Source organism: Bombina bombina, chromosome 4, assembly GCF_027579735.1.
Source record: "Bombina bombina isolate aBomBom1 chromosome 4, aBomBom1.pri, whole genome shotgun sequence".
Taxonomy (NCBI): Eukaryota; Metazoa; Chordata; class Amphibia; order Anura; family Bombinatoridae; genus Bombina; species Bombina bombina.
Window position 1 is genome coordinate 823,365,722 of NC_069502.1, and position 144,179 is coordinate 823,509,900.

Consider the following 144,179-nt stretch of genomic DNA (forward strand, 5'->3'; position numbering starts at 1 on the left):
AAGAGCCCCCAGAACCAAATTCAAACTCCAAGGAGGAGAAATTGACTTAACAGGTTTTATACGAACCAAAGCTTGTACAAAACAATGAATATCAGGAAGACTAGCAATCTTTCTGTGAAAAAGAACAGAAAGAGCAGAGATTTGTCCTTTCAAGGAACTTGCAGACAAACCTTTATCCAAACCATCCTGAAGAAACTGTAAAATTCTAGGAATTCTAAAAGAATGCCAAGAAAAATGATGAGAAAAACACCAAGAAATGTAAATCTTCCAGACTCGATAATATATCTTCCTAGATACAGATTTACGAGCCTGTAACATAGTATTAATCACAGAGTCAGAGAAACCTCTATGACTGAGAATCAAGCGTTCAATCTCCATACCTTCAAATTTAAGGATTTGAGATCCTGATGGAAAAAAGGACCTTGCGATAGAAGGTCTGGTCTTAATGGAAGAGTCCACGGTTGGCAAGTGGCCATCCGGACAAGATCCGCATACCAAAACCTGTGAGGCCATGCTGGAGCCACCAGCAGAACAAACGAGCACTCCTTTAGAATCTTGGAAATCACTCTTGGAAGAAGAACTAGAGGCGGAAAGATATAGGCAGGTTGATACTTCCAAGGAAGTGACAATGCATCCACTGCCTCCGCCTGAGGATCCCTGGATCTGGACAGATACCTGGGAAGCTTCTTGTTTAGATGAGAAGCCATCAGATCTATTTCTGGAAGTCCCCACATTCGAACAATCTGAAGAAATACCTCTGGGTGAAGAGACCATTCGCCCGGATGGAACGTTTGGCGACTGAGATAATCCGCTTCCCAATTGTCTATACCTGGGATATGAACCGCAGAAATTAGACAGGAGCTGTATTCCGCCCATACCAGTATTCGAGATACTTCTTTCATAGCCAGAGGACTGTGAGTCCCTCCTTGATGATTGACATATGCCACGGTTGTGACATTGTCCGTCTGAAAACAAATGAACGACTCTCTCTTTAGAAGAGGCCATGACTGAAGAGCTCTGAAAATTGCACGGAGTTCCAAAATGTTGATCGGTAATCTCACCTCCTGAGATTCCCAAACCCCTTGTGCTGTCAGAGACCCCCAAACAGCTCCCCAACCTGTCAGACTTGCATCTGTTGAAATCACAGTCCAGGTCGGAAGAACAAAAGAAGCCCCCTGAACTAAACGATGGTGGTCTGTCCACCACGTCAGAGAGTGTCGTACAATCGGTTTTAAAGATATTAATTGAGATATCTTTGTATAATCCCTGCACCACTGGTTCAGCATACAGAGCTGAAGAGGTCGCATGTGAAAACGAGCAAAGGGGATCGCGTCCGATGCAGCAGTCATAAGACCTAGAATTTCCATGCATAAGGCTACCAAAGGGAATGATTGAGACTGAAGGTTTCGACAAGCTGAAACCAATTTTAGACGTCTCTTGTCTGTCAGAGACAGAGTCATGGACACTGAATCTATCTGGAAACCTAAAAAGGTTACCCTCGTCTGAGGAATCAATGAACTTTTTGGTAAATTGATCCTCCAACCATGTTCTCGAAGAAACAATACAAGTCGATTCGTATGAGAATCTGCTAAATGTGAAGACTGAGCAAGTACCAAGATATCGTCCAAATAAGGAAATACCACAATACCCTGTTCTCTGATTACAGACAGAAGGGCACCGAGAACCTTTGTAAAAATCCTTGGAGCTGTTGCTAGGCCAAACGGCAGAGCCACAAACTGGTAATGCTTGTCTAGGAAAGAGAATCTCAGAAACTGATAGTGATCTGGATGAATCGGAATATGCAGATATGCATCCTGTAAATATATTGTGGACATATAATGCCCTTGCTGAACAAAAGGCAGAATAGTCCTTATAGTTACCATTTTGAATGTTGGTATCCTTACATAATGATTCAATATTTTTAAATCCAGAACTGGTCTGAAGGAATTCTCCTTCTTTGGTACAATGAAAAGATTTGAGTAAAACCCCAGCCCCTGTTCCAGAACTGGAACTGGCATAATTACTCCAGCCAACTCTAGATCTGAAACACATTTCAGAAATGCTTGAGCCTTCACTGGATTTACTGGGACACGGGAAAGAAAAAATCTTCTTGCAGGAGGCCTTATCTTGAAGCCTATTCTGTACCCTTGTGAAACAATGTTCTGAATCCAAAGATTGTGAATCGAATTGATCCAAATTTCTTTGAAAAATCGTAATCTGCCCCCTACCAACTGAGCTGGAATGAGGGCCGCACCTTCATGTTGACTTGGGAGCTGGCTTTGGCTTTCTAAAAGGCTTGGATTTATTCCAGACTGGAGATGGTTTCCAAACTGATGCTGCTCCTGTAGGGGAAGGATCAGGCTTTTGTTCCTTATTGTGACGAAAGGAACGAAAACGATTAGTAGACCTAAATTTACCTTTAGATTTTTTATCCTGTGGTAAAAAAGTTCCTTTCCACCCAGTAACAGTTGAAATAATAGAATCCAACTGTGAACCAAATAATTTATTACCCTGGAAAGAAAGGGAAAGCAAAGTTGACTTAGAAGACATATCAGCATTCCAAGTTTTAAGCCATAAAGCTCTTCTAGCTAAAATAGCTAGAGACATATACCTGACATCAACCCTAATGATATCAAAGATGGCATCACAAATAAAATTATTAGCATGTTGAAGAAGATTAACAATGCTATGAGAATTATGATCTGTTACTTGTTGCGCTAAAGCTTCCAACCAAAAAATTGAAGCTGCAGCAACATCCGCTAAAGATATAGCAGGTCTAAGAAGATTACCTGAACATAAGTAAGCTTTTCTTAGAAAGGATTCAATTTTCCTATCTAAAGGATCCTTAAAGGAAGTACTATCTGCCGTAGGAATAGTAGTACGTTTAGCAAGAGTAGAGATAGCCCCATCAACCTTAGGGATTTTGTCCCAAAACTCTAATCTGTCAGATGGCACAGGATATAATTGCTTAAAACGTTTAGAAGGAGTAAATGAATTAACCAAATTATTCCATTCCCTGGAAATTACTTCAGAAATAGCATCAGGGACAGGAAAAACTTCTGGAATAACTACAGGAGATTTAAAAACCTTATTTAAACGTTTAGATTTAGTATCAAGAGGACCAGATTCCTCTATTTCTAATGCAATTAAGACTTCTTTAAGTAAAGAACGAATAAATTCCATTTTGAATAAATATGAAGATTTATCAGCATCAACCTCTGAAACAGAATCTTCTGAACCAGAGGAAACATTATCAGAATCAGAATGATGATGTTCATTTAAAAATTCATCTGAAAAATGAGAAGTTTTAAAAGACCTTTTACGCTTACTAGAAGGAGGAATAACAGACATAGCCTTCTTAATGGATTTAGAAACAAAATCTCTTATGTTAACAGGAACACTCTGAGTATTAGATGTTGATGGAACAGCAACAGGTAATGTAACATTACTAAAGGAAATATTATCTGCATTAACAAGTTTGTCATGACATTCATTACAAACAACAGCTGGAGGAACAGATACCACAAGTTTACAGCAAATACACTTAACTTTGGTAGATCCAACATCAGGCAGCGATTTTCCAGAAGTATCTTCTGATTCAGGGTCAATCTGAGACATCTTGCAATATGTAATAGAAAAAACAACATATAAAGCAAAATTGATCAAATTCCTTAAATGACAGTTTCAGGAATGGGAAAAAATGCCAGTGAACAAGCTTCTAGCAACCAGAAGCAAATAAACAATGAGACTTAAATAATGTGGAGACAATAATGACGCCCATATTTTTTAGCGCCAAAAAAGACGCCCACATTATTTGGCGCCTAAATGCTTTTAGCGCCAAAAATGACGCCACATCCGGTAACGCCGACACTTTTGGCGCAAAAACGTCAAAAAATGACGCAACTTCCGGTGACAAGTACGACGCCGGAAATAACTTTGAAAAAAATTTTGCGCCAAAAAAGTCCGCGCCAAGAATGACGCAATAAAATGAAGCATTTTCAGCCCCCGCGAGCCTAACAGCCCACAGGGAATGCATTATCCCAAATAATGAAACTGACTGTCTGAAATAAGGAATATTGAACATCCTGAATCAAGGCAAATAAATGTTTAACCCCTTAACGACCAAGGACGTACGCCACACGTCCTCAAAAAAAATGCAGTAAATGACCGAGGACGTGTGGCGTACGTCCTTGGTCTGGAAAGCAGCTGGAAGCGATCCTGCTCGCTTCCAGCTGCTTTCCGGTTATTGCAGTGATGCCTCGATATGGAGGCATCCTGCAATAACCCCCCCTTGGCCATCCGATGCAGAGAGAGCCACTCTGTGGCCCTCTCTGCACTGGACATCGATGGCCGGTATCGTTGGTGGGTGGGAGCTTACGTGGGAGGCGGGTGGGTGGCCATCGATGCTCTGTATGGAGTGGAGGGGGGCGGGATCGGGGGCGGCACCTACGGGGGCACGCACGGGAGCGCGCGCGTGCACGGGGGGTGGTGGGCGGGCGCGTGCACGGGGCGGGAGCGGGTGGGAACGGCTACACTACAGAAAAAAAAAAAGTTAAAAGTTAAAAAAACAAATACTATATAAATATTACAGATGTAATCTAAGGGACCTGGAAGGGGTTGGGGGTTGGTCTTGGTGGGGGGGGAAAGCTACACTACAGAAAAGGGCATTTTTGGAAAAAAAGGCACATTTTTTTACAAAACTGGGTACTGGCAGACAGCTGCCAGTACCCAAGATGGCGCCCATTATTGCAGAGGGGAAGGGTTAGACAGCTGTTTGGTGGGGGATCAGTGAGGTTGGGGTCTAAGGGGGGATCCTACACATCAGCATATGTAAATATGCTTCTTTTTTTTTTTTAAAAAAAGGGCCAAATACCTTTTATTTTAGTACTGGCAGACTTTCTGCCAGTACTTAAGATGGGGGGGGACATTTGTGGGGTGGGGGAGGGAAGAGAGCTGTTTGGGAGGGATCAGGGGGTCTGATGTTTCAGGTGGGAGGCTGAGCTCTACACTAAAGCTAAAATTAACCCTGCAAGCTGCATAATTAACCCCTTCACTGCTAGCCATAATACACGTGTGATGCGCAGCGGCATTTAGAGGCCTTCTAATTACCAAAAAGCAATGCCAAAGCCATATATGTCTGCTATTTCTGAACAAAGGGGATCCCAGAGAAGAATTTACAACCATTTAGTGCCATAATTGCACAAGCTGTTTGTAAATAATTTCAGTGAGAAACCTAAAATTGAGAAAAAATTAACGTTTTTTTTAATTTGATCGCATTTGGCGGTGAAATGGTGGCATTAAATATACCAAAATTGGCCTAGATCAATACTTGGGGTTGTCTACTACACTACACTAAAGCTAAAACTACCCAAAAAGCTCCCTACATGCTCCCTAATTAACCCCTTCACTGCTGGGCATAATACACGTGTGGTGCGCAGTGGCATTTAGCGGCCTTCTAATTACCAAAAAGCAACGCCAAAGCCATATATGTCTGCTATTTCTGAACAAAGGGGATCCCAGAGAAGAATTTACAACCATTTATGCCATAATTGCACAAGCTGTTTGTAAATAATTTAAGTTAGAAACCAAAAGTTTGTGAAAAAATTTGTGAAAAGTGAACGATTTTTTGTATTTGATTGCATTTGGCGGTGAAATGGTGGCATGAAATATACCAAAATGGGCCTAGATCAATACTTTGGGTTGTCTACTAAAAAAAATATATACATGTCAATGGATATTCAGAGATTCCTGAAAGATATCAGTGTTCTAATGTAACTAGCGCTAATTTTGAAAAGAAATGGTTTGGAAATAGCAAAGTGCTACTTGTATTTATGGCCCTATAGTTTACAAAAAAAGCAAAGAACATGTAAACATTGGGTATTTCTAAAATCAGGACCAAATTTAGAAACTATTTAGCATGGGTGTTTTTTGGTGGTTGTAGATGTGTAACAGATTTTGGGGGTCAAAGTTAGAAAAAGTGTGTTTTTTTCCATTTTTTCCTCATATTTTATAATTTTTTTTATAGTAAATTATAAGATATGATGAAAATAATGGTATCTTTAGAAAGTCCATTTAATGGCGAGAAAAACGGTATATAATATGTGTGGGTACAGTAAATGAGTAAGAGGAAAATTACAGCTAAACACAAACACCTCAAAAATGTAAAAATAGCCTTGGCCCCAAACGGACAGAAAATGGAAAAGTGCTGTGGTCATTAAGGGGTTAAACACAAATATTTAGAACTTTATATAAAAGTGCCCAACCATAGCTTAGAGTGTCACAAAAATAAGACTTACTTACCCCAGGACACTCATCTACATGTAGTAGAAAGCCAAACCAGTACTGAAACGAGAATCAGTAGAGGTAATGGTATATATAAGAGTATATCGTCGATCTGAAAAGGGAGGTAAGAGATGAATCTCTACGACCGATAACAGAGAACCTATGAAATAGACCCCGTAGAAGGAGATCATTGAATTCAAATAGGCAATACTCTCTTCACATCCCTCTGACATTCACTGCACGCTGAGAGGAAAACCGGGCTCCAACCTGCTGCGGAGCGCATATCAACGTAGAATCTAGCACAAACTTACTTCACCACCTCCACGGGAGGCAAAGTTTGTAAAACTGATTTGTGGGTGTGGTGAGGGGTGTATTTATAGGCATTTTGAGGTTTGGGAAACTTTGCCCCTCCTGGTAGGAATGTATATCCCATACGTCACCAGCTCATGGACTCTTGCTAATTACATGAAAGAAAAACATACTTACCAAAAGACACCCATCCACATATAGCAGATAGCCAAACCAGTACAGAAACAGTTATCAGTAGAGGTAATGGTAAATTGAGAGTATATCATCGATCTGAAAAGGAAATCTCTACGACCGATAACAGAGAACCCATGAAATAGACCCCCGTTAGGGAAATCATCGTATTCAACAAGTGATACTCCCTTCACGTCCCTCTGACATTCGCTGTACTTTGAGAGGAATCGGGCTTCAACAATGCTCGAGAAGCGCATATCAACGTAGAAATCTTAGCACAAACTTACTTCACCACCTCCATAGGAGGCAAAGTTTGTAAAACTGAATTGCGGGTGTGGTGAGGGGTGTATTTATAGGCATTTTGAGGTTTGGGTCCTGGTAGGATTGTATATCCCATATGTCACTAGCTCATGGACTCTTGCCAATTACATGAAAGAAATATATATATATATATATATATATATATGTGAACAGAAAGATGGGTGTAGGGGTGGCGCTGTAAAAACACCCTAAAATTATATACAAGAATGACAAGAGTGGTGTATTTGCTGCCTATGAATATCTTTCCAGAGAAAACTGAGCCCCCAGGAACAGTTAACCTGATAGATAGAAATGTGTAATAAAGAGAGGGAAAAATGGGATAGGGAATATTCAAGAAGGCGCAACACTCTGGATAAAGTACCCTAAGTTTGGGGAGTACTGAGAAGGGTAGGTTCAGAAAACCGTGTTGACTAAAAAAGAACAAATGATCGATGTATACACAGGGGAAGCCAATTAATTACAATGATGTAATTCAGGAAAAGGAGATTATGGTTATTAATAAGTATCACTTTTATGAGCTGTTATTGTGTTAGTTGTGTTGGTGACAAAAGGTATCAAAAATCAATGTATATAATATACACAATGTATTGATTTGAATGTAATTATTAGTGATGTAGTAGCCGCATAACTAGTGTAATGCCCGCTGAATAGTGTGTGACATAATCTGTGCACAAGGACAAATACCAGAAAGCAGCCACCTTAAATGCAGGAATAATCCAAATATTAGCAAAAAAATACTATGCCTTATACTTTAAATGATATGATAGCCTGAATATGCCATAAATAATGATAATAGGAAAGGTTGAATACCAATCTTAACAGAAAAAGCCCTGTTAAAGTTCAAAATACAAGTCCAATATTGGATGAAAGCTTCTATGACTGTATATGGATGCAAATAATGCAAAATGGTTAGGCAATTATAGCAATAAATCCACATTCCACAAAGAGCCCGTTGGGAGTATACTTACACTCCGTTACCTCAATCTCATGAGGTAAGTGCCGCGTAGTGTATAGGTAGTTCTCCTTCCCGGTATCTGTGGTAAATTGGAGCGGTGTCCTCCTTCGATCCAGAGATCTCTTTTGCACTCTCTCTCGAATTAGGCTCAATCATGTAAGAGAAAGGACATACAATAGTGCAACATTGTTTGGAAATATCACACTTTTTATTTAATAACAATTGTGCGCTTACATCAAGTGACCTCAATAATATGAGGTAATTAAAAGCATTGAAAAAATGTTTTGTTGTCCTTTGGCTCTTAAGCAAAAAGTGCAATACTGGTGGAATCTGCACTCAGTACAAAAAGAACATACGGTAAAATAAGATCCTGACGCGTTTCGAAGGGATATGGAACTTTTGTGCCCTTCTTCCTCAGGGAACACACAGTTCCCCAATGTAAAGGCACTTTTCCGTGCCACACTCCCGTCAACTTTAACCCCTAAAAACTGCTTTGTGTAGTTTTTTTTGTTTGTTTTTTTATTAAAAAAAAAAAAAAAGCTAAATTTTTTAAAATAAAAAAAAAATACAATATTCTTTATTTTGTAGGCAATTGGGTATATTTTGAAAATGGCTGGTTATTTATCACACGCCCGGAAACGGACAAATTTGCCGTTTACGGGCACACAATAAATAAGCACTCCACTTGTAATTTAGCCCTTAGTAAACAAAATTTGCAAAAGATTGCTGTACTGAGCTTCATTCCCTTGTGGCCATGTTAGCCTCCGGCCGGCATACATATTATTAATAGATACAAATATACAGTTTTACATACAGATGTAGACAATACGTCTGTTGCGGTTGTCAATATTATAAGCCAATGGCATGCTTACTATTAATAGCAACTAAACTGTAGGATACGTCTGTATGAATATTTACCTAAAAGAGCAGAACAAACCTCACATTTTTTATTTCAGCCACTTCTGGGCCTCACTGCAACTCAAATAAACAAATTGAAGGAAACTTATATAATCGTCCGCTTATGGACCTTACTTTATACAGAACTATACCTTATAACTATCATAACAACTGCTTGTTCCTTCCATAGACTCCTGAAGCCACTTATGGACTTAAAGGGACAGGAAACATGAACATTTTCTTTCATGATTTGGATAGAACAATTTTAAATAAGTTTTCAATTTACTTCTACTACTAAATTGTCTTTATTCTCTTGTTATCCTTTGCTGAAGGAACAGCTTGGTACTATTGACAGCTAGATGAACACATCTAGTTATCCGATCACAAGAGACAAATTTATGCAGGCACCAATCAGCAGCTAGCTCCCACTAGTGTAGGATATGTGTGTGTTCTTTTTCAACAAGGGTTGCCAAGAGAACGAAGCACGTTTGATAATATAAGTGAATTTAAGCGTCTTAAAATTAAATGCTCTATCAGAATCATGCAAGATTCATTTTCACTTTCCTGTCCCTTTAACTAATATTATATATGAATATAGCAGAAGGAACCTGCAATGACAAACATACATGTATATTACAGCTATCATAATAGTTGTTCCTTCAACAAGCTCTTAAAGACACCTATGGACTCCATTATTAATATAAATGTAGAAGGAACCTGCAATCACATCCACATTTTTGTAAAGTAGCACACAACTATAACAGAAGTCTCATAGGAGGGATAAGCTTAGCCTCTTTAGCTAGCAATATGATATACATTTATATAATAAACACATATATACAACATAAAGAAATGCAATTCCACTTATTTAGCCAACAATTAGGATATCTGTAAGTCTGGAAGGTGCACCTCTTCATATAAAGGTTAAAAGGCACTATAATAAAATGACCTGGAGTAGGCATAGAAACTGCACTGCAAATAAAAATAAATACTAGCGTCATATTGATGGTTTAAGAGCGGGGCATGGTCTTCTGGAGGACTAAAAGGAAGGCAATAGTAGGAGCCAAAAAGCTCTTGGTACCTACTTGATAGGCCTAGTATGGCTACTTACAATTTCCCCAATGACAACATGACTCTCAATATATCTATCACATCTGACTCAGAAGTCACCCTTAAAACTGCTCATAGTGTTTCTCGGACTATAAAAAAACATATGTTAAGGATTAAAAATTCTTATAAACATCAGCCTAAAGGTAAGCCATGCTGTGAGCATTTGTAAAGGTAAAAGCCTATTGAGACCTGTAGTCCTTATAGTAATGGGCATAAGGCAATGACTCATATATCCAACTAAGCCCCAACGTTTAACTGAGAAATTGTATAACCTAGGATGCACATTTCCTCAACACCTCAAGTTGGTCATTCTTGAAAATAAGAAATCCTAGAATTATTAGTAAAAACAACAGATTACTTACAAAAATGTATTAAATTTATAAGCTAGAACAATAAGCTTCAGCAAACTCAGGTTAAGTAGTGTAACGCTGCTATGTGTTGGAATTCAGGGAGGGCAACCTGTCATTATTGTATGGGTCCCATAAAGACCACATCTGGACCGCAAAAGCACAGAAATAAGTATACATATAGTTCTGATAACATTATAAATGTCTGTATATGCTATTATTTAAATCTGTGGTTATTAACGTGTGAGGCGGGCCTCTTCAGGGGGCATTAGAACAGATAAGGGGAGGCGTGGTAGCGGTGAAACTTCACACTATCGGATTAAAACCACAAGCAGAAGCACTGAGGTTGGAATCACTCAGATTGCATTGCATCATTTGTATTGATCGGTAACTTGAGTTTAACACAGGAGTAAAAGTGCAAATTTAAGCATGAGTGAAGCACTCATTTGGTTGAGCAGAAACTACTCTTGAGAGCTGTGTGTAAACCTTGGATTAGATGTAAATTCCCCACATTAAAGTGATGGTAAACTATCACTAATCTTATATGCATGTATTCTAATTATTTTTCGGATGCTAATCGCAATTTTTTTTTTTTTCTTCAAAATAATACATTTCATTACCTGTCCATCAACAGCTTCTCTCCTCCCACTTAGAAACCCCATTATTCCTTTCCATGACGTACAGTACATGGTGGATTGATCTATTGGCACGTCCCATAATTGGGCTGTAGTAAGCGGAGTTAGTGACATCACTCAATGCGCTACTTGTTACAAAGCGCATGCTCTAATTTTGTCACTGGCTTTCTTTCAAGTAAACACTGAATTGTAACAGTATCTACAATTCAGTGTTTGCAATTGCGTCACTATGTTATGCCCACTACAATTAGCACGCATGAGCGAAAATTCACATGAACGAGATGGCTGACTTCGTGGGGTTTGCAGGACAAAAAAGAGCGGGGCCAGTTTTGCAGCGCACATGACCACTAAGAAAATATGTAAAAAAATAACGCCTAGATTTGGAGTTTTGTCGGTAAAGACTTGCGTTGCCAACAAGCCTTTTTTTCCAGCGCACCCTTAAGACAACGCTGGTATTACGAGTTTTCTGAATGGCTGCGTTAGCCTCAAAAAAGTGAGCGTTGAGCCAAATTTAGTCCCACTTCAACCCTCAATACCAGCGCTGCTTACGGTAGCGGTAAGCTGGAAAAAACGTGCTCGTGCACAATATCCCCATAGGATACAATGGGGCTGAGCTGGCTGAAAAAATATAACACCTGCAAAAAAGCAGCGTTCAGCTCCTAACGCAGCCCCATTGTTTCCTATGGGGAAACACTTTCTAAGTCTACACCTAACACCCTAACATGAACCCCGAGTCTAAAACACCCCTAACCTTACACTTATTAACCCCTAATCTGCCGCCCCCACTATCGCTGACACCTACATTATATTATTAACCCCTAATCTGCCGCTCTGGACACCGCCGCCACCTACATTATAACTATAAACCCCTAACCTGCTGTCCCTAACATCGCCGACACCTATATTATATTTATTAACCCCTAATCTGTCCCCCCCCCCAACGTCGCCACCTACCTACACTTATTAACCCCTAATCTGCAGACCGGACATTGCCGACACTATAATAAATGTATTAACCCCTAAACCGCCGCACTACCGCCTCGCAAACACTATAATAAATTTTATTAACCCCTAATCTGCCCTCCCTAACATCGCCGCCACCTACCTACAATTATTAACCCCTAATCTGCCGCCCCAACGTTGCCGCTACTATAATAAAGTTATTAACCCCTAAACCTAAGTCTAACTCTAACCCTAACACCCCCCTAAGTTAAATATAATTTAAATAAATCTAAATAAAATTACAATTAAATAAATTAATCCTATTTAAAAACTAACTCTAAAATAAACCCTAATATAGCTACAATATAACTAATAATTACATTGTAGCTATTTTAGGATTTATATTTATTTTACAGGCAACTTTGTATTTATTTTAACTAGGTACAATAGCTATTAAATAGTTAATAACTATTTAATAGCTACCTAGTTAAAATAAAAAAAATACCTGTAAAATAAATCCTAACCTAAATTACAAATACACCTAACACTACACTTACAATTTAGTAATAAAATTCACTACCATATACTAAATTACAAAAGTAATCCGCTCTTTTTTTTTTTTTTTTATATTTTTTTTTTTTATTGAAATTCACAGGTGTACAAAAATCACAATCAAGTTACAGTGTCAAATGACATAAGTGATTAGTTGTTGTACATCAAGATATCAGATGAAAAAGACAAATTTTGCGTAAATACCTAGTGAATCTCTTTATACATTTCTTTAAAACTTAACTTTTTAGAAAACATGACACCCTAGGCTAAACATTTGTCCCAGGATGGAAGGCTTTTTAGTTTGAAAATAGAGAACAAAAATAAACAATAATCACAAAACAAACATTGCTATGCATCATATCAGATCACCTGTCCAGTATGAAAAGAAACATGTTACATCTCAGGTTACAATACATCCTCAATTCAGTCCAAAGACCTCTCTCGTGTGGTCCCTCTACCAGATGTTCCACTCTCCCCTTATGACTGCCTCCAACATGTATATCGTATTTTTAAACGGATAGAGCACTCGCCTCTGGGTAGGGAGATCTAGCGACTCCAAAAAGAGTCTCCATTTTACAATGAAACGAGCAACTCTGGTGTCAACATCATACAAAGTATCACATTGTTCATACATCAAAGATTTCAGTAACATTTGCTTTAAGAAACTAACAGAGGGGGGGGTTAACATTTAACCATTTACGAAAGATGCACTTTCTTGCCAAGAGTATGACATTAATCAAAAGTTTATCTCGTCTTGGAACCGCTAATTGCTCTAGAATATCACTTGACTGGGAGTAAGCGTGATGGGAGCGCGCATAATTCTGGAGAGCCAAAAGGACACCTGGTTCCAATATCTACGAATTTTGGGGGCAGTACCACAGATAATGTAAAAAGTCAGGATTAGGGTAAGAGCATTTTCCACATACATTTGAGAAGTCTGCCCTCCACTTACTCAGTCTATTAGGTGTGAGGTAGTTCTGATAGATAACTCGTATTTGGGACTCTCTAAGGTCGGCTGCCAAGGTCGCTGACCAGGTAAGAGTGAGGCTGTCCAGTATGGTCTTTTCAGAGGAGATCGTCGGTAGCTTTTTACGCCAGTTGTCTAAAAGATGGGATAACATAGTGGCTGCTTTTGAGTTTATGAGTGTATGGTAGATTGAGGATATAGTGTAGTTGTGAGCTTGAGACTGTGCTATGGTGCGCGCCAGCGGAGGGGTGACCCAGAATGTCGCGCAGTGTTGTAAGATGTGATTTATATAATGTCTGGCCTGAAAGTAGGCAAATCTGTTGTTATAGGGGATTAGGAACTTTCTGCATAGCTCATCAAAGGGCAAGACTGTCTTAGCTGAGTGATCTAACATTTTATCTAGATTGTCAACACCCAGAGCTTTCCAAGTCTGGAAGACAGGGTATAGCGTACCAGGGTGGAATCTCGGATTACCTGTCAGAGGAAGGTATTTGGTGTGGCCGGGGGTCCCACCCAAGGGCTTTGGTCAAATATCTCCACCCAAGGAGCACATCTCTAAACATCGGGTGGGTAACTATATTCGCCGGGAGCTCTGATAGGGTGGCATGCGGGAGGAAAGCAGGGGATATTTGAGGCAAGGAAGCTTCTTCTAAGTGGGTGCTAGAGAAATGCTGGGTGTTAGTGTCCAGCCTAATGGCAGTTTTGCCAGGGAGGCCAGTTGTAGTATACTAAGTTCGGCAACCCCAGTCCTCCACGCGAGTAAGGGAGATAGAGTTTATGTGCCCCAATACGTGGCTTACCACCCCTCCACAGGAAGGTTCTGATTGTAGTATTTAAGAAGGCCACGTCTCTCCGTGTGAGTAATAATGGGAGCATTTGCATGGGATACAGAATTTTGGGGAGGGTCATCATTTTGACAATGTGGACTCTACCCATGAGAGATAGCGGCAGATTTTGCCATGCCACCAGCTCTGTTTTAATTTGGTGGATCAGAGGGGATATATTGTGAGAATACCAATTCTGCGGATTAGCCGAAATATGTATGCCTAAGTAAGTTAAATAGTCCTCTACCGGTCGAAAGGGGTATAGCTCAGGGGAGTGGTCAGATCTCCGGTGTAACCATAAGATTTCAGATTTTGAAACATTTATTTTATACCCTGAGAACCGTCCAAACAGCTCAATGGCATTCAGAATAGCTGGGATGTGTGTCTGAGGGTTGGAAACAAAAAGTAACATGTCGTCTGCATAGAGGGCGATTTGAAGCTTGTGAGATGCAAGTTGTATTCCTGGGAAGATAGCTCTCAGGCGCACTGCCAGGGGCTCCAGAGCCAAGTTGAACAGCAGCGGGGAAAGAGGGCAGCCCTGTCGTGTTCCCCTATGAAGAGGGATTGGGGGAGAGTAGAGATTGTTTATCAACAGGTATGCCACCGGGGTGGGAGTATATGTTAGTGAGGAAAGTCGTGAAATGCCCTGATATACCAAAAGCCTTCATAGAATGGAAGAGATGCGACCACTCCACGCGATCGAAGGCCTTCTCTGCGTCAAGTGACAGCAGGAAGGCCTCGGGAGGACGAAAGGGTTCTCTGTTGCTTAGCCTGCCAATGATATGATATTGCATGAAGAACTTTGCGAATGTTTGTGACCGAGGAACGAGTAGGGGTAATGCCTGTTTGGTCCGGATGCAGGACGTGGGGGGAGTACATGTTTTAACCGGTTCGCTAAGAGCTTGGTGAGTAGCCTTGTAATCAACGTTTAAAAGAGATATGGGTCTATATGATGCTGTGAGTGTGGGATCTTTACCCACTTTATGGATGACTGTGATATTAGCTGCAGAGAAGCTGGCAGGAGGGACGGTGGTGTCCTGTAAAGAAGTGGTCAATAAGGTGGTAAGAATCGGGGCAGTTTGGTCGGAGAGCATCCTATAGAATTCGATGGGAAGCCCATCGGGCCTGGCGTCTTCCCAGAGCTAGAGATTTAATAGTCTGGGTGACCTCTTCAGGAGAGATCGGGGCATTGAGACTATCTAACTGTTCCTCTGTGATTGTAGGTAGAGTTAGATTATTCCAAAACTTTTGATGTGCATCGTCGTGAGGTGGTTTGTGATTGGTATAAGTTAGTGTAGTAATTTGTGAATTCAGTCACTATCATAGACTTATCATTAGTAACTGGCCCTGGCTTTTAATGGCTGGAACTCCTCTGTTAGCTTGTTTAATTTTAACAAGGAGGCTAGGAATTTCCCAGCTCTATTACCATGGCGCAGAAATAGGCCCTGGTTCTTGTTTTCTCTGTGTATGGTGTTTTGCAGCATGAAAGCATCTCTTTCCCTTTTAGCCGTGAAATAGGCGGTTCTATTGTGTGAAGTGGGGGATTGACAATATTGGGCATATGTGTTGGTCAGCTGAGTGTTATAATGTTCTTCCCTGCCGTTGTGGAGACGTTTCTGTTTTAGAGAGGTAAGCAATTATGTCGCCCCTAAGGACCGCTTTAGCTGTTTCCCAGAAGAGAGTCGGGGAGGATATATGTGGTCGGTTATTGTTTATGTAGTCGTCCCATTGTCCTTTTAGAAACATTACAAAATCAGGAGACCTTTATAAGGTAGGTTGGAAATCTAAACACCCTCTTGTTAGTAGGTTGGGGGGAATGAGTAACAGTCAAAGAGATTGGGGCATGGTCTGAAACGGTCAAATTAGCTATTTTGGCCTCTGTAACTAAAAGTTCCAGGGAGCTAGAGGTTAGAAAAAGGTCAATGCGAGAGAGTGAGTTGTGTGCTCGCGACGCGCAAGTGTAGTCCCTGCCCACAGGGTTCCGTCTCTCCAGATGTCTGTAGTCCCAAAGAGTCGTACAGGGCCCTAAAGACCTTGGTCGGGAAAGTTGTCATGGGTCTACGGTCCCGGGACTGGAGGAGTACCAGAAGGGTCTCTGATTCTGTCGAGAGCGGGGGTTGGGCGTCAGATTAAAATCTCCTGCCATAATGATTTTGGTGTCCAGATGTTGGGCTAGAGAATTAGTATGGATCTCCAAAACGCAGGCGCTCTATGGTTAGGGCCATATACATTACAGAGGGTGTACCAATCCTCTTGCTATTTCAACCTGGCAATGATAATCTCCCCTCAGGATCTTGCACTATCGACCCTAGTTGGTAGTCTAGGCCTTTGCGTATGAGGATCGCCACTCCTCTGCTGGAGCTATTATAAGGGGCGGGTAAAGGACCTCTGAAATCCATTTGGCTTTAAGTTTTTCATGCTCAGAGGCAGTGAGGTCCGTTCTCTTGTAGAAACATAATATGGGCCTGCGTTTTTTTAAAATACAGCCAAGACAGTCTTTCTTTTAATGGGCGAGTTAATCCCTCCCCACATTCCAGGAGCATATTTTTATCGTCATTTAAGACCAAAAGGGGAGCAAGAAATTGCAAGCGCAGTGTGTGTCTCTGCCTGCGATCTGCGCCTGGCTAAAATAGCAGGGTAGCGCGTGCTTGACCTATTGAGTTTCGCCATCTGAGGGGGCCATGGGGGGACAAAAGTAGCAACCTTTCACAGCAGTATAGAAACAAAGGTATAAACATAACGCATCAGAGAGCAAAACATCCCCCATCCCACATACACATAAACATTCCTAACCAATGCTATATTCTCTGCAGGTTGAGTGACATAATTTATGCTCATATACTGACAGTCTCGAACACTACCCTATCCCGTCTAGCTAATTGTACATTTTCCTGAAAAGTAAGGCACACATTATACAGTTTCCAGTTGCTTATTACACATAGCAAGAACATAAAATATTTACATATAACAACCAGGACATTAACATTCCTGAACATTTTTCATACGATACCTATCCATTGAAATATCTTCTTGAGTCCATAGAAAGAGATCTGAGGCGTAGATTCACCACCTCAGTAACATTTTGTATACCGGACCCCATAGGGTCGCTGGTTGGTTTGTCTATATCAGCCAGGAGAGTCCCTCTCCCCGGAGAGAGATTGGCAGGAGAATCCCTTTCTTGGTCTAGGTAGTCTTGTGCCTCTCTAGGAGAGTCGAATAGTTTGAATCCTGTTTGAAGTGCGGAGCTTGAGGCGTGCGGGGAAAAGAAGGATGGCTTGACGTTTGTCCTTGTGCAAAGAGCTACAAATCGGAGCAAAGTCCTTTCGTTTCCTAGCAACTTCCGCTGAGTAATCTTGAAAGATGTAGATTCGCTTTTCATAATACAACAGCATTTCTACTTCCTATACGCCTGGAGAAGCTGGATCTTGGATTGAAAATTGAGGTATTTAATCATTACCCCTCTTCATTGGTATCTGGTCAGCCGAGATGCCAAGAAGATTAGGGAGTGAGTGCTCCGCAAAATATAGCAGCTCTGAGGGGCGGACAGATTCAGGTAGCCCTACCAGCCGGATATTGTTCCTGCTGTGAACGATTCTCCAAATCATCAAGTTTTTGGTGCAGTTATTCATTCTGTCGCAGTAGCTTTTTGACTTGAATAGAGGAGGTATGGGTGGCCATCTTCTAGATCAGAGATTCTTTGCTCTGCCCCAGCCAGCCTGGAGTTGAATTGCTTAACCTCTGAAGTTAAATTGTCCATTCCCTTTTGGAGAATTTCGAGTTTGGACAGTAGCAAAGAGCTCATCTGTTGTTCTCCTAAATTGGAGTTTCCAGATTCTTGGGCAGGGGTGGATTTTGTTGGAGAGCTTGGCTGCTGGGTAATCTGGGGTTGTTTGTGTTTTTTTTCCTGTTGGGATTTGTTTCTGCTCGACATTTTCGGGGGTTGTTAGAAAATCTGTCCATAGAGAGGGGGGGTGAGCCTAAGAGGGGCTGATAAAATGTTATGTATTCACGTATCTCTCCTCAGGGAGTATGCCACCCACTGGGCCCTGTCGGGAAAAGGAGGAAAGGTTATGACCCACTCCAAGCTGTGGAGCGGGAAAGGGGGAGGAGAGATACTATCCAGACCCCGGCAGGGTCTCTAATTTCTGATGTTATAGCCCCAGTGGCAGTGCGGGGTGTGCCCTTCACACAAGGGTCTGTAAAGATTCTGTCTCTTACGTTAAGTTGCTTGCCACCAGGGAGGTAGACAGTCGAGATCCTGTTTACCCAAGGGGTGTTGGTTGGGTTATGTTACCCCGGGGAACACTCCAGCAGGCAGTCGACTGTATATACAGGGTTTGCTCAACCGCAGTATCCACAAAGCAGCATCAAGATGTAAATAATCAAGGTGTTTCTGTCATGACAGTAGGCATCAAAAACATTTGTAGTGTTAAAGCAGGAGTAATGCAAAGAGAAACAGCAGCCTGTCAATCAGTGTGTGCAGTTCAGTCTTTCTGTTTTCATTTAAACATGCCAGATGGATATGGCCAACGACCCCCAAGACAGTATAGCTTGGCTTAATAACTTGGGCAGCCTAATCTCTTGCAGTAGTCTAGTCTCACAGTGTTTCTTTTCAGTTTAGCTAATTATCAGGCTGCAGATGTTATTGAAAAAGCCCTAACGGGTGAAACGCGTAGATTGAATCTGTGTTGTATCCTGCTAAGGGACTTTAACCACAATCTGAAAATCTAGGTACCTAGCTTCCTATATCTTTGCCCGCGCGTGTTCCACGCTAAGTGCGGGTTTGTGAATCTCTTTTCTCCCCTCTGCACTGGGATAAACTTGGCGCACTACAAACGCTGGAGTGACGAGCAGTCTTCATTTACGCTGACCGGGTGCAGCCGACACCAGCAGAAGTGAGCAGCATTGGGAGACACTGTCTACCTGTGTCCAATCTCCAAAATCGTGAGCCATAAATCGTCAGTAAGCTACTTTGGAAAAGAAAAGTGTGAGTAAGAAAAAAGATCTGATACAAAGGTGTCTTCCATCGTCTAATTCTTCCCTAAGGGGGCTATATTGATATTACATCACAACTTTATAATTTTCACGCTGGACCCCTATCTGTTACAGTTGCAACAATTGCTGATCAGCTATTACAAGAAACTTGTAACCACATATCAGAAATTGGGACAGACTGATTCTTGACTGATACCTTTATTCACATTGTATCAAATCAAACGTATGCAAAATATCTTTTTTAAACATTTTTAAGGTGGTACTCCAGTCCTTTTTTATTATTTTTTAAAACAGGGAGACGTCCCTTGCATTTTTCTCATATTTATTGTACTGTAATAATATTGCATTTTAATCTTATTCGATAGTAAAGTTGTTATCCTAAATCTATTGTGTCTATTTCTATAATTGGACTAAATGTGGTGGAGAACTTAGCTTTTAGCGCCCTCTATATTCCCTTGCTTTAAATATAATATAGGTGTCAGCGATGTTTAGGGGCAGCAGATTAGGGGTTCATAGCTATAATGTAGGTGGCGGCGGTGTCCAGGTCGGCAGATTGGGGGTTAAATATTTTTATTATAGTGTTTGCGATGTGGGGGGGCCTCGGTTTAGGGGTTCATAGGTAGTTTATGGGTGTTAGTGTACTTTGTAGCACTGTAGTTAAGAGCTTTTATGTTCCGGCGTTTAGCCCATAAAACTCTTAACTACTGACTTTTTTTATGCGGTAGGAGTCTTGGAGGTAGAGGCTGTACCGCTCACTTCTTCCAAGGACTCGTAATACCGGCGTTAGGCAAATCCCATAGAAAAGATAAGATACGCAATTGACGTAAGGGGATTTGCGGTAGCCAAAAGTCGCAAGAAGAAAAGTGAGTGGTACACCTGATACCTGCCAGACTCGTAATACCAGCGGGCGTTAAAAAGCAGCATTAGGACCCCTTAACGCTGCTTTTTAAGGCTAACGCAGAGAACTCTAAAACTAGGTGTAAGGGTTTTGAAAATACTACTTAAAATTATTTTTTTTATACTTTTACTTAAAGGGACACTGTACCCAATTTTTTTATTTTGTAATTCAGAAAGAGCATGCAATTTTAAGCAACTTTCTAATTTACTCCTATTATCAATTTTTCTTCGTTCTCTTGCTATCATTATTTGAAAAAGAAGGCATCTAAGCTTTTTTTTGGTTTCAGTACTCTGGACAGCACTTTTTTTATTGGTGGATGAATTTAACCACCAATCAGCAAGGACAACCCAGGTTGTTCACCAAAAATGGGCCGGCATCTAAACTTACGTTCTTGCATTTAAAAATAAAGATACCAAGAGAATGAAGAAAATTTGATAATAGGAGTAAATTAGAAAGTTGCTTAAAATTTCATGCTCAATCTGAATCACGAAAGAAAAATTTTGGGTACAGTGTCCCTTTAATTTTTGCTAAACTTTATAATGGCAGCATCGATAAATACATTGTTTACCATCACTTTAAATCTAAAAATAAATATTACAATTTACAAGAGAAAAAAATTAAGTAAAATTGTTTTGATGGGGAAGGGGGGAGTTGCTGTCTCATAAATTTTATAAGAGGGGAGGCCCATAGCATAAGACCTTGAAAACCCCTGATTTAAAGCAATGGATAGTCTCCAAACATTAATGAGGAGTTAACTAATTTAACAGCTCTACGGGTCACTAAAAAGCTGCAAAGTTAAAAAAATATATATAGAGCAATTAAAGGCTTAAAGAATGAAACGTTTGGCCATTATAAAAAAATAGCTGGGTTTCAAGGAGCCTGCCGTGTTAACAAAGGAAAGCAATCTCTTGGGAGAAACAGACGGCCTTACCATATGCAAGACCTCCAGGATCTCAGGCCCATTATATTTCCTCCAGTCATGGGCAATAAAGGGTATCATAAAAATTTCACAGATGACACTGTTACACAGGACTTCCAGAACAGTTTAGGTTGTGCTGGTCCCACCCTCCATAGATGCAACTGTCCATTTTTGGAGTGCATCCAGTTGGCGATCCAGGGAGCCGGCCGCTGTCCCTGGAATATCAAAAGTGTACCAAATCATTACACTCCCAAGTAGCATACCCCCTGTCTGTAGATAGCAAACTGACAGGTGACCCTTCTTCCACCTCTAAGCCATTCTCAGCAAAGTTTACAAACTTTTCTGTAGTACAGGCGGGGGGCAAAGAAGGAATCTTGGGGAGTTGCATAGGTGTACTTTGTTCTACATTCCCGGTTTTAGGGACGTGTGACATGTTATCCAGAGGTCTTAGTGCAGGAAATCTGAAGTTGTTTTCTATGCTGTATAGCGGATTGGTGTCTTCCCCAGCCACCTCAGAAGTAGGGGCTAAATCGCTTTCTCCTGCCCCAACAACATAAAACTAGGCGATCAATACTCTTGCAGACCCTCCTCTCAAAACCATGAAAGATGAACTAAATAGCTCTGTAAAATTTCTGGAAACCTTTCAGGGAGTGCTCAAGTTTAAAATATAACTCTGCAGCTAAATATGTGATGCAATTTTACTTATGCTATTATGAGTCTCACTGCTCGATAACCCAGTCTCCTGGGAGGGAATGTGTGGCAGCATAGACTCTGGTCACCGTTGATTGAAACAAATAGGCAATGTTGCAAAAGTAATGGACTTTCTTGGGAACCACACAGTTTCACTAAAGAACATAGGTCAGGTATGAAGACTTGTTAAATGCTTTCAGACTTGCTGGAATAAAACTTCACATTGATATGCTAACTAAACCAAGAAGGTAAAATGGAGCAGGAGCTCCTTCAAACTGTGTCCTGATGCTTTAGAGGTTGGCACTTCCCTCCCAATGAAATTTTATAAGATATCATATGGTGCACAATTTTCCATAGACCCCCTAAGATAAAATGGATATGTAACAAATGGTTTCTGGATCAGGCTTATTTATGTCACCAGAAGAGTATAGCAGACTTAACAAGAAATATGATTCAGTATTTTGTGATCATGTGGAATGAGTTTCTTTAAGATTACAACAACACCCACAATATCAAAGGAATAGTGAACTGTGTCAAGGCAATAAGGTCTCTGGTTCAGCTGAATGTTGTACAGGTTAGGAGAAGATGTATTTCGGCCCATAAAAATATAAATGGCTTCTTCAGCTTGATGGACACAAATAGAGCTATTTACTCCACTGAACTAAACATACCTGTTTGGTTTGATCATGTGGTTGCTAAATGAGGGTATTATCCTTATTACCACGGTTATTACATCCATGGATCCACACAAATGAAAAAAAATAAAGTATTTTACAAAGTAGTCCTAATAAAAACAATGAAATATTTTATATTTCAATTTCAAAGTGTTTCATGTCGTGTTCACCCCTTAGCTACAAAACCATTTTACACCCCTGTGCTGAGATGTTTTGAGCTTTTAAAATCTGCTTACATTTAATTAAGCCCTACTAGAAGTAATTTTCCAATGAGAAACACACCCAAACTATACTATTATTTTATATGAGGACTCTGCATCAAAAGGTAAAAAAAAAAAAGCATATTTTTGTTTTTATAACCATTTTAATAAACAAGGTCATAAACAATACAGTGTAAAAATAGTTGTTTTTTTTTCTCAACTCTAGTCAAAACTGTTCTGGATCATAGCATAAATAGAGAATATATTTATAATATATAATTTTGCAATTAAACATCAAAAATTAAAAAAAAAATGTAGTGTTATCATTGTATGCAACAAGGGGGTCACTCCTATTCCAGACAAGGGCTTTTGCATTTTTTATAATAACATAGGGGCATATCCTAAACAACTGGTCAATTTAAATTCCGAACTCTGTCACCTCAGTGATAAACTGACTAGAATGCCTTCAACAGTACCTAAATTGCAAAGACGGCTTCATCAACAGGGCATTTTATTTGTGCCATGTGATCACTTGGCTATTAAAACCAATTTAGGGACTCATGATGCCCCCAGGTATGACAAATACAGTAAGCCACCTAGTAAATTCTTGCAGTGCAGAAGGAGCCTCAAACTACTTCAAAAGCGCCCCCCCCAAGGATAACATGTAGTCATTATCATTACTAGGTATTGTGTGGGTGATAACTACATGCCACTCTTCTCTTAAAGGGAAACTCAAGTAAAAAAAAAACTGCATGCTCTTTCTGAATCATAAATGTTTAAAGACACTTTACAATGTACTTCCATTATCAAATTATCTTCACACTTTCTGGGGAACAAGATCCTACTGAGCATGTGCACAAGCTCACAGGGTTTACGCATACCAGTCTGTGATTGGCTGATGTCTGTCACATGATACAGGGTGCCGGAAAATGGGAGAAAAATTAATTTGTCAGAAGAAAATCAACTGCTTATTTGAAATTCAGAGTAGGTGTTAAATCATTGTCTTTTTATTATGCACTTGTTAATTATGCAATTCTTCTGCAATGAGAGGTCCTTTAAGTGGTTATGTTCTTATTTCCTTTAATATGACTTTTCTGATGCTTAGTAAGATTTGACTTTAGAGTAAAATATTTCCCACACTCAGAACATGAAAATGCTCTCTCTCCTGTATGAATTTTCTGATGACGAATAAGATGTGGTTTCCGAGTAAAACATTTTCCACAGTCAGAACATGAAAATGCTCTCTCTCCTGTATGAATTTTCTGATGCGTAATAAGATTTGATTTCTGAGTAAAACATTTCCCACACTCAGAACATGAAAATGCTCTCTCTCTTGTATGAATTTTCTGATGACGAATAAGATGTGGTTTCCGAGTAAAACATTTCCCACACTCAGAACATGAAAATGCTCTCTCTCCTGTATGAATTTTCTGATGATCAATGAGATGTGATTTTAGAGTAAAACATTTCCCACAGTCAGAACATGAAAATGCTCTCTCTCCTGTATGAATTTTCTGATGCGTAATAAGATTTGATTTCTGAGTAAAACATTTACCACACTCAGAACATGAAAATGCTTTCTCACCTGTATGAATTTTCTGATGCGTAATAAGATGTGGTTTCCAAGTAAAACATTTCCCACAGTCAGAACATGAAAATGCTCTCTCTCCTGTATGAATTTTCTGATGCGTAATAAGATTTGATTTCTGAGTAAAACATTTCCCACAGTCAGAACATGAAAATGCTCTCTCTCCTGTATGAATTTTCTGATGCATAATAAGATTTGATTTCTGAGTAAAACATTTACCACACTCAGAACATGAAAATGCTCTCTCACCTGTATGAATTTTCTGATGACGAATAAGATGTGGTTTCCAAGTAAAACATTTCCCACAGTCAGAACATGAAAATGCTCTCTCTCCTGTATGACTTTTCTGATGATCAATAAGATATGGTTTCTGAGTAAAACATTTCCCACAGTCAGAACATGAAAATGCTCTCTCTCCTGAATGAATTTTCTGATGCGTAATAAGATACGACTTCCGAGTAAAACATTTCCCACATACAGAACATGACTTTTTTTTTTCTCCTGTATGAATTTTCTGATGAACAACAAGATTTCCTTTACGGTTAAAACATGTCCCACATATAGAACAGGAAAATGGATTTTCTCCTTTATGATCTTTCAGATGTCTATAAAGATGTGATTTCTTGAGAAAATATTTCCCACATTCAGAACATAAATTTCCCACTTGGCTTCTTTGATGAAGATTTAAAGAAGCATCTGCACTCTGATCATGACTAGGATTATTGTGGTTTGTGAATTCACCTGTCAATAAGAAAGACAACGGAAGTAACGTTATTTATTAATAAATAAATATCTAATCATGAGACATTTTAACTGTTCTAAGTTAGTGTATACTACAAAGGTAGGGGGCGTTCCGTAACCCCTACACCTTTACCCAGCTCCATGCTAAGGCTTAACAACAGTTTACTGGACATCAGTGACTATTTTTAAAGGACTCACAAATATACCATATACACCAATCACTGAACTAAATTAAAATTAATGTTGTAATTTTGTTCCTATTATTTTTCTTAAATGTATTATTTAGAGCCTTTTAAAATTGTGATCTCAGAAAATTTCAGTAATACAATTATTTTAGTCCCAAAACAAATCTTTATAACTACTTCTTGTGTGCTTGTAGTTAAAACAAGGATAACTCTAAAAAAACAAAAGAAAAGTAAAACGGCCCCATCATAAACATAAGTATCACATCTACCGAAAAAATATTATCACCAACAAAGCTTACATTAACATAAGCGCATATTGGCATCAATATCTCCTGAGGGAAATGAACAGACGCCAGATATGATTGTATATATTTACTTACATATCAGTGAAACATTGAGGTTTGCCTAGGAAGGGGAACTCCTATGAGGTATGTGGTTGCACTATAGGCATTCACTGGTGTTTCAAACATTTGGTAGAGGAACTCTGGCACCAGTTGTTTAACTGTTTAGGACTTTTTGGAATGTTTTTTAAAAGGATTACAGGTTGTTTGAAAATAACAACATGTACTATTCTTTGTTCAGGGTATCATATGACACATATTAATTAGGTAGATCGTTGATTTGTCACACCTGTTTATCAGGTGCAGGGAGGAGCATATGGGCTCTGTATCAGGTTTTAAATCTAGAGCTTCCTTATTGTTAACAGATGCCTGAGTAAGCAGCTAGACAAGCTGAGAAACGCGTTGCAATCTGTTACCACTATTTCCACTATTGTTGTTTTTTTAACTTTATTGGGTGCACACTATACCCATTGTTTTTATAAGATTTTAATAAATATTTGTTGTATCTATTGGAAGCCTGAGCATCTATTGCTTCTCCCACCACCTGGAGTTCCTGTGTATTCCTGTTTATCTGATGGTCGGATCAGTGTTGCTGGACCACTGTGAGTCCCCAGCCTGCATCATTTAGCACACAGCCAAACCCTTGTGAGTATTATTTTAATACAATAATTGTCAGTTGTCAGCACCACTGCAATATTGTGATTTTTCTCACAGATTTTTGGATTTCTTTTTTGCCTATGAGAGGCACTGCCCGCACTCTGCATACCTGCACTTTAATCATAGTGAACAATCTTTTTGGACGTCATCTTACATCTGATCCTATTGACATTAAAGGACTCAGTTAAGGCACTAATATAAATTATATATACATCTGTATACATACTATTGTTATATATGTTATAATAATAACGTTTCTGTGCCATAATATATCTTAGCGCCCCCTGGAGCTGGATATGTAGGTATTACAGCAGTAGTTTTTAAATTAAAACTTACCTGTCAAATTTAAAAAAACTAAGTTTAAACTAACAATTAAAGTAATATAACTATTAAATTAATATTAAACTAACTACCAATTAAAAAAAAAATAAACTACCATTAAAAAAATCCTAACACTACTCTAAAAATTACAAAAAAATACTACTAAGTTACAAAAAATAACAAACACTAAATTACGGCAAATAACAAACAAAATTATCCAAAATAAAAAAAGAATTACACCTAATCTAATAGCCCTATCAAAATAAAAAAGCCCACCCAAAATAAAAAAAAAACCCTAGCCTACAATAAACTACCAATGACCCTTAAAAGGGCCTTTTGTGGGGCATTGATCCAAAGATATTAGCTCTTTTACCTGTAAAAAAAAAAAATACAAAGACCCCCAACAGTAAAACCCACCACCCAACCATCCCCCCAAAATAAAAAACCTAAATCTAAAAAAGCTAAGCTATCCATTGCCCTGAAAAGGGCATTTGTATGGACATTGCCCTAAAAGGGCATTTAGCTCTTTTACTGCCCAAACCTTAAAACTAAAAAAAAAAAAACATCCAAAAAAAAAACTTAAAAAGCCTAACATTAACCCCCGACGATCCACTTACAGTTTTTGAAGTCCCGCTTGAACAATCTTCATCCCAGCGGCGAAGTCCTCATCCAGGTGGCGAGAAGTCTTCATCCAGGTGGCCTCTTCAATCTTCACCCCGGCGGCAAAGTCCTCATCCAAGCGGAGAGAAGTATTCATCCAGGCGGCCTCTTCAATCTTCATCCAGGCGGCCTCTTCAATCTTCATCCAGACGGCCTCTTCAATCTTCATCCAGACGGCCTCTTCTATCTTGATCCCGGTGGCGCAGAGCGGGTCCATCCTAAAGACATCCGAGGTGGAGCATCCTCTTCATATGGTCACCGCCGTACACTGAATCTTTAATGCAAGGTACACAATTCAAGATGGCGTCCCTTGCATTCCTATTGGCTGAAAATTTTGAATCAGCCAACAGGAATTAGAGCTGCTAAAAAGAAAATTTAATTGTATCAAAAACTTATGCTTACCTGATAAATGTACAGGGAGTGCAGAATTATTAGGCAAATGAGTATTTTGACCACATCATCCTCTTTATGCATGTTGTCTTACTCCAAGCTGTATAGGCTCGAAAGCCTACTACCAATTAAGCTTATTAGGTGATGTGCATCTCTGTAATGAGAAGGGGTGTGGTCTAATGACATCAACACCCTATATCAGGTGTGCATAATTATTAGGCAACTTCCTTTCCTTTGGCAAAATGGGTCAAAAGAAGGACTTGACAGGCTCAGAAAAGTCAAAAATAGTGAGATATCTTGCAGAGGGATGCAGCACTCTTAAAATTGCAAAGCTTCTGAAGCGTGATCATCGAACAATCAAGCGTTTCATTCAAAATAGTCAACAGGGTCGCAAGAAGCGTGTGGAAAAACCAAGGCGCAAAATAACTGCCCATGAACTGAGAAAAGTCAAGCGTGCAGCTGCCAAGATGCCACTTGCCACCAGTTTGGCCATATTTCAGAGCTGCAACATCACTGGAGTGCCCAAAAGCACAAGGTGTGCAATACTCAGAGACATGGCCAAGGTAAGAAAGGCTGAAAGACGACCACCACTGAACAAGACACACAAGCTGAAACGTCAAGACTGGGCCAAGAAATATCTCAAGACTGATTTTTCTAAGGTTTTATGGACTGATGAAATGAGAGTGAGTCTTGATGGGCCAGATGGATGGGCCCGTGGCTGGATTGGTAAAGGGCAGAGAGCTCCAGTCCGACTCAGACGCCAGCAAGGTGGAGGTGGAGTACTGGTTTGGGCTGGTATCATCAAAGATGAGCTTGTGGGGCCTTTTCGGGTTGAGGATGGAGTCAAGCTCAACTCCCAGTCCTACTACCAGTTTCTGGAAGACACCTTCGTCAAGTAGTGGAACAGGAAGAAGTCTGCATCCTTCAAGAAAAACATGATTTTCATGCAGGACAATGCTCCATCACACGCGTCCAAGTACTCCACAGCGTGGCTGGCAAGAAAGGGTATAAAAGAAGAAAATCTAATGACATGGCCTCCTTGTTCACCTGATCTGAACCCCATTGAGAACCTGTGGTCCATCATCAAATGTGAGATTTACAAGGAGGGAAAACAGTACACCTCTCTGAACAGTGTCTGGGAGGCTGTGGTTGCTGCTGCACGCAATGTTGATGGTGAACAGATCAAAACACTGACAGAATCCATGGATGGCAGACTTTTGAGTGTCCTTGCAAAGAAAGGTGGCTATATTGGTCACTGATTTGTTTGTTTTGTTTTTGAATGTCAGAAATGTATATTTGTGAATGTTGAGATGTTATATTGGTTTCACTGGTAAAAATAAATAATTGAAATGGGTATATATTTGTTTTTTGTTAAGTTGCCTAATAATTATGCACAGTAATAGTCACCTGCACACACAGATATCCCCCTAAAATAGCTATAACTAAAAACAAAACTAAAAACTACTTCCAAAACTATTCAGCTTTGATATTAATGAGTTTTTTGGGTTCATTGAGAACATGGTTGTTGTTCAATAATAAAATTAATCCTCAAAAATACAACTTGCCTAATAATTCTGCACTCCCTGTATTTCTTTTTTGACACAATGAGTCCACGGATCATCTTAATTACTAACGGGATATTCACCTCCTGGTCAGCAGGAGGCGGCAAAGAGCACCACAGCAGAGCTGTTAAATAGCTCCTCCCTTCCCTCCCACTCCAGTCATTCGACCGAAGTTAAGGAAAGAAAGGAAAAGCCTAGGTGCAGAGGTGCCTGACGTTTACAAAAATCAAAAAACCTGTCTTACAAGAACAGGGCGGGCCGTGGACTCATCGTGTGAAAAAAGAAATACATTTATCAGGTAAGCATGAATTTTCTTTTCTTTTTTTAAGACACGATGAGTCCACGGATCATCTTAATTACTAATAGGATCCAATACCAAAGCTAGAGTACACAGATGATACGGAAGGGACAAGACAGGGAACCTAAACGGAAGGCTTGAAGAACCTTTCTCCCAAAAGCAGCCTCAGCCGAGGCAAAAGTGTCAAATTTATAGAATTTTGAAAAAGTGTGCAGAGAGGACCAAGTTGCAGCCTTGCAATTCTGTTCCACAGAAGCTTTATTTTTGAATGCCCATGAGGAAGCAACAGCCCTTGTGGAATGAGCCATAACTCTCTCAAGAGGCTGCTGTCTCATAAGCAAAACGTATGATACTCTTCAGCCAAAGAGAAAGAGAAGTTGCTGTAGCTTTCTGTCCCTTACGTTTTCCTGAAAAAATGACAAACAAAGAAGACGACTGACGAAAGTCCTTAGTTGCCTGCAAGTAAAACTTTAAAGCACGGCCCACGTCTAAATTGTGTAGAAGACGTTCCTTCTGAGAAGAAGGATTAGGACACAAAGAAGGAACAACAATCTCCTGATTAATGTTCCTGTTAGAAACAACCTTAGGAAGAAATCCTAACTTAGTACGTAAAACTACCTTATCTGAATGGAAAATAAGGTAAGGAGACTTGTACTGTAACGCAGAGAGCTCTGATACTCTATGAGCATAGGAAATAGAAACAAGAAATAAAACCTTCCAAGATAACAACTTAATATCTAAGGAATGCTTTGTAGGTAACCCCCTCAACAATCTACAACCACTCCTAGATATTATTAACAATTTTGGGACCTTTTCGGGCTATAAGATCAATATCGATAAGTCCGAAGTTACCTGGTTGCAGAATGCCCACAAAACTACATTGACAGACACAGGTCTCAAGGTTTACGGAGGGCCTTTTCAAATATCTAGGGATATGGATACATGTCAACCCTTCTAAGTTGTACCACCTCAATTTTAGTGACATTATTGCTAACATCAAACAAATGCTCCTGAGCTGGGCGAGGCTTCCCCTCTCCCTCTCTGGCAGGGTTCACCTTTTTAAAATGGTTGATCTATATAATGTGGAACAACTGGGCTGCCCTGTCTAAGATCACATTGGATTGGCTTGTGGGCAACAATCACTTTACCATCCCTAACCTAGAGACTAGCCTCATTAAACCAATACATTTGGCATTTCTGCCTCATGCAAACTTCAACTCTCTTCCCCCGTGTATACAATCCCATATATTATTTAGGGATCCCCTGAGGGCATGGTCCAAGAATTGTAAACTATGGGGGGTGCAGAACTCAGTGAGCAAATATTTACCGATTAAAGACAACTTACACTTCCTTCCAGGATACACGACAGAGGTGTTTGCTGTATGGAAACGAAAACATCTCACTAAGCTTCACCAACTCTTCAACCCACTAACTTTAGCAAATACATCTTTTCAGGAATTGCAAAATGTGTATGGTCTCCCTAACTCACACAGGTTTGCGTACTTTCAGTGTAGACATTACCTATACCAGTTGATTTCAGATAAGCTGTTAACTAACGAACCCTCTAACATTGAAAAGGTATGCGCATTAGCCAAGCAAGGATCTTACAAAATCTCCTACATATATGATCTTTTCCTTAGACATTTTGAGGAATCTACTGTACAGGGGATTTTACTAAAGTGGTCAAATCACAGAGAGCTACAGATAGATCCTGATCTCCTCAAAGCCAGTTTTAGAAAGGCACATACAAGTACAGTCTCTGCACAGCTGAGGGAGTCACATATGAAATTCATACATCAAGCTTACATTACTCCTAGTCTGCGTTCAAAATGGGTGCTGGGGGCGAAGAACATTTGTAACAAGTGTAGATACCAACTTCCCGACTGGACTCATTTGCTATGGGATTGTCCCAAATTGAAAGGATTCTGGCACAGAACTGCTTACTGGCTGACAAGGGTGACAAAAGAACAGGTACCACTCACAGCACAGCATGTGATTTTCTTGATCCCTAAGGACAGAGAATATAAGTTTGACATTTTCATAATCACAGTCCTTATGCTCGCTAGACAAGTCATTCTGACAGGATGGGCTAGTGAAAGATCTCTTCCCTTCCGACAATTAATTAGTAAGATACACACCCAGATGCTGATTGAACAGGCAGACACAAAGTGAGACCCAGAAAAACAGATTAAGAGATTTCTTCACAAATGGGAGGCTTATCTATTATTTTTACCGGCTAGTGTTAGATATAGAGTTATTTTCCCATTTATAAACAAACAGTCTTTATGTTCTAAATGAGAACCTCAGAGGTAAATGGTGTTTATCTGATGGCTAGGCCCAACTAGGCCCCCAAGCAACCATAAACGTATTTTGGATTGTCTTTTTATTGCTCTTCTTTTTTCCTGAGCACTGGTCTGTGGGGTGAGCTGGAGGCGCTCCGGGTAAGTGTTATATATTTATTGTTTGGTTTTGTTTCTTTTGTTCTTATTTAATGTATAAACAACATTAGGGAACATTTGATTCCTTGCCTCTGCATGACAAACTAGTGATCCTGTTCTTATTCGCTGTACTCATATCTATTATTATGATGGATTTTGTGGAACCAACAAAGGTCTTGTCATTCTACTCTTCTTTGTTATTTGTCATGTATATATTGGATCTCTTGTTCTTATTTGCTATAAATAAAGTTATTAAAATATATATATATATATATTTAAGGAATGCATAGGCTCAAATGGAGCCCCTTGAAAAACTTTGAGAACAAGATTAAGACTCCATGGAGGAGTAACTGGTTTAAACACAGGCCTGATCCTAACTAAGGCCTGACAAAAGGATTGAACATCTGGGACATCCGCCAGACATTTGTGTAAGAAAATAGATAAGGCCGAGATCTGACCCTTTAGGGAACTCATCGATAAACCTTTCTCCAAACCTTCTTGAAGAAAAGACAAAATTCTAGGAATCCTAACTTTACTCCATGAGTAACCCTTGGCTTTAAACCAATAGAGATATTTACACCAAATCTTATGGTAAATCCTTCTAGTAACAGGTTTACGTGCCTGAATCATGTTCTCTATGACCGAATCAGAAAACCCCCGCTTGGATAAAATTAGGCGTTTAATCTCCAAGCAGTCAGCTTCAGAGAAACTAGATTTGGGTGAAGGAAGGGTCCCTGTATTAGAAGGTCCTTCCTCAACGGAAGTCTCCAGGGTGGCAGAGATGCCATCTTCACCAAATCCGCATACCAAATCCTGCGCAGCCAGGCCGGCGCTATGAGGATCACAGACGCCCTCTCCTCTTTGATTCGAGCAATAACCCAAGGAAGAAGAGCAAACGGAGGAAATAGGTATGCTAGACTGAAGGTCCAAGGGACCGCCAGAGCATCTATCCCTGGACCTCGACCCGTATCTCGGGAACTTGGCATTCTGTCAGGATGCCATAAGATCCAATTCCGGCTGACCCCACTTGAGAATCAGATGGGAAAACACTTCCGGATGGAGTTCCCAGATAAGGCGCCACTCCAATGCCCCTTGACCGAAGTACCGCCAACAGAGACCCCAGAACCTTTGTGAAAATTCTGGGAGCAGTGGCCAGGCTGAAAGGAAGCGCCACGAACTGGAAGTGTTTGTCCTGGAAGGCAAACCTTAGAAACTTGTGATGATCCCTGTGAATAGGGACATGAAGGTACGCATCCTTTAAATCCACTGTTGTCATAAACTGACCCTCCTGGATTAAAGGAAGAATGGAACAAATAGTTTTCATCTTGAATGACGGAACTCTGAGAAATCTGTTTAGACTTTTGAGGTCTAAAATTGGTCTGAAGGTTCTCTCCTTTTTGGGAACAACAAACAGATTGGAATAAAACCCCTGACCCTGTTCCAGAATTGGAACGGGAACAATTACTTCCAGGGCGGAGAGGTGTTCTGCACAAAGTAAGAACGCCTCTCTTTTTGTCTAGTCTACAGATAATCTTGAAAGAAGAAACCTGCCTCTGGGAGGAAATCTTTTGAACTCCAATTTGTATCCCTGAGACACTATTTCTATTGCCCAGGGATCAAGAACGTCCCGAACCCAAGCCTGAATGAAGAAGGAAAGTTTGCCCCCTACAAGATCCGGACCCGGATCAGGGGCATGCCCTTCATGCTGATTTGGATTCAGTAGTCGGCTTCTTGGATTGTTTACCCTTATTCCAAGACTGGTTGGGTTTCTATGTAGGCTTAGATTGTTCCTGCTTAGAGGAGGAAGAGAAAGAATTTTCCTTGAAATTTCGAAAGGAACTAAAATTACTCTGTCGCCCCTTTTGTTTGTTTCTCTTATCCTGAGGTAGGAGATGACCCTTACCTCCCGTGATATCAGAGATAATTTCTGTGAGGCTAGGTCCAAACAAGGACTTCCCCTTGTAAGGGATCGCTAGAAGCTTAGACTTAGATGATACATCCGCAGACCAAGGCTTTAACCATAAGGCTCTGCGTGCCAGAATAGAAACCCCGAAATGTTAGCTCCCAATTTAATAATTTGAAGGGAAGCGTCCGTAGTAAAAGGTCTCTTCCATTCCTTAGTAATGATCTCCGAAGCTCGCCTTGGAACAGGAAATACGTCTGAGTAAGAAGGAACTTCGAAATATCTGTCCAATTTACTAGACTTCGTAGGGGCAACCACTACCGTGGAGTCAAAGTCGTCCAAAGTAATCAAAACCTCCCTAAGTAACAGGCGGAGGTGTTCAAGTTTAAACCTAAAAGATACCACCTCACTTTACCACTTCCTATCACTAACGTAGGCAAAGAGAATGACTAGAGTGGGAGGGAAGGGAGGAGCTATTTAACAGCTCTGCTGTGGTGCTCTTTGCCGCCTCCTGCTGACCAGTAGGTGAATATCCCATTAGTAATTAAGATGATCCGTGGACTCATCGTGTCTTAAAAAAGAAATCCTATTGGCTGTTCAAATCAGCCAATAGGATTTAAGCAGCTCTCATTCTATTGGCTGATGAATCAGCCAATAGAATGAGAGCCGCTTAACTCCTATTGGTATACTGCTAGGGGGTATTTGTTTTTTTGTAGCAAAAGAGCTATTTAACTTAGGGCAATGCCCTACAAAAGGCCCTTTTAAGGGCCCCCTAAAAGGCCCTTTTAAAGGCCCTTGGTAGTTTAGACGTGGGGTTTATGGGTGTTAGGTTTAAAATTAACTTTTTTTTCCCCCCATAGACATCAACGGGGTTGCCTTACGGACCCAGAGACAGAACTTTTCTTCACTTTCTGCAATGAGATTTTTTTTTAGTGAAAATTTTTCTGCAGGTCATTTTTAAATAAAATAAAATTGTTAAATTGCCGGTTACACTAAAGCACCAGATCAATTGCAATGTGTTGATTAACTGGAGAATAAAGCAATATTTAAAGTTGTATAATCTAGTGCAGTAATTAAAAATTGCATTGCAAATTAGCTGCAGACAAAAAAAGTAATTGTAAAATGTCTCTTGAATTCATTTGTTTCCTTTTCTCTTAGTCGAACATAGAAATTTAGTAATACAAATATTGCATTGTTCATACAAACATCTTACATTCAGAGAAAAACAGCTTTGCAGACTGTGAAAAGCTAGGGAATGAGCTTGCAAAAATCTCAGAGCCAGACATCAATGCACTACTGCATATTTGACTGTTGTCTTCAAAAAGCACTTTGCTCTGGGTGCACTGTGTTAAGGAAAACTTATACAATGCAGTCAGAGAACCGCTCTGTTTAAAAAGAACAGCCTAATGTGGAGCAGCACTGAAAAGTTAAAGTGCTAACAGTTCCTGTTCTTTCTGCAGACATGCTGCATTTTCTGTGATGACATCTCAGATCACTCTATGTTCTGTCTTGGGGATTACGGAGTTTTTCATTCCAGGTGTTAGACTTTTTTCTGACCCGCTCTCCCTATTGATGTCTATGGGGAAAGCGTGCACGAGCACGTCAAAACACTGCTTGTTTTTGCTGCGGTATGGAGCTCAAAATCTCCATATCGCCCGCACAAGCCAGGTTTTTTAAAACTTGTAATGGCAGCGCTATAGGGGATTAAATAACGCAACTTTTGTTGAGTTCGTTAATTTCCCTATAGCGCTCAAAACTAGCTGTATGTTATCAAATGTTATCAAAAGTATTATAATGTAATAAAATTACTTCAGTCAGAAAACTAGATTTTATAACTATTGCTTGCGTGCACCAAAATGAAGCAAGGTATGAGGTTTCAGACAGTTATTACTTTTAATCTTTTTTTTTAAGAATCTAATTTTAAAATAAAATGTATGTTCATTTGATGCATTAAAATGTATGTAAATGTTAAATATCTGTCTATCTATGAGTGTCTTTTTCTATATGGGGTATTGTAAGGCTAAGAATTTTTTACAAAACAACGAGGCAGCCCAAATTGTGGCTACATGAGGACTTAAAATAGGAAAAACAATAAACAGCGGAATATGAATCAAGAAGACCCGCGCTGCAGCAACACTTCCAATATACTATATATATATATAAAAATATTAATACATAAAAAATTAATTAACAATGAAACGAATAATACTAGTAGTCCACCTAATAAATACAAATGCAAATGGCAAAATCATACAACAAAATGTATGAAAAAAGGTCAAAGTGTATAAAAATTGATAAGCTTAGTCCCAGTCCTGTAAGTGGCTGAAAGTCTAGGTAATGAAACACTGACTCAAAGAACCTCTGAATGTGACGGTGATGTTAGAATCTTATACGGAGCAGCTGATAGTTCACAGGGCTCCAGCTGTGTAAGTCCTGAGGCGGCAAGCTGTACAAGAAAGGAAAAGAGAAACAGCGCATCCGCGATTCACAGAATCATTTATTCTTACAGCCAATCACAAATGAAAAAAACACACTTACAAGATAACAGTGTGAAAGAAGCACTTTGCCCACTGGCCTGATGATATAGCCTGCTGTACTCCTCGAGGGAATCCCAGAGACGCCGACCTGCAGCCCCTGGTTTCCCACTCCTCTCCGCAGCTAAGTGTAACAAACTTTCCACTGTTCAGCACAGTCCTGACATTTCCTGTAGGTACCTCCTCCCTACGCGTTTCCTCTGCTCACACACTGAGTGGTTTGCACGATGCAGCTTTGCAGGTGACTTTACACAGCACAGATAAACTGAAAGAGCAAGGATTTACTCTGTGAAAGATCAGCTATCCAGAGGTAGAGGTCACGTGATCAGACTGGAGAGAGCTGAACCCACAGCCTAGAGGGAACAACAATAATCTGCTGTTGGTGACAGCCAGCTGGAGGCTTTAAGATCCAGCCTGCTTTGTCAGCACTAAGTCAAACTTAGTGCTCAACTAAATGTAAATGTGAAAAAACGTATGTAGGACGTACGAAAAGGAGCATAAAAAGAAGTCTGCCTGTGAGCAGAGGAAACGCGTAGGGAGGAGGTACCTACAGGAAACATCAGGACTGTGCTGAACAGTGGAAAGTTTGTTACACTTAGCTGCGGAGAGGAGTGGGAAACCAGGTGCTGCAGGTCGGCGTCTCTGGGATTCCCTCGAAGAGTACAGCAGGCTATATCATCAGGCCAGTGGGCAAAGTGCTTCTTTCACACTGTTATCTTGTAAGTGTGTTTTGTTCATGTGTGATTAGCTGTAAGAATAAACAATACTGTGTATCGCGGATGCACTGTGTTTCTCTTTTCCTTTCTTGTACATGAGGACTTAAACCCTTGATTTCCAAAAGAACTGTACACCAGTCTCAATAAATCATGTATTATTTAGAAGGTAAATTAAAATGAGAACATGGGTTATAAATATAAAAAATGTAAAATAATACTATATCAGAAAGATCTATAGTACACGAGCAAACAATAAATGTCACAGAATCATTACTGGCGCATGGTGTAAACTCGTCCATAGCGGTGCCTAGCAACCAGTAAAAAGGAGACTTACTGACATGTTTAGGGCTAAGCTAGCACAGTAGTCAAATAACAATGAATTTCTTTGAAAAATGTGTTTATAATGCAATTTATCTATGCACAATTTTATTAGAAACTTGTAGGTTACTTTACTGGGAGAGTTCCATGGTCAGACCCTTCACACACGTGCAGTCACCTGTACCTTGTGTCCCACATGTACACTCACCTGTATTTATATTGTCACATATTTCCTGCTCTGCCGCTTCTGGCATATTACTTAGCCACTGATCTTCTGTGTTACATGAAATCTTAGCATCTTTTTCAACTGGACAAAAAAGAATAAATAAAAAAAAAAACACTATTTACATGGTCTCTATTTAAAAATTAGTTTAGTGTGATACATTGTGTAATTTAAGTTAAATACACCTGAGCCTATATTATTAATAGTCACATCTGGATGAAACAAATTATATAATGACATTAGCACAACAGTAAATACAACCTGTGTCATGCAGTAAAGCAAGCTAGCTGGGAATCAGTTACTTTACTCGCTGCAAATACAGCCTCATTGTAACCAATCAGAATTCCCACATGAGACGTATTACAGGGTTTGTGAGGATTTTGAAAATAAAATCCATTCATCTGAGCCCTGCATTCCTTAGACACATCACATATGTACACTCACCTGTGCCCTGTATCCCTCAAACACATCACACACGTACACTCACCTGTGCCCTGTATCCCTCAGACATATCACACACGTACACTCACCTGTGCCCTGTATCCCTCAGACACATCACACACGTACACTCACCTGTGCCCTGCATCCCTCAGACACATCACACACGTACACTCACCTGTGCCCTGCATCCCTCAGACACTTCACACACATACACTCACCTGTACTCTATATCCCTCAGACACATCACACATGTACACTCACCTGTGCCCTGTATCCCTCAGACACATCACACACATAGGGGCCTATTTATCATGATGTGAGCGGACATGATCCGATATTGCGGCTCATGTCCGCTGCACATCGATAAACTCTGACAGCATACGCTCTCGCCATTTATCATGGCACCAGCAGTTCTGGTACACTGCTGGTGCAATACTGCCCCCTGCAGATTTGCGGCCAATCGGCCGCTTGCAGGGGGTGTCAATCAACCCAATCGCATTCAATCTGGTTGATTTCAGGTGATGTCTGTCCGCCTCCTCAGAGCAGGCCGACAGGTTATGGAGCAGCGGTCTTTAGATCGCTGCTTCATAACTTGTGTTTCTGGCGAGCCTGAAGGCTCATCAGAAACACGGGGCATCAAGCTCAATTCGAAACTTGAAAATTCAGCCTCATACACACAACTGTGACCGTCATCCCTCAGACACATCACACATGTACACTCACCTGTGCCCTGCATCCCCCATACATGTCATACAAATACACTCACCTGTGCCCTGTATCCCTCAGCCACATCACACATGTACACTCACCTGTGCCCTGTATCCCTCAGACACATCACACATGTACACTCACCTGTGCCCTGTATCCCTCAGACACATCACACATGTACACTCACCTGTGCCCTGTATCCCTCAGACACATCACACACGTACACTCACCAGCGCTCTGTATCCCTCAGACACATCACATACGTACACTCACCTGTGCCCTGTATCCCTCAGACACATCACACACGTACACTCACCTGTGCCCTGCATCCCCCATACATGTCATACAAATACACTCACCTGTGCCCTGTATCCCTCAGCCACATCACACATGTACACTCACCTGTGCCCTGTATCCCTCAGCCACATCACACATGTACACTCACCTGTGCCCTGTATCCCTCAGACACATCACACATGTACACTCACCTGTGCCCTGTATCCCTCAGACACATCACACATGTACACTCACCTGTGTCCTGTATCCCTCAGACACATCACACACGTACACTCACCTGTGCCCTCTATCCCTCAGACATATCACACACGTACACTCACCTGTGCCCTGTATCCCTCAGACACATCACACATGTACACTCACCTGTGCCCTGCATCCCTCAGACACATCACACATGTACACTCACCTGTGTCCTGCATCCCTCAGACACATCACACATGTACACTCACCTGTGCCCTGCATTCCTCAGACACATCACACACGTACACTCACCTGTGCCCTGCATCCCCCATACATGTCATACAAATACACTCACCTGTGCCCTGTATCCCTCAGACACATCACACATGTACACTCACCTGTGCCCTGTATCCCTCAGACACATCACACATGTACACTCACCTGTGCCCTGTATCCCTCAGACACATCACACATGTACACTCACCTGTGCCCTGTATCCCTCAGACACATCACACACGTACACTCACCTGTGCCCTGTATCCCTCAGACACATCACACACGTACACTCACCTGTGCCCTGTATCCCTCAGACACATCACACATGTACACTCACCTGTGCCCTGTATCCCTCAGACACATCACACATGTACACTCACCTGTGTCCTGTATCCCTCAGACACATCACACACGTACACTCACCTGTGCCCTGTATCCCTCAGACATATCACACACGTACACTCACCTGTGCCCTGTATCCCTCAGACACATCACACATGTACACTCACCTGTGCCCTGTATCCCTCAGACATTTCACACACATACTTACCTGTGCCCTGCAACCCACAGATATGCTACACATGTACACTCACCTTACTTGGAGTTCCATGGTCAGGCACGTACACACACCTTTGCTCTGCGTCCCTCAGACACATCACACACATGCACTCACCTGTACCCTGCATCCCACAGACAAGTCACACACGTACGCTCACCTGTATTTATATTGTCACATATTTCCTGCTCTGCTGATTCTGGCATATTTCTTAGCCACTGATCTTCTGTTTGTTCTGTGTTACATGAAATCTTAGCATCTTTTTCACCTAAAAAAAAATAATCAATCAATAAATCGATATTTACATGGGCTCTATTTAAAAATTAGTTTAGTGTGATATATTGTGTAATTTAAGTTAAAAACACCTGAGCCTACATCAGTAGCAGTCACATCTGGATGAAACAAACCCATATAATAACATTAGCGCAACAGTAAATACAACCTGTGTCATACAGTAAAGGGAGTTAGCTGGGAATCAGTTACTTTGCTTGCTACAAAATACAGCCTCATTGTAACCAATCAGAATTCCCATATGAGACGTATTACAGGGTTTTGTGAGGTTTTTGAAAACAAAATCCATGCACCCCTCAGACACATCACACACATACACTCAACTATGCCCTGCATAAGTCAGACATGTCACATGTACACTCACCTGTGCCCTGCATCCCCCCTACATGTCACATACATACCCTTACCTGTGCCCTGCATCCCTCAGACACATCACACACGTACACTCACCTGTGCCATGCATCCCTCAGACACATCACATACGTACACTCACATGTGCCCTGCATCCCCCATACATGTCACACACATGTACACTCACCTGTGCCATGCATCCCTCAGACACATCACATACGTACACTCACATGTGCCATGCATCCCTCAGACACATCACATACAGACACATCACATACGTACACTCACATGTGCCCTGCATCCCCCATACATGTCACACACATGTAAACTCACCTGTGCCATGCATCCCCCATACATGTCACACACATGTACACTCACCTGTGCCATGCATCCCTCAGACACATCACATACGTACACTCACATGTGCCCTGCATCCCCCATACATGTCACACACATGTACACTCACCTGTGCCATGCATCCCTCAGACACATCACATACGTACACTCACATGTGCCATGCATCCCTCAGACACATCACATACAGACACATCACATACGTACACTCACCTGTGCCCTGCATCCCTCAGACACATCACATACGTACACTCACCTGTGCCCTGTATCCCCCATACATGTCACACACATGTTCACTCACCTATGGTCTGCATCCCTCAGACATGTCACACGTACACTCTATTTCCTACAGACATGTCACAAACGTAGAATCATCTGTGCCCTGCGTCCCTCAGACATGTCCCAGATGTACACTCACCTGTGCCCTGCGTCCATCAGACACATCACACACGTACACTCACCTGTGCCCTGCATCCTTCAGGCATGCCACACACGTACACTCACCTGTGCCACACATCCATCAGACATGTCACACGTACACTCTCCTGTTTCCCACAGGAAAACACGTAAAAGCATCTGTGCCCTGATTCCCACAGACATGTCACAAACGTACACTCACCTGTGCTCTGCGTTCATCAGACACATCACACACATACACTCACCTGTGCACTGCATCCCTCAGACACATCACACACGTACACTCACCTGTGCCCTGCATCCTTCAGACACATCACACGTACACTCACCTGTGCCCTGCATCCTTTAGACACATCACACGTACACTCACCTGTGCCCTGCATCCTTCAGACACGTCACACACGTACACTCACCTGTGCCCTGCATCCCCCATACATGTCATACAAATACACTCACCTGTGCCGTGCATCCCTCAGACACATCACACACGTACACTCACCTGTGCCCTGCATCCTTCAGACACATCACACATGTACACTCACCTGTGCCCTGTATCCCTCAGACACATCACACACGTACACTCACCTGTGCCCTGTATCCCTGACACATCACACACGTACACTCACCTGTGCCCTGTATCCCTCAGACACATCACACACGTACACTCACCTGTGTCCTGTATCCCTCAGACACATCACACACGTACACTCACCTGTGTCCTGTATCCCTCAGACACATCACACAAGTACACTCACCTGTACCCTGTATCCCTCAGACACATCACACACATACACTCACCTGTGCCCTGTATCCCTCAGACACATCACACACGTACACTCACCTGTACCCTGTATCCCTCAGACACATCACACATGTACACTCACCTGTGCCCTGTATCCCTCAGACACATCACACACGTACACTCACCTGTGCCCTGTATCCCTCAGACACATCACACACGTACACTCACCTGTGCCCTGTATCCCTCAGACACATCACACACGTACACTCACCTGTACCCTGTATCCCTCAGACACATCACATATGTACACTCACCTGTGCCCTGTATCCCTCAGACACATCACACACGTACACTCACCTGTGCCCTGTATCCCTCAGACACATCACACACGTACACTCACCTGTTTCATTCCATACTAGAACAAGATTTGATAACTTTATCTGAAGAAATCAATATAAAGAATCAGAAGGAAACACATTCATATAAACAATCTAAATAAAAAAGAGATAGTTGCACTTAACACTCTAAAAAATAATCCCAATTTGGTAGTTGTCAATTCAGACAAGGGTGGTTCAATAGTGATACTCAATAAAGATCAATATTTAACGGAGGTTTATAGACAACTAAATGATATACATACATATAAGAAATTAACGTTTAATCCTACAATTAAATACCAGAGAGAGTTAAAACATCTACTAGACATAGGATTAGAGGAGTCTTTATTGACCGTCAAAACAGGAGAATTCATTTATGTTGATACACCTAGAGTCCCGGTATTTAAGATCTTACCAAAAATACACAAATCCTTGGAAAATCCCCCAGGGAGGCCAATTATCTCTGCTATTTGCTCCCTGGGAGAGAGATTGGGACAATGGGTTGATGCACAACTTCAGCCAGTTGTACAATTGTTACCAGGTTTCCTCAGAGACACTAAACATTTGTTGAGACTATTACAAAATTTCACATGGAGAGATGGTTACAAATTTGTAACCATCAATGCTATATCCCTATACTCATGTATTCCTCATGAGTTAGGGATTAGTGCAGTCAAGAAAATGTTAGAAAAGTATTCAGAATATGACATCAATCTAATTAATTTCATTCTACAAGCCATTTCCTTCTTATTGGAACATAACTTTTTTATCTTTAATGGAGAATTCTTTCTACAATTAAGAGGCACTGCGATGGGGGCAAAATTTGCCCCATCGTATGCGAATCTTTACCTTGCAAACTTTGAAACTGAGACAATATTTAATGAACGGAATGAGTTTAGAGATAACATTAAAATGTACACTAGATACATTGATGATATCTTGATAGTGTGGGATGGCTCCAACCAAGCTTTAGAAAAATGTCTTGATTATCTGAACAATAATGTGGGGAACCTAAGATTTACATCTGAGGCCTCAGAAAACAATATACCATACTTAGATCTAATTTGTCATTCTGAAGATAAAGTAACCACGGAGGTTTACAGAAAAGATATAACAGGCAACACTATACTGAGAGCAGACTCATTACATCCATCACATTTAAAAAAGGGCATACTCAAAGGTCAATATATAAGGCTTAGACGCAATTGTACTTATCTTGAAAATTATTGGAAACATGCTAATGATTTAACATCACGACTTATAGATAGGGGTTATAAGCCTTATGACCTAAAGAAAATATCTGAACAGGTCTCCCATTACAATAGGGACAATCTGTTGAAAGATAATATCAAAATAAGTTCAGATAATAGTGGTATAAACTTTGTTACAAAATTCAGTAAACAGTACAATGATATTTCCAACATTATAAAAAAAAGGTTGCCGATATTAGAAAATGACAAAGATTTACAATCTATTTCTGCCATGTGTAATTTTGTCTCTAGGAAGTCTGAAACTATTGGTGAGAAAATAATGAAGAATTTCAGTTCCAAAAGAAATCAAAATGAGACGAACACAAATAAAAATTGGCTATCCAGAAAAGCTGGTTTCTATAGATGTGGTGGCAGGCCTTGTAAATGCTGTGAATTTGCTAAAACAAGTGACAGTTTTATTTCAACAAACACAGGTAAATCATTTAAAATCAGGGATTGTATAGATTGTAACTCTACATATGTTGTTTACCTTATCACTTGTCTATATTGTAATTTTCAATATGTAGGACTCACTTCGAGATTACTAAAGGACAGGATAAGGGAGCATTTACTATCAATAGAGGCAGAAATACCTAAGACACCAGTGGCTAAACACTTTGCACTCCATGATAGTAGTTTAGGCTATTTTAGTTTTCAAGGAATAGAACATGTTTCCTTGGGAATACGTGGAGGAGACAGATATCAAGCTTTAAGTAGAAAGGAAGTGTTTTGGATCTATACATTAAGAACTGGATCCCCTAATGGTATGAATAAAATTAGCGATGTCAAATTGTTTATAGATAGGAATTAGATATAATTATTCCAGTCCATGTTAGATCTTATATTATTTATTATAAATTAGGATCGAGCTGCTTTCTTTTTGTATTGAGGCAAGCTAAATAATGTGCTGTTATTGGATCGGAGGTTATAGGAGGTGGGAATAGCAGGGGAGAGCATTCTGCTCAGGTAGGGTGGGAGCTTCTCAGAAAGGCTCTTAAAGACAAGGCAGGAAAGATGGAGGGTGCGTCTGGATTCCAGCGACAGCCAGTTTAGTTCTTTTAGCATGTCACAATGGTGGGTCCTGTAGTTACATTGTAGCAGAAAGCGGCAGAACGAGTTATATAACGTATTTAGTTTATTATGGTGAGTTTGTGGAGCAGGTGCATATACTATGTCCCCATAATCCAAGATAGGTATCAGCATTTGCTGTACAATCTTTTCCTTTACTGTAGGGCTGAGGCAAGATTTGTTTCTGTACAGGGCACCTAGTATGCAGAGATTGGACAGTTATCAATTATTATATGGCATTTGACTTTTATACTGTATTCATATGTAATATGTGCAACCTCTGTGTGTTTCTTTTCCCATCATCATTTAAAATCACATTGTATGAAAAAATTGCTTTGCATTATTTCTATTCTCTTTCTTAATGTTTTACATTTTAAATGAGCTTTCTTAAAAGTTGTTATAGGATTGTGTATATTTGTGTATGAAGTATAGTGATTATTGAAATGGAGGTACTGAATGTGTTAAACAAGTTGCAATTGGCTGAAATACCTCTTACCTTGATTATTTAACAGCTGTGAGTAACGCTTGTTTGTTAGCTCTGATGAACTGCCTCTGAGGCAGGAAACGCGTCAGCTGTGTCCTGTGCCTTTATGCTGGTTTTAAACAGATGAAATAAAGGATCGTTTTTATACTATATACCTTCTCTCCTTGCTCATTTTCGGTGAGATCGCTACTAAATTTGGTGCTACACTCACCTTTACCCTGTATCCCTCAGACACATCACATATGTACACTCACCTGTGCCCTACTGCCCTGTATCCCTCAGACACATCACATATGTACACTCACCTGTGCCCTACTGCCCTGTATCCCTCAGACACATCACATATGTACACTCACCTGTGCCCTACTGCCCTGTATCCCTCAGACACATCACATATGTACACTCACCTGTGCCCTACTGCCCTGTATCCCTCAGACACATCACATATGTACACTCACCTGTGCCCTGCTGCCCTGTGTCCCTCAGACACATCACATATGTACACTCACCTGTGCCCTGTATCCCTCAGACACATCACATATTTACACTCACCTGTGCCCTACTGCCCTGCATCCCTCAGACACATCACATATGTACACTCACCTGTGCCCTACTGCCCTGTATCCCTCAGACACATCACACATGTACACTCACCTGTGCCCTGCATCCCCCATATGTCATACAAATACACTCACCTGTGCCCTGCTTCCCACAGATTCACATCACACTAGTACACCTACCTGTACTTATATTGTCACATATTCCCTGCTCTGCAGCTTCTGTCATATTACTTAGCCACTGATCTTCTGTTTGTTCCGTGTTACATACAATTTTGGCATTGTTTACATCTGAAAAAAATATCAGTAATAGAAATAAATAAATAAATCATTCTTTGCATGGTATCTTTATAAAACTTAGTTTAATTTTTTTTTTTTTAAAACAGTGGAATTTAAGTTAAATAAACCTGAGCCTACATCAGTAGCAGTCACATCTGGAAGAAACATCCCATGAAATGACATCAGCACAACAGTAAATACAACCTGTGTCATACAGTAAAGGGAGTCAGCTGGGAATCAGTTACTTTACTTGCTACAACTACAGCCTCACTGTAACCAATCAGAATTCCCATATGAGACGTATTACAGGGTTCTGTGAGGTTTTGAAAATAAAATCCATTTCCCACTGGTTATTAAAACCCCACTATAGCCCATTTAATTATCTTAACTTGTATTGCCTGTGTGAGAGAGAGTACCACAGTGATATGATAGAGACATCAGATATATAAAGGGATTTATATAGTTCAAGACAAAGGCATTTTCTCTTAGAGTAAAAATAATAGGAGAAATAATGCAAGTTATCAAGTTTAACCTTTTCACCACTGAGCCATTTCATACCCTGTTAACCAACGCGCCACTCGTAATCTGGCCCTAAATGGATCTAAAATAAATGTTTCACCCACGGGCTGCATCCCTGCATTTGCACGTGCGTCTTCACAGCTCATTAGAATATGCAATTCAACTGCGTACACTATTGCACATTTTCATAGTCATCGCTGCTGCCACTTCTCAACTGGGTATTTATCACTAATAATAATTAGTTGGTTCTGTCTTTAATGTTGTGGCTTGCTGGCAAAGTTCAATGTCCCTTTAAAATTATCCACGTAAAAATAAATATTACAAAGCTGTTTCTCTGCTGGTCTTTCACATGTATTATAGAAGGTTTAAGTACAATGCCCCTTTAACTCACAATATACAGACAGGACATACAGATGAGCAGATCATATAGTGCTGTGGGGTTTATTTTATGCTCCTACAAAGTGCTACTGATGTATCTGCAGCTGATCACATGACAACAGTAATGATTATACTCAGATATAAATGACAGCAGCTGTATAGGGCTTGGGTGTCATGTGATCAGGATAACTAAACACTAGGCAGTGAGTATCAGGCTATTTTGTACTGTGACACTCAGTGTGTGATTGAGGTGACACCCTGACTGATAATATAATGTACAGCACTTGTCAGAACATTTAATGGTTTAGAATTTTTTTCACCCCAAAGGCAACTAATATTTAACACAGTAATGGGTACTTAATTGCGATACACTTAAAGGAAAAGTCTACTTGAAAATTGTTATTGTTTAAAAATAGACAATGCCTTTATTACCCATTCAACAGTTTTGCATAACTAACACGGTTATATTAGTATACTTTTTACCTCTGTGATCACCTTGTAGATGGCCCCCTTATCTCAGTTTCTTTCACAATCATGCATTTCAGCTAATTAGTGCTGCTCCTGCATAGTTATCATTCTACACGGGAGTGAGCACAATGTTATCCATATAAACTAGCACTGTATGGCTATAAAAAGCTAATAAAAGGCACGGATATAAGATGACTTGCAGGGGCTTAGAAACAGGTAAACTGAGGCTATAAAGTATAGATCTTAGATACACTTGTTATCACTAATGTATACAAAATTGTCTCATTTGAAGATGATGTAATGGAGAAAATATGCTTATTATTACAGCCAGTGTTATTATCCATGTATAATTGTATTCACTGAAAACTTCAATACAAATATTTCAGTATAAAGTATATTAATATAAGAATGTTAGTTATGCAAAGCTGGGGAATGGGTAGTAAATATAACAAAAACAAAATGTTTTATATTCTCACTGTGACAGTGAGAAATGTGATAATAAGGATAAGGTAACTATAAAAGTACTATATCCGGTGCCACCCTCTGTAAATATGAAGACCCAAAAAATAACCAAGAGAAAGAAGGGGGCTAAAGCACTCACTATCAGTATTATGCTTGAGTAAGCTGATAAAATATAACTTTTAATATATGCTATTAAAATCTATTAGTAACCAGTATGTAACTGTCCTTAAAAGGACAATTCCACTACATAAAACAGTGGCGCTATTTACTCTCCTGTTTCCTGGCCGATAACTGGATATGTCACCTTCAGGTGACAGGGGTGAAGAGCACACCGAGAGCTATAGCAAATAGACTTGTTTCAAACAGTATCAAGGTCCTTTTTCAATATTAGTTAGACAAACTGAGTGTCCAAATCCAGTGTTTTATATAGGGAAAGAACCACCATTAACGGCCGCCAATTGTGGCTTAGCATACACGCCCCCTCATAACGTCAGACTTGCATCTGCCATTGGTCATGCTAAGGGGGCGTGTGCCTATCAGGTCGATATTCCTTCAATGCAGGCATGAAGAATTCACTGATATTGTGTCTAACGCTGCGTTTATTTATGCCGACTGCAGTGCTAAAATAAAACAAAGCTATTTATATGTGAAATCCAGAGATAATTATAGATGGGCAAAATGTATATCTGGGGAGCATAGCCCTAAGATATTCCATCTTATGTGCAGGTCTAGCTGTAAAGCTTGCAATAACAGCTACATTTTAGCAACAATATGTATAGATTGAAACAACATAGCTCTAATTTATTTTCCTTATTATACCTCAATGCGGATTTGTCATATTTATAAATAAAGGTTTATATTCACAAAATGTTTATAATGGCCTGATGATTCAAATCAACACAGTCTTCCATAACTTTACAATTCCAAAGGCATATTTAGCCTGCCTATAAGATTAATAATGAGGTACTAATTCATATTGTATTTTGTACGCTAGTGACCTAGATGGGTATCATTTATAAAAACACTAGATTGAGATATAACCCCCAATTATTTAGTATTCATAAATATACCCAATAATTATTATTCCTATTCATGCCATACGGTATCATTGAATATAGTGGGAATATCCATTTAGTCTCCTTTTGTAACAGAATTGGTTCTACGTTTCCTGCTCTTTCTAGACCCCAACATTTAAAACTTGTTGTATTAGAGTTATGACATGTTAGGAAATGTCTAGCAAAGTAGTAAAGGCATTATATAGCTTTTAAACAAAACAAAAATAAAGTAGATTGTCCCTTTAATATTTAGGGCATATTGAGGTTGATCAATAACATCAAAAATGTAATTTTATTAGATTTGTAAATTCAGATGTTATACGTTAAATATTTAAAATATATTGCAAATTTGAAGGTATGAGTATGAGGCATACACACCCAAAACATATTTCATAACTTAAAAGGAACATTCCAGCCAAAATTAGAATCCACATGGATGCATTTTGAATAGAAGCAATTTTGTAATATAGATGTATTAGCGAAAATGCTTCTAATAAACGCTATAGCTGTTTCAAACATGTATTTAAGTATGCACCGTGCACCAGCATTTTAAACCCAGCCTAAGGTGCTTTTACCATCTGGTAATGACTCAATTTGTTAATTGCTGACATGATACAAGTCCCGCAGGTGCTCTGAGCAGCTGTAGAATTTAAAATGCTGGTGCACAAAGAAAATCCAGCTATGCTTCACATGCACGTGCAGAAAAAATAATAACACTAAAACAGTGAAAACTTTTACTATAAGTATTTTTGCTTATTCTTGTATAGCGCAAAAATGTTTCAATTCAGAGATTTAATTCATCTATGCGCATTTAAATTTTGACCGGAATGTCCCTTTAAATTTATATATAATAGTCTATAGATTAAATATTGTTCAACTACTGTCATTGTATTAAAAGGATATTTACAGTATATTACAAAGTACCAGATGCCAATTTATTCCTATATTTAATCTTTATTAATGGCCCAAATGTCTGAGTTCACAATAAAATAAAAGTTTCAAGAATACCATTTAATGAACTAGAAGAGGGATAGAGAGGGCACATGTGTGTATCATTTACATGAAGCAGAGCGTGAAGAAAGAAAAAGGGAAGATAGGGCATGCGTGTGTACCATTCACAAGAAGCAGAGGGTGAGAGAGGGCATGCGTGTGTACCATTCACATGAAGCAGAGGGTGAGAGAGGGCATGCGTGTGTACCATTCACATGACGCAGAGGGTGAGAGAGGGCATGCGTGTGTACCATTCACATGACGCAGAGGGTGAGAGAGGGCATGTGTGTGTACCACTCACATGAAGCAGAGGGTGAGAGAGGGCATGTGTGTGTACCACTCACATGAAGCAGAGGGTGAGAGAGGGCATGTGTGTGTACCACTCACATGAAGCAGAGGGTGAGAGAGAAGGGAAGAGAGGGCATGTGTGTGTGTGTGTATCATTTACATGAATCAGAGAGTAAGAGAGAAGGGAAGAGAGGGCATGTGTGTGTGTGTATCATTTACATGAATCAGAGAGTAAGAGAGAAGGGAAGAGAGGGCGAGTGTGTACCAGTTACATGAATCAGAGGGTGAGAAAGAAGGGAAGAGAGGGCATGTGTGTGTATCATTTACATGAAGCAGAGGGTGAGAGAGAAGAGAGGGCATGTGTGTGTACCATTTACATGAAGCAGAGGATGAGAGAGAAGGGAAGAGAGGGCATGTGTGTGTGTGTATCATTTACATGAATCAGAGAGTAAGAGAGAAGGGAAGAGAGGGCGAGTGTGTACCAGTTACATGAATCAGAGGGTGAGAAAGAAGGGAAGAGAGGGCATGTGTGTGTATCATTTACATGAAGCAGAGGGTGAGAGAGAAGAGAGGGCATGTGTGTGTACCATTTACATGAAGCAGAGGATGAGAGAGAAGGGAAGAGAGGGCATGTGTGTGTATCATTTACATGAAGCAGAGGGTGAGAGAGAAGGGAAGAGAGGGCATGTGTGTGTGTATCATTTACATGAAGCAGAGGATGAGAGAGAAGGGAAGAGAGGGTATGTGTGTGTATCATTTACATGAAGCAGAGGGTGAGAGAGAAGGGAAGAGAGGGCATGTGTGTGTATCATTTACATGAAGCAGAGGGTGAGAGAGAAGGGAAGAGAGGGCATGTGTGTGTATCATTTACATGAAGCAGAGGGTGAGAGAGAAGGGAAGAGAGGGCATGTGTGTGTACCACTCACATGAAGCAGAGGGTGAGAGAGGGCATGCGTGTGTACCATTCACATGAAGCAGAGGGTGAGACAGGGCATGCGTGTGTACCATTCACATGACGCAGAGGGTGAGAGAGGGCATGCGTGTGTACCATTCACATGACGCAGAGGGTGAGAGAGGGCATGTGTGTGTACCACTCACATGAAGCAGAGGGTGAGAGAGGGCATGTGTGTGTACCACTCACATGAAGCAGAGGGTGAGAGAGAAGGGAATAGAGGGTATGTGTGTGTATCATTTACATGAAGCAGAGGGTGAGAGTAAAGCGAATAGAGGGCATGTGTGTGTATCATTTACATGAAGCAGGAGGGTGAGAGTAAAGCGAATAGAGGGCATGTGTGTGTGTATCATTTGCATGAAGCAGAGGGTGAGAGAGAAGGAAGAGAGGGCATGTGTGTGTACCATTTACATGAATCAGAGGGTGAGAGTGGAGAGAATAGAGGGCATGTGTGTGTACCATTTACATGAAGCAGAGGGTGAGAGAGAAGGGAAGAGAGGGCGTGTGTGTGTGTGTACTATTCACATGAAGCAGAGGGTGAGAGAGAAGAAAAGACAAGGTAGGGGTGTGAACCAAATAGATTTTATTATTACAATCTGTCTGTACTGAGGCTCATCATTAACATAGGAGGAAAACATTTTATAATCTGAGTTTTCTAACTGTGAACCTTATACCATAGATCACTCACCTGCAGAGACATCTGATGTCTGAATAATCTGTACAAGTTCAGTAGCTCCTGTGTCTAGATTTTCATCACTGTGTCCTGTTAGTTCTAATAAATAAAATGATTTTTTTTGAATAAATGGATTTAAGTGCAGTTATCTCACACAATCTGATTATATAGTAATATTACACAACACATCAGTATTAGAAAACATTACTAGTAGCTTCTGCCATAGATCTGTTACCTGCAGAGACGTCTGATGGGGTCTCCACTGGCTGAATATTCTGTACAAGTTCTCTATGTGCTCCTGTGTATAGATTTTTATCTCTGTGACCTGTTAATTCTAATAAAGAATAAAATCAGTTTATTTTGTTAAATGTATATGAAACAATTTGTTGCAACTAAAAAATATATATATATTTAAATGTATTCAATTAAGAACAAAACAAAGCATCTGTTTTGCACTTAAACATTTACATATATAAATGAATATACAAATTGATTTAGCAGTAATTCCTCTTGACCCTTTAACTGTGTTTTTATTATTTTTTGTTGGGTATAACATTAGATCACATGTGATAGATTCACTGTAGATTTAATCTCTGTCAGTCACGTTAGTAGTGTTTGTGCATTTCCTGAGTGAGATATTTATTACTACACAGCGTTACCTAAGCTCTCATTTCCTGGGATCTCCATAGTCCTTAGTGCTTGGTGAGTCTCCATCATGACGTCCTTATAAAGCTCCTTGTGTCCCTCTATATACTCCCACTCCTCCATAGAGAAATACACAGCAACATCATCACACTTTATAGGCACCTGAAACACACACAACTGATTCAGCGCTGACACAGGGACTGGTTCTGATACACACTTTTACTGACAGAGTAAGGATAATGTTACTGAGAACATACAGAGACACAGACAGCAGGTAGGAAATACACACAGGGCCAGATGGGTCAGTAAAGGGGGTCACTGTGCCCTGACGCTGCTATAATGTCACATTCCCCAGCATTACTCACCTCTCCGCTCAGCTGTTGTATGCTGCTGTGGGAGGGCCTCTTCTTCACAATAATGTATTCCTATAATATGTATGAGACAGCTCATCAGACTCCATTTGCCTGGACTAAAAAGTTCTTGCTTACTTCTCTCGATCATCACAAAACATAAATAAATAAAATATAGTGGATAATTCTGTGTGGCCTATATGGATAAAAGCGGCTAAAGACTGAGGACATGAGCCCAAGAACATCAACATTGCTGGAACATTTGAGAGGGTGTGATGGGGGGGCAAAATGTTGAGCCCTTGGTTGATAGAAGGTTCCATTGGTGCTGGGGTCCCTTGGGTTTTAAGCATTTTTGTAGTTAGGGTCATGCAGAGGGGCCTTTATGGTCTGGGGTGAGTTTTTGCAATAGAGGTCATGTAGTAGGGCTTTGTATGAGTGGGCTTTTTCTTTATGGTGGGAGGGGTCTTGGATGCTAGGATTAGTATATATATTTTTTTTTTTGCTGGAAGAGGATTTGTATAGGAGGGTTGTGCAGATGAGTGAGCTTAAATGGACAGTATACTTGATTTTTTTGCTATTTAAAAAGATAGATAGATAACGCCTTTACTACCAATTCCCCATCTTTGCATAACTAACAATGTAATATACTTTATAACCACTAAAACTCTAAATCTCTGCCTGTGTCTAAGCCCCTGCAGGTCTCCTCTTATCTCAGTGCTTTTTATTAGCTTTTCACAGCAAGACAGTGCTACTCCATGCGTGCCATATAGATAACATTGTGCTCACTCCTATGGAGTTATGCAGGAACCAGCACTAGCTGGTGAAACCGCAAGTTTGTAAAAAGCACTGAAATAAGTGGCAGTCTGCAGAGGCTTAGATACAGGTAATAATAAAGCAAAAAGGATATTTGTATAACAGTGATGGTTATGCAAAACTGGTGAATATGTTTTAAACAATAGCAATTTTCAAGTAGAACGTACCTTTAAGTTAGTGTTATGGTCTGGCTGAACTGAAGTTAAGGTTAGTGTCACGTATTTCTATTGATAAGCTAACTCAAAAACGTAATACAGCTGGGCTTGCCTTACCCAATATTAATTTCTACAATCTGGCAGCCTTAGTCAAAATTGCAATTGACTGGCTAGCAGAATCTGATTGGTTTTCCTCAAATGATATTGAAAGTCATATTATCTATCCCTTCTCTTTAAAAACTATCTTACATAATCCACCGAGTAAAATTCCTGGTAATGTTGCCAGCCTAATTACCATTAATAATATAGTGATAGCCTGGCGCAAATTCTGCGCCTTGATTGGGATAAACCATACCTTTTCTGAATATTTACCCATAATAGGCAATGCAGAATTTGCCCCTGGAAATACCCAGAAAATATTTAAGACATGGGAAGAGAAGGGCCTGAAATATTTACACCAATTTTCACTGGATACGGGTCAGATAGTAAGATTTGATTCTCTTATAAAGCAATTTGATCTCCCGAGAAACAGTCTGTTTGCCTATTTGCAAATACGCCATTTTATTAATAGTAAGGATTGGGTACCTGATAGTAGTGGTTCATGGTCAGATATTAGAACATGTATTCAAAAATCTGTTGGGGGAACTACATCTATATCTTTGATATATAACATTATGCTGGCTAAACAGAGCCAATTTTTTTTTAGATAAAATATGTAATACATGTACACCTTATTTCCCAGGTATGAACCATGAGAAGATTAAGACAAGTTTCTCTGTATTAGGTAAATACAGGGTTTCAATAAATTGGAAAGAATCTCACATGAAATTACTGAACAATTATTTTACCCCCGCTAGATTGAAAAGAATGTTTTTAGCACAATCATTTCTATGCCCACGCTGTTCATATTTAAATGCAGACATTCTACATATGTTTGGTCTTTGCCCAAAGATCTTCCAATTTTGGAACAAGGTCACCTATTGGTTTAATAAAAACTATGGGGTTGATGTCTCTATTGGGCTTGAAGAGATTATATTTCTTGAAGCCCAAATAGATAATCAAAATCCTTATAGAAATATACTGAATACAGTAATCTTGTTGTCCAGACATCTAATATTGAAAGCCTGGAAGGGTAGAACAGCTCCTAGTTTCTCACTTTTTATTAGAGAAATACAGAATCAAATCATTTTTTAATCATTTCACACACAATTGTTAGGGGAACAAAAAAATTATTTTTTAGTAGGATGGCTCCCTATAATTAAAACTTAACCTCACCAAATCCAAAAACGTATATTGAATCCTTTTTTGAGTTCTAATAGTTTTGCCGAATTGGTGTTTTTAGATGAATTCCCTGCATCACGGATCTCTCTATATAGAGAAATATACTAATAGTTATAAAATCAGTAAGCTAACTCATGTTCTGGAGTAGCGTGACATAATCTGGGGTCAATGTTAGGGGAGACAGGGGGGTAGGGATTCTATTTTATTTTTATGTTTTGTGTTTTTTGCTCCCCCCCCCTTTTTTTTTTTTTGTTAAACCTCTGATGTCTAAGATTTTTTACTTAAAAAACGCATGTTCATTTTTTTCTTAACTTTGTATCCTACGTTTGGATTGTATTAATAAATATATAATGACTTACATTGTATCTGACTTAGGGCCCAAGTAGGATAGGTTGATACACACTACTTTTCTATGTATTGCTATAGATATATTATGTTTCCTTTGGTTTTGATTTATTTTTAAGACATGCCGCAAGTTCCAAAGAAAATGGTAATATGAGGATTAATTTTAGTTGACGAAAAAGCAATGTAATCTATGACAATAGTTTTCTAGGAGAGCTAATCAAGGTTGGCTTTGTATTTTTTTTGATGTGGAGCTGCGTCTTCAAGAATGTGATATTGTGAATTGGAGCTGTAACTCCTTAATTTAGGTTTATATTGATGTTTAGTTAGGAAAAGCTTAAAATTGTAACGCAGAATAAGGTAACGCACTGTTTAGCTATGTCCAAAAATTAAGATAAGAGAAGGTTGCTTGAAGGGAAGCTAAAGTTGAATCTCAGCACATAGAAAAAGTGACACAAGTTTAGATAATGGCTATGCAGTAGAGTAGATTGTTGTATCTCTATTTCCTTTTTGATGTGGAGCTGTGTCTCCATGGAAGTTACAATATGACTAGGAGCTGCGCCTCCACAATTTATCATTTTCTTTTTTTGTTGGTTTGATTTGTGTTGCCTTTTTATGTAATGCTGAAAAACTGATAAATAAATAAAAAAAAAAAATGAAGTTAAGGTTAGTGAGATGGTCTGGGTGAACTGAAGTTGGGGTTAGTCAGATGGTCTCGGTGAGGTTAAGTAAGATGGTCGGGTGAGCTGAAGTTAGGGTTAGGAGACGGTCGGTCTGGGTGAGATGAAGTTGGGGTTAGTGAGATGGTCTGGGTGAGATGAAGTTAGGGTTAGGAGATGGTTGGTCTCGATGAGATGAAGTTGGGGTTAGTGAGACGGTCTGGGTGAGATGAAGTTAGGGTTAGTGAGACGGTCTGGGTGAGATAAAGTTAGGGTTAGTGAGACGGTCTGGGTGAGATAAAGTTAGGGTTAGTGAGACGGTCTGGGTGAGATAAAGTTAGGGTTAGTGAGACGGTCTGGGTGAGATAAAGTTAGGGTTAGTGAGACGGTCTGGGTGAGATAAAGTTAGGGTTAGTGAGACGGTCTGGGTGAGATAAAGTTAGGGTTAGTGAGACGGTCTGGGTGAGATAAAGTTAGGGTTAGTGAGACGGTCTGGGTGAGATAAAGTTAGGGTTAGTGAGACGGTCTGGGTGAGATAAAGTTAGGGTTAGTGAGACGGTCTGGGTGAGATAAAGTTAGGGTTAGTGAGACGGTCTGGGTGAGATAAAGTTAGGGTTAGTGAGACGGTCTGGGTGAGATAAAGTTAGGGTTAGTGAGACGGTCTGGGTGAGATAAAGTTAGGGTTAGTGAGACGGTCTGGGTGAGATAAAGTTAGGTTTAGGAGATGGTCGGTCGGTGAGGTTAAGTGAGATGGTCTGGGTGAGCTGAAGCTAGAGTTAGTAAGATAGGTCTGTGTATCAGAAGCAGCACAGTAAATAGGACCAGTGTCACATGACATTACCCAGCAGCTCTTACCTCTCCGGTCAGCAGGCAGATGATGCCCAGGGCCTGACTCAGGAACTGCTCTGCCATCAGCTTCCTGCATGTGTTCATCTTGTTCTTTGTCAGTGACTGAGTCAGATGCTATAAATGTGACACCTGTGAGAAGAAAGAAATACGGCAGCTTGAGAGATCAGAAATAATCCGAAATCTTCCTGTATTTAGATTATGGTAAAGAGATGATTATGTGATATTAAACATGTTTATTTCACTTATGAGCAATCTAATAGTACACATGTGACTAGCTGCATATGCCGCAGATAACATAAAGTGATAAAATGTAACAATCTTTATATAGCATGTTTGACATTATGGGACGACACATTTATTTAATATTAAAGGGACATGAAACACAAATTTTTTATTTCATGATTCAAATAGAGAATCTAATTTTAAACAACATTCCAATTTACTTTTATTATCTAATTTGCTTTATTCTTTAGATATCCTTTGTTAAAGAAATTGCAATGCACATGGGTGAGCGAATCACACGAGGCATCTATGTGCAGCCACCAATCAGCAGCTAGTGAGCCTATTTAGATATGCTTTTCAACAAATTATATCAAGAAAATGAAGCAAATTAGCTAATAGACGTAAATTGGAAAGTTGTTTATAATTGCTTGCTCTTTCTAAATAATGAAAGAAAAAAGTTGGGTTTCATGTCCCTTTAAAGGGCCAGTAAATTTGCATGATAACAAGACAATGCAATAGCACTTAGTCTGAATTTCAAATGAGTAGTAGATTTTTTTCTGACAAATGTCAAAGCTATATCCATTTCCACTCCCCCCATACCATGTGAGAGCCATCAGCCAATCACAAAAGCATATACAGGTATACCCCGCTCATACAGCGGGTTAGGGACCGGAGCCCCGCTGTAAAGTGAAAACCGCCTTAAAGTGAAACAAGGCGGTTTTAGCTTTCTTTTTCACTTGCCAGTGTGTTTAAAAACATGTTTGAACTAACATATATTAGGGGTGCAATAGTGCTACATTGAGTTTAACACTAGCACAGTACAGTATTCAGTAAATACTGTACCTGTAAAATAGTGACAATGACTGTAGTAAAATTTGCCAGATTATAACACTGAGACACAGATTGCACTGTAATGCTGTAAACAGAGTGAACTGCGCATAACAAAATGGTGCCAGTCACTTTTCTCGCAATCTCACGAAGATTACAGCACTATTTCAAAATCTTTGGAGGTTGAACTTCAGCTCCACAAAGCGCTGTATTAGCGAATCGCTGTAAAGTGAAGCGCTGTAAAGTGAGGTATACCTGTACATATATTTTGTGACTTCTTGCACATGCTCAGAAGGAGATGGTGACTCAGAAAGTGTAAATATAAAAAGACGGTGCACATTTTGTTAATCAAAGTAAATTGCTAAGGTGTTTAAAAATGAATGCTCTATCTGAATCATGAATGTTTAATTTTGACTTTAGTGTCCCTTTAAGTTCATTAGAAGCAAAATAAGGTGACTGTACACAGGAATATGCCTGGTTATCTGATAAATCAGGAAGCAGAATTAAAACTCTAAGTGCCTCAGCTCCCTGGTTACCAGGTATCCTGTAATGTATGGGATTATCCCAAACTGGTAGCTCTGTCCTGCTGCACCTTAGTTTTTCATCTGCTGTTTATGCTCTGACCGGAATCTGCCCCAAATCATATAACCCACATATTACCTTGATCATAGGATACAATTACAAATTATGTGAGGCTGCTAAAGTTAGGACGCAACAAATACTGGGCACCAAGTATTTGCCCTACTACATGTGCTGTTAGACTGGTTCCATATTCTACCTACTACCCACTGAACAGCTGTGCTTGTGCTTCATTTTATTATATATATTGCATTACTCTGGGATGTGGTTTCCTCTTCATATTTAGTTAAATGGCTTCATGTCACCCTTTACTTTTCTCCTCTCTTAAAACCATTGAGATAGTCATAAATGGTCAATTATAGCAACAGTAATAATAATAATAATAATAATAATAATATCTAATAGCAATAAGAAACATTTTTTTACAAACTTTTTCCCAGTTATGTCACATCCTGTATTGTGCAACCATGCAGACTGACTTCCTGTGACCCCATCACATATACAAGTAATAAATATAAAATTATTATAAACAGGTCAGACTTGTACCCATCACCCTAACACACAGACTGTACTTCATCAAGTCCTCACACCCTCAAATACAGATTGCTCATTGTATCAGCCCCCTCACACTGTAGTCCCTATACAGACTCTCAGTCCCTCTCTGTCTCACACCCCAGTCCCTGTACAGAATCTAAGCCCCATCACAGCCTAGCTCCTGTACAGAATATCAGCCCCCTCCTTTCTCACACATCAGTCCCTGTACAGATTTAGACCTCTCTCTCACACCCCAGTCCTGTACTGGTTCTCAGCCCCCCTCTGCCTCACACCTAAGCCCCTGTACAAGCTCTCAGACCCCACTGTTTCACCGCCTAGCTCCTGTACTGGCCTGTACAGTCCCTGTATCCTCCCCCTCTGATTCACTCCCCAGTCCCTTTGAAATCTCTCTGCCCCCTCTGTCTCACACCTCAGCCCTGTACAGGTTCTTAGCCTCTCGCTCTCTCACACACCTCAATCCCAGTACAGGTTCTCAGCCCCCCTCTGTTTTATAATCCAGCCCCTATACAGACTCTCAACCCCTCTGTATCACACCCCAGTCCCTGTGTAGACTCTCAGCCCCCTTTGACTCACACCCCAGCCCCTATACAGACTCTCAACCCATCTGTCTCACACCCTATCCCTTGTACATGCTTTCAGCCCCCCTCTGTCTCACACCTCAGCCCCTGTACAAACTCTCAACCCCTCTCTCTGTATCTCTCCCACACTGCACTCCTATAATGGTTCAAAGCCCCCCTCTGCCTCACACCTAGCCCCTGTACAAGATCTCAGCTCTCCTCTGTCTCACACCCCAGCCCCTGTACATACCCACAGACCCCCTCACACCCCAGCCTCTGTATAGACTCTTAGCTCCCCTCTGTCTAACACCCCAGCCCCTGTACAGATTCTCAGACCCTCTCTCCCACACACCCCAGTCCTGTACTGGTTCTAAGTCCTCCTCTGCCTCACACCTAAGCCCTTGTACACAATCTCAGTCCCCTCTGTCTCACAGTCTAATCCCTGTGCAGACTCTCAGCCCCCTCTGTTTTACACCTCATACCCTGTACAAGACTCTCAGTCCCACTCTCTCTCTCACAGCCCAGTCTTGTACTGGTTTTCAGCCCCCTCTGTTTCACACCTCATACCCTGTAAAAGTTCTAAACCCCCTCTGTTTCACACCCCAGTCCCTGTGCAGACTCTCAGCCACCTCTGTCTCATACTCCAGCTCCTCTATAGACTCTCAGCCTCTTTTGTCTCACACCCCAGCCCCTGTACAGAATCTCAGCCCTCCCCTCTGTATCACACTCCAGCACCTGTACAGACCATCAGCCCCACCCCAGCCCTGTACAGACCCTCAGCACCCCAAACAGCTCAGCCCCTTCATAGATTTTCAGCCCCCCTATCTCACACCCAAGTCCCTGTACAGACTCTTAGCCTCCCTCCATCTCACATCCCAGCTCCTGTAGAGACCCTAAGCCACCCTCACAACTCAGCCCCTGTATAGATTCTCAGCTCCTCCTCGGTCTCACACCCAAGCCCCTGTAGAGACTCTCAGACCTCTCTCTCACACACACACGTACGCCTCGGTATTGGTTCTCAGTCAACCTCTGCCTCACACCTAAGCACCTATAAAATATATTAGCCCCCCTCTGTCTCACACTCCAGCCACTGTACAGATGCTCAGCCCTCCTCACATCCTAGTCCCTTTATAGACTCTCAGTCCCCTCTGTCTCACACACCTCTGCCCCTGTACCGACTCTCAGTCCCTCTCACACCTCAGCTCCTGTAGAGACTCAGATACCTCTCTCACATACACACCAGTCCCTGTATTGGTTCTCAGTCCCCCTCTGCCTCACACCTAAGCCCCTGTACAGTCTCTTACCCCCCCCCTCTCTGTCTTACACACAAACACACCAGTCCCTGTATTGGTTCTCAGTCCCCCTCTGCCTCCCACCTAAGCACCTGTACAGTCTCTCACCCCCCCCTCTGTTTCACACACTCTCCTCTGCCTCACACAATCCCCTCTGTCTCACACACACACACACACACCCCTGTCTCACCCCCCAGCCGCTATACAGACTTTCAGCCCTCCCCTCTGTATCACATTCCAGCCCATGTTCAGCCCTCCTCACACCCCAGCCCCTATACAGATTATCAGCCCCCCTCTCTCTCACATCCCCCCCATTCTATACTGGTTCACAGTTCTCCTCTGCCCCACACCTAAGCCCCTGTACAGACTATTAGCCCCCTCTGGGTCAAACATCAGTCCCTCTCTGTCTTACACTCCAGCCCCTGTACAGAACCACAGCACCGCTGTCACCCAGCCTCAGCCTGTACAAGTACTCAGCTCCCCTCTGTCTGGCACATAAACCCCTCCTCCTCCACTTAACCCCTCTCTCTCCGCACCCACAGCTCACCCTCTTAACCCCACTCTCTGCACCCACAGTCTCCCCCCACCTATAGGAGGTTAATATTAGTTGTCACGCTTCCTTAAATCACATATATTACCTGGTAGTAGCTAGATCCAGTCCGGTAAAAGGACAGATGAGGTCACTGCAGTCACGTGGCTTCTGGGAGTTCACGGTCCTTTTGCTGCATGGGATCTAGCTGCTACTCGAGGATAAAGTATTGGAACTTCTGGAAGGAGGCTGTGTGTGTAAGGCAGAGGGATCCTCTTTATAATAATATTTGTCTGTAAATAATGCACTGGTGAGGTATTTGTATGTGAGGCAATGGGAATATCTATATAATATTATATACCTGTAGATAAGGTACTAGGATTATTGAACAGAAGTATCAACGTTGGGACCCCGCCTCTTTTACTTGACGTGAAGCTGATGCATACAGCTTCCGCTGCACTGCATGCTGGGAGTATGTTCGTGGTTTCCTGCTTCCGTTTAATTCCTGCTGAAGATCACGCTGGTACGAACGCTGGCAATTGTCCCCTTTGACTTACTTATAGTAATTTCCCGTGTTTGTTTCCTGGGATGTGCTGACTCTCAGCTGCCTAATAACCAAGTCAGTAATTTAGCTATAGACTGATGGGTGTCATATGTGTGCAATGTTGTTTTAGTGTGTGACTGTGTTTATACTGTGTGTGTGATAAATGTGTAGCTTTCTACATGATAGGTAGCTCCATATAAGGTCTATAAACGATGTATTTTGTTCTTTATATTAGATTGCGGGGAAGTGCAATGCATATTAGGTAGAGGGAATATTATATATGTATATTAGGTACTGGGGAAGGGGGTTTGTGTGCGCTTGTGCAGAGGGAACCTCTCTATAGTATATACAGTATCTGTATATAAGGTACATGGAGGGGCAGCTTAGTCAAAGGGCTATTATGATGTAAAATTACATAACGAGTCTAATGCTATTTCACCCCCACACATAGGTGGAACATCTCTACTAAGGTTTTGTAGAAGTTGGCTCTGTTTGAGTGAGAGGGAACCTGTGATTATATGTACTGTATATCTATAAGTTACTGGGGAGGGGTGTGTGTGAGAGGCAGAGGGAACATCTCTATAATATATATCTGTATAGAAGATACAGTGAGGGGTCTGTGTATATGTTAGGTAAAGGGAACTTTATATATATATATATATATATATATATATATATATATATACACACACAGTAACCTCCATGAAGTTTAGTTTTATGTAATGAAATAACTTTGCAATATATTTTCATTCTTTATTTTGACCTTTTTTGAGTCACCTGGTTCAGAAAATTAAGCATTTTCTAATTCTAAGAACTTAGATGCACCCTGCTGACTTCTCAAGGCTAACTCAGCTACATATATGTCTCTAAGTGGCATTATCATATAACAACTGCACTTTATACTAACATTATCACTGTAGCTAGCCTTGTTGTCTCTAAATAAATAAAATGGTGGGTGGAGTTTGGCTATTGAAAGATAACTGTTGTAAAAAAAGGATGTTAATGTTAGACTTGGCTGATATGTTATTCTATAGCAACACAACAGGAATGTCCTGTAATTACAAGGTGTTTACTGTCCCTTTAAATGGACATTATACTCTCAAAAAGTATGGGCTAATTAAATAAAGCATTAAAAGAAAATAAAAGTTTTTAATTAACATGTGTTATCTACTTTGCTGCTTAAAGTGAAGGTCACTTTTCATGTGAAAGTGCCGGTTTTAAAAAAAACTATTAAACGGGCACTTTCATTCATGAAAATTGACATAGCACCGTAATTTAAAAATACTTACCTTGTTCTTCTGAAACGCCGAATTGGCCTTGTGCAACGATGCCCCGTCTGCTCCTTCCTGGTTTACTTACCCAGCAATGACGAAACTGGCTTCCTCGAATCTCGGCATTGCCTCAGGCAATGATTACCCCCGGGGGGAAGGCCGTGATTGGAGGATTTTGGAATCGTCATTGCTGACGTATGAAGAGGCTTGCGACTGGCTGGTCAAGCACTGGAGCGGCTTCAAGAAGAAAAGGTAAGTATATTTTATAAAAAAAAACCCGACTGAAATGTCAATTTTCATGAATGAAAGTGCCCTTGTTTTTAATAGTTTTTTTAAAAAACAGGCACTTTCACATGGAAATTGACCTTCACTTTAAGGTCCTTAAAATGATGTTAAAGTTTGAAGTCCTCTAACTTCATGAGAATACGTTCATAATACCCAGTAGCTACAGAACAAAGCTTTTTACCACACTCCCTAAATAGTGTTTACAGACAGCCCTCCTGCTGGAGCGGTCTGTGTAATGTGCTTTGTGCAGTACTATGTTCAAAGGCAGAAACGATGCAGATATACACAGAAGCTGCAGAATTCCATTTCCCTTTCCTCCTCCCGGTTACCACAGATCTCCTCCAGTCTCTGTACAACCTAATTAAATGCTGTGGTAACCAGGAAGGGGAAGGGAAGTGGAATTCCTGCAGCGTTAGAACGGACAGAAGGGAAAATATGCTGCTGAGTTTAGCAGCTACTGTGTTTATCTGTGTCTGCTGATTTCACACAGTCCGTTCTAACGCTGCAGGAATTCCACTTCCCTCCCTCCTCCCGGTTACCACAGCATTTAATTAGGTTGTACAGAGACTGGAGGAGATCTGTGGTAACCGGAGGGGGAAGGGAAGTAGAATTCCTGCAGCGTTAGAACGGACTGTGTGAAATCAGCAGACACAGATAAACACAGAAGCTGCTAAACTCAGCAGCATATTTTCCCTTCTGTCCGTTCTAACGCTGCAGGAATTCCACTTCCCTCCCTCCTCCCGGTTACCACAGCATTTAATTAGGTCGTGCAGAGACTGGAGGAGATCTGTGGTAACCGGAGGGGGAAAGGGAAGTGGAATTCCTGCAGCGTTAGAACGGACTGTGTGAAATCAGCAGACACAGATAAACACAGAAGCTGCTAAACTCAGCAGCATATTTTCCCTTCTGTCCGTTCTAACGCTGCAGGAATTCCACTTCCCTTCCCCCTCCCAGTTACCACAGCATTTAATTAGGTCGTGCAGAGACTGGAGGAGATCTGTGGTAACCGGGAGGAGGAAAGGGAAGTGGAATTCTGCAGCTCTGTGTATATCTGCATCGTTTCTGCCTTTGAACATAGTACTGCACAAAGCACATTACACAGACCGCTCCAGCAGGAGGGCTGTCTGTAAACACTATTTAGGAAGTGTGGAAAAAAAGCCTTGTTCTGTAGCTACTGGGTATTATGAACGTATTCTCATGAAGTCAGAGGACTTCAAACTTTAACATCATTTTAGGACCTTAACCCCTTAATGACCGCAGCACTTTTCCATTTTCTGTCCGTTTGGGACCAAGGCTATTTTTACATTTCTGCGGTGTTTGTGTTTAGCTGTAATTTTCCTCTTACTCATTTACTGTACCCACACATATTATATACCGTTTTTCTCGCCATTAAATGGACTTTCTAAAGATACCATTATTTTCATCATATCTTATAATTTACTATAAAAAAATTATAAAATATGAGGAAAAATTGAAAAAAAAAAACACTTTTTCTAACTTTGACCCCCAAAATCTGTTACATTTCTACAACCACCAAAAAACACCCATGCTAAATAGTTTCTAAATTTTGTCCTGAGTTTAGAAATACCCAATGTTTACATGTTCTTTACTTTTTTTGCAAGTTATAGGGCCATAAATACAAGTAGCACTTTGCTATTTCCAAACCATTTTTTTTCAAAATTAGCGCTAGTTACATTAGAACACTAATATCTTTCAGGAATACCTGAATATCCCTTGACATGTATATATTTTTTTTTAGAAGACATCCCAAAGTATTGATCTAGGCCCATTTTGGTATATTTCATGCCACCATTTCACCGCCAAATGCGATCAAATAAAAAAAATCGTTCACTTTTTCACAAATTTTTTCACAAACTTTAGGTTTCTCACTGAAATTATTTACAAACAGCTTGTTCAATTATGGCACAAATGGTTGTAAATTCTTCTCTGGGATCCCCTTTGTTCAGAAATAGCAGACTTATATGGCTTTGGTGTTGCTTTTTGGTAATTAGAATGCCACTAAATGCCACTGCGCACCACACGTGTATTATGCCCAGCAGTGAAGGGGTTAATTAGGGAGCATGTAGGGAGCTTTTTGGGGTAATTTTAGCTTTAGTTTAGTGTAGTAGACAACCCCAAGTATTGATCTAGGCCCATTTTGGTATATTTCATGCCACCATTTCACCGCCAAATGCGATCAAATTAAAAAAAAAACGTAAAATGTTTCACAATTTTAGGTTTCTCACTGAAATCATTTACAAACAGCTTGTGCAGTTATGGCACAAATGGTTGTAAATGCTTCTCTGGGATCCCCTTTGTTCAGAAATAGCAGACATATATGGCTTTGGCGTTGCTTTTTGGTATTTAGAAGGCCGCTAAATGCCGCTGCGCATCACACGTGTATTATGGCTAGCATTGAAGGGGTTAATTAGGTAGCTTGCAGGGTTAATATTAGATTTAGTGTAGAGCTCAGCCTCCCACCTGAAACATCAGACCCCCTGATCCCTCCCAAACAGCTCTCTTCCCTCCCCCACCCCACAATTGTCCCCGCCATCTTAAGTACTGGCAGAAAGTCTGCCAGTACTAAAATAAAAGCTATATATTTTTTTTTTATTTATTTTTTTAAAGCATATTTACATATGCTGCTGTGTACGATCCCCCCTTAGCCCCCAACCTCACTGATCCCCCCCCCCAAACAGCTCTATAACCCTCCCACTCTAACTTGATAGGCGCCATCTTGGGTACTGGCAGCTGTCTGCCAGTACCCAGTTTAGAAGAAAAAATGTCTTTATTTTTCATTTTGTAAGCATTTCTGTAGTGTAGCTTCCCCCCACACAAAACCAACCCCCCACCCCTCCACGATCTCTTTTTGTGCACAAACAAGATTAGGCCAATTATTACTTAAAAATTTTTCCGTAGTGTAGCGGTTCCCACCCGCTCCCGCCCGCCACCCTCCGTGCACGCGCGCGCGTCCGTGCGCGCCCCCGGCGGTGCCGCCCCCGATCCCACCCCCCGTGACTTAACACAGCACACCGATGGCCGCCCACCCGCCTCCCAAGTCGGCTCCCACCCACCAACGATACCGGCCATCGATGTCCGGTGCAGAGAGGGCCACAGAGTGGCTCTCTCTGCATCGGATGGCCATGTATGGTTATTGCAGGATGCCTCCATATCGAGGCATCACTGCAATAACCGGAAAGCAGCTGGAAGCGAGCAGGATCGCTTCCAGCTGCTTTCCACACCGAGGACGTGCAGGGTACGTCCTCAGGCATTAACTGCCTTTTTTTTGAGGACGTACCCTGCACGTCCTCGGTCATTAAGGGGTTAAAGGGACATGAAACACAATTTTTTTTTCTTTCATGGTTTAGATAGAGAATATATTTTTAAACAACTTTCTAATTTACTTCTATTATCTAATTTGTTTCATTCTCTTGGTATAATTTGTTGAAGGAGCAGCAATACACTAATGGTTTCTAACTGAATACATGTGTGAGCCAATCACAATCAACATATATATGCAGCCACCAATCAACAGCTTGAACCTAGGTTCTGTGCTGCTCCTGAGCTTACCTAGATAAACATTTCAGCAAAGGATAACAAGAGAAGGAAGCAAATTAAATAATAGAAGTTAATTGGAAAGTTGTTTAAAATTGTATTCTCTATCTGAATAAAGAAATAATTCTTTTAGGTTTCATGTCCCTTTAAGCAGCAAAATCAAACTCCAGGTGCCTTTAAACAATTTTGATGATGTGGAAAAATAATAAATGCAGTATAGTGTAAAACTATGCAAGGGTACACAAGGGAATTTCAGAGAATTATCACCAATTTGGGCTTATATTTTCATTAATTATTTCATTAATGCAAACTAAAGTTGATTTCTGAAAGTGCTAGGTCTATTGAAAAGACAGCATATAGTTTGCGTGGGTAACTTACAGAAGAAATAAACACAATGGAATTGATATTCAAAAACCATAAATGTAAATGGTTGGAAACAGCTTCAGCACAAGGTTGTCAAAGGGTTAAAGCTTTGTAAATAGTAATAAAAAAAAAAAGCTATGTATTTGTTAGAGAAATTAAAGGGACGGTCTACTCCAGAATGTTTGTTTTAAAAAGATAGATAATTCCTTTATTACCCATTCTCCCTAAGGGTGATGCGGGAAGCCAGATATGGACCCGTTGCTCAGTGTGCCTAGAGCTTTATTACCCATTCCTCAGGTTTGCATAACCAGCATGGTTGTATTAATACACTTTTTACCTCTGCGATTACCTTGTATCTAAGCCTCTGCAGAATGCCCCCTTATTCCAGTTGTTTTGACAGACATGCATTTTAGCCAATCAGTGCTTACTCCTAGGTAACTCCATGTGCACAATGTTATCTATATGGCACAAATGAACTAACCCCCTCTAGCTGTGAAAAACTGCCAAAATGCTCAGCGATAAGAGGCGGCCTTCAAGGGCTTAGAAATTAGTATATGACCTTACCTAGGATTAGCTTAGAACAAAGCAAAATTGATGATAAAAGTAAATTGGATGTCCTATCTGAATCATGAAAGTTTAATTTTGACTAGACTGCCCCTTTAATGTATACCCCTTATGACAATGAACTGTACATGAGACTCTCTCTCTCTCTCTCTCTCTCACTCACTCACTCACTCACTCACTCACTCACTCTCTCTCTCACACTCTCTCTCACTCTCTCTCTCTCTCTCTGTGTTTAGGCTCCTGTTACTGTGAAGATCACGTACAATAGACGTCACTGCGTTTGCCGGTAAAGGGGACAACATTATAAGAATATCTGACAAATTCATTTGTGCTGAACAAGACAATGTCTGACAAGAACCAAACCTCAGACCTTCCTGATGCACACAGAGGTAAGCAGGATGTCACATGTATGTCACCTGGTTTTGTCATCACAATGGGATAATATTTACATTAACTAACCAGAAACCTCAGTGATCTGTTTGTCTTAAAGGTACATAGGGGTTGATAGTATATTGCCCCAAGGCAGAACATGCTGTGATCTGAGATGTCATTTCAGAAAATGCAGCATGTCTGCAGAAAGAATGAGACACATTCAGGAACTGTTGGCTGTTTTGCTTTGCAGCGCTGCTCTGCATCAGGCTGTTGTCTTCAAACTGCACTGTGCTCTGGCTGCACTGCATAAGTTTTCCTTAACAAAGTGCATCCAGAACAAAGTGCTGTTTGAAGAGAACAGTCAAATATGGAGCATCGCTGCAAAGCAGCAGTGCATTTATTATTATTATTGACTGACTCAAGACATAAAAACAACACTTTTTTTTTCTCTGCAGCTAATGTGCAATGTGCTATATTATAAAACTTTAATAAAATGCTTTATTCTCCAGTTACTCAACACATTGCAGTTTAGCTGGTGCTTTACTGTAACTGCTTAAAGGGACACTGACCCCACATTTTTTCTTTTGTGATTTAGATAGAGTATGCAATTTTAAGCAACTTTCTAATTTACTCCTATTATCAATTTTTCTTTGTTCTCTTGCTATTTTTATTTGAAAAAGAAGACATCTAAGCTTTTTTTTTGGTTCAGTACTCTGGACAGCAGTGTTTTATTGGTTGATGAATTTGTCCACCAATCAGCCAGGACAACCCAGGTTGTTCACCAAAAATGGGCCGGCATCTAAACTTACATTCTTGCATTTCAAATAAAGATACCAAGAGAATGAAGAAAATTTGATAATAGGAGTAAATTAGAAAATTGCTTAAAATTTCATGATCTATCTAAATCACGAAAGAAAAAATTTGGGTTCAGTGTCCCTTTAATTTAAAAATTCAAAATGATCTGCAGAAAATGTTTCACTTAAAAAATCTCATTGCAGAAAGTGGAAAAATGTTTCTGCCTCTGGTGTATATTGGTAATGTACAGAAGTCTCTACTACACAGTTTATAAAATCCTGCTTTACTCTTGTTGTTATTGACCAGATCGGCACTATGTGCTCATGCCCAGTCTCTGCATAAAGAGCGCTTATTGGTAGGTAAGCTCCATGCATAGTGTACCAACTAATCAGCTATTGCACATGTTGCCAGTTTCTTATATACAAAATGTCTAAACATGGTTTTGTTTGTTTTTTTAGGCACTTTGCATTGCACAATGTCTTACTCTGGTGTGCTTGAATTGTACATCACCAGCTGATGAAATCAGAGTGCATTCTATACATGACAGCAGTGCTTGTCATCAGAGTATACTGACATAGGCTCACAAGCGTGCTCTATAAATAGCAGCAGTGTTTGTCGTTAGAGCATTCAAAGGTAGATTCAGGAGCACACTCTATATGTGCAGCAGTGTTTGTCATGAGAGCATACTGAGGTAGGCACATCAGCTTGCTCTATATATTACAGCAGTGCTTGTCATGAGACAAGGCTCAGGAGCGCACTCTATACATGGCAGTAGTGCTTGTCATGAAAGCATACTGAGGTAGAACAGGAGTGTGCTCTATATATGGCAGCAGTGCTTGTCATGAGAGCATACTGAGGTAGAACAGGAGAGTGCTCTATACATGGCAGTAGTGCTTGTCATGAAAGCATACTGAGGTAGAACAGGAGCGTGCTCTATATATGGCAGTAGTGCTTGTCATGAGAGCATACTGAGGTAGAACAGGAGAGTGCTCTATATATGGTAGCAGTGCTTGTCGTTAGACCATATAGAGGTAGGCACAGGAGCACTGTCTATATATAGAAAAAAGGTGTAGAGTCCACAGCACTATAAGTATCTGTTTATTAAAGCATAACAAACAGGTAAATGTGCACAAGTTATGCTTTAATAAACAGATGCTTATTCATAGTGCTGTGGACTCTACACCTTTTTGCTATACCGGTTAGGAGCCTTGGCCGTGTCTCCAGTCCTACGTGCACTACCCCAGATGGGAGTTCCAGGTGCTGAGGTTTACATTATCTATTGTGTCTATATATGGAAGTAGGGTTTGTCATGAGAGCATACCGAGGTAGGCTCAGGAGCGCTCTCTATATATGACAGCAGTGTTTGTCCTGAGATCATACTGAGGAAGGCTCAGGAGTAAGGCTGCAACTAACGATTATTTTCATAATCGATTAATAGGCAGATTTTTTTTCAATTAATCGACTAATCGGATAAAAAATTAATTATTTTTTCCTATATTTAAAATAAAATCCACATACTGAGTGTTATGAATATAAACTTTACATTAAAACAACTGTTAATCCAATTTTTTAAGCATCAGAACAATTTTTTATAATTAAGCAAAACAAAACCACAAACTGTTTGAAAAGAAGTAGAAAGAATTAGATTACCACTGTTTATAACATTCTGTTATTCACTCTTTCAGAAACTTTGCATTGAAATGCAAAAATGACCACATGTCCACATGCTTCTGGCTCTCTTTTTTGCAAGTTATTTTGCCTTCAGCAGAGAAGAGGCGCTCTGAGGGTGTTGAGGTGCCTGAGATGCATAAGTAGGGTTTTGCCAATTTCACCAAGGTGTGCTATTTATCTTTGTTAGTTCTCCACCAATGCAAGGGCCTCTCAACAAAGTAAGCCTGGACCTCATTATAAAATAAAAATATCTTGAATATCCATATGCAGTGGTAAATAATCATCTATAAGGTTAGGGGAAAAAATATCTAGTCTACTCTTAAAATAACAGATATATAGTTACAGAGGTTGAATCTGGTACATTTTCCAATTAATTAAAAATAGAATTCATATAACAAGTGCCATCAATCTAGGGCTAGGTGTAAATAACAAGCTCAGCACTATATCATGCAAAGCATAGCCCCAAATCACCTGATTTTATATAAATAATACAAATTATGCCTCCTGTTTTATTTCTGGGTTGCACATAAGACAGGAGTAGTTGTAAACTTAAAAAGAAACTTATAGTGTCCTAAAAAAGTGAAAAGTAAACGTCTGTAGAGGTCCTTTAGGCTGAGGGCAAAACCATAAAGCACAATACCCTGTGCAGGAGCTCATTGGAGTGAAGCAGCTGGTGCTGTGCACAGAGCAACTAATTGCAAACCAATTAATCGATTATGAGATTCGTTGACAGCTATTTTCATAATAGATTATCGATTATGCCGATTAGTTGTTGCAGCTCTACTCAGAAGTGCTCTATATATGGCAGCAGTGTTTGTAATGAGAGCATACTGAGGTAGGCATAGGATCATGTTCTATATGAGGCAGCAGTGTTTGTAATGAGAGCATACTGAGGTAGGTACAGGCGCATGCTCTATATGAGGCAGCCGTGTTTGTAATGAGAGCATACTGAGGTAGGTACAGGATCATGCTCTATATGAGGCAGCAGTGATTGTAATGAGAGCATATTGAGGTAGGTACAGGATCATGCTCTATATGAGGCAGCAGTGTTTGTAATGAGAGCATACTGAGGTAGGTACAGGATCATGTTCTATATGAGGCAGCAGTGTTTGTAATGAGAGCATACTGAGGTAGGTACAGGATCATGTTCTATATGAGGCAGCAGTGTTTGTAATGAGCATACTGAGGTAGGTACAGGCGCGTGCTCTATATGAGGCAGCAGTGTTTGTAATGAGAGCATACTGAGGTAGGTACAGGATCATGCTCTATATGAGGCAGCAGTGATTGTAATGAGAGCATACTGAGGTAGGTACAGGATCATGCTCTATATGAGGCAGCAGTGTTTGTCATGAGAGCATACTGAGGTAGGTACAGGATCATGCTCTATATGAGGCAGCAGTGTTTGTCATGAGAGCATACTGAGGTAGGTACAGGATCATGCTCTATATGAGGCAGCAGTGATTGTAATGAGAGCATACTGAGGTAGGTACAGGCGCATGCTCTATATGAGGCAGCAGTGTTTGTAATGAGAGCATACTGAGGTAGGTACAGGCGCATGCTCTATATGAGGCACCAGTGTTTGTAATGAGAGCATACTGAGGTAGGTACAGGATCATGCTCTATATGAGGCAGCAGTGTTTGTCATGAGAGCATACTGAGGTAGGTACAGGCACATGCTCTATATGAGGCAGCAGTGTTTGTAATAAGAGCACACTGAGGTAGGTACAGGATCATGCTCTATATGAGGCAGCAGTGTTTGTAATGAGAGCTTACTGAGGTAGTTACAGGATCATGCTCTATATGAGGCAGCAGTGTTTGTAATGAGAGCATACTGAGGTAGGTACAGGCGCATGCTCTATATGAGGCAGCAGTGTTTGTAATGAGAGTATACTGAGGTAGGTACAGGCGCATGCTCTATATGAGGCAGCAGTGTTTGTAATAAGAGCACACTGAGGTAGGTACAGGCGCATGCTCTATATGAGGCAGCAGTGTTTGTCATGAGAGCATACTGAGGTAGGTACAGGATCATGCTCTATATGAGGCAGCAGTGCTTGTAATGAGAGCATACTGAGGTAGGTACAGGATCATGCTCTATATGAGGCAGCAGTGTTTGTAATGAGGGCATACTGAGGTAGGTACAGGATCATGCTCTATATAAGGCAGCAGTGATTGTAATGAGAGCATACTGAGGTAGGTACAGGATCATGCTCTATATGAGGCAGCAGTGTTTGTAATGAGAGCATACTGATGTAGGTACAGGATCATGCTCTATATGAGGCAGCAGTGTTGGTAATGAGAGCATACTGAGGTAGGTACAGACGCATGCTCTATATGAAGCATTCATGGGAGCACACTGAATTAGGCTCAGGAGCGTGCTTTATGTATGACAGTAGTGCTTGTGAGAGCATACTGGGATAGGCACAGGGTTAAGTTTGATCAAGGAGTTAAATACATACAATGTGACTACACTATTCCAAGATGCTGGTTTATTTGGGCCCATAGTTGGTACCTGTTAACCTTTTTAAATTGGGATTTTTTTCTTTTTTTTTTCTCCTTAGCTGTTCTACTGTACTTAAAAAAATTTTTTATTAATTAAATTGTATTCTATAAAATTTGTGCCAATTTCTTCTCAAAAGTGATTACATTTTACTCATTGCTGTAAGTGGCTGCATTTAATACAAAGCGTGATTTAATTAGGCTTCAGGATATTATTGTATAAGAAGATAAAACATACAAACTGCTGTTATATAAGTTTATGTTACACCCTGTACTGTGCTCTATCAGGTAACTTCCTGCTGTAATTACAGGGCGTCTAGAGGAAAACCCGGGCACTGGGCTATTAAATGTGAAGAAAGAGGATGATACAGATGACATGAATAGTCATCAGATTGAAATACATTGCTCTTTCCCTGCCGGTGAGTAGTAATACGTGAGAGTCTGCCGGGGCTGTGCACACAGTTACTTACTGCTCTCTCTTGGGGCGCGATCCGATATACGGCGCAGGTTTCGGCGCAAGCGTGGAAACCTGCGCCGCCCGTAGTTTCAGCTCGCAACTCGAGCTATCCCATATACGGTGCCGTCAGATGCTAAAGTGCCATAAGTCTGACAAACTAGCGATGTCCAGAAATCTGCGTAAGTACAAATTTCTGGAGTCGCCAGTGTCTTACGGCACTTTAGAAACTGCCGCCGCCTACAAAAACTGACTAAATTATAAAATCACCCGTAACTGTTTAACACGCCTCCCAAACCATAGCCCGACACGTATACCCCTCTATCCGCAACCCCCCCTCTCACTCCTAACAATAAATGTATTAAACCCTAAACCGCCACTTCCGGACCCCGCCACCAGCTACATTAACTATATTACCCCCTAATATGATCCCCCTACACCGCCGCCACCTACATTATATGTACTACCCCCTAATCTGACCCACTTACACCTCCGCCACCTATATTAAAATTATTAACCCCTAATCTAATCCCCCTACACAGCCGTCACCTATATTAAATGTCTAACCCCCTTATGTGAGCCCCCTACCCCACCGCCACCTATTTTAACTACATTACCCCCTAATCTAATCCCCCTACACCGCCGCCACCTATAATAAATGTATTACTGCCTAAAATACTAAAATGTCTCTACCCTAAACTAAATTACAAATAGCCCTGAAAAGGGCCTTTTGCGTGGCATTGCCCCAAAGTAACCAGCTCTATTACCAGCCCTTAATAGGGCCTTTTGCGGTGCATTGTCACAAAGTAATCGGCTCTTTTACCTGTAATCTGACCCCCCTACACCGCCGCCACCTATATTAAATATATTAACCCCTAATCTAATCCCCCTACACCGCTGCCACCTATATTAAATATATTTACCCCTAATCTGACCCCCCTACACCGCCGCCACCTATATTAACTATATTAACCCTAATTATATTAGGGTTAATATAGTTATTATATTATATATATTAACTATATTAACCCTATCTAACCCTAACACCCCTAACTTAATTATTATTGCAATAAATCTAAATTATATTAATCTTATTAACTAAAATATTCCTATTTAAATCTAAATACTTACCTATAAAATAAACCTTAAGATAGCTACAATATAATTAATAATTACATTGTAGCTATTTTAGGGTTTATATTTATTTTACAGGTAACTTGGTATTTATTTTAACTAGGTACAATAGCTATTAAATAGTTAATAACTATTTAATAGCTACCTAGTTAAAATAATTACAAAATTACCTGTAAAATAAATCCTAACCTAAGTTACAAATACTATTACATAAAAGAGAATCAATATCGAAAGAAATTCAGCGCTACAAATACTTTTTATTCAATATTGATTCTCTTTTATGTAATTTTTCTATCAGTGTCAGGGGTAAACTGAATCGTATATTCATGCAGCTCAATACCTACACCCATCAAGTCTAAGGAGTTCACAGGGAACATACATATCCCACATTTACACACTTCTTAGACAGGTGCAGAAATCTATATATAACACCCATAACAGAACACAATATTTCTTTTGGTGGAACAACTGAGCGCTGGTAACACTCCTTGATATATTCTAAGTTACAAATACACCTACACTATCAATAAATTAATTAAACTACAATTATCTAAACTAAAATATAATTAAATACACTAAACTAAATTACAAAAACAAACAAACCCTAAATTACAAAAAATAAAAAAAAATTACAAGAATTTTGTGGGGCATTGCCCCAAAGTAATCAGCTCTTTTACCTGTGAAAAAAAAAGAACAACCCCCCCATTACAACCCACCACCCACACACCCCTACTCTAAAACCCACCCTATCCCCCCTTAAAAAAACCTAAGTCTAACCCCCAAGTGCTCCTTACCTGTCCTGAAGACCGACGGAGAAGGTCCTTTTCCAGGCGGCGACCTCTTCTTCTTCCAGGAACCAGCCGGCACGGAGCGGAGGAGTTGAAGACCGATAACCGCGGAGCTGAAGACCGTCCTCCCTGGAACTGAAGACCGGCGATGCAGGAACGGAAGATCGGCGACGCTGGAACTGAAGACCGGAGCCATGGAGCGTGGAGGATCCTCTTCATACGATCGCCGCTGTACACTGAATCGGAATTAAAGGTACGCGATTAAAAATGGCGTCCCTTGAATTCCTATTGGCTGATTTGAGCCTTCAAATTCAAATCAGCCAATCGGATGAGAGCTACTTTAATTCTATTGGCTATTCTAATCAGCCAATAGAATTACAGTAGCTCTTATTCTATTGGCTATTCAAATCAGCCAATAGAATTAAAGTAGCTTTCATCCGATTGGCTGATTTGAATTTGAAGGCTCAAATCAGCCAATAGGAATTCAAGGGACGCCATTTTTAATCGCGTACCTTGAACTCCGATTCAGTGTACGGCGGCGATCGTATGAAGAGGATCCTCCACGCTCCATGGCTCCGGGCTTCAGTTCCAGCGTCGCCAATCTTCCTTTCCTGCATCGACGGTCTTCAGCTCCGCGGTTATCGGTCTTAAACTCCTCCGCTCCGCGCCGGCTGGTTCCTGGAAAAAGAAGAGGTTGCCGTTTGGAAGAAGACTTCTCCGCCTGGAACAGGACCTTTTCCGTCGGTCTTCCGGACAGGTAAGGAGCACTTGGGGCTTAGACTTAGGTTTTTTTAATGGGGGATAGGGTGGGTTTTAGAGTAGAGGTGTGTGGGTTGTAATGGGGGGGGGGTTCTTTTTTTCACAGGTAATAGAGCTGATTACTTTTTGTAATGTAGTTTAGGGTAGGGACATTTTTTTTTATTTTGGTGGGCTTTATTTTATTAGGGGGCTTAGATTAGGTGTAATTAGCTTAAAATTCTTGTAATCTTTTTTTATTTTTTGTAATTTAGTGTTTGTTTTTCTTGTAATTTAGTTTAGTGTATTTAATTATATTTTAGTTTAGATAATTGTAGTTTATTTAATTAATTTATTGATAGTGTAGGTGTATTTGTAACTTAGGTTAGGATTTATTTTACAGGTAAATTGGTAATTATTTTAACTAGGTAGCTATTAAATAGTTATTTACTATTTAATAGCTATTGTACCTAGTTAAAATAAATACCAAGTTACCTGTAAAATAAATATAAACCCTAAAATAGCTACAATGTAATTATTAATTATATTGTAGCTATCTTAAGGTTTATTTTATAGGTAAGTATTTAGTTTTAAATAGGAATAATTTAGTTAATAAGATTACTATTATTTAGATTTATTGTAATAATAATTAAGTTAGGGGTGATAGGGTTAATATAGTTAATATATATAATATAATTAGGGTTAATATCGGTGGGGGCGGTGTAGGGGGATTAGATTAGGGGTTAATATATTTAATATAGGTGGCGGCGGTTTAGGGAGGTCAGATTACAGGTAAAAGACCTGATTACTTTGTGACAATGCCCCGCAAAAGGCCCTTTTAAGGGCTGGTAATAGAGCTGGTTACTTTGGGGCAATGCCCTGTAAAAGGCCCTTTTAATGGCTGGTAATAGAGCTGGTTACTTTGGGGCAATGCCATGCAAAAAGCCCTTTTCAGGGCTATTTATAATTTAGTTTAGGGTAGGGACATTTTAGTATTTTAGGGGATAATACATTTATTATAGGTTGCGGCGGTGTAAGGAGATTAGATTAGGGGTTAATATATTTAATAGAGGTGGCGGTGGTGTAGGGGGATTAGATTACAGGTAAAAGAGCTGATAACTTTGTGACAATGCCCCGCAAAAGGCCCTTTTAAGGGCTGGTAATAGAGCTGGTTACTTTGGGGCAATGCCCTGCAAAAGGCCCTTTTAAGGGCTGGTAATAGAGCTGGTTACTTTGGGGCAATGCCACGCAAAAAGCCCTTTTCAGGGCTATTTGTAATTTTAGTTTAGGGTAGGGACATTTTAGTATTTTAGGGGGTAATATATTTAATATATGTGACGGCGGTGTAGGGGGATTAGATTGGGGGTAATATAGTTAAAATAGGTGGCGGCGGGGTAGGGGGCTCACATTATGGGGTAATAATTTTAATATAGATGGCGGCGGTGTAGGGGGATTACATTAGGGGTTAATAATTTTAATGTAGGTGGCGGCGGTGTAGGGGGATCACATTAGGGGGATGGACATTTAATGTAGGTGGCGGCGGTGTCCGGGAGCGGCGGTTTAGGGGTTAAACACTTTATTAGGGATTGCGGCGGGGGATCGTGGTTGACAGGTAGATAGACATTGCGCATGCGTTAGGTGTAAGGCTTACTACGCCTGCAATTTGTGGCAAGGTGAAAATGGAGTAAGATTTCTCCATTTTCGCCACATAAGTCCTTACGCTGTATATTGGATACCAAACTGCGCTGGTTTGGTATATCTGTCTATGGGCCAAAAAACTATGGCCGAAGGCAGAAATATACGAGCGTAACTTCTAGGTTACACTGTATATAGGATACCAAACCAGCGCAAAATTTGGCGTCGCCAGCTTTTGCGGGCGATGCTGCATATCAGATCGGGCCCTTGTAGTTTACTGTCTGGTTTATAAGAGCAGATAACACAATGAGTTTAAACCTTGTTTAGTTCATGTTGCAGTTTTATACTGGAATATAGAGGATCACAGTAAAAAAAAAAAAGAATGAGAGGGAGGAGGAGAATGTGTGAATTTGGTGCTATTGTCTGTTAGGGAAATAAACAAACTATTTTATTGTAAAGTTATAAACAAAGCTAGATCATGTGATATAAAACTGAATCTGCTTTATTTGTACAGATGAAGATAACGCTGATATAGTGAAAGTTGAGATAACAGAAGATCTGTGTGTGAGGCATCAGCTGGAAGCACCAGATGAGGAAACCACTGACAGCATCAGCCCAGGTGAGTGTGCACTTGTGGTGTGTCTGAGGGACACAAGGGAGTGTGCACGTGTGTTGTATCTGAGGGACACAGGATACAGGTGAGTGTGCAGTTGTGGTGTGTCTGTGGGACACAGGATACAGGTGAGTGTGCAGTTGTGGTGTATTTGAGGGACACAGGATACAGGTGAGTGTGCAGTTGTGGTGTATCTGAGGGACACAGGATACAGGTGAGTGTGAAGTTGTGGTGTGTCTGTGGGACACAGGATACGACACTTGTGTTGTGCCTGAGGGATGGAGATCACAGGTAAGTGTGCACATATGTTGTGTCTGAAGGATATGGTTTACAGGTGAATGTGCATGAGTGTTACAGATGAGTGTGCACATGTGTTGCACCTGAGGGATGCAGGTCACAGGTCAGTGTGCACATATGTTGTGTCTGAAGGATATGGGTTACAGGTGAATGTGCATGAGTGTTACAGATGAGTGTGCACGTGTTTTGTGCCTGAGGGATGCAGGTCACAGGTAAGTGTGCACGTATGTTGTGTCTGCGGGACATGGGCTGCGGATGAATGTGCATGAGTGTTACAGATAAGTGTGCATGTGTGTTGTGTCTCAGGGATACAGGTTACATGTGAGTGGGCATGTGTATTGTGTCTCTGGGACACAGGTTTACAGGTGAGTGTGCATGTGTCTGAGGGATGAAGATAGCATGGATGTTTGTGTTACAGGTGAGTGTACACAAAGTGGTTGTGCATGTATGTTGTGGGTTACAGGTGAGTGAGCACATATATTGTGTGTGAGTTACAGGTGAGTGTGCACATATATTGTGTGTGAGGTATGTGGGTTACAACAGGTGAGTGTGCACATATATTGTGTGTGAGTTATAGGTGAGTGTGCATAGTAAGTGTGGGTCTACTAAATAATTCTCTTGTGTGCACATAGTAATTTTTTGCGTTCTCACATGATTTTTCGTTATATATAATGAGAGAGAAATTGATACATCCCACGAGTACTACTAATAACTTGCACATATGCATGTATATACTTATTGTACAGGCCGTATGGATGTGACGCCTTCAGATGGCTCAGTGTTTGAGTACAGAGGAAAACCGTATGTGTGTGATCACGTGAAGACTGAGGAGGATGAAGTTCCTATCAATACTGGTACAGGTGATTTGCACTAATTAACACATTACCCTCAAACATCTGCTAGATATAGTTCAGGTCTTGCCTCCAGCGAAGCTGTGTTAGTTAAACCCAAAAAGACCACAGACGTACAGGGTACGTCTGTCATTAAGGGGTTAAGTAAAGGGAATATTCTGTGATGGTGACATTTTGTCTCATATAAATAACAGTTATATTTTCTCAGATGGTTACACAGCAGACACAAGTCAGTGAGAATCTCATGTATGATTAACTAAGGGATAGATTACAAGTGAAGCACAAAAATATAAGCACTACTGAGTGCTAACTCCACTCAAGTTATCTAAATTGTACTCGTATTACAAGTTGAAAGTAGAATGTTATTGCAAGAGCCAAAGCCTCCGATGCGCTGACATCTGGAGGGCGGATATTGTGACCTCGCTGAGTCCCTTTCTGCATAGACTTCTGTATATTTATACATATATAAATAAAGCACATACATATACACCTTTGTGCACCAGATCCTAGACCATATCCCTTAAAATCACTGTTAGAACATTTATTTCTATGATAAACCTTGTTTTTGTAATAAATATGTTTAGCTATGAGTGAATTTTTTTTTTTATTATAATTTTTATTGAGGGTACAACCTAATCAGTGGCACAGCAGTAAGATGTGTTTAGGTAGTCCTATTCATAATACAGAGTATGCAGAAAACAGTGTGATAGACATCTTACTGAAATGTAGTCTTCAGACTGTCACAGGAGTCTAGCCAGTTGTCATAAGCCTCAAACATTTTTCAAATAGTACAGGTATACACATTTCTGGACCCTCATAAAGGTTGTTAACAGTCTCTGTGTCTGTCTCTGTGATGAGGAGTGCCCATTAAAAACTTGTAGGAGGCAATTTTGGGGGCGGAGCTTGGCAGCAGCTAAGATGGCTGCGTAATTCCACAGCTCCATTAATCTGCACCACAAAATCTTAAAATCCTGCCTAACTGCCACAGCATAATCTCCCTAGAGATGACCAGCGACATGCTTAACATACGGGACACTGCAGAATCAACTTTTTGTTAACTTTTTATTTCCCCATGGTGACAAATTACAGACTAGCCGGGTGCGCCCGGCCTCCTCAGAGGCACCGCAACTATCAACCCTCCCGCATGACACAACATCGCTCGCATTAGCAAAGCCAGACCTGCCGGGTAAGCACTAAAAACTTTTTATCACATAAACTGACCACGGCTGGCTTGCAAGACTTGCGGAGAGGGCTAGCACTGTTATACGCGCCAGAATATCACAAGAGGCGCGCGCCTTAGTAGAGGACCGCATGGACCGGAAGCGGCCATAGTGAAAGATAAAGCTAAAACTAACAGCGGCAGCCGATCGCGGCCTTCTATCACAGTGGTATCACTAGAGCTTGCACTGCGACCGGATTTTGACCCCCTCTCAGTCACTCTTTCTAAGCTCCAAAGTCCTAACTCCTCTCAGTAACCGCAGCCAGAAGAGGTCACAGGATTGCTTTTGTGACCGGTGCCCGCTCTCCCTGATCTCCATGCCACAGTGTTATACACTCACAGCCACACATCTTCCTGCCACTATTGGTAGGGTTAAGCATACCTGTCCTTTGCTGCAGCCCTTTTGAATTACCGCAGCATTTGCTAACACCCTGAAGACAGCTTGACACAGGGCAATCTTCATAGAAAAGAAAAAGAAGGTAAAAGGGATCACTCTGTAACGGAGGGAGGAGAAGGGTCTAATTCTCAAAAGAAAACCCCTGCAATAACACAGGATATTAAATTATTTGTGAGACCTTCTGGAGCAAGGTTAAAATTTAAGGGACTGTCACATATCCTATCAATACAGCAGGGACAGCTCTGGGAGGAGAGGTTCAACTCCCTATTATATACAGGACTGTAGTTTATCATGAACGCCAAACGCTCAGCAAAACTTTATCAGATATCTAAGTTATCTGGCCATAAAGACAGCCTGGTGGATCAATTTTTTTCACCCCCGGGTTCAAGAAATATGGCGAACAAGGAAATCAGTGTATCACCACTAAAAAAGATGTTGGCTCCGCTGAGAAACACAGATGATGCAGAGGAAAGCACACCTGTACCCAACACTATTCTATCTAAACTAGCGTCCAAGCAGGACATTGCAAATATAATCCGTTCCTGCATACGTGAAGAAATCGCTGAGATAAAGCAAGACTTACACTCTGTGGGTAACAGGGTGGAGGCACTAGAAGAATTCACTGACCAACTTCAAGTAGAAATTAATGAGACCCAGGACACCACAAACCACCACACGGTGCTTATAGCTGATCTTCACGATAAGATCGAAGATCTTGAAAATCGAAATCGTCGAAAGAATCTTAGGATTCGTGGAGTACCAGAATCGGTGCTGCCTAAAGATTTTCCGCTCTACCTCCCCGCTCTGTTTGCCCACCTCAGGAATACCTCACCCACCACGGACATCCCATGGGTCAGAGCCCATAGGGCCCTTAGACCGAAACCCCCATATACAGCGCCCCCCAGAGATATCATTATGAAGTTTAAGGAGTTTCGCAAGAAAGAGGAGCTCCTGAACCTCTCCCGAAAAAACCAGCCTGTGAAGTTTCGGGGGGTTGTCCTTCAACTTTATCAAGATTTGTCTCAAAGGACTTTACAGAGGAGAAGGGATTTATCTTGCTTGACCACGCTCCTTCGTCAAAAGAAGATCCTTTACAGATGGGGGTTCCCATTTCACCTCTATGTTTTGCACGGAAACAGAAAATCAATCTGCAAATCTCAGGATGACATCAGTGACTTTTGTGTTGCATTGGAAATAGATCCCCCGGCGGGATTTTCTGTGGAGCCCCCTAAGAAGAAGAGACCGGCTAGGTCTGAGCCGGGTAACTGCCACCGATTATCTTCTAAAATTAAGAACACTCCATCAACGGAACATCAAAACTCTTCTAACTAGAGACCTTTTTGAGAGGGCCCTCTCTCATGCAGGACTTTTTCTGTATAAGCAGCAGCCCAGAAAGGCTGCGTCGTTTCCCATACTGGATAGGTGCCTTGGTAAAGTATAGCTAATGTTATATCTGCATGTGTTTACCAGTTAAATTTGATTTTTTCTTTTTATGTTATTAACTGTTTCTTCCTTCGTGTGGAAATATGATTTGTTGTGCATGTAATTCACTGTACATTTCCTCAGGCTTCTGGGGTGGGGGCCTGCGAAAGTGGGTACCCTCACGCTGGGGGTCAGACGAAATGGCCGCTAGGTAGTAGACAGAATTCAAAATAATATGCTTTGAGTGGTTGCCGATTAATATTCCCCCCTTACACAATTTGTTGTCACATGACATTTATATTATCAAGATACTTTTCACTTAAACTTAATTTATGCTATTTGCTAAAATTTAGTTTTATGGTTTTAATGTTAACGTTGCGCAGCAGAGACATGGGTTTGCAGGATTGCCCTGAATTACTCCTTCAGATGCAGATCATTAGGAAGCATGGAGCTTATAACTTTCTATGTATATCTACGTATTAGATAACAATGCCACTACATAGCCGCAAATAGTAGCAAAACCATAACACTGCTTAGCCAGAATGCTAGGGGTCTAAACTCTGCCCCAAAACGCTCTCTAGCTATGAGAGATCTCCGCAGAAAGGGGGGTGACATTATCTTTTGGCAAGAGACCCATTTTTTAAAAGATAGAGAACCAGGTTATTTCGGAGGGTACTACACACAATGTTTCCATAGCTCTTTCGATCATAAACGCAATGGTGTGAGTATCCTCTTGAGTAAACACCTACCCTACAGACTCTGAAGGCAGATTTTTATGTATTACAGGCTTATTATTTGGTTCTCCTGTAACTTTAGTCAGCATGTACGCTCCTAATGCCAGACAGCTCCCTTTTTAAAAAAAGTGTTTTACACAAGTCCTTGACCACGGGATTGGAGCCCTTTATTTAGGGGGAGACCTCAATATTCCTAAACAACCGACCCTTGACACCACAAACCCCAGGCCTTCAACCCCAAAGCACACAACTAAGCATCTATGGCGGATAATGCTAGAGCAGACACTATTTGACATTTGGAGATTTAAAAACCCTGGGAAGAGGGACTACACCTTCTTTTCAGCCCCCCACCGCTCCTATAGTAGAATTGACTACCACTTAACAAACCAGAATGGTCTAGCTAATGTTCTATCTTCTAGACTCTCCCATACAGTATGGTCAGACCACTCCGCGGTCCTCACGCAGCTTCAGTGGCCCTCTTCCCCAAAATCCTCTTTCTTATGGAGGTTGGATGAAAGCTTACTAAATTTCCCTGATTTCAAAGACAAGATAGAGAAACTCCTCCCCGAATATTTCCAATTTAACTCCCTACCCGAGACAGACCCCTTTATTGTGTGGGAGGCACATAAATGCTTTATTAGAGGGGAATTCATAAAATACCAAGCCCAGGTTAGACAGAAAGCGCGATCATTGTATAAAGCCTCCACTGACTTGCTATCCAAGCTAGAATATGAACATAAGCGCGATCCCACCTCCCCACAAATTCTCGCAGACTTGGAAAAGGCAAGAAAGACAGTACATGATCAATTAATAAATGAAGCTAACACTTTGGCCTTAAAAACTAAACAGAAATGTTACTTTGAGAGCAATCGAGCTGGCAAACTTCTTGCCCGCTCCCTTAAATTGAAAAAATTAAAATCCTTTATACATGAGGTACGAACCCCCACACAACAAAAAGTGAGTACTACGCCTGAAATCCTCTCTCAATTTCTGACATACTACTCTGAATTATACAACTTACCGAAGCCCGTCTCACTTGACGATAGAGAAAGCGCCATAAAAGCATACCTATTGAACACGCCCCTTCCCCAATTTACCCCCGCGCAGGCGGAGGAATTAGAGGCCCCGTTCTCAACTATGGAAATTTTAGCAGCCCTTAAACAACTCCCCGCGGGCAAAAGCCCAGGCCCGGACGGTTTTACCGTTTCATACTATAAGAAATTTACACCAATACTCCTCCCTCATCTATGTACTATATTCAACATTACTGATAAAGAACACCCATTTCTCCCCACTATGCTTGAAGCTCATATTGCTGTAATTCCTAAGCCCGGCAAATCCCCTGATACCCCCTCCAACTTTCGTCCCATATCATTGTTAAACGTAGACGTTAAACTATATGCGAAACGTATCGCCTCCAGAATCAATAAGTTCCTGCCGTTATTAATACATTTAATACTTGAGGTTTTGTGCCTAATAGAGAGGCAAGTGATAATACTCTCAAGGTTCTTAACTTGTTAGAGTATTCCCAAACTCATGATATACCCTCTATTTTTTTTGGCCATCGACGCCGAGAAGGCTTTCAATAGGCTGGATTGGCTATTTTTGAGATCCACTTTAGAAAGATTTGGCATAGGGGAGACCCTGATAGGGAAAATATTTGCTCTTTATAACATCCCGAAAGCCTGTATTAAATTGAATGATTCTTTATCAGACCCCCTCCCCATATTAAACGGAACAAGGCAGGGTTGCCCCCTTTCCCCCTTACGTTTTATCTTAGCAATGGAAGTGCTAGCAACTAAGGTTAGGGAAGACGATAAAATACACGGTATTCAAATTGCAGACACACAATATAAAACAACACTTTATGCCGACTATGTGCTATTTTCATTTACCTCCCCCCTGCAGTCTCTTACTGCATTAATGCCGGTCATCGAACAATACAGCAACTTATCCAATTTTAAAATAAATATGTCAAAATCTGAATTTTTAGGGTTTGGGATCACTGGGCAAACGGCTAACCAGATTATCTCACAATTCCACTTCACACAAAAACACGATTCCATAAAATATCTGGGGATACAGATTTCGCTTTCCAGAGACTCCCTACTTCAAATGAACTACCAGAGCCTTCTTAAAACCATTAGAACGGATCTGTTGGCTTGGCGGAGTAATGTCTATCTTGGCTGGGAAGGATTTAGGCCTTTAAGATGAGCATCCTACCCCGCTTCCTTTACCTGTTTAAGACTGTCCCTATACAACTTTCCTCCCAATATATATGTGCTGCACAGGCGCTTGTAAATGATTTAATTTGGGCGCATAAACATCCTAAGTCCACACTCTATAGAAATAGGGACAGAGGGGGCCTGGGAGTACCCAACCTTTTGTTTTATCATCAGGCGGCACAATTGACTACAATAGTAGACTGGTGTAAAAATATAAAAGATAAGGAGTGAGTGAAACTCGAGCATGACCTAGTGGGTACTAAAAGCCTAGGGGCACTCTGCTGGACCTCTAAGTATCATAGAAATGCACCATTACACACCCCTACATTGGTATCTGCTACACTTTATACATGGGATAGCCTCGCTAGCAACCAGAAAGGAATCTCGTCAATCCCTTCTCCGTTAACTCCCTTACTTCACAATAATGATTTCCCACCGCTGAAACATTGCTGGACAGGAGATTCATACACTATTTTTTAGCAGGCTTACCTTGCTGTCAAGTAATAGAGAGCGGGACTATTCTATCTAAAGCCGCGATAGTTGATAAGGGTATCCCTTTTTTCGCTAGATGGTTGGAATACTTGCAACTCTCCCACTTCCTTTCTAGCCATAGAGATAAGTCCTACTTTGTCCGTAGTTTAACTCCCTATTAGACACTTTGCTTGTCCCCGCAGGCGTTGAGGGGCATACTCTCGGCAATCTATAAAATTTTAACTGCAGTACACTCCAAAAGCTTACCGCCCTACACTAAAGCTTGGGAAACTGAGTTGGGCTTGTCTGTTCCTTTAAAGACTTGGGACGCCATATTCCAACAAATGGGTAAGGCGCCCTCGTCAATGAGCATCACAGAGACCAACATGAAATTACTGGGGAGGTGGTACTTATATCCCAGCAGGCTAGCTAAGATCTATCCACAAACTGACCCCCTCTGCTGGAGAGGTTGTAATCAGCTTGGTACCCTAAGTCATATTTGGTGGGATTGTCCCCTGCTCCAACCGTATTGGAGGGACGTTCATGGGGAGATTCAAAAAGTTCTCACACAGTCTATCCCTTTAGACCCCTTGACGATGTTATTTAATAAGCCACCCAGGATTAAATGTAAGTATAAAACTGTTCTGCTATACATCATGCTTAGCAGCGCCAAGCAGCTGATCCCCAGATTATGGAAGCAGTGTACCATCCCTTCTAAATCAGAATGGATACAAAATGTCATGCTTCTTTTATCTCTAGAAAAATTTCACTACCACAAAACTAATTGACTAGATTTTTACTGTTCTATGTTATTTTACTGGGAGACATATACCCACTCGGATGTTGAGACACCACCCCAACCCACCGTATCGGTATAATTCCTCCCCCAGCGCAATCACAACAGATGCACGCGCACTTATAGGTAAAGGGATAGGGGACCCACTAGAGCCCAACTTTACATATCACCTATGCTTCCGGCACACGACCTACAGGGTTGTAGGTTGCTAATTACAGGTAGATGTTTTCTAACTCACGAGTTGACCTGCTATATGACTATACGACTCTGTGATGCAAAATAAATTTACCCTACTGTGAAACGAGGTGTTACAGTGCTCCTGTCTGTTATATCTCCTAGATGGATGCCTTTATGGGCAGATCTTCCTGCATAAACTGTCGGTCATTCATCTGTCTAATTGTATTAATAGAGTGTCTCTTGCTGCGCAGCGATGTTTGATATTTATTGTTGTTTACTATATTGTATTGTTATTTTGTTCAAATTGAAAATACCAGCAGACTTTTGGATTTATTGAGACTTAACTGTGTACGATAATATGGATCTTTAAGACCTGAACATAAGGACTGTTACCATATGATTATCTGTTTATACTGTCTTGGATAACCACATGTCCTCTTGCAAGCCGGATTGTTGCAACGGCTCTTGTAAACTTTGTACTTCTTTTCCTTTGATTTACAATAAAGCTTGTTGGAAAAAAAAAAAAAAACTTGTAGGAGCTGTAAACTACTGCTCCATGAACAAAGATAGTATATTTAAAACACAAACGGCTAGATTACGAGTTGTGCGTTAGGGTGAAAAAGCAGCGTTAACAGGTGCTAATGCTGCTTTTTTATGCCCACTGGTATTATGAGTCTTGAAGGTTTAGGGTCACCGCACACTTCTTTGGCCTTACCGCAAAACGACTTACGTAAACTTTGTAAAGTCTTTTTTCTTTGGGACTTCCATAGCGCCGGTATTACGAGTCTGTCCTGGGAGGCCAAGAAGTGAGCGGTACACCCTACCCCGTCAAGAGTCCTAACGCATTTATAAGTTAGTAGTTAAGAGTTTTATGGTACAACGCCGTAAAATAAAACTTATAACTAAAGTGCTAAAAAGTACACTAACACCCATAAACTACCTATTAACCCCTAAACCGAGGCCCTCCCACATCGCAAACAGTAAAATAATTTTTTTAACCCCTAATCTGCTGCCCCCAATGTCGCTGCAACCTACCTACACTTATTAACCCCTAATCTGCCGCCCCCAACGTCGCCGCCACTATAATAAACATATTAAACCTTAAACCGCCGCACTCCCGCCTCACAAACATTAGTTAAATATTAACCCCTAATCTGCCGTCCCTAACATCGCTGGCACCTACCTACATTTATTAACCCCTAATCTGCCGCCACCAATTTATGACTAATAGGTCTCCTACCAAGAATATTCGTAAAGCATATATGATCTTAGAACATTTTTGGAACAAAATACATATTGATAAATCTTTACCTAAATATGATCTTGCCATGGTTATGGTTGATGCCGAGAAGGCTTTTGACTCTATAATCTGGGAACACTTATATAATGCACTGTCAAGCTTTGGCTTCCTTGGGAACATGATAAACTTTGTTAAGAGTATATATAAGTATCCGATCTCTTCCATATTGGTCAGTAACATTCAAACTTCTTTTTTTAAGCTAGAGAAAGGAACGCGGCAGGGATGCCCCCTCTCTCCCCTTCTTTTTAATATAGCAATCGAGCCTCTTGCAATTTACTTAAGGCAGGAATTAGAAGGAATAAATCTGGGCGACCAAAAATGTGTCCTATCGCTCTATGCTGATTACCTGTTATTTTATTTTAAAACGACTGATATAAGTGTCCCTATAGCTTTCAGAGCATTAGATCTCTTTAGTACAATATCAGGATATAAGGTGAACACTAGTAAATCTGAGATTCTCTGGATACATAGAGATAAGAATAGTTTTACGCAACATAATCTAAAAGAGGTCGAGAGCTTTAAATATCTCGGGATCAAATTACACAGAGACCCGAGTAATTGGTATAAACTTAATTTTACGCCTTTTTTCTCACATATAACTTCCAAATTACTACGTTGGAGCCTTTTTCCAATATCATTATCAGCGAAAGTTATGATTATAAAATCCATCTTGTTTCCACAGATATTGTACGTGATGAATAATCTTCCTTTATTTATTAAAGATAAAGATATTCGATTGCTTAATCAAGCATGTGCTAAATTCTTCTGGCACAAGACCAGGCAGATGATTGCCATAACAAAACTATCCCAACATAAGATATTTGGTGGCTTAACATTTCCTGACATAAAGCTATATAACATTGCCATTCTGGCACGTTATGGCATTGAATGGCTTTTATCCTCTGACTATTTAACCAATACTGGTATGGAAGAGACTCTTATATATCCGTTATCACTTAAAGCAATTTTACATTGTACACACTCTCAGCTTCCAATTAATATAAAACCAATCAATCAATAGTATATGCAATGTGGTCAAAGCCTGGCAACAATTATGTACCCGCTTAAAAATTAAATACTATATGTCAGCTTTCCTACCGGTTAGAGGAAATCCCGAGTTCTCCCCTGGCTGTCAGCATAGGATATTTAAGGGATGGGCTGAAAGAGGATTAACTAAGATAATTCAATTTCTTGATGAGAAGTATAATATGAGAACATTTGAAAGTATCGCAACTGAATACAATCTTCCTTACAAGTCTTTCTTTGCATAACTCCAAGTACGACACTTTATAAATAAGAACCTACACGTAAAAACTTGGTCGGATTGCTTTGAAATAATTGGAGATTACATCAATCTATATAGCCAAGGAAACCATTCGATTTCACTACTATACAAGATCCTACTGGCAAAACAAGGCCAGTTAAATCTCGAACATTGTGTTACCTATTGGTCGAAGTATTTCGACGAAATCAGTTATGAATATATTAAGAAAGGTATTAAATGGGTGATTGAAGCTTCGTTCCTACTGGCACGAGTCTCATTTAAAACTGCATAATAATTCCTATATCTCCCCAAAGAGGCTAGCATTTTGGAAGCCGAACTATCCTGGTCTTTGCTATAAATGTTCTATACCTGGGGCAGACTTGCTCCATTGTTTTTGGTTTTGCCCTAAAATAAATCAACTTTGGTTGAAGATTAACTTTTGGCTGAGTAAGTTTACTCCAGAATACGGTTTCTCCTTTGATCCAAGAACTATTTTTTTCCTAAACTTTGATAATCAGTACTCTGATTTGATTAATACCATTATACTAATTGTCCGTAATCTGATATTAAGAAATTGGAAACAGAAGAAACCCCCCTCTCTGAAACTGTTTATAGAAGCTCTGAAGCAGCAGATTATTTTTGAGCAATATAATATTCCAGACATGTACAATAAACAAGTACAACGTTTTTTTAATAAATGGACATACATTATACAATCATTCCCTACTCCTTTGCAATATATTTTTACAAAATCGTTCCACAAAACATTATATTTTTAGGGTCTGATACTGAGGGAAATATTCCCTGTTGGTTGGTATAGAGTGTCCTAATTTCGGTTGGATTCCTATAAAAGTTGGCTAATAAGCGTCATAGATGAATTATGTTGTGTTAACTGGTACCACTTTTTATGAGTCATTAGATGGAGTGGCTCAAAGATATGGGCCCGGGGGTTTGGAAAGAGGTTATATTTTTTATATATATTTTATATTTTTTTTTTTATTATTTTTTTCCCCTCCTCAAAGTATGAATTTATCAGCTAGTTGTAGTAGATCATGATGGGTTATCAGATGTTTCAATCTCAGTATTTCTTATGTATATTCCAGAAAATGTCAGGATGACTTAAATTTTTGTTTATTGGATTATAATGAATTGATTTATTTGTGGAGTTAAATTGTTTCTATGCTACTGCATTTTGTTTCTTTGTCTCTGACTCCGCATGTTCAGTCATGAGCTATTTTTTAAGTTGTATGCTTATTTATACCTATGTTATTTCCTGATATGTAAAATAAAGATTTAAAAAAAAAAAAAGTTAGTAGTTAAGAGTTTTATGGTACAACGCCGTAACATAAAACTCATAACTAAAGTGCTAAAAAGTACACTAACACCCATAAACTACCTATTAACCCCTAAACCGAGGCCCTCCCGCATCGCAAACTGTAAAATACATTTTTTAACCCCTAATCGGCTGCCCCCAATGTCGCTGCAACCTACCTACACTTATTAACCCCTAATCTGCCGCCCCCAACGGCGCCGCCACTATAATAAACATATTAACCCCTAAACGGCCGCACTCCCGCCTTACAAACATTAGTTAAATATTATTAACCCCTAATCTGCCGTCCCTAACATCGCTGGCACCTACCTACATTTATTAACCCCTAATCTGCCGCCACCAGCATCACCGCCACTATACTAAATATATTAACTCTTAAACCTAAGCCTAACCCTAACACCCCCTGACTTAAATATAATTAAAATAAATCTAACTAAAAATTCCTAACATTACCTAATTAATTCCTATTTAAAACTAAATACTTTCCTATAAAATAAACCCTTAGCTATCTTAGGGTTTATTTTTATTTTACAGGCAAGTTTGTATTTATTTTAACTAGGTAGAATAGTTATTAAATAGTTAGTAACTATTTAATAAATACCTAACTAAAATAAAACCTAACCTAAGTTACACTAACACTACAATTAAATAAATTAACTAAATTAAATACAATTACCTAAATTAAATAAATTAGCTAAATTACAAGAAAAAAACAACACTAAATTACAGATCTAATAGCCCTATCAAAATAAAAAAAGCCCCCCAACCTAAACTAAACTACCAATAGCCCTTAAAAGGGCCTTTTGCAGGGCATTGCCACAAAGTAATCAGCTCTTTTACCTGTAAAAATTACAATTAAAAGGTCAGTTAGCTCTTTTGAGGCCCAAAGTCCCTAACCTAAAAATAAAACCCACCCAATACACCCTTAAAAAAAACCTAACACTAACCCCCTGAAGATCGACTTACACTTCTAAAGGCCGGACATTCATCCTCAAGGAAGCGGCAGAAGTCTTCATCCAACCGGGCCAAAGTTCTCAACGAAGCCAGGAAAAGTCTTCATCCAAGCCGGGCGAAGTCTTCCTCCAGACGGGCAGACGTCTTCATCCAGACGGCATCTTCTATCTTCATCCATCCGACGCGGAGTGGGTCCATCTTCAAGACATCCGACTCGGAGCATCCTCTTCATCCGACGGACAAACGACGAATGATGGTACCTTTAAGTGACGTCATCCAAGATGGCGTCCCTTAGATTCCGTTTGGCTGATAGAATTCTATCAGCCAATCGGAATTAAGGTAGAAAAAATCCTATTGGCTGATGCAGTCAGCCAATAGGATTGAAGTTCAATCCTATTGGCTGATCCAATCAGCCAATAGGATTGAGCTTGCATTCTATCACAACGCTCACTTTTTGTCTTTTAACGCCGGGTTTATAAAACTCGTAATACCAGCGCTGCATGTAAGTGAGCGGTGAGAGAAAACAGCTCGTTAGCACTGCACAGCTTCTAACGCAAAACTCGTAATATAACCGTAAGATAACCTTGGGTCACATTAATAAATATTTCGAGAGATATATTGCATAGTATCATGTCTCATCTCTCATTACACTTGAGGAGGTAGCAAAGGCAATCATGTGAATCAGTATCGAAGATAAAGAGAAAGTGGTAGGAATAAAGAAGGAAAGAGAAAAGAGAGGGAAGACAAGGTAGGGGGAAGGTCAGGAAAGAAGGGGGAGGGAAATAGGGGAATAGTTTATGGATTTAGGCTTCAGACATCACTCTTTGAGGAAGCGTCTCCCATGGGGCCCATGTGGTGGTGTGTAGGTCTATGGTTCTCCTATTTATACATACCACCTCTTCCATCGTTTTAACCTGCAACATAATCTCAAGGACTTTACCTAAGGTAGGGGCATTCAGTTGTTTCCAATACCTTGCTATAGCAAGTTTGGTGGACATCAAGAGGTAGATAAGGAGCTGTTTCTGGGGTTTCGGGATCTTAGACATGTTCAGATGCAGCAAGCAAGTCTCAGGGCCCCAACTCACAGGTATAGAGAGGTGTTTTATCAGGTTTAGGTCTTTGGTCCATAACTGTTGTATTATGCTATGTATTGTCTGTCTGGTGTCGGCTATTGCTTTCATCCAGGTTTGGACGTCAAATACTTTATCTAGATCTTTCTCCCAAGTAATGTGTCACGAGGGGTCTGTGGTCCTGTATTCCCATCTTCCACCTAGATTCCCATATTGTGGAGTTACGCTGATTAGTTTTGAAAAAATTCCAACTATGTATTAGGGATCGAAAGCGGGTGACTTCAAAGTGTAGTTTGCGTGGGATCTTTTAGTGTGAAATAAGCTCAGGGCCTGAGGCCCAAGTACCCCTTGTATGGTTGTGATGGAGAGAGCAGACCAGCCAGAGGAGCATGAGTCCGGTAGGCCCCTATGAAGACCCTGTATACCGTGTATAGGGGACTGTATGAGGGGTCACCTGAGGGGAGTGGCGCAATTTATGCCTCATAGAGAGGCAGTGTTTTATCACCAGATTAGGTGGAGAGGGAAGATGTCTGCAGTGTTGTGGGGTGCATATCAGGTCTGACAATAGGATACCGTGGGGCAAGGAAGCTTGTTCAATATCATACCAGCGGGGAAGTTCCCTTCTGGTACCCCATCCTGGTATATGCGTAAGCATGGCAGCCTCGTAGTATGTTCGGAGGTTGGGGAGGCCCAGTCCTCCTCCTATCTATTGGTGCCTGCAATATTTTGCTTGCTATGCGTGGGCGTGAGTTCGACCAAACTTATCTGTTTAATATTGATTGGAAGTTATCTAAGTATGTGTTGGGTAGTTGCAGCGGAAGGGATCTATATAGTTAAATGTTTCGGCAGAAGCATCATTTTGAATTTGGATCTTCTTCCCATTAAGGAAATTTCTTTGTATCTGGGAAGTGTTAGTGTCTGTTTGAGATTCTGAAGGAGATGATCATAATTAGTCGTTACGACATTTTTAAAGTCGTGTGAAAGGAAGACACCTAGGTGTCTGATTCCTTTTAAATTCCATTTAAACTTGTATTGACTCTGTAGAGTACATAGTTTGGTCACGGGAATATGTAATGGATAGGCCTCTGTCTTAGTGACATTGCGTTTGTAATAGGACAATTCACCAAAGAGGTCGAGGAGGTAAGGGAGAGATTGGTCTGGGTCCGTTAGGAAGACAGTCAAATCGTCTGCAAATGGGCTGAGCTTCTGGTATGTCCCATGGACATATATTCCCTTGATATCCTTTTTTGCCCTGATGGCGGCAGCTAACGGCTCGATAACGAGCACGAAGAGGAGGGAGGACAGAGGGCAACACTGTTGGGTTCCATTCCTAAAGTCAAAAGGGCGGGAACAGAATCCCAGACCTCTAACTCTGGCGGTCGGACTGGAGTAGAGAGCTCCTACTGCTCTGCAATAGCCTTCCGGAAGGCCCACTGCCCCCAGGACTGCCATGAGGTAGTCCCACCTCACCCTGTCAAACGCCTTTTCAGCATCAAACGACAGGGTGAAAAGGGGTCTTTCATGGAGGGTTTTGCCAAGATGAGATATCTTTTGAATTCGTGTAGTTTTGGTTGTAGCGCTAAGTTTAGTAGCCAGCAATCTATCTGCCCTGTTTCCTTTATAGTAAAACCGTTTTCTAAATTTGAGTAGAGATTCCTGCATACTTGGTCGTAATCTCAGCTCGAAGCTGTCCAATACGACCAGCTAAAGTAGGGTCAGGGTTTAGTTTATTCTCTAGTTCTAGGGACCTAAGCTCTCCAAAAAGTTGCGCTAAGGTGGCACCCCTGCCCCGCCTCAACTGCGCCGCTCGTTTTAAGAATGTTCCTCTAAGGAAAGCCTTCATAGTCGCCCATAAGTTAGTGTCTGTCATTTGTTTGGTGTCATTCCATTTGAAAAAGTCCCGTAAGTCAGACGCTGTCTGTTGAGTCCAAGGGTTTTTAATCAGGTGGTCAGCTAGCATACTGTCAGGGCGGAGTGGGTTTATGCTGACAATCAGCATGTTGTGATCAGACCACGGGCACACTATGATTCTCGCAGAGTGAGATTTATGCTTTGTCTAGGGTCCATGAGTCTGTAAAGACGTAGTCAATACGGGAGTAAGAGAGGTTGGCCTTGGAGTATAAGGTGTAGCCCCTCTCCGTCGTGTGTAGACATTGCCAGATGTCAAAATAGTTATGTCTCATTATAAGGTTACAGAATCTCTTAGATAGAATGCATGCCCCTCTGTAAAGGTCTGGGCCTTTACCTGTCCACCTGTCTAGTGAGGGATCCCAGGCTGCATTAAAATCTCCGCCTAGGAGCACGGTACCCCTCTTAAGCTGGTCCACTCTCTCCAGTAACTGCCTCAAAAATGGTATCTGATTATTAGGGACATAAATATTGACCAGGGTGTATAAGGTATCCTCTAAGTAGCAGACGAGTATCAGGTATCTACCTTCCGGATCTCTGTCTATGGTGATGGGGGTATACTTGACGTCCTGTCTTATAAGTATGGCGACACCTCCTTTTTTTATTTGTGTAGGAGGCCGTCTCACAGATCGGGTATAGGGTGGATGTGAGTTTATGTGGGGACGGATCAGTCCAGTGTGTCTCTTGTATGTATGCAATCGTCGTTTTTTTCTTTTTCTTTCAAGTACCTTACAAGTAGGCTCCGTTTCGTGGGGATATTAAGTCCTTTTGTGTTTAGGGTGGTTATTGTTAATTCTGCCATGGGTCACCTTCAGAGGGGTTTCAGTGGATGTCTGTTCTTTTTAAAAACATATCTGTATCGTACATTCATTGTCACAAATTGAAGAATCACTAGTGCGTAATAGCACTGTTCATGGTGGCTCTAGGAGCACTAACTTTAGAGTCCTAGAACTACTTTTATATAAGCGTTTATTTAAGCGCTTATAAATTGTGGGGGGTGATAAGGTTTAGGATTTAGATTTTGGAGGGGCCCACATCTATGGGAGGGCTTTCATAACCTTTATGTATCATCTTTAGCCAACCTGCATAGGCCTCAGGGGAGGTCATTACTGTAGGGAAAAAGTAAGCCATTATCTAGGGGATGGGATATTATGTCAGTTTAGCTAAGGTATTAGGGAGGGGTAAGCAGGATGCTTATATTTAGATATCCTATTCGCCATACCTCCAGGGTTTAAACAGATAGGCAACATTGGTTTAACACTAGGGAAGTTCTTAACTTGGGATGAGGTGGTGGCTCCGGACCTGCGGGGTGTAAACCTGTGGGGCAAGGCAAACATAAATAGTGCAGATATTAACAGTTAACTTCACAATATATATATAAGAACACAAAAACATAAGACCCTCATGACTGACCAGATGTAATCTGCAAAGTCACAAGTAACTGGTCTGACTGTAAGGCCTCTGAACTGCTGGCCTCTATAACTGTATAAGGGCAAATCAAAACACAACTTTCATAGCTCAGAGTCCTGAAGCTTCCCCAGGGTTTAGGGGAGCATACTTTAAAGGATACTTTGGAGCCACAGAGGCCTCTACTTCTAGTCCTGGCTGGCATCTTGTTGGGTCTCCTGGCTCAAAAGAGGGAGCTGGAATATGGAGAGTTCATCATCCTGGAGGGTTGCGGTGGCTAGCAGGATGCTTTCTAGCTGTCAGAGCAGATCTGTGAAGAGGAGGTTGCCACTCAGAAGCTCCAACTCTCAGTGGGAGCATCCGCGAGGAGGGTGTTTCTCGGTCCTCTGGGAGAAGACCCCATTTTTGCAGGAAAGTTGTGCCTCTTCTGGCGTCGAGATCGTGTGCAAGTGGCTGTCTTTTGTTATAAGAAGTCTTACGGGGAAACCCCATCGGTATCTTATGCCCTTGGCTCTCAAAATTTTGGTGTAATCTGCATAAGTCCTTCTCAGATAGCACGTGTGTGCTGATAGGTCTGGGAATATCTGTATTTGTTCGAATTTCTCTGGGAGGGTTTTGGATCTCATGTCAACATTGATGATCTGGTTTTTTTTTGTTTTTTTTTAACTTCTTTTTATTGAAGAGAGCTTGGGCATACATCATGTAAACAAATACATACAGACAAGTTGAAGTTATATAAGGACACATTTAAAGCACTCACAATAGATATTGCAAGGAAAACATGCGAGTCTCAGCAAGTAAGAATAAAATACATGAATTGCAGATATATCATCATGGGTTGGTTTGTTTCATATCTGCATATAGGGAAGGAGTGAGCTTCCACGACATGCGATATGAGTTATAATAAAGGTATATATGAAAACTCATTCCAGACAAATAAAACAGGTATCAATTGTACGTTCACCAAGGTTTTCTCAATATCTGCTACCCTAGCTCTCATTTTTTAACTTTTTTTTAAAACTAAACTAAACATAAAAATAAAGAAAACTTGAACTTAATATGATTGGCATGTATACCTGGATATGTGACCCAGCACAATAAATTAGACATGGTTGCAAATTGCAGAGCTTCTATACCTTGCAAAGACATATATGGAACAAGTATTCCTTGTAGGGGTTATGTTATTAGTTTTAACGTCAATTATGAAATGAAGCGCTATACAGGATATTGTTTTGGGGTTATTTGAGATTGAATGTATGCAGCATGTATGACTTTGTATACAAAGTTTAAATGTACCCAATTGAAAAGTGCTTAATTGTTAACGCTAGACAAACCCTAGGAGATACATTATACTAGTAATAATATTGGCGCATACTATTATAAGAAGAAAAGTATTTCAAAATGTGTGTACAGAGATAACCAAAAAAAAAAACACACTCTCCAAATCTTTTTTTAAAATTTGAATTATCTGATCCTTTGAGACAAGGACTGAATGACTATTACCCTGAATAAATGAGCCAATACCATTATAGTACACAAGACATTAGACGATTCAGTCCTATGACCTTACACTCATCATAAAGATACCATATATTGTGCTATATAATTGAGAAATATACGGTGGTGTTTAAGGAACAACATCAGGAGGATAGTTTATACAAAGTTTAGAATATATCCAATTTAACCCAAACTTCATTTTAGCGCCCTCTATATTCTTGTTTCTCTAATCATGTTATTAGTTGGCAATATGGTTTCCTGAGCAGGGTACAATTATTAAACTCACTATCCTACATCACATAAGTAAGGGCAAGTCTGGGTAAAACCCCAGTGTTGGATATTAGCACAACCTGTGTAGTTGTTGTAGGTGTTCAGATGTTATTGGGTAACAGTCACGACATTAACAACAGTGCTGAAGGCTCTGGCTCTACATAATAAAAGCAACATAAGAATTAGGTAAGAATTATATACACAGGGATGTAGGCTGTTTAAATTTTTCCCTATAAGAAATGATTGTTAACATGTTAATTTAACATAAGCACAGTGATGGGGCTATATTCCAAACGTAACTCTGTAGATTTAGATTCTGTAGTCACACTTATCTCTAAACAGATGCATAATTTGCAAGGTCGCATGTGGTATACACAGCCAGGCATCGGAAATGTAGATAAGAGGTAGTGGCACAAAAGCTGTATCAGAAGCGACTGGCACTTGACGCAGCCCATGTGTCACAGAGTACTAATTGTAGCTGGGTGTTTCTAAGAAAAGCAAATCATATTGGAATCTAAACACAACCGTAAAGACACATATAAAGAGTACAACAACAATATGAACTGTCCAGCATAGCTAAGCACAAGTTTGTAATTCATGTGAAAGTTAACGTGCTGTGGGGCTTGACATCATAGTTTGTCCAGTTTGAAAAAGTAGATTACACTTTTGTAGCGTGTTGGCCAAAATACTGTAAAAGTCAGCTCACATATGGCCCTCCCATTCTAGCCGATGCCAACCCTGCCCATGACCCAACATCGATGACCCAAACCTGGTGTCCATCCAGCATGATGTGCAGAACAGCATTCGAAAAGCCACTCTCTTGAAAGATAGATCCGCTAATATTGAGGACTGCGGGCAGATGTATCACCCTCATATGTTGCGTATGCAGGCAGGCATGTCTGGATTCGTTTGGTATCAGGCTGTGTTCCATCAGGTCCCTTTGTGCTGCTGGAGAAGGTGTACTGTGGAAGCTGTTTGTATCGGGAAGATGCCTTGGCGACTGAACAGGTAGTCACCTGTAGCGACTCTGCATTATAGATTTCCCTGGAACCTTGCGTCCCTGTTGGTAAGGCAAGGATCATGTCTGTAAATGAAACGACAGGTACGTAGTTGGTAGGGAGCTCTGCCGGCCCAGCAATGTACTCAGCAGCGTGGCGGGCTAGACAATCATCTCCCGCTTCCTGAATCAAAACAGCCGGGTCCGGAGAAAAAACTGCTGAGTCAGAAGTGTTGGTATTCTCTTGCAGCTGGGCGGGAGGTATCTTGTGCGAGTCCAGTGTGGGAAGGCTTGTCACCGGGTTAGCTTTCTGGAAACAGGGTTGCTTAATAGCCTGGATAGTTTCTTTCCATGTCTCATAACTAGAGAACAAGCGCTCAAATGTCGGTACGAAAGTTTCAAATATCTGCTCAGCCAGGCGTTTCTCAAACTCAAATTGCTCTGAGTCAGTACATGCAAAATCCCACGTGGATTACTGTTAAGTAAAATGACCTCCGGGGAAGAAGAGAGTTGGGTTCCTTCTATCCGCTAATAGTTCCCGGACAGCTTCTCTGTCAAGGGAGATGCGGATGGCATGGAAGAAAGATGATGGTAAGGAGATTATGAGAGGTTTTCTGCGGAGCAACAAAAACTTGCATCCATCTTCAAGAGCCGCCCACCGGAAGGCCCGATGATTTGTTTTTTAAACGTGAAATAATGGAGCCTGGTCACCACATCTCTGGGTTTATCTGTTGAAAGGGAGCGCGGGTGCGCCACTCTGTGGGCTCTGCCCATCAGGATATCGGAGTCCTTTGCCTCTGGGACTAGTTCTTTAAAGAGTTCCTTCAGATAACTATCCGGGTCTTGGTGAGAGACTGTTTCAGGGATCCCCCTGATTCTCAAGTTGTTTCTCATGGATCTATCCTCGAGATCTGTGAGTTTAGCCTCCAGTGAGGAGATTTGGGTAGCCAAGTTCTCGGAATAGGAGAGAAGGTTGGTATGGTCTTTTAATAAATCTTCCTGTTTCCTTTCCAGGGCATCCATACATTCTCCTATTGAGGCTATATCCCTCTTAAGGTCTGCATGGGATCTGTCAAATTTCTTTGTCAACGAATCGTGGTGCCCCGCTAGCAAGTTTTTAATGGTGTCAATTAAGGACTTGGAGTCCCCCTCAGACTTACTGTTATTATTATTACGAGTAATACCTAGTGCAGGTTCCAGGAGGGTCTCGTATGGGATGTTAGAGTCAGACATATCTTCATCTGAGGGGTCTGGTTGCGCAGAAGCAGCTGGGTGAAAGTGATCTAAGACAGTCTTTTTTTGAGAGTTCTGAACCCTGGATTTGCTCCTCTGGTTCTGAGACATGGTGTAGTTACTCTGCTCGGTTAATACTCTGGGTGTTAGGATCCTGGAATATTTTGATTGTGGGGCCGTGATGACCTTAGCAACCGTGTTAACTGTGATAGCAGCTAGCAGAAAGGTTAGCTGTGCATTAGAAGTGAGTTATTAGGCCTCAATGTGGTAATGCAGTATAACCTATGTGGGTCCCTCCATCCAAACCCTCTTATGTTAGGCTGACATAGTGCAAATTCAGGGTCTGTGTCCTAGGCCCACTCTCCCAGGGGCGTGTCTCCTATCAACAAAGCTGGGTAGGGGTCTAGGGATATGACCCACCTGTACGGACAGGTGGGAAATGGGGGATGTTACGGTTGCCTCCAGGCTGGCTGGAAGTTGGACCGTAGAAAAGGATGCTCCTAGCGCTCACCAAAGGATCATCAGCACCGTAGACACTATAACTACTGCGTAGCCACCATACGTAATGCAGACTCTACGAACCACCGCTGCTGGGCTGGTATCTCGCCATCTGCTCTGCGCCCTGGACCTACGACCAGGCTCCAGTAGGTGAACCTCTTCCTTCTGTACAGCGAAGCAGGATCAGGAACAAGAGCTCTTACAGGAGCTCAGTAGCTAAGGGAGTATGAAGAGCATAGCAATCCCTGTAGTGATTATAGCTGTCCCCTACAAACATGAGCCAAAGCTGCAAGTTAGAGGGTCAGAAAAGGTCTGATGTGCTGGAACACACAGCCTGCTTTTTATTGAGGTTACATGCAAAAAAGACGCACTCAGGGGGAGGCATAAAATCCCCAATCACACATTTGATACATTTAGATAGCGAGACAACGCCCTTTGACAGGCCACCATAGAATTACATTACTTCAGCAGATAACAAGTTACAAGAAAACAATGCGGTCCATCTTATCACTACTAGCAGTCTGATTAGACAATGGGAATGTTTATCACTAAACTTAATTAGAGCTGATCCCAGCAAACTTGTATTTAGAATAGGTTCTTGAAGCTGAACAAAATTAACTCTTAATGGCACACAATGAAAACTAATGCTTTTGTAACAGTGCTCCCTTTCTGTGGAACACTCTGCCTGTGTGGTACTTGGTTCAGTAAGCCCTATTTACTGAACCAAGTGGGAGAAGCCAGGGACAAGTTATTTTACAGGTCTGGGGACATAGTCTTAAAGGGGCATTGTTCACCAAAGTCACAATATGTCCCCAGACGGTTCTTAAAGGGCCATACACACCCAATAAAAGTTAATAGGTTTTCAGGGGCACAATCTTCCAGGGGCCATAGTCATGAGGAAGGAGGCTGGCAAATAGGCTTCTCCACGATCCATGGAAGCAGGGCAACTTTTCATTTAGCAGTTTGTAACATATCTCCCCTTTTGGAGGGAGACTAACCAGGCACCTGACCTTCTGTCGGTCAGTGCCTAAGTTAGTCTCGCAACCCACCCACAAATAAACATTAGCAGCAAAGTAGCCCCCCCACAATAAGTAGTACTGGCCTGTAGGTTCCAGGTTGTAGGATGAAAGTGTAGCATCCTCGGCCTTCCTGGCGCAGCTGGGCAAATAGCTGATGGTACTTGGGGGGCAGAGGCCAGCAGCGCTCTGTCCTGATGCCAGCTCTTCTGCTGGGGGAATTGGGGCATAGTCCTGCCCGGTGGCAAAGGGAACGTGGGGGTCAGTGGGGGTTAACATCTCCACTGTTAACCCTGGGCCCAAGTTAGGAGTTAGCTGGGGAGGGGGAGATTGGCTTACCTCCTCCTCCTGATACTCTGGTGGCCGTTGGGAAGGGAGGTCGATGCTCTCCGCTCCCTGTGGAACATGCTGCGGCTGGGGAGAGAGACCGGTTGTCTCCTCTCCCTGGAAGGCACACTCCGGCTGGGGAGGGAGGTCGATGCTCTCCCCTCCCTCTAGCTGGGTCTGTCGCTGGGGATCTGGGCCGCCTGCCCAGCATCCCTGTAGGGCCGGTAGATAGACTGCGGTCCCATCTCCACCTGCCTGCTGGGGGTCCTCCCAGGACCAGTCTATGAGGCCTGCTGCCTCTGGTATCTCTGGTTGGGGTTGGGGAAGGAGACCGGTTGTCTCTTCCCTCTGCACGGTATACTGCCGCTGGGGAGGGAGGTCGCTGCTCTCCTCTCCCTGTAACTCACTTTCTCGCTGGAGACCAGGTGTCCATACCCTCAAACTCCACAGTTGGCGCTCAAAGGCTCGTGCCGCTTCGTTCTCAGTATCCAATTCCCGGATGATGCAACTGACTACCTCCTGCGCAGGGTCTGGACCATATCGGACTAGCCGCCTCTTTACCTCTGGAACGAAATCAGCGCCCTCATAGCGACGGATCCGGTTGAGGTGCTCTTCACAGGGTTCTGACCAGTATCTTGTCAGCTCCATGCTGCTGTAGGTAGGGACGCTGCGCAGTGGCTAGCGTTGCCCTCAATAACTCTCCTACGATACCGGTGCTGTTGGGGTGCTGCTCCTTGCGCTAGGACGCTATCCCACCGCTGATGCCAAATGTTACGGTTGCCTCCAGGCTGGCTGGAAGTTGGACCGTAGAAAAGGATGCTCCTAGCGCTCACCAAAGGATCATCAGCACCGTAGACACTATAACTACTGCATAGCCACCATACGTAATGCAGACTCTACGAACCACCGCTGCTGGGCTGGTATCTCGCCATCTGCTCTGCGCCCTGGACCTACGACCAGGCTCCAGTAGGTAAACCTCTTCCTTCTGTACAGGAGCTCAGTAGCTAAGGGAGTATGAAGAGCATAGCAATCCCTGTAGTGATTATAGCTGTCCCCTACAAACATGAGTCAAAGCTGCAAGTTAGAGGGTCAGAAAAGGTCTGATGTGCTGGAACAAACAGCCTGCTTTTTATTGAGGTTACATGCAAAAAAGACACTCTCAGGGGGAGGCATAAAATCCCCAATCACACATTTGATACATTTAGATAGCGAGACAACGCCCTTTGACAGGCCACCATAGAATTACATTACTTCAGCAGATAACAAGTTACAAGAAAACAATGCGGTCCATCTTATCACTACTAGCAGTCTGATTAGACAATGGGAATGTTTATCACTAAACTTAATTAGAGCTGATCCCAGCAAACTTGTATTTAGAATAGGTTCTTGAAGCTGAACAAAATTAACTCTTAATGGCACACAATGAAAACTAATGCTTTTGTAACAGTGCTCCCTTTCTGTGGAACACTCTGCCTGTGTGGTACTTGGTTCAGTAAGCCCTATTTACTGAACCAAGTGGGAGAAGCCAGGGACAAGTTATTTTACAGGTCTGGGGACATAGTCTTAAAGGGGCATTGTTCACCAAAGTCACAATATGTCCCCAGACGGTTCTTAAAGGGCCATACACACCCAATAAAGTTAATAGGTTTTCAGGGGCACAATCTTCCAGGGGCCATAGTCATGAGGAAGGAGGCTGGCAAATAGGCTTCTCCACGATCCATGGAAGCAGGGCAACTTTTCATTTAAAGGGCCAGTTACAAATAGCAGTTTGTAACAGGGGAGAGCGGGCTAGGAGTTCAGTGTATAAGCTCCAGTTGCTGATGGGTGTCAGAGTACTATTCGTTTGGCAATTAATGCAGACTATTGCTTATAGAATATAAACTCTGTGATGTGAGTTATGGCTTATGGAGCAACATTTCCCAGTGGGTTGAGTGGTAGATTAATTTTATGGCCACAAATATGTAGTCTCCTTAGAAATCCGAGTGTTCAATATTTATTCTGGGTTCAAAACTCACTAGTCTTTTAAGGGCCTCTAGTAGTAAATCAGCCTGTGGAATACGGGAAGGGTATAGTGACCCAGGGGAGGGTGTCGAGTGAGAGTTAGATAGATCTGAGTGTTTTCCCTTAGTTTTTGCCACTCTTAGTGGGCCTCCCTGTGGATATCTTGTGACACCTCCCTATAATCTAAGGGGCTGCGTTAGGAGAGTATACTCTTAATGGGAAGGTAAGGGTACAGTAGGGCTCTACCTTCAATAGCTAGATGCTTGTCTCTTGTCTTCACTGCAGGGCTCCTGTCACGTAGCCTGATCAGTGCAGTTGGGCCCGTAGTACTGTGCCAGTGGTGACTGTCTTATTAGCCCCGTTATTGTCTCACCTTCTTTGCTGTAGTTCCCGCTGTTGTACTTCAGTTCCTGGTATAGTGCTGAGAGCTAGGTATAGTGCCCTCTCTGGGCCAGGGATCCGCCTTGCTTTCAGGGTCTTACCGGGGCTTACTTCTGCCCTAGGAGGAGAGATGGGGAAAAGATGGCGGCCGTTCACGCCACTCCGCTGGCGCTGATGTATTACGGCCTTTCCTTCTTCATTCGAGTAGCGACTGTAGATAGCTGAAGGAGAGCCCTCCTGCAGGTGTGGCTGTTAGTGCTGGGGGACCAGTGGAAGGCTAAGGTCCGTCTCGGTGGAAGTTTAGGCTTTCTTGACCCTTCGTGGGATCGATGTCCATAAGTGTACTTGTGAAGGGGGACTTCCTATGAGTGAAATATTTTATGTTAATATATTATGCGTGTGTTTTATTGCGCATTTATTTAAGCATTAATGGGACAGTGAAGTCAAAATTAAACTTTTGTGCTTCATATAGAGATTACAATTTTAAACAAATTCCCAATTTACTTCTATTATCTAATTTTCTGTGTTCTCTTATTATCTTTTGTTGAAAAGCATACTTAGGTAGGCTAAGGGGCAGCAATGCACTGTTAGCTAGCTGATGTTTGGTGTCTGCACAGATATGCCTCTTGTCATTGGCTCACCAGATGTGTACAGCTAGCTCTCAGTAGTGCATTGCTGCTCCTTCAACAAAGATAACAACATTTGTTTCAGAAGTAAAAGGGAAAGTTGTTTAAACTTACACTCAGTGGGGCCGATTTATCAAATGTCTGTCTGACATGATCCACTTAGTGTATCTTGTCCGACAGACATCACTGAATGCCGACAGCATGCGCTGTCGGCATTCAGCATTGCACAAGCAGTTCTTGTGAATAAAACTCCTAAGCTACACATTGCCCCTAAAAGGGCATTTGTATGGGCATTAGATTAGGTGTAATTATTTTTATTTTTGATAATTTTTTGTTTTTTATTTTTCGTAATTTAGTGTTTATTTTTTGTTAGATTTTTGAAAAATTTTTTCGTAGTGTTAGGTTTTTAAAAATTTGTAATTTAGGTTTTTAATTGGTAGTTTTTATTTTATTAGAATAGTTATTTTATATTAATTTATAGTTTAAACTTGGTAAAATTGGTAGTTTTTTTTTTTTCACAGGTAAGTTTTTAATTTTTTTAAAGATAGTTATATTGTAATTTTAATTTAAAATTAAGGGGGTTTACGTTTAGGGCTTACTAGTTTAATTTAGTGTTTTGCGATGTGGGGGTCAGCGGTTTAGGGGTTAATACTTTATTATAGTGTTGGTGGTTTAGGGATAAATAGGTTTATTTAGGTATTGGTGATTTCGGGGGGTGGCGGATTAGGGGTTATAGGTAGTTTATGGGTGTTAGTGTACTTTGTAACAGTTTAGTTATGAGTTTTGTGGAACATTTTTGTTACACAAAATCCATAACTACTGCTCTTAGGTTGCGGTATAGGCTGTAACGCAAGCATTTTAGCCGGACCACACAACCTATAATACAGACGCTTTGAAAATCCTGCACTCAAACATAATTTTTTTGAGTGCAGAATGGACGTTGTGTTACAGCTAAAATGCTTGTGGTATAGCTATACCGCCACGACTCTTAATATGCGTTCCCAGCCATTCCACGCACAATAGTCAATTTTTCAGCGGTATAGCTGTACCGCAAAACTCGTAATCTAGCTGATAATTAGAAATATGTAGATGGATCATTGAAATACATGAAATTATTGGGAGTTAAAAGATCTCCATTTTAATATGTTCTTATTTAATCAACTTTTCAGCTGTACTTTTATGGGAAGGAGAAAAAATATTACCTTAATAAAAATGTAATAATGTTATTGAACTAAAGAAAAATAACCATTATCTTAATAATAATTTAATAGTTTTGTTTAGCTAAAACAATAATATTATATAATGCTTGTCCCTCCTTCCTCACACTTAGGTCCTTGTGCAGATCTATTTTACTCCAAACAAAATTCTATTCATTGAGCTTCTTGAAAAATAGTGAGGGGCTGTTTCTGTGTACATAGATCTACAGGGGAGCAATGACAGTACAGTAAAGGCAAAATTAAACATTTATGATTCAGTGATAGAACATGCAATTGTTTTAAACAACTTTCTAATTTACTTCTCTTATCTAATTTGATTTGTTCTCTTTGTTTCCATTGTTAAAAAAACTTGCTTAGGTAGGCTCAGGAGCAATGCACTACTGTGAGCTAACTGCTTGTCGTTGGCTCACCCAGTGTGTTCAGCTAGCTTCCAGTAGAGCATTGTCCTCCTTTTGCAAAGTTTACCAAGAGAATGAAGCCAATTTAATGGATCATTAAAAAAAAATTGTGTTTATGTCCCTTTAATGTCTATTTCTCAAATCTGTATGTTTACTTTATAAGATGTTGCAGTGAAGAAGAGGGATGTTATTTCCACAGACACAGATTCAAAGTTTTGAGAACTATAAAACCAAAAATATGTGATATCTTCTAGAAACCATTGTGAATGTATTAATTAAATGAAACATTACAGCCGTGAATTTACAGCCTTATGCTATATAATTCAAAACTAATCCTTATTTTAGGATTATTAACCTTTAGATTATAATGTATCTTAAATAGAAACTATCTTTAGGCACATTTTACCTCACAAAAATATTTTATTTAAAAAAACAAAAAAATAATAGAAAAAAAAAATCTTATTTAAATTAAAAAAGCAAATCTTATATACAGTCATGGCCAAAATATCAGATAATGCACCACTTGGTGTATTATCTGACAGAAATGCAGGGGTGCCAATATTTCTGGCCATGACTGTATAAATACATAATACACCTACATCTTTAGACAGGTATATGTATGCATCTCAATAATAAAGCCCTATGCCTACTTTTTTTTTTAAAAAAACCCAATTTTTATTGAGGTTGTAAAAGAAGGTAACATACAGATGTCGTCCATAAGTAACAATTGCAGCAGAGCAGGACATAGAATATAATCAAATCAAATGAAGACCAAGGTTGTGACTCCATATATCAATTCTATTCTCTTAATGAGGGATATACAGAAATAATAATAACAAGAATTTAGCTAGGGAGAGCTAGGAGCTGCAACCGTGCGGTATAGAGCTATGCCTCTTATTCTAATTTCCTGTGTTAAGGTAAAGAAATCTATGGTTTGGAGTAGGTAAGTAGGAATGAGAGGAGAAGTTATACTGCAGAGTGATGCGAAGAAGGAAGTGGACTGAATAAGATGGAACCTCAGTTTAAATTATGTTTTGTGGCTAATGTTCCCCACATTGACAAGGGGGGTACTTTTTGATCTTATGATGGCAGCTTGTGGGGAGTTAGTGTGTGTGCTGGCAACTTTTGGGACAGAGTAGATAAGGGGGGGATACAGCGGGTGAAAGCCGCTTGATATATAAGGGGGTAGGAGGGGCGGAGCCTTTTTGGATATGACCGCAAAATTGTGTGGGAAGTAAGAGAAGGGAATGTGATATGACTAAAGAGATGATTATTCCTAGGAAGAAGGAAAGATTTATTCTTAAGGATAGGCTATCTGGGATATGTCAGATGAACTGGAGATTAGGTGCACAAAAGACTTCCCCTAGGCTCCTAAGCAATCATATGTATAAAATTAATCTAGTCTCTAATATGTAGGTAATTGTCAGACAATTGTACCTGACTTTAGGACTTTATTATTAGGTCCCAGTAACCGTGCTAACGTATTAGTGGTGAGGTCTAGCCTGCAATGTCATCAATGTGGCTAACATAAGTGAGTGTGTAGTAGCGGGTAAGTATATCTCCTCTATGGATAGGTTCTTATAAGTAGCATCTCCTCATGTATATGACTTAATAGAGGATTACCTAAAGGGTGCGAGTTGTACCGACTGAATTACTAGCAAACTTGAAATATCCCCATGGACTATAAAACTATATAAGACAGTGGGGCGAATAGTATAGTAGTTACTCGGAAAGCTATAAGGGTCTCTTCGATCAAATGTAGGACTGATGTCTCAAAGCAGTAAACCACTGGACAGTGAGAGCTAGGGTATTAAGTAGTGAATATATATAAACCAATAGATCAGAGCAAAGAAAATGGAGATGGAGGGGGCAGTCAGTATTTAGATGGCATAGGAAAGTGTACAACATAAATTCAAATATAGTCCCATAAATAATTGGCTTATGTGGATGATTGGTCTTAATAATAATAGCACATCAAACTCTAATATGTAGAGTGAAAAGCTGAGATTTTAAACTGATAATTGTAGTAAACATAGTATTAATTTAGTTATTTACCACAGAATGAACAAGGTATAACATATGTGCAGTATCTGCAGTATTGAACCCAAATTTATATGTAGTAAGGCTTGCCAGCAAGATGAATAGCCTATAATCTGGGTGAGATTACAAAGTAGTAAGAAATAAAATGCAAAATATAATAGAAACCAACTGCATAACATTAAACATACAATTGGAATTGCGAAGTGAGAGCTTGTTTACAGTATTTGTAAAAGCCTGGGCATATGTTAGAAAAGTGTACTACCCGATACCCATTAGAACTAATTCAGACTGCTGGGATTTAAATAGAGGTTCACATGCCTCAAGCCCAATGAATATATAGAGTACGACATAGTGTAGTTAACATATAGATAAAAGTAAGCACTGTGCACTCATGTGATCCAATCAAATATGTCTGTTTATGAAAGGTGGTAATTATTGTTGAGAGGTAGATCTCTTGGTAAAGGGGTAAACATCTGTATCGTGGCCAGAGCTACATATATTATAGTATAACTAACGTAATATCCTGTCTTTATGACCTAAAATACAGTGTTGAAGAGAGACTGAGTGAGGCGTAGAAGGGGGAGAGAAAAATAAAAAATTGTCAAAGTGACTGGCATATAGTGAACTACACACATAATATCGTTAACTTGTGTCCCAAGCTAAATAACACATACATAAATGGTAAGCTTTTAAAGTTATCCATAGCAACTCAAAATTAGGCAGCACATCAAAAACTAACACATAGGCAGGTATAATAACACAAGAGACAGGGTACAGCTAACTAACATACAAACATGCCTAATACGTCTGATTAGTGCCAGGAGTGACAGAAGGTATAGTGTCCGAGTTTCTTAGCCTACTCCTATGACCGGTAGTCCAGAAAGAGCTGCCATTGGAAGAGAGAGAACTTTTAGCAAAAGGAGCCGAGGTACAAGGAGGAGTGGGTCAGGGGTGCTGTGAGACAAACCGAAAAATCCCAGTGTAATGAGGGGTCTATAGAGTGAGGTGTTCCTGGATTTCTGCTCAGCTGTTGGAATTCTGAGGAAGCATTTACAGATATCCATCACTGGTTTTGGATTTGTCTAGGAAAAACAAACAAAACAAACTTAATTACTTTTCTAATTGAACAATTATTATTTACATTTTTGAAGCATCTCTTAGACATCCCTCTCTTAAATTTTTCTAATAGTACTCTAAAATATATTGAGCACAGAATATTGTTAAAATAATTTAAGATTAATTTACCTAGGGGTATTACAACTGGCAAATGTGCTTGAAACATGTTACTTTGATCTCAGGTCTGTGACAAAAACAAACAATTGCACTAGGTATAGTCTGCTGAAACAAACAATGGAGTGAGATATTTCCAAATCAATGATAAAACAGGAAGAACATTTTGGAAACATGCTGGGAGAAAAGGCTAAATGTGGATCAGGGTCACAAATAGGTAATTCTATTCTAATGTAGGCACAACCTATTTCAATTGTTTAGCAATATCTAACAAACAGGACACTTCCCTGAAAGACATCAATTTCCCTCCTTGGGCGCAATATTTGTTTAGAACTAATTAAAGCCTGTAGGAATCCCAAGGACAATGGTAATACAATTATACTCACCATTGTTGTAAAGATACCACCTATCTCTGTAAGAAAGATTCCTCCATGGTTTTCTTCTTTCCACATGTTGGTTTGGAGCTGAAAAACATTCTCTGTAGAAAATAAACTGAGATCATGTAAATATTTGCATATGATTCTGGGTAACCATGGGATCTATCCAAATTCCAAGTGTATCTCTGTTTTTTCCAAGATATGAGGAAAAACAGGTTTACACTGTGGCTCATGACCATACTGTTTTTCTTTAAAACCATTAATTGTATCCATGATTTCCACCCATGTGTTGCTCTGTAAAACATTTTTTAATATGTCAGGTCCCAAAAGATTAAAGGGACACTAAACTCAAAAATTTTCTTTAATGATTCAGATAGAGAACACAATTTTTAACAACATTGCAATTTACTTCTATTATCTATCTATCTATCGGGTACTTGTAAAGCGCAAACTAATCACCCGTGAGGGTCTCAAGGCGCTATGGGAGGGGGGGAGAGGGGGGCTAAGGGAAGACGATTCAGTCGAAGAGCCAGGTCTTGAGGTCCTTCCTGAAGTTTGTAAGGGAGGTGGATTGTCTGAGGTGCAGTGGGAGGGAGTTCCATGACCTTGCTGCCATATAGGAGAAGGATTTTCCTCCAGCTGTTTTTTTCTTGATGCGGGGGATGACTGCGAGTGCTTGGTCGGCAGAGCGGAGTTGTCTACACCCCGTAGAAATTGACACAGTGGTTGATGTATTCAGGACCGATGTTGTGGAGGGCCTTTAATGCATGGGTTAGGAGCTTGAAGGTGATTCTCTTGTTGATGGGGAGCCAGTGTAGGTTCCTTAGGTGTTCGGTGATGTGGTTTTGGTGAGGGATGTCGAGGACGAGTCTGGCCGAGGTGTTCTGGATGCGTTGGAGTCATTTCTGGACGGTTGGACCTGGCGTAGAGTGCATTGCCGTAGTCCAGTTGACTGCTGACGAGGGCGTGGGTGACAGATTTTCTAGTTTCGGTGGGGATCCACTTGAAGATTATTCGCAGTAGGTGGAGTACGTGAAAACAAGTCGAAGAGACGGCGTTGACTTGGCGGTCCATGGAAAGTGTCGAGGATGACGCCTAGATTTTGTGCGTGGTGTGTTGGAGTTGGAGGGTGTCCGAGGGCTGTGGGCCACCAGGAATCATCCCATGCAGATTTGGTGGGTCCGAAGAGGAGGATTTCGGTCTTGTCCGTGTTGAGTTTGAGACGGTTGTTGTTCATCCAGGTAGGGATTGCTGTAAGTCCTTTGTGGACATTTTTCTTGGCGGTGGCGGGGTCTCGGGTGAGTTAGATGATTAACTGGGTATCGTCGGCGTAGGAGACGATGTTGAGGTTGTGTTGTCGGACGATGGCAGCGAGGGGGGCCATATAGATGTTGAAGAGGGTGGGGCTAAGAGAAGAGCCTTGGGGTACGCCGCAGCTGATTGCTGTGGGATTGGATAAGGGTGGGAGTCTGACTTTCTGGGTTCTGCCGCTGAGGAAGGGGGTGATCCAATCCAGGGCCTTATTGCGGATGCCAGCATCGTGTAGGCGCGTCAGGAGGGTGCTGTGGGCTACAGTGTCGAATGCGGCTGAGAGGTCTAGAAGAATGAGTGCAGCAGTCTCTCCTTTGTCGAGCAGGGTGCGGATGTCGTCTGTGGCAGCGAGGAGGGCGGTCTCGGTGCTGTGATTGCTCCTGAAACCGTATTGGGAGGGGTCCAAGATGTGGTTGGTCTCGATGTGGTCAACAAGTTGTGATGGCCTTCTCGATTACTTTGGCTGGAAAGGTGAGAAGAGAGATGGGGCGGTAGTTTTTAGGATCTCTGGGGTCAGCTGTGGGTTTCTTCAGCAGGGGTTTCAGCTCTGCATGCTTCCAGTCTTCTGGGAAGGTGCCAGTTTTGATGGAGCAGTTTATGATGAGGCAGAGTTCGTGGGCGAGGGTAAAACCCGCTTTGTTGAATATGTGGTGCGGGCATGGGTCTGAGGGTGCTCCGGAGTGGATACATTTCATGATTCTGAGTGTGTCCTCCGTGGTGAGGGGGCTCCAGGTATTGCGTAGAAGGTGGTGGGTTTGGGTGAGGTGGTGGTGGGTGTGTCGGCGGTGAGTGGTGAGTTCTGGAGCTCAAGGCTGTCGTAGATGTTGATGATCTTGCGGTGGAAGTAAGTAGCAATGTTGTCGCAGAGGTCCTGGGAGGGTGGGATGTCATTAGTATCACTGTTGGGTTTGGAGAATTCCTTGATGACTGTGAACAGCTCTTTGCTGTTGTAGGTTTTGGCGTGGATTCTGTCTAGGATAGCGGTTTTCTTTGTGGTTTTGATGAGGTGGTGGTGGGTGGTGACGGCTTCTTTGTAGGCGGATTTGTCCGAGGGGGACTTGCTGGATCTCCATATTCTCTCTAATCGTCTGCAGTGGCGTTTGGAGTCCTGGAGGGTGGGGGAGAACCAGCTGGCCTTGTTGGTGGGCTGGCGGCAGGACACTTTCTTGAGGGGGGCGAGGGTATTTGCGCAGTCTGTGATCCAGCGATGTAGGTGGTGGGCGGAGGAGTTGGTGTCAGTGGAGGTCACTGGGGGGGACTTGATCAGGGTGGAGTGCAGTTGTTCTTGGGTGATGTTTTTCCAGTTTCTGCGGGGCGGGTGGTGATGCCGGAGGTGCGTGGTGGGTTTGTTGAAGGAGAAGTGTATACAGTGATGGTCAGTCCAGTGGAGTTCGGTTATGTGGTTGACTGATATGTGGTTGCCTGCGGAGAAGATTGGGTCGAGGGTGTGTCTGGCTATGTGAGTTGGGGCGTTTACAAGTTGCTTCAGTCCAATGGCTCCAAGATTTTCCCGGAGGTTGGTGGTGTTGTGGTCATTGGGGTTGTCTAGATGGAAGTTGAGGTCACAGAGTAGGATGTAGTCCTTTGAAGCGAGGGCGTGGGGTGCAAGGTGGTCAGTGATGGAGTCACAGAAGGCGGGACGCGGTCCTGGAGGTCTGTAGATGAGGGTGCCGCGGAGGGTGGTGTTGTGGTTAACCTTGATTTTCAAGTGTAGATGTTCCCAGTCTGGTGAGTGATCATCGGAGGTGGTTGTGACTTGGATGGAGTGTTTGTGGATGATGGCAATGCCTCCTCCAGGTCGGTTGCTGCGGTCTTTGTGGGTGATTTTATAGCCATCGGGGATGGCGTTGGCGATGTCCGGCGCTGATGTGGGGTTGAGCCAGGTTTCGGTGAGGAAGGCGACGTCTGGGGAGGTGGAGTCGAGCAGGTTCCAGATTTCGATGGTGTGCTTGTGGATGGAGCGGGTGTTGAGGAGGATGCAGTTGAGGTTCTCCCGGCTATTTGAGTGAGGGATGTTTGGTAGGTTTGTGGTCGGGAGGGCGGTGAAAGAGCAGTTGCGGCAGGTGAATGGTCCTTTGGTGTTCGTCGGGGATGCGAGGTGGCATGCTGATGATTTACCGATGTTGAAAGAGCGAAGGGTGCTGGTGTTATAGCGGTGTCGGGTGCAGAGGTCATGGTTCGTGGCGCTGGGTGCGGTCCAGGCGCGGAAGGGCGCTGACAGGCATACCTTTGGTGCACCTTCGGCGCGACTGCAAGTATATAGAGCTGGGAGGGGGGAATGGTTGGAGCAGGAAGTCAGAACAATACAGGAGGGCAGGGAGTCCCAGAAGGGACTGAGCAGAATAGCAGAGAATGCAAGTATATAGAGCTGGGAGGGGGAAGGGTTGGAGCAGGAAGTCAGAACAATACAGGAGGGCAGGGAGTCCCAGAAGGGACTGAGTAGAATAGCAGAGAATGCAAGTATATAGAGCTGGGAGGGGGGAAGGGTTGGAGCAGGAAGTCAGAACAATACAGGAGGGCAGGGAGTCCCAGAAGGGACTGAGCAGAATAGCAGAGAATGCAAGTATATAGAGCTGGGAGGGGGGAAGGGTTGGAGCAGGAAGTTAGAACAATATAGGATATCCTTTGTTAAAAAATAGCAATGCACATGGGTGAGCCAATCATGCAAGGCATCTATGTGCAGCCACCAATCAGCAGCTACAAAGCTCATCTAGATATGCTTTTTTAGTAAAGGATATCTAAAGAATGCAGCAAATTAGAAAATAGAAGTAAATTAGAAAGTTGTTTAAAATTGCATGCTCTTTCTAAATTCTGAAAGAAAAAATTTGGGTTTCATGTCCCTTTAACTCCAATATCTGTTTTAGTTTTTAATGCATTCCCCAAACATATATTTGAAGAGATCCATGTTCTCATTTTTAAGCATATCACTCCAGATAGCATTGTGTAACTGTGGCACTTTTACAATATCATTTGTTAATTTAAATAAACATTTTTCATATTCCTTTTGAGATGTGCAATTTTGGCCTGCATTTGCTATAAAACTTAAATCAGACATTGTTGTAATTGAGATTGGTGTGAAGTGATTGTTAGATACAGTATTTGATTTATTTCCTTCAGTAGAAGGGCAAAGCATATGTATTTCTAGAAGAATAGGGATTTCACCTATGTTAACAGAATTTGCATTATAGTTATTCACTGTGTCTATTAAAATCAAATTAATTGTTTTATCAGTTTTGTTGGAATTTTCAAATGAAATTACATTCCTTGCCCTTCCCACTGTGTCAGTTATTCAATGAATATTGATATGTTTGGGTAGATGCATCTTTTTGCAAAGTTTGTAGCAGCTGAGTATTTTTCTTCTATAAGGTACGACGAGTCCACGGATTCATCCTTTACTTGTGGGATATTATCCTCCTGCTAACAGGAAGTGGCAAAGAGCACCACAGCAGAGCTGTCTATATAGCTCCTCCCTTAGCTCCACCCCCAGTCATTCTCTTTGCCTACTCTAAGTACTAGGAAGGGTAAAGTGAAAGAGGTGATAAAATATTAGTTTTTTATTTCTTCAAGCAAGAGTTTTTTATTTTAAATGGTACCGGTGTGTACTATTTACTCTCAGGCAGCAGAAGGATGAATACTTCTGCCTGGAGGCAGATGATCTTAGCATTTGTCACTAAGATCCAGAGCAGTTCCCACAGAATGGCTGAGGAGTACAAGAAACTTCAATGTGAGGAACCCTTTCATGCTATAAGCAGTGAGGTATGTTCAGTCATTTTTTTCTGGAGAGACTGTGGTATTTCAGAATTGGCTGACAGTATCCCCATGTGGGAGAGGGTAAGCAGTAATCCTAAAAGATATAGAGGGGTATTACTAAGCTTGCATAAGGGGCTAATAAAAAAATGGTTGACACTGAGTTTGAATGTTTGTGGGCAAACGTTTTGTGAACTGGGAGTGCTGATAACGTTTTTGGGAACTGAAAGAGTTTATTTCAATAACGTTTTTTTGTGACTTTATTGAGGGTACACTTGGCTTCTGGTTTGGGTTTTACAACCCACATGGCTAGTTTGGAAACGCTCTGGTGCGGTTCCTTTAGGCTGTAAAAACATTGAGTGAGATGGGCGGGCCTATTTTCGCGCCTCAGTTGCGCAGTTGTAATTGCAGATCAAGCAGCAAGCTCCAACTCCGGTGGGCCCTTGTGGAAGTGTTGGGCCAAATCGAAGCTTTAACTCCATTTTTCCAACCCCTGAGGGCAGGTAGGCGCCACAGCAGGGCTGTGGCGAGATGCAGGGGGTGTTTTTGTCCGGATTTAGGCCTATTAACGATCCGGTTTTGCACAGTAAAGGGTTAACTGTTCCTTTCTTTGTGGGGCAATCTAAGCTGCATTATTTGTATATCGTAACAAAAAATTTAAAGGATTGGTGTATTTTAAGGCAGTTTTGCAGAACGTGTATGCTTTTTTTTCTCTTAAAGGCGCAGTACCGTTTTTTCAGATTGTTATTTTTTCACTAAATAAAGTGTTTTCAAGCTTGTTTGTGGTCATTACTAGCCTGTTCAACATGTCTGACATTGAAGAAAGCCTATGTTCAATGTGTTTAGAAGCCTTTGTGGAACCCCCTCTTAGAGTGTGTCCTTCATGCACTGAAAGGTCAATAAATTGCAAAGAACATATTTTAGCTAATAAAAGTATGTCGCAGGATGATTCTCAGTCAGAAGAGAATCAGGTTATGCCATCTAATTCTCCCCAAGTGTCACAACCATTAACGCCCGCACAAGCGATGCCAAGTACTTCTAGTGCGTCTAATTCTTTCACCCTGCAAGATATGGCCGCAGTTATGAATACTACCCTCACAGAGGTTTTATCTAAGCTGCCTGGGTTGCAGGGGAAGCGCAGTATGTCTGGTGTGAGAGTAAATGCTGAGCCCTCTGACGCTTTATTAGCCATATCCGATGTACCCTCACAATTTTCTGAGTTGGGGGTGAGGGATTTGCTGTCTGAGGGAGAGATTTCTGATTCAGGAAAGATGTTCCCTCAGACAGACTCAGATATGACGGCTTTTAAATTTAAACTACAACATCTCCGCTTATTGCTCAGGGAGGTTTTAGCGACTCTGGATGATTGTGACCCTATTTTAGTTCCAAAGAAATTGTGTAAAATGGACAGATATCTACAGGTTCCTGCCTACACTGAAGTTTTTCCGGTCCCTAAGAGGATTTCGGACATTGTTACTAAGGAGTGGGATAGACCAGGTATTCCGTTTTCTCCCCCTCCTACTTTTAAGAAAATGTTTCCCATACGCCATGCGGGACTTGTGGCAGACGGTCCCTAAGGTGGAGGGAGCTATTTCTACCCTGGCTAAGCGTACAACTATACCTATTGAGGACAGTTGTGTTTCAAAGATCCTATGGATAAAAAATTAGAGGGTCTCTTAAAGAAAATATTTATTCATCAGGGTTTTCTTCTGCAACCTATAGCGTGCATTGTTCCTGTAACTACTGCATCTGCTTTTTGGTTCGAAGCTCTGGAGGAGGCTCTTCAGGTTGAGACCCCATTGGATGATATTCTGGATAGAATTAGGGCTCTCAAGCTAGCTAATTCTTTCATTACAGATGCCGCTTTTCAACTGGCTAAATTAGCGGCAAAGAATTCAGGTTTTGCCATTTTAGCGCGTAGAGTGTTATGGCTTAAGTCCTGGTCTGCTGATGTGTCATCAAAATCTAAGCTTTTAGCCATCCCTTTCAAAGGTAAGACCCTATTCGGGCCTGAACTTAAAGAGATAATTTCAGACATCACTGGAGGAAAAGGCCATGCCCTTCCTCAGGATAATTTTTGTTCCTTTCGAAACTTCAAAGGTGGTCCCTCTACCTCTTCCCCTGCTCAATCCAAGTCGGTCTGGAGACCTAACCAGACTTGGAACAAAGGTAAACAGGCCAAGAAGCCCGCTGCTGCCACCAAGACAGCATGAAGGGGTAGCCCCCGATCCGGGCCCGGATCTAGTAGGGGGCAGACTTTCTCTCTTTGCTCAGGCTTGGGCAAGAGACGTTCAGGACTCCTGGGTGTTAGAAATCGTAACCCAGGGGTATCTTCTAGATTTCAAGGATTCTCCTCCAAGGGGGAGATTCCATCTTTCTCAATTGTCTGTAAACCAGACAAAAAACATAATTTATGCTTACCTGATAAATTCCTTTCTCCTGTAGTGTGGTCAGTCCACGGGTCATCATTACTTGTGGGATATTTGCTCCTCCCCAACAGGAAGTGCAAGAGGATCACCCAAGCAGAACTGCTATATAGCTCCTCCCCTCTACGTCACACCCAGTCATTCGACCGAGAACCAACGAGAAAGGAAAAGCTAAAGGGTGCAGTGGTGACTGGAGTATAATGTAAAAATTTAGGCCTGCCATAAAAAACAGGGCGGGCCGTGGACTGACCACACTACAGGAGAAAGGAATTTATCAGGTAAGCATAAATTATGTTTTCTCCTGTTAAGTGTGGTCAGTCCACGGGTCATCATTACTTGTGGGATACCAATACCAAAGCTAAAGTACACGGATGACGGGAGGGACAGGCAGGATCTTTATACGGAAGGAACCACTGCCTGAAGAACCTTTCTCCCAAAAACAGCCTCCGAAGAAGCAAAAGTGTCAAATTTGTAAAATTTGGAAAAAGTATGAAGCGAAGACCAAGTTGCAGCCTTGCAAATCTGTTCAACAGAGGCCTCATTCTTAAAGGCCCAAGTGGAAGCCACAGCTCTAGTGGAATGAGCTGTAATCCTTTCGGGAGGCTGCTGTCCAGCAGTCTCATAAGCTAAACGTATTATGCTACGAAGCCAAAAAGAGAGAGAGGTAGCAGAAGCTTTTTGACCTCTCCTCCGACCAGAATAAACAACAAACAGGGAAGACGTTTGTCGAAAATCTTTAGTTGCCTGTAAATAAAATTTCAAGGCACGAACTACATCCAGATTGTGTAGAAGTCGTTCCTTCTTTGAAGAAGGATTTGGACACAAGGATGGAACAACAATCTCTTGATTGATATTCCTGTTAGTGACTACCTTAGGTAAAAACCCAGGTTTAGTACGCAAAACTACCTTGTCTGAGTGAAAAATCAGATAAGGAGAATCACAATGTAAGGCTGATAACTCAGAAACTCTTCGAGCCGAGGAAATAGCCATTAAGAACAGAACTTTCCAAGATAACAATTTTATATCAATGGAATGAAGGGGTTCAAACGGAACACCCTGTAAAACGTTAAGAACTAGGTTTAAACTCCATGGCGGAGCAACAGGTTTAAACACAGGCTTAATCCTGGCCAAAGCCTGACAAAAAGCCTGAACGTCTGGAACTTCTGACAGACGTTTGTGTAACAGAATGGACAGAGCTGAGATCTGTCCCTTTAAGGAACTAGCGGATAAACCCTTTTCTAAACCTTCTTGTAGAAAGGACAAAATCCTAGGAATCCTAACCTTACTCCAAGAGTAACCTTTGGATTCGCACCAATATAGGTATTTACGCCATATTTTATGGTAAATCTTTCTGGTAACAGGCTTCCTAGCCTGTATTAAGGTATCAATTACTGACTCAGAAAAACCACGTTTTGATAAAATCAAGCGTTCAATTTCCAGGCAGTCAGTTTCAGAGCAATTAGATTTTGATGTCTGAAGGGACCCTGAATCAGAAGGTCCTGTCTCAGAGGCAGAGACCAAGGTGGACAGGATGACATGTCCACTAGATCTGCATACCAGGTCCTGCGTGGCCACGCAGGCGCTATTAGAATCACCGATGCTCTCTCCTGCTTGATCCTGGCAATCAATCGAGGAAGCATCGGAAAGGGTGGAAACACATAAGCCATCCCGAAGGTCCAAGGTGCTGTCAAAGCATCTACCAGGGCCGCTCCCGGATCCCTGGATCTGGACCCGTAACAAGGAAGCTTGGCGTTCTGTCGAGACGCCATGAGATCTATTTCTGGTTTGCCCCAACGTCGAAGTATTTGGGCAAAGATCTCCGGATGAAGTTCCCACTCCCCCGGATGAAAGGTCTGACGGCTTAGGAAATCCGCCTCCCAGTTCTCCACTCCCGGGATGTGGATTGCTGATAGGTGGCAAGAGTGAGACTCTGCCCAGTGAATTATCTTTGATACTTCCATCATCGCTAGGGAGCTTCTTGTCCCTCCTTGATGGTTGATGTGAGCTACAGTCGTGATGTTGTCCGACTGAAACCTGATGAACCCCCGAGTTGTTAACTGGGGCCAAGCCAGAAGGGCATTGAGAACTGCTCTCAATTCCAGAATGTTTATTGGCAGGAGACTCTCCTCCTGAGTCCATGATCCCTGAGCCTTCAGAGAATTCCAGACAGCGCCCCAACCTAGCAGGCTGGCGTCTGTTGTTACAATTGTCCAATCTGGCCTGCTGAATGGCATCCCCCTGGACAGATGAGGCCGAGAAAGCCACCATAGCAGAGAATTTCTGGTCTCTTGATCCAGATTCAGAGTAGGGGACAAATCTGAGTAATCCCCATTCCACTGACTTAGCATGCACAATTGCAGCGGTCTGAGATGCAGGCGTGCAAAGGGTACTATGTCCATTGCCGCCACCATTAAGCCGATCACCTCCATGCATTGAGCCACTGACGGGTGTTGAATGGAATGAAGGGCCCGGCAAGCATTTTGAAGCTTTGTTAACCTGTCTTCTGTTAGGTAGATCTTCATTTCTACAGAATCTATAAGCGTCCCCAAGAAGGGAACTTTTGTGAGTGGAAAGAGAGAACTCTTCTTTTCGTTTACCTTCCACCCATGCGATCTTAGAAATGCCAGTACTAACTCTGTATGAGACTTGGCAGTTTGAAAGCTTGAAGCTTGTATCAGAATGTCGTCTAGGTACGGAGCTACCGAAATTCCTCGTGGTCTTAGTACCGCCAGAAGAGCACCCAGAACCTTTTTGAAGATTCTTAGAGCCGTAGCCAACCCGAATGGAAGAGCTACAAACTGGTAATGCCTGTCTAGGAAGGCAAACCTTAGATACCGGTAATGATCTCTGTGAATCGGTATGTGAAGGTAAGCATCCTTTAAATCCACTGTGGTCATGTACTGACCCTTTTGGATCATGGGCAGAATTGTCCGAATAGTTTCCATTTTGAACGATGGAACTCTTAGGAATTTGTTTAGGATCTTTAAATCCAAGATTGGTCTGAAGGTTCCTTCTTTCTTGGGAACCACAAACAGATTTGAGTAAAACCCCTGTCCGTGTTCCGACCGCGGAACCGGATGGATCACTCCCATTAGTAACAGATCTTGAACACAGCGTAGAAACGCCTCTTTCTTTATTTGGTTTGTTGACAACCTTGACAGATGGAATCTCCCTTTTGGGGGAGAGGATTTGAAGTCCAGAAGATATCCCTGAGATATGATCTCTAACGCCCAGGGATTCTGGACATCTCTTGCCCAAGCCTGGGCGAAGAGAGAAAGTCTGCCCCCCACTAGATCCGTTCCCGGATCGGGGGCCCTCAATTCATGCTGTCTTAGGGGCAGCAGCAGGTTTTCTGGCCTGCTTGCCCTTGTTCCAGGACTGGTTAGGTCTCCAGCCTTGTCTGTAGCGAGCAACAGCTCCTTCCTGCTTTGGTGCAATGGAAGTTGATGCTGCTCCTGCCTTGAAATTACGAAAGGAACGAAAATTAGACTGTCTAGCCCTAGGTTTGACTCTGTCTTGAGGCAGGGCATGGCCTTTACCTCCTGTAATGTCAGCGATAATTTCTTTCAAACCGGGCCCGAATAAGGTCTGCCCTTTGAAAGGTATGTTAAGTAACTTAGATTTAGAAGTAACGTCAGCTGACCAGGATTTTAGCCATAGTGCTCTGCGTGCCTGAATGGCGAATCCGGAATTCTTAGCCGTAAGTTTAGTTAAATGTACTACGGCATCTGAAACAAATGAATTAGCTAGCTTAAGTGTTTTAAGCCTGTTTGAAATGTCTTCTATAGTTATTGAGTCAAGAGTCTCTTCCAGGGACTCGGACCAAAAAGCGGCCGCGGCCGTGACAGACGCAATACATGCAAGGGGTTGCAATATAAAACCTTGTTGAACAAACATTTTCTTAAGGTAACCCTCTAATTTTTTATCCATTGGATCTGAAAAGGCACAGCTATCCTCTACTGGGATAGTGGTACGCTTAGCCAGAGTAGAAATCGCTCCCTCCACCTTAGGGATCGTCTGCCATAAGTCCCGTGTGGTGGCGTCTATTGGAAACATCTTTCTAAATACAGGAGGGGGGGAAAAAGGTACACCGGGCCTATCCCACTCCTTAGTAATTATCTCTGTAAGCCTCTTAGGTATAGGAAATACGTCAGTACTCGCCGGTACCGCATAGTATCTATCCAGCCTACATAATTTCTCTGGGATTGCAACGGTGTTACAATCGTTCAGAGCCGCTAATACCTCCCCTAGCAGCACGCGGAGGTTTTCAAGCTTAAACTTAAAATTAGAAATGTCTGAATCCACTCTATTGGGATCAGAACCGTCACCTGCAGGTTGAAGCTCTCCGTCCTCATGTTCCGCATACTGTGACGCAGTATCTGACATGGCCCTAATATTATCAGCGCACTCTGTTCTCACCCCAGAGTGGTCACGCTTCCCTCTAAGTTCTGGTAATTTAGACAAAACTTCAGTCATAACATTAGCCATGTCCTGCAATGTGATTTGTAATGGCCGCCCTGAAGCACCCGGCGTTACAATATCACGCACCTCCCGAGCGGGAGATGCAGGTACTGACACGTGAGGGGAGTTAGTCGGCATAACTTTCCTCACGTTGTCTGGTGAATGATGTTCAATTTGTACAGATTGACTTTTACTTAAAGTAGCATCAATGCAATTAGTACATAAATTTCTATTGGGCTCCACTTTGGCTTTAGCACATATAGCACAGAGATATTCCTCTGAATCAGACATGTTTAACACACTAGCAATTAAACCAGCAAACTTGGAAATACTTTTCAATTAACTTTACAAATAGTATGAAAAAAACGTACTGTGCCTTTAAGAAGCACAGAAGTTATGACAGTTGAGTACAATAAAAACAAATTCTTCTGGTAAAAATACAATTTTAGCAAAGGATTGCCCCCATTAGTAATGGATAACTAACCCTTTAATAGCAGAAAAAAAGTACAGAATATAACGTTTTTTATCACAGTCAAAGCACAATCTCACAGGTCTGCTGTGAGTGATTACCTCCCTCAAAATAACTTTTGGAGACCCTTGAGCTCTGTGAGACGAACCGGATCATGCAGGGAAGAAAAGACAGACTTATGACTGAATTTTTGATGCGTAGTAAAAGCGCCAATTAAGCCCCTCCCCCTCACACACAACAGTGAGGGAGATCAGTAAACTGTCTTAAACTGAACAAAATGCCCGCCAAGTGGATAACAATAGTGCCCAAACAATATTTCACCCAGTACCTCAGAAAAATAAACGATTTAACATGCCAGCAAAACGTTTAACATCAAATAAATGAATTGTCATAGAAAGCCTGCTGCTAGCCGTTTTCACTGCAAAATAGGCTAAAGTTTTATGCATACAGTATTTTTCCAGTGAAGTGCCATTCCCCAGAATACTGAAGTGAAAATATACATACATGACAGCCTGATACCAGTTGCTACTACTGCATTTAAGGCTGAACTTACATTATATAGGTATTGGCAGTATTTTCTAGTCAATTCCATTCCTCAGAAAATAATATGCTGCTACATACCTCTTTGCAGGTGAACCTGCCCGCTGTCCCCTGATCTGAAGTTTACCTTACTCCTCAGATGGCCGAGAACAGCAACATGATCTTAACTACTCCGGTTAAAATCATACAGAAACTCAGGTAGATTCTTCTTCAAATTCTCCCTGAGAAGGAACAACACACTCCGGTGCTGCTTTAAAATAACAAACTCTTGATTGAAGTTATAAAAACTAAGTATAATCACCACAGTCCTCTCACACATCCTATCTATTAGTTGGGTGCAAGAGAATGACTGGGTGTGACGTAGAGGGGAGGAGCTATATAGCAGTTCTGCTTGGGTGATCCTCTTGCACTTCCTGTTGGGGAGGAGCAAATATCCCACAAGTAATGATGACCCGTGGACTGACCACACTTAACAGGAGAAAGAGAGGCATTCTTACACTGTGTAGAAGACCTATATACCATGGGAGTGATCTGTCCAGTTCCGAAAACAGAACAGGGGCAGGGGCTTTACTCCAATCTGTTTGTGGTTCCCAAGAAAGTGGGAACCTTCAGACCAATTTTAGAGTCAAGATGGAGACCATTTGGACTATTTTACCAATGATCCAGGAGGGTCAATATATGACCACCGTGGACTTAAAGGATGCGTATCTACACATCCCTATCCACAAAGATCATCACCAGTTCCTCAGGTTTGCCTTCCTGGACAAGCATTACCAGTTTGTGGCTCTTCCCTTCGGGTTTGCCACAGCTCTCAGAATTTTCACAAAAGTGCTAGGGTCCCTTTTGGTGGTTCTTAGGCCGCGGGGCATAGCAGTGGCGCCTTATCTGGACGATATCTTAATTCAGGCGTCAACTTACCAACTAGCCAAATCTCACACGGACATCGTGTTGGCTTTTCTAAGATCTCACGGGTGGAAGGTTAACGTAAAAAAGAATTCACTTATCCCTCTCACAAGAGTTCCATTCCTGGGAACTCTGATAGATTCGGTGGACATGAAAAATTTTCTGACGGAGGTCAGGAAATCAAAGATTTTAACCACCTGCCGAGCTCTTCATTCCATTCCTCGGCCGTCAGTGGCTCAGTGTATGGAGGTAATCGGACTACTGCAACTATGCATGTTCAATCAGTGGAATGGGGATTATGCGGATTTATCTAATCAGATAAATCTGGATCAAGAGACCAGAGACTCTCTTCTTTGGTGGTTGTCACAGGATTATCTGTCCCAGGGAATGTGTTTCCGCAGGCCAGCATGGGTCATAGTGACGACGGACGCCAGCCTATTGGGCTGGGGTGCAGTCTGGCATTCCCTGAAAGCTCAGGGTGTGTGGACTCAGGAGGAGGCTCTCCTCCCGATCAATATTCTAGAACTGAGAGCGATATTCAATGCGCTTCAGGCGTGGCCTCAGCTGACTTTGGACAGATTCATAAGATTCCAGTCGGACAATATCACGACTGTAGCATATATCAATCATCAGGGGTTCTCTAGCGATGATAGAGGTTTCCAAAATAATTTGATGGGCAGAGACTCACTCTTGCCATCTATCAGCAATCTATATCCCAGGAGTGGAGAACTGGGAAGCGGATTTTCTAAGTCGTCAGACTTTTCATCCGGGGAAGTGGGAACTCCATCCGGAGGTGTTTGCACAATTGATTCATCAATGGGGCACACCAGAATTGGATCTGATGGCATCTCGTCAGAATGCCAAACTTCCTTGTTACGGGTCCAGATCAAGGGATCCTCAAGCAGTACTGATAGATGCTCTAGCAGTACCTTGGTCGTTCAACCTGGCTTATGTGTTTCCACCTTTTCCTCTCCTTCCTTGTTTGATTGCCAGAATCAAACAGGAGAGAGCTTCGGTGATTTTGATAGCACCTGCGTGGCCACGCAGGACTTGGTATGCAGACCTGGTGGACATGTCATCTCTACCACCATGGACTCTGCCACTGAGACAAGACCATCTCATTCAAGGTCCATTCCAGCATCCAAATCTAGTTTCTCTGCGGCTAACTGCCTGGAGATTGAACGCTTGATTTTATCTAAGCGGGGATTCTCTGAGTCGGTCATAGATACCTTGATTCAGGCTCGAAAGCCTGTGACTAGGAAAATTTATCATAAGATATGGCGTAAATATCTTTATTGGTGCGAATCCAAAGGCTACTCATGGAGTAAGATCAGGATTCCTAGGATTTTGTCCTTTCTCCAAGAAGGATTGGAGAAAGGGCTATCAGCTAGTTCCCTCAAGGGACAGATATCTGCTTTATCAATTTTACTGCACAAGCGTCTGGCAGATGTTCCAGACGTTCAGTCGTTCTGCCAGGCTTTAGTTAGAATCAAGCCTGTGTTTAAACCTGTTGCTCCGCCATGGAGTTTGAATTTAGTTCTTAAAGTTCTTCAAGGGGTTCCGTTTGAACCTATGCATCCCATAGATATTAAGCTTCTATCTTGGAAAGTTCTGTTTTTAGTTGCTATCTCTTCGGCTCGAAGAGTTTCTGAACTATCTGCATTGCAATGCAACTCGCCTTATCTTGTTTTCCATGCTGATAAGGTGGTTTTGCGTACCAAACCTAAGAAGGAGCGTCTGTTGCATAACTTGGACGTGGTTCGTGCTTTGAAGTTTTACTTGCAAGCGACCAAAGATTTCCGTCAAACATCTCTGTTTGTTGTCTATTCTGGAAAACGTAGAGGTCAAAAAGCTATGGCTACCTCTCTTTTTGGCTGAAAAGCATCATCCGTTTGGCATACGAGACTGCTGGACAGCAGCCTCCTGAAAGAATTACAGCTCACTTTACTTGTGCGGTGGCTTCCACTTGGGCTTTTAAAAATGATGCTTCTGTTGAACAGATTTTTAAGGCTGCGACTTGGCTTCGTACCTTTTCCAAATTTTCCAAATTTGATACTTTTGCTTCTTCGGAGGCTATTTTTGGGAGAAAAGTTCTTTAAGCAGTGGTGCCTTCTGTTTAGCCATCTGTCTTGTCCATCCCGTTCATCCGTGTCCTGTAGCTTTGGTATTGTATCCCACAAGTAAAGGATGAATCCGTGGACTCGTCGTACCTTATAGAAGAAAAGTAAATTTATGCTTACCTGATAAATTAATTTCTTCTTTGGTACGATGAGTCCACGGCCCGCCCTGTAATTTTAAGACAGATTATGTTTTTTTATTTTAAACTTCAGTCACCTCTGCACCTTGTAGTTTCTCCTTTTTCTTCCTGTACCTTCGGTCAAATGACTTGGGGGTGGAGCTAAGGGAGGAGCTATATAGACAGCTCTGCTGTGGTGCTCTTTGCCACTTCCTGTTAGCAGGAGGATAATATCCCACAATTAAAGGATGAATCCGTGGACTCGTACCATAGAAGAAATTAATTTATCAGGTAAGCATAAATTTACTTTTCTTTCATGTAATTAGCAAGAGTCCATGAGCTAGTGACGTATGGGATATACATTCCTACCAGGAGGGGCAAAGTTTCCCAAACCTTAAAATGCCTATAAATACACCCCTCACCACACCCACAATTCAGTTTTACAAACTTTGCCTCCCGTGGAGGTGGTGAAGTAAGTTTGTGCTAGATTCTTCGTTGATATGCGCTCCGCAGCAGGCTGGAGCCCGGTTTTCCTCTCAGCGTGCAGTGAATGTCAGAGGGATGTGAAGAGAGTATTGCCTATTTGAATTCAATGATCTCCTTCTACGGGGTCTATTTCATAGGTTCTCTGTTATCGGTCGTAGAGATTCATCTCTTACCTCCCTTTTCAGATCGACGATATACTCTTATATATACCATTACCTCTACTGATTCTCGTTTCAGTACTGGTTTGGCTTTCTACTATATGTAGATGAGTGTCCTGGGGTAAGTAAGTCTTATTTTCTGTGACACTCTAAGCTATGGTTGGGCACTTCTTTATATAAAGTTCTAAATATATGTGTTTAAACATTTATTTGCCTTGATTCAGGATGTTCAATATTCCTTATTTCAGACAGTCAGTTTCATTATTTGGGATAATGCATTTGAATATTTTCGCAAATGAGGGTTAATCTATGTCTTTAGCTATTTTAGCTAGAAGAATTTTGTGATTTTTAAAAATCCATATTTCTTTTGTTCTAAGATAATCAATTATTTGTTTTATAATTGGATTCAATTCTTAACTGTTACTCTGGGCTTCAAGATTGAGTTCTAAGACTAAAACTTTAAGCTTATACTAGTTTGGTTGTTCTTATTAAGGAACGAATTCCTGAATTCTTTCCCAAGTAACATGTTTTTAATTGGAAATTTTTCAGTTCGAAATCAGCTCCCTAAAATTGCGATGTACGTGCCGTATTCCAGCTTGGCTGGCAAGGGGCAGGTTAAGACTTCTTTGAAATTTATTTGGTTCTATTCGGTCCAAATTTCTTTGATTTTATTCCAGTAAGGCTAACACTTTCTTTAAGTGTGTTTCGGTCCTATATATTTTGGGTACTGTTGAAGCATGGCTGGGCACCCATGGGGTTCAAGCGCTGCTCAGACCTGGAATCTTCTGGGGTATTTCTTCCAGTTCCATTTTTAGGAACTGGGTTTTGGAGTTTTATTCAAACTATTCTGCCTTTTTTTGGTCAGTGATAGCATTATTTGTTTTCATTAGATACAATAAATGCATATTTTCATTTTTCTGTTTTCATTCAGATTATTTTCTGAGGATGCGGAATCTCATATGATTCACTTTGCTCTTCAGGACATAGTTAGAGGATCTTTTTTTCAAAAGCTCTTGATTCCTCACACAAGGGTCACCTTTTTTAGGTTTCCAGATGGTTTGTGTCACTGTCTTTGTCTCTATCAGACAAGGGACAATTTTATTGTGTTCCGTTTGTCGGTACCTTTAGTCTCTATTATTTCCTTCAGTTGCTATATATGCATAGAAGTTTTAGGTCTTATGGCCACAGCATTGGATTTAATTCCCTTTGCTCATTTTCAATAGAAAGAACCTTTCCAGTCTTTTATGCTGAATTATGTTGCAGGGTTTCTAGGATTTCGCATTTTAAATCTTCGAATCCTAATATTTATCTCTCTTGATTTGGTGGTTAAGATCACCATCATTTAGTTCTACAGGTCTCTTCGTTTCTTTCAACCTGGACCATGATCTCTACAGATGTGAGTCTTTTTGGTTGGGAGGCTGTCTGAGGATCTCTGTCAGCACAAGGGGTTTGGAAATCTCAGGAGGCGAGATTACCATTTGATATTTTAAAACTCTGTGCTTTCTCAGAGTTTTTCAGTTAGTTTCTTTTTGAAGAAGAGACGTTTAATGTTTTTCAGACAATATCACTACTATGGTGTATGTCAATCATCAGAGTAGGACTATCAGTCCTTAGGCTGTGACAGAAGTGTCTCGGATATTAGCTTGGGCTAAATCCAGCTCCTATCTAAATTCTGTGTTTTTTTTCCCAGGTATAGATATTTGGGAAGCGGATTATCTCTGTTAATCAAGCTTTTCTTCCGGGAGAATGGTCTCTCTTACCCAGATATGTTTTTTATCTCATCTGAATAAAGAACTTCCCAGGGGCCTATTAAGGTCCGGGAATCTTCAGGCGGAAGTAGTGTATGCATTGACATTTCTTTGGAATTATCTTTTTGCCTATTTCTTTCCGCCTCTAGTTCTTCTTCCAAAATTCTTATGGAGTATTTGTTTGTTATGCTGGTAGCTCCAGCATGGCCTCTCAGGTTTTGGTATACGAATCTCATTCGGATGGCCAGTTGCCAACGTTGGACACCTCCGTTTAAACCAGACCTTTTCTTTCTCAAGGCCATTTTTTCCATCAGGATCTCAAATCATTACATTTGAAGGGATGTAGATTGAACGCTTGGTTTTTAGTCATAGAGGTTTTTCTGACTCATTGATTAATACTATGTTTCAGGCTCATAAATCTGTCTCTAGAAAGATTTATATTGAGTCTGGAAGACCTACTTTTCTTGGCATTCTTTTAAAATTCATAGAATTTTATTATTTTTTCAGGTTGGTTTGGATAAGGTTTTGTCTTCAATTCTTGTTAGGACAAATCTCTACTCTTTCTGTTCTTTTTTCACAGAAAGATTGCTAATCATCCTGATATTCATTGTGTTGTACAGGCTTTGGTCCATATCAAGCCTGTCATTAATTCAATCTCTCCTCTTTGGAGTCTCAATTTGGTGCTGAGGGCTTTACAGGCTCCTCCGTTTGAAACTATGCATTTTCTAAACGTTAAATTACTTTCTTGGAAAAGTATTGTTCCTTTTGGTTATTTCTTCTACTAGAAGAGTTTTTGAGTTATCTGCTCTTTTTTGTGAATATCCTTTTCTGATTTTTCATCAGGATAAGGCAGTGTTACTTCCTGATATTCATCATTTTTTTCAGGTTTTGATTCGTATCAAACCTGTCATTAAGCCAATTTTTCCTCCTTGGAGTTTTAATTGGGTTCTGAAGGTTTTTTTATTTTGAGCATATGCTTGCTCTGGACATTCATTACTTTCATGGAAAGTATTGTTCTTTTTGGACATCTCTTCAGCTAGAACAGTTTTTGAATTATCTGTTCTTTCTTGTGAATCTCCTTGTTCTGATTTTTCATCAGGATAAGGTGTTTTTTTTGCTGTCCTCATTTCAATTTTCACCTAAGTTGTGAATTCTAACAACATTAGTGGAGGAATTATTGTCTTTTCCTTGTGTCCTAATCCTAAGAATTCTTTGCTAAGATTCTTACATTCTTTAGGATGTGGTAAGAGTTTTGAAATATTATGTTGAAGCTACTCAGATTTCAGACAGACTTCTAGTCTATTTGTTATCTTTTCTGGTTTTAGGAAGGTCAGAAGGCTTCTGCCATTTCTTTGGCATCTTGGTTAAGCTTTTGATTCATCATGCTTATTTGGAGTCGGATTATTCCCCGTCTCAGAGGATTACGGCTCATTCTACTAGGTCAGTTTCTACTTCCTGGGCTTTTTAAGAATGAAGCTTCTGTTGATCAAATTTGCAAAGCAATGACTTGGTCTTCTTTGCATACTTTTACTAAATTCTACTATTTTGATGTTTTCTCTTCTTTAGAAGCAGTTTTTGGTAGAATAGTACTTCAGGCAGCTGTTTCAGTTTGATTCTTCTGCTTATAATTTCAGTTTTTTTCATTATTAAAATTGAAACTTTTGATTTGGGTAGTGGATTATTTTTTCAGCGGAATTGGCTGTCTTTATTTTATCCCTCCCTCTCTAGTGACTCTTGCGTGGAAGTTCCACATCTTGGGTATTTATATCCCATACGTCACTAGCTCATGGACTCTTGCTAATTACATGAAAGAAAACATAATTTATGTAAGAACTTACCTGATAAATTCATTTCTTTCATATTAGCAAGAGTCCATGAGGCCCACCCTTTTTTGTGGTGGTTATGATTTTTTTGTATAAAGCACAATTATTCCAATTCCTTATTTTTTTGATGCTTTCGCTCTTTTCTTATCACCCCACTTCTTGGCTATTCGTTAAACTGAATTGTGGGTGTGGTGAGGGGTGTATTTATAGGCATTTTAAGGTTTGGGAAACTTTGCCCCTCCTGGTAGGAATGTATATCCCATACGTCACTAGCTCATGGACTCTTGCTAATATGAAAGAAATGAATTTATCAGGTAAGTTCTTACATAAATTATGTTTTTACACTTTGTGACGGTATAAGTTTATTTTGGATAACTTTATTTTCACAAATTATGTTATCTATTTCATTTTCTGTTTTAATCAATTTTTCCTTACACATTTTTAGTTCTGTTTGTGCAGTAGCACGGTTTTCATCACTTTTTTCTTTTAAGCAATTTATTTCATCATTAAGTGATGTTAAACTGACTTTACATTCCAATTAGTCAATTTCTTTTTCTTTCTGGTCAATTTGTTTTTCTTTGAGAGTTACTTTTTTTTTAGAATTTTGGAGGGCTTAATTTAAAACTTCTATTTTGGCATCTATTGCCAAGCATGCAGCAAATATACTTGCTACTGCTCTGCCTTTTAATTTTTTACTTTTCTTAGAGTAAGTCATCTCTTTTTCAAATAAATCCCAGACATATTTCCAAGGATTCTCTTTTTCATGAACATCACAAGCAAAATCATTACTTTTGTGACTTGTGATGTAAGTAGCTACAAAGCTTTCCAATGCAGATACTGTAGCCATCTTGAAAAAAAACTCAAACAAAATGATTTTTTTTTTTTTTTTGTTTGTTTTTTAAAAAAAAAAAAAAAAAAAAAACCCAACTCCCCCACCCCTCTGCAGCCCACCCACCGTTTATTTTCAAAGACCCTCAATCCATGACTGTGGAAAAACATCTAATAATGTCAATTCAGCAAAACTAATTGATTGCAAAAATGGGTAAAGAATCTGTTTTTGAAGTGGTCTTGGGTAAGTTAGAATAGCTGGAGACCATTTCCATAGGAAGTTCTTAATCCTCTTTTCTGACGCATCCTTAAGATGGTATGATTCATATACTATTTGTTCCTGGATATATTTAAAGATCAAAGCTAGCCCTGGTACATGCTTAGCCTTCCAATTTTTAAGCAAGCAGCTTCTAACCACTAATATAATAGTATTAAGACTATTTCTAGTACTATTACTAATAGCATTTTGTGAAGGAACCAAGAGCAAGACTTCCTCCAAAGACAATCCTATCGACACTTTGTATAGTTTATTAAACCAAAAAATTATCTTTAACCAGAGCTGTCTAACTCAAGGACAAGACCAAAACATGTGCCCTGTATCCGCTTTATTATAATAACAGCGTGGACATCTGCTAACCATTGTTATATAAAACTTAGATAATCTAAGAGGAGATAGATAGAAATTATTAATCAACTTCATATGAGATTCCCTCATGCCCATTGGAACTCTACATTTATAAAGAGAGTCAAAACTCTGTTTAATTTTTTTATGATCCATTGTAGGCATTAATGAAGACCAAGAATTACATATATTATCCAAATATACCAAGCTTTGTTTATTCAACATGATATCATATAACAATGAGATCGATGAATCTCCTGCCAAGAATTTTTTAATAGAGAGTCTAATATATGACCAAGCAATTGATAATGGAAACAGCCAATTTTGTGAGAAGAAAAAATGGCGAATTTGGAAATATGCAAACAAATTCGCCTGGGGTAGCTCATATTTATTAAACAAAGATCGACACGTATATATTTGACAGTTTCCATCCAATAACTGATTCACAGAAACTAACCCTTTTTGAGCCCATTCCTTAAATACTTCCTGATACATTCCAGGTAAAAAACTAGGATTACCTATAATAGGTAAAAATTCAGAAAATGAGAAATCTATATCCAGGCATTTACAAAACTTTTGCCAGGCAATAATTATATTTTTAATTGTAAAAAGTCCAGATACATTCTGAGGTAGCTTGCGTACCGGCAAATGCAAAATGGCCTTTAAAGAAAATGGTGTGATTAAAAAGGTTTCCAAATCTTCTGAAGAAACAATATTAGTTCCTGCGAGCCAGTCTACCGCTATTTTAACCATTGCCACTACATTATATAATTTAAGATTAGGGAGAGCCAGGCCAGCCGATTCAGATTTTTGCATTAATCTAAAAAGCGATATACGAGGTTTTTTATTATTCCAGATAAATCTAGAAAACTGTGTATAAATCTTCTTTAAATCTTTATTTAAGATGAATAATGGAAGATTCTGAAGGGGATAAAGAAGACGAGGAAATATGATAGATTTTATTAGATTAATCTTAGCCATAATTGACAACGGAAATACCGCCCATATCTGAAGATCTCTTTCAATTTTTTGAAACAGGGATTCAAAGTTTGCCTTGTACCATTGAGACGGATTTTTGTGCAAAACTAAACCCAAATACTTAATAGTGTCAACCACCTTAAACGGTATATTAAATATAGGGGAGATAGTACCTAAACACATTAACTCACTTTTTTCTAAATTAATCCTGTACCCAGAGAAGGAACTGAAATCGTCAAGAGCTTGTAAGATCACCGGTATGGATTGCTGACAATTAGCTAAGAAGATCAGAACGTCATCAGCATAAAGTAACGTTTTGAGTTTCTGAGGGCCCATCTGTACTTCTATTAAGATATCCCTAAGGCGAATCGCCAATGGCTCAAGCGCAATGTTAAATAACAATGGCGATAGGGGACACCCCTGTCTGGTACCTCTCTGAAGAACTATCTTAGGAGACAAAGATCCATTAATAAGCAAGAAAGATATTGGTTTTGAATAGAGTTTAGATATAAATTGTACAAAGTTACCTTTAAACCCGAAATTATCTAATGCCCTGAATAGATACTGCCATACAATTGAGTCAAAAGCTTTGACTGCGTCTAATGACAAAATAGCAACATCTTGCAACAGGGGTTTCTTACTATTTTGATCTATATTCCAAGCATAATCCAGAAAATTTATAAGCTTGCGGGTATTTTTCGTAGAATTTCTGGCAGCCATGAATCCTGACTGATCAGGATGGATAATTTCTCCAACATTGGTGTGTCCGGTCCACGGCGTCATCCATAACTTGTGGGAATATTCTCCTCCCCAACAGGAAATGGCAAAGAGCACAGCAAAAGCTGTCCATATAGTCCCTCCCAGGCTCCGCCCCCCCAGTCATTCTCTTTGCCGCTCTGAACAAGTAGCATCTCCACGGAGATGGTGAAGAGTATGTGGTGTTTAGTTGTAGTTTTTATTCTACTATCAAGAGTTTGTTATTTTAAAATAGTGCTGGTATGTACTATTTACTCTGAAACAGAAAAAGATGAAGAGTTCTGTTTGTGAGAGGAGTATGATTTTAGCAGCAGTAACTAAAATCGATTGCTGTTCCCACACAGGACTGTTGAGATGAGATAACTTCAGTTGGGGGGAGCAGTTGGCAGACTTCTCTGCTTAAGGTATGACTAGCCATATTTCTAACAAGACTGTGTAATGCTGGAAGGCTGTCATTTTTCCCCTCATGGGGATCGGTAAGCCATTTTCTTAGTCTCAAACAGAATAAAGGGCTTAATATGGGCTATAAAACTGGTAGACACTTTTATGGGCTAGATCGATTGCTTTATTTAGGCATTTTATACAGTTTGATGATGAAATTCACACTTTATAACTTTGGGGAACGTTTTTTTACGTCAGGCACTGGTTTAGACACCTTCCCAGTCAGGAAGGGCCTTCTCTGTAGTAGGCAGAGCCTCATTTTCGCGCCATTACTGCGCAGTTACTTTTGAGAGCAGTACATGCAGCTGCATGTGTGTGGGTCTGGAATTAGTTGAAAAGGTTCCTAGAAGGCTTCATTTGGTATCGTATACTCCCCTGGGTTTGGTGAAGTCGCAGCAAAGGCTGGGGCTGGGGCTGGGACTGTAAGGGGGTTAAAACTGTAAACGGCTCCGGTTTCCACATTTTATGGGTTAACAGCCTGAAATTTGGGGTGCAATGCTTTGAATGCTTTAAGACACTGTAGTGAAAATTTGGTTAAGATTGAATAATTCCTTCATAGTTTTTCACATATTCAGTAATAAAGTGTGCCATGTTTAAAATTTAAAGAGACAGTAACGGTTTTGTTTTAAAACGGTTTTTGTACTTTATTGACAAGTTTAAGCCTGTTTAACATGTCTGTGCCTTCAGATAGACTATGTTCTGTAAGTATGGAAGCCAATGTGTCTCCCCCTGCAAATATGTGTGATAATTGTGCCATAGCGTCCAAACAAAGTAAGGACAGTACTGCCACAGATAGTAAAGTTGCCCAAGATGATTCATCAGATGAAGGGAGTAGACATAGTTCTACATCATCTCCTTCTGTGTCTACACCAGTTTTGCCCACGCAGGAGACCCCTAGTACTTCTAGCGCGCCAATGCTTGTTACTATGCAACAATTGACGGCAGTAATGGATAACTCCATAGCAAATATTTTATCCAAAATGCCTGCATTTCAGAGAAAGCGCGATTGCTCTGTTTTAAACACTGTAGAGCAGGAGGGCGCTGATGATAATTGCTCTGTCATACCCTCACACCAATCTGAAGTGGCTATGAGGGAGGTTTTGTCAGATGGGGAAATTTCTGATTCAGGAAGAATTTCTCAGCAGGCAGAACCTGATGTTGTGACATTTAAATTTAAATTAGAGCTTCTCCGCGCACTGCTTAAGGAGGTGCTATCTACTCTGGATGATTGTGACAACCTGGTCATCCCAGAAAAATTGTGCAAGATGGACAAGTTCCTAGAGGTCCCGGTGCACCCCAACGCTTTTCCAATACCCAAGCGGGTGGCGGACATAGTGAATAAGGAGTGGGAGAAGCCTGGCATACCTTTTGTCCCTCCTCCTATATTTAAGAAATTATTTCCTATGGTCGACCTTAGAAAGGACTTATGGCAAACAGTCCCTAAGGTCGAGGGGGCGGTTTCTACACTAGCCAAACGCACGACCATTCCTATTGAGGACAATTGTGCTTTCAAAGATCCTATGGATAAAAAATTGGAGGTTTTGCTTAAAAAGATTTTTGTACAGCAAGGTTACCTCCTTCAACCTATTTCGTGTATTATTCCTGTCACTACAGCAGCGTGGTTCTGGTTCGAAGAACTAGAAAAATCGCTCAGTAGAGAGACTCCGTATGAGGAGGTTATGGACAGAATTCACGCACTTAAGTTAGCTAATTCCTTTATTTTAGATGCCGCTTTGCAGTTAGCGAGATTAGCGGCGAAAAATTCAGGGTTTGCAATTGTGGCGCGCAGAGCGCTCTGGCTAAAGTCTTGGTCAGCGGATGTATCTTCCAAGACAAAATTGCTTAATATCCCTTTCAAAGGTAAGACCCTCTTTGGGCCAGAATTGAAAGAGATTATTTCAGACATCACTGGGGGTAAGGGCCATGCCCTCCCACAAGATAGGCCTTTCAAGGCTAAGAATAAGTCCAATTTTCGTTCCTTTCGCAATTTCAGGAACGGACCGGCCTCCAACTCGGCAGCCTCTAGACAAGAGGGTAATGCTTCCCAAACCAAACCAGCTTGGAAACCGATGCAAGGCTGGAACAAGGGTAAACAGGCCAAGAAACCTGCTGCTGCTACCAAGACAGCATGAAGGGGTAGCCCCCGATCCGGGACCGGATCTAGTAGGGGGCAGACTCTCTCTCTTTGCTCAGGCTTGGGCAAGAGATGTTCAGGATCCCTGGGCACTAGAAATAGTCTCTCAGGGTTATCTTCTAGAATTCAAGGAACTACCCCCAAGGGGAAGGTTCCACATCTCTCGTTTATCTTCAAACCAAATAAAGAGACAGGCATTCTTACATTGTGTAGAGGACCTGTTAAAAATGGGAGTGATACACCCAGTTCCAACTGTGGAACAAGGACTGGGGTTTTACTCAAATCTGTTTGTTGTTCCCAAAAAAGAGGGAACCTTCAGACCAATTCTGGATTTAAAGATTCTAAACAAATTTCTCAGAGTGCCATCGTTCAAAATGGAAACTATTCGAACGATTTTACCTACAATCCAGGAGGGTCAATTTATGACTACCGTGGATCTAGGGGATGCGTATCTACATATTCCTATCCACAAAGATCATCATCAGTTCCTAAGGTTCGCCTTTCTGGACAAACATTACCAGTTTGTGGCTCTCCCATTCGGGCTAGCCACTGCTCCAAGGATTTTCACAAAGGTGCTCGGGTCCCTCCTAGCGGTTCTAAGACCAAGGGGCATTGCAGTGGCACCTTACTTGGACGACATTCTAATACAAGCGTCGTCTCTTTCAAAGGCAAAGGCTCACACAGACATCATTCTGGCCTTTCTCAGATCTCACGTGTGGAAGGTGAACATAGAGAAAAGTTCCCTGTCTCCGTCGACAAGAGTTCCTTTCTTGGGGACAATAATAGATTCTTTAGAAATGAAAATTTTCCTGACAAAGGTCAGAAAGTCAAAGCTTCTAAATGCTTGTCAAGTTCTTCACTCTGTTCTACGGCCTTCCATCGCTCAGTGCATGGAAGTAGTAGGGTTAATGGTTGCAGCAATGGACATAGTTTCTTTTGCGCAAATTCATCTAAGACCATTACAACTGTGCATGCTCAAACAGTGGAATGGGGACTATACAGACTTGTCTCCAGTGATTCAAGTAGATCAGAAGACCAGAGACTCACTCCGTTGGTGGCTGACCCAGGATCACCTGTCCCAGGGAATGAGCTTCCGCAGACCAGAGTGGGTCATCGTCACGACCGACGCCAGTCTATTAGGCTGGGGCGCGGTCTGGGATTCCCTGAAAGCTCAGGGTCTATGGTCTCGGGAAGAGTCTCTTCTCCCGATAAACATTCTGGAACTGAGAGCGATATTCAATACTCTCAGGGCTTGGCCTCAACTAGCAAAGGCCAGATTCATAAGATTCTAATCAGACAACATGACGACTGTTGCTTACATCAATCATCAGGGGGGAACAAGGAGTTCCCTGGCGATGAGAGAGGTGACCAAAATCATCAAATGGGTGGAGGATCACTCCTGCCACCTATCTGCGATCCACATCCCAGGAGTGGAAAACTGGGAGGCGGATTATCTGAGTCGTCAGACCTTCCATCCGGGGGAGTGGGAACTCCACCCGGAGGTGTTTGCCCAATTGACCCAATTATGGGGCATTCCAGACATGGATCTGATGGCGTCTCGTCAGAACTTCAAGGTTCCTTGCTACGGGTCCAGATCCAGGGATCCCAAGGCGACTCTAGTGGATGCATTAGTGGCGCCTTGGGCCTTCAACCTAGCTTTTGCGTTTCCACCGTTCCCTCTCATTCCCAGGCTGGTAGCCAGGATCAAACAGGAGAAGGCCTCGGTGATTTTGATAGCTCCTGCGTGGCCACGCAGGACTTGGTATGCAGACCTGGTGAATATGTCATCGGCTCCACCATGGAAGCTACCTTTGAGACAGGATCTTCTAGTACAAGGTCCGTTCGAACATCCAAATCTAGTTTCTCTCCAGCTGACTGCTTGGAAATTGAACGCTTGATTTTATCTAAGCGTGGGTTTTCGGATTCTGTGATAGATACTCTAGTACAAGCCAGAAAACCTGTGACTAGAAAGATTTACCATAAAATATGGAAAAGATATATCTGTTGGTGTGAATCCAAGGGATTCTCATGGAGTAAGATTAAAATTCCTAGGATCCTTTCCTTTCTCCAAGAAGGTTTGGATAAGGGATTGTCAGCGAGTTCTCTAAAAGGACAGATTTCTGCTTTATCTGTCTTTTTACACAAACGACTGGCAGCTGTGCCAGATGTTCAAGTTTTTGTTCAGGCTTTGGTCAGGATCAAGCCTGTTTACAGACCTTTGACTCCTCCCTGGAGTCTAAATTTAGTTCTTTCAGTTCTTCAAGGGGTTCCGTTTGAACCCTTACACTCCATAGATATCAAGTTGTTATCTTGGAAAGTTCTGTTTTTGGTTGCTATTTCTTCTGCTAGAAGAGTTTCTGAATTATCTGCTCTGCAGTGTATTCCGCCCTATCTGGTGTTTCATTCAGATAAGGTTGTTTTGCGTACTAAACCTGGTTTCCTTCCAAAAGTTGTTTCCAACAAGAATATTAACCAGGAAATAGTTGTGCCTTCTTTGTGCCCGAATCCAGTTTCAAAGAAGGAACGTTTGTTACACAATTTAGATGTAGTCCGTGCTTTAAAGTTCTATTTAGAAGCAACAAAGGATTTCAGACAAACGTCTGCTCTGTTTGTCGTTTATTCTGGCAAGAGGAGAGGTCAAAAAGCTACTGCTACCTCTTTCCTTTTGGCTGAAAAGCATCATCCGATTGGCTTACGAGACTGCCGGACGGCAGCCTCCTGAACAAATCACAGCTCACTCTACTAGGGCTGTGGCTTCCACATGGGCCTTCAAGAACGAGGCTTCTGTTGATCAGATATGTAAGGCAGCGACTTGGTCTTCTCTGCACACTTTTGCCAAATTCTACAAATTTGATACTTTTGCTTCTTCGGGGGCTATTTTTGGGAGAAAGGTTTTGCAAGCCGTGGTGCCTTCTGTTTAGGTTACCTGATTGGCTCCCTCCCTTCATCCGTGTCCTAAAGCTTTGGTATTGGTTTCCACAAGTTATGGATGACGCCGTGGACCGGACACACCAATGTTGGAGAAAACAGAATTTATGCTTACCTGATAAATTACTTTCTCCAACGGTGTGTCCGGTCCACGGCCCGCCCTGGTTTTTTAATCAGGTTTGATAAATTTCTTTCTTTAACTACAGTCACCACGGCACCCTATAGTTTCTCCTTTTTTTCTCCTGTCCGTCGGTCGAATGACTGGGGGGGCGGAGCCTGGGAGGGACTATATGGACAGCTTTTGCTGTGCTCTTTGCCATTTCCTGTTGGGGAGGAGAATATTCCCACAAGTTATGGATGACGCCGTGGACCGGACACACCGTTGGAGAAAGTAATTTATCAGGTAAGCATAAATTCTGTTTTTATGGAGGCCCATTGAAAGCCTAGAAGAAATAATAGCCATTAAAATCTTGTAATCTGAATTAAGCACAGAAATTGGCCTATAAGATGCTGGATCTTCCGCATTTTTACCTTTCTTTATTATCAGGGATATGTTAGCTGCAGAGAAAAAACTCGAGATAGTATCATCAGCCGAAAAATAGCGATTAAACAATTTTTCCAAAATTGTCAGAAGATCTTCACCAATACATTTATAAAGCTCTGCTGGCAGCCCATCCGGCCCTGGTGCTTTGTTTAGCTTAAGGTTATTTATAGCATTTCTTATTTCATCTATAGAGATGGGTGCATTAATTGAGGTTAAATCGTCCACCTGTATTTGAGGCATCTTTATCTTAGTCCAAAATATTTCTTGATTCAACTCATTTGATTCTATGCTGGAGTAAAGTTGCTGATAATAGGAAAAAAAAACTCAGAAATTTCTCTAGATTCGGTAAAGCGATCATTACCAGTCTGAATAGCAAGAATCACATTTTTTTTTTCCTGATTTGAGTTAACCTAGCAAGATGTTTAGCTGAGCAACCATGGAAGCCTTTAAATCCACTTCCTCCTCTAGTGATCTTTTCTTTAAAAATATATCTCTTTCTCTCCTATTATCTAGATACTTCCTCCAATTAAATTCTGTACGATCTGAACAATATTTTCTGAAAGAATTCCTCACTTTATTATTAATCTGGACTTCCCATGCTCTATTTTTTTTCTTAACTAAGCTTATATAGGCCTGGATTTCTCCTCTAATCACCGTTTTAAACGCCTCCCAAAATATTTCAGGTTTTTCAAAATAATTCATATTATGAGAACAATATTCCTGCCACACGAACTTCAATTTGTTAATGAATCTAGGGTTAGAACATAAATATCTAGGAAAAAAGAATCTGGGTATATGGGCCCTATTTTCAGTTATTGAGAGAGATCATGAAATGATCGCGTGGTCAGATATTATAATTTCTCCAATCTCCGCCTCTAATTTGTGTACAGCAAGAATTTCAGAAGTTAAAAAGAAATCTATTCGAGAAAATGTTCTATGAACTTTTGACTCACATGAAAAGGCCTGTATATCCGGATTCTTGATTCTCCACACATCAACCAATTTTAACATTTGGCAAAATTGTTTCAAACATTTTGCATTTCTATAATATTGTATTCTATTTTTCTTAGAAAGCCTATCCAACGTAGGACATAATGTTGCATTAAAATCTCCTCCTAAAATAATAGCTTCTGAGATAAAAGGAGTTAGCCTTACTCTTATTTCCTCCCAAAATGCTCTAGAAAATGTATTAGGTGCGTAAATATTACATAAAACAAAATTTACATTTTTTATTTGAATTTGCAACAGAATAAATCTAGCGGCTGGGTCTATTTCTACATTAAGAACCTACCCCACATTTTCTAGTGCTCCCAGATGAGGAAATAACTTTCCCCACCCATTTAATTCTCAATTTAGCTGCCTCTTGTGCATTAATATGTGTCTCTTGAAGAAAGACAATATCAGGTTTATTTCTGGCTAATGTTTTGATAATCAATTTGCGCTTACTAGGGGAGGAAATACCCCCTACATTCCATGACAAGAATCTAATTCCTTCAGTCATTAAAAGTCTTCAAGAGATATACTATATACAGGGTTTATTAAAACGATTATATACTGGAGAGGGTGCACAGGGTGGGAGAAAGAAAGAGAGAGGAAAAAAAAAAAGAGAGGGGGAGGGGAAAAACAGAAAGACAAAACAACAAATTCAACCTAACAGAAACATACGTGCTAATAATACTGACCTCTTTACAGAATAATATAGCTTCACTGAAAACTATTATAAACAACTATTCAGCACCTAAATACTTCCTGATTTCGGTGACATCATTAAAGATTAATTTAGCGTCCCCCTCCTCAACTAAAATACGAGCCGGGTATAGCAGATGTGCTTTGATACCTTTTTTGATTAATTGTGTACAATATGGGGCCATTAATCTCCTTTTGGAAGAAGTCTCAGATGAGAAGTCTTGGAATAACAAGACTTTGTTATTTCCAAATATAGGGGGATCACTTTTTTTATAACATTTTAACAGTTCAATTTTGTCTTGGAATTTTAAAAACTTGACTATACACAACCTATTTTTTACAATACCATCTGAGCCTAATCTTTTGGGGCCAAGCCTATGTACTCTCTCAATTATAAGTGGTAACATATGAGTTGGCATCCCCACTGCTTGAGGTAAGGTATAAGAAATACATTTTATTAAGTCCTCAAATTCAGGGCTTTCAGGGAGGCCCACTAACCTAATATTATTACGCCTGGAGCGATCTTCCAAATCCTCCAGGCGAAGCTGCATATTTTTAATTTTAGAATCTTGTTTATGGATTATAGATTCCTGTACATTCATTTGATCCTCTAAATCAGAGATTCTGCTTTCAGCTTCTAGCAGCCTAGTTGAAAACTGTCTGACTTCAGTAGATAATGTAGTTATTTCCATTGAGATAGTACCTAATTCCTTTTTAATAGACTCGAATTGTGGCGAGAATAGGTCAGTTAACTTAGAAATCAACACTTGATGATCTATTGAGACCCCAACAGCATCATTTAGACTATCAGAACTGGAATCAGTTATTCTACTTTTCTTATCTTTTGCTTTCACTGGCATTTTGGGTGAATTAATTTTCACCTGGGTGCAGAATTTTTCCATTAACAATCAGAAAAAAAAGAGAAAGAAAACGTGAAAAAAAAGAAAATAAACAATAAACAACCAAAGGAAAAAAAAAAAATACACACCTGTGAATGGTGTAAATGAATAATTTAGATATAATACAGAGTAAGGAAGCTATTACTGCTTCAATATTGCTCAACCAAACCTCAACTTGTGCCCGTCTAAGGGGTAAGTGGTTTTTTTTTTTTTTTTTTTTTTAAGATATCGTGAAAAAAGAAAAAAAGAGCCAGTGATGTCTAAATAAGTAAGTCTGACCAGTTAATTAGTGTATTCCTGTGATATATCTTATTCTCACTAGTCTAAATAAAAATATCAAGATATTGACTGCAACACATTCTTCTCTTTGCAAAAATGATCAAGATTCAATTAAACTAATCATAGTCTAAAAATCAATACAAAGAGCTTATGCCTATTATTACGACACAAATATGCAGTTTAAATATGTAATCTAAGTATAATGACCTGACAATTCAATTCTCAAGGATAGTACAACCTTAAATATACAGGCACAGTATTCCAAGACTTATGTATCACTATATAGAATACTGATCACATCAGGGGACCATACAAACAAAAAAGAATTTTTTTTTTTTGTGATAACTGATCTACGAAGCTAACTTTGTAAATTTGAAAAGCAGAAAAACAAATATGTACAAAAACGGCAAGAAAATATGCAGCTTTAAACAACCTGAGAAGGACCCCCTCCTAAAGCAGATACAATAGCATTTGACACAGTAAATATAGAAGGCCTATAATTGTCCCACTGGAGCTTTTATATGAGGCCTGATAACTCCAAAAAAAAGGCTTGCACAGTGAAATGTTATATACCCTAATGTCAATCTTTTCCCAAGTAATGTATTTCAATGTTAATGCTCAGTCCCCATGCAGGAAATAACAGCGATGACAGTCTCAAACTGAGCAGCTGGAAAAGACAGCCATTACCACTTTTTAAATAACTCTCCAGCATCAGAGCGTGCTACTACTATACCCTAGGGGGCATTATCACCCCACAACGGGTATTGCAAAAAGGTCCTGTGTTACTCAGGAGATGAAATGAACCTCACCAAAGGACAAGATACTCAGCCACAGCACTGCACCTGCTCCGCACTTCTCTCTCTAACCAGCTCTCCACGTTGTGGTGTCTCGCAACAGCAGGCCGTTCAGGCAGGTAAGACACTCTTCCTATTCTGG

The 144,179-nt window shown here is 41.0% G+C and overlaps 1 protein-coding gene and 1 long non-coding RNA gene across 2 annotated transcripts; one reads left to right on the forward strand and one right to left on the reverse strand.

Annotated features, from left to right (window-relative positions):
- Positions 1–22,832: 22,832 nt before the first annotated feature.
- On the reverse strand, positions 22,833–62,056 carry LOC128657124 (oocyte zinc finger protein XlCOF22-like). The gene is made up of 10 exons (XM_053711371.1): positions 61,742–62,056; positions 57,077–57,199; positions 52,987–53,046; positions 52,636–52,783; positions 52,212–52,310; positions 51,992–52,075; positions 46,096–46,203; positions 40,182–40,289; positions 37,549–37,647; positions 22,833–25,017 (listed from the first exon to the last, which is right to left on the reverse strand). The coding sequence occupies exons 2-10, from the start codon at positions 57,152–57,154 to the stop codon at positions 23,744–23,746; spliced, it is 2,058 nt and encodes a 685-aa protein (XP_053567346.1). The 5' UTR covers positions 57,155–57,199; positions 61,742–62,056; the 3' UTR covers positions 22,833–23,743.
- Positions 61,984–73,971, forward strand: LOC128657129 (uncharacterized). The gene is made up of 3 exons (XR_008402091.1): positions 61,984–62,155; positions 68,451–68,603; positions 73,860–73,971. It is a non-coding gene; the product is annotated as an uncharacterized LOC128657129 (long non-coding RNA).
- The last annotated feature ends 70,208 nt before the right edge of the window (positions 73,972–144,179 follow it).

Bases quoted from the DNA above. Each gene is read 5' to 3' on its own strand.
- LOC128657124 (XM_053711371.1), bottom strand. From the start codon at position 57,154: ATGAACACATGCAGGAAGCTGATGGCAGAGCAGTTCCTGAGTCAGGCC. The intron at 52,311-52,635 runs GTAACGCTGTGT...ATTCTTTATTAG, and splicing joins CCCAGGAAATGAGAGCTTAG to AATTAACAGGTCACAGAGAT. The intron at 52,076-52,211 runs GTAACAGATCTA...TTTATTTATTAG, and splicing joins CCCATCAGACGTCTCTGCAG to AACTAACAGGACACAGTGAT.